Source organism: Echeneis naucrates, chromosome 11 (genome assembly GCF_900963305.1).
Source record: "Echeneis naucrates chromosome 11, fEcheNa1.1, whole genome shotgun sequence".
NCBI classification, from domain to species: Eukaryota; Metazoa; Chordata; class Actinopteri; order Carangiformes; family Echeneidae; genus Echeneis; species Echeneis naucrates.
Genome location: NC_042521.1, coordinates 4,580,942 through 4,702,837, shown reverse-complemented (window position 1 = coordinate 4,702,837; position 121,896 = coordinate 4,580,942). Strand labels below are relative to the sequence as shown.

The 121,896-nt window shown below is 43.7% G+C and overlaps 1 protein-coding gene across 1 annotated transcript; it reads right to left on the bottom strand.

The window, feature by feature from the left end:
- Positions 1 to 1,035: 1,035 nt before the first annotated feature.
- On the bottom strand, positions 1,036 to 95,890 carry epha10 (EPH receptor A10). The gene is made up of 19 exons (XM_029514805.1): positions 95,833 to 95,890; positions 93,998 to 94,062; positions 92,581 to 93,253; positions 43,053 to 43,208; positions 38,722 to 39,051; positions 25,875 to 25,999; positions 23,660 to 23,765; positions 23,453 to 23,509; positions 22,165 to 22,273; positions 14,027 to 14,082; positions 10,614 to 10,739; positions 9,814 to 9,999; positions 6,489 to 6,550; positions 5,872 to 5,988; positions 5,383 to 5,469; positions 4,857 to 5,009; positions 2,319 to 2,509; positions 2,050 to 2,205; positions 1,036 to 1,150 (listed from the first exon to the last, which is right to left on the bottom strand). Exons 1-19 carry the CDS (start codon positions 95,888 to 95,890, stop codon positions 1,036 to 1,038), a joined length of 2,928 nt encoding a protein of 975 aa, XP_029370665.1.
- Between the last annotated feature and the right edge of the window lie 26,006 nt (positions 95,891 to 121,896).

Genomic DNA, 121,896 nt, shown 5'->3' with positions numbered 1-121,896 from the left:
AATAAAGAAACTGTGATTGAAAGCAGCGAAACAGACAGCGACGCACAACAAATGAATGAACAATCAAACACACGTCGTCAACCCTTTGTTCCGCAAGCGTGTCCTGCAGCGTTTGTTTCTCGCCTTCATCAGAGGCCTTAAAGAAGTTAAAAAACAAAACAAAACAAAACAAAAAAAGAAAGCAGGCTGATGTTATTCAAAGCACGATAAATCAGCCACAACTTGCTGTAGCTGACACATGATGTACTGTGTGAGAGAGCTGTTGACTCATCAGGCTCATCTAAACTTACTGCGGGACGGCGCCTCAGGTTACGTTCCGGCCAATGTTTAACCGTCACTTCATCTACCATCTGACTTGAGATCAGCTCTGGTGAACAATGACATGACTCGCTGTGTCCTCGCTGCGAATAAGTTCCAGTAAAATCAGCTTTGCCGCTCCGGACGACAGTTATTTGAACCTGGGCCGCTGACCACATATTGTTTTTGGAGAATGGACGTCACGGTAAAGAGGAATTCCACCCAAAATGTTCACGTCTCCTTTGAGCACTAGTCCATATCTGTTTGTGTGTGTCAGTGTGTGTGTTTGCAGCGCAGTATATCTCCCACAGCTCAGGTCAGCTTCAGACAGACAAATATTTCATTTGATCCAGAACCGGCGATATGGAGCTGACACAGCTACTGAAGGTCAAAAGTGCAGATAGAGGTCACACACACACACACACACACACCAAAAAAAAAAAAAAAAAAAAGTCACATGACATCACTCCTCTGCAACCCCCCCCCCTCCCAATCAGAAAAGGAACAACTCCGTCATCTCCGAGGGGGACTTGTACAAAAAAAGGAAGGAAGGAATCAAGGAAGAGCATGAGGAAGTGAGGGAAGGAGGAGTGCCGTCTTTCTGAAGTCCGGAAGAGCTCTCCCTCTCTCTCTCTCTCCCTCCCTCCCTCCCTCCCCCGTCTTCTCCACCCCATCATCTGTCTGCGGCAGCAGCGGCGGCGGCGGCGGCGGCACGAGCCCCGGTGCCTCGGCTGTTTGTTAGACCTGCACACCGCGGCCGTGCATTTGGATGACCTGGGCTCTGAGGGTCTGGATGGCAGCCAGTATCAACTTCTGGTGCTCCAGTGAAGTGATGCCAAGGCTCAGTACGTCTCTGTGTGGCGCAGGGATCAACATTTACCATGATTAGTGAGAACTATGGGAAATTTATTGGACTCTACATCACTGGCTCAAGTTGGTGACTTCTAATTATTTTACGCTCAGATTTAAAGGGTCACTTATTAACACTTTATCACTCAGAAACTTAGAGCTCATCTGTTTCATCGGATGAAGCATTGCCTTGATAAAATATGATTCAAAGTGGATAGGTCACATTATATTTGTCGACAATCATCATCTCATTTTTCCAGCTGATGGAAAAAAATGATTTATAGGCCCTTTGAGAACTGTTTGGCATATCCAGAGGAACTCTTTTAAAGATGAGTTCACAGTGCTCTGGTTAAAGAGTTTCCAATCTATCACACCTGACCACCTGAGTTGTTGGTGAGCGGAGCTCTGTGCACCTCTACATCACTGCAACAACCAAGATAAGAGTTTCAGCTCTTAAAGTTTCTATATGTGTAAATAAACGTCTGTTAAACTGTACATTTTATCCATAAAAGAAAAAAAAAATATTTTTCAGCAGATCGCTTATCAGTCAATCTGCTGAAATTGTATTTCCTCCCTCAATCAAAAGTTTAAATTGTAAAATAGTTTTTTTATTTCCCTGGTTAATCCCAAACCAAAATTATATTCAGTTTGGTATTAAGGTATTAAAGTCATGTAAAGAATTTACTGGATTGATAACGCTTCCTTAAAAAAACAAAACGAAAACCTAAACCTGACATGTTAAAAAAAAAAAAAAATAATAAATCCAATATCAATATCACCAATATCAAGGAAAAGAGTGGAATCGTACTGATTTAATTACCTGGTCTTATTCAGTAACTGGGCTCATTTATCCAAAAGAGGAAATGAAAGGTCACAGACATCGTCTGGAATAAAACTACTCACTGTACAGTCATTCGTGCCACCGACTCCAAGTAGCAGTACCCCGCAGCAGTGAAGTTGTCTTTGTATCGGCCCATGTCCACCGCGTCCAGCCACTCGCCCACTGAGTTAAAGGCCGGGAAGGAGGGGAGAGGCCTTTCTGCTAATGTAATGGATGAACTCAGGGTCCTAAAGTGGAACAAACAGAGATTGGAAATAAATGAAATCAACTTACAGAGCCATCCATTTACTGATCCTGTAGATTACCCCCCCCCCCCCCCCCCCGACCGTACCTGCGTGCCAGTGTGGACGAACCGATGCCATCCGGGGAGCGAATGCTCTTGCTGAGGGCTGAGTGGATTTGGCTGAAGCTGGGCCTCTCTGTCCTCTCCTTCTGCCAACAGTCCAGCATCAGCTGATGGAGATGTGGGGGGCAGTTAACCGGAGCTGGCAGCCTGAAACCGTCCTCGATGGCCTTTATTACCTGCAAACAGAAATGCAGAGTTAATATCAGGTTAGAAATGTGAACATTTAGTGTAGTGACTTTCCAGTGCTTCTACTATAACTGCATAAATTCCCCATGTGCATGTTTGTGACTGTTAGGGCATTGTGGGGGAAGTGAATAAATGCATAGAAAAGTTATGTCCTACTTTAAAAAGTTGAGTAAGGTACTTAAAACCTTTTTTCCTCCCCTCCTTTAGTTGCCAAGAATAGCATCCGTTGGACAGTGCAGGTCCTACTTGGATAAATAAAAGCAAAGAAGTGCTGGGCTTTCATTTTCCCTCATCACTTATTCCACACCTACAATGTTTCATCGCGCGGTTCTACTTTTGTTACGTGAATTTATTTTAAGGCAGCACATATTTAACTTCACCTTATGAATCAAATCAAATGTATTTATATAGTGCCAAATCATAAAGTTACAAACTCAAACTCTTCATGGAGTTGTTAGAAAAATCCAAAATGTCCCTCCCAAGAGCAGCCAGCAGCAACTTCTCAACGATCACAGCTGTTCTCAATCAACACGACAATATGAAGCGAGGAAAAATTCGTAGCACTGTCTAAATTTGCAACGATGGCAGCATCCCGCAAAATAGTCAACTGTTATCAGTGAAGAAAGAATTATATTCTTGTAAAACCCTCAAGACTGACTAAAAGGTCACTTCCTAACATAATCAATGTTACTTAGCGTCGTTAACTTAGAGATTTGACTTGGTATGACAACAGTTGGGTCCTGACCCCATGAAATGTTAGAATGTTTTTTTTCTTTGATAAAATTAAAAACTAGAAGAGATTACACCTGAGTGTCACTGCAGCTCTTTATATGTTTTAGGAAATGATTCATCTCTGCTCAGCATTTTTTTATATAATCCTGTGTAGCCTCTCTTGTCTTGAAATATCAGCGCTTGAAAGCCAGACTTCCTCCAGACTTCCTCCATCAAACTAATATCGCCCCCCACCCCCTTCCGCCTAACAAGAGATTTCCTTTCAATACATCTGATAAAATGTGATATGCCCCTTCTCCTGAATCACTCTTAAGAAGCACAATCTCCTGAAAGCAGGAAATAAAGCTGGAGCGTAATCACAAAAAAAAAAAAAAAAACGACTTCCATCAGCAGCATTATTTCCGAAAACGCAGTCTGCCCACTCACCCAATGCCCCACTCCACCGTCCTCTCAGCCCCTTAAGCTCCCATCTCACTAAAGAGCGTTCATAAAATGCTTTTCAGCATTTGACATTTTCCATTTAATCAAAGCTGGTAGGTAAAGGGCACGATGGATCACAGGTGGACAGGCCCAGCAACAATTCAGTTATAATATAATGTATCAATTCAAAGTGGATTAATATCCCTGTCGCTCTACAAGCTTGACCTTTGCCCCTTCAATTGGAAAGTTTGATAACAGGAATTAGGCTGAGAGGAAATTTTCTTTTGCTTTGTGAAAGGGCACAGGAGGAGGTTGGGGGGGGGGTTGAAAAGCTTTGCTATTCTTGTGCCTGCTGAATAACTCATGCATATTCATTTTGGACATTCAAAACTGGAACATGATAATAACCCTTCGCACTGCAACTGCGCACCTATCCGGATAAAGCGTTGACTTTATTTTCTGGTGGCTTTCATTCGAAATGGCATCAACATGCTTTCAGACTTGTGACAAAAACCCCTAAAGTGATCACAATCTTTGGCAGCATTTCATTCCAGATGTGTTGTTGGCTTCAATAATTAGAAAATTTCAACAATCTGCTCTCATCTCTGTCTTGGATCATGCTTTCATTTGCACTTTAGAGGCATCAAAAAAGTAAAATAATAACTTTTTCTTTTTTTTTTTTTTGAAGGACAAAGATGTAGGAGTGGCCATGACAAAAACAGTGAAACCACCCACGGTGACTTTGAAATAACAGGTTGCAAAATTCAGGGGTCCAATCGACTGAACAATCTCTCCAACCCTCAAATAGAAACCGCTTTTACATTTCCTGAAAGAGGCTGAATTTTCCCGGAGGGATTTTCAACACTTTTAAGAGCATGATGGCAGGATGGGAACAGGCGGGGGCCACTGGAAGGGGGTCAATGCGTCCTTACGAGGAAACAGGATTGGTCATGGAGCTGATGCAGATTTAAAGAGGGGGGGACTTAGGCCCTGCGAAAGCTTTCAGAGCTACCGGGCTTCTTGGCTTTCTTTTAATAAGATCGAAGCTGGCCATGGATGCACAGATACAGAGTTCATTGATAAAGCGAATCAGAGGGAGGTGAAAGAGACAGGGAGGCTGGTAGAGTGCAGATATTACTATTAAAAAAAAGGAGGGAGGTTGAGTATTACTCTCCCCCCACTTACATCCTGGTTGCCCATATCCCAGTAGGGCCTCTCTCCATAGGACATGACCTCCCACATGACGATGCCAAAGCTCCAGACATCTGAGGCCGAGGAGAAGCGGTGGTACTGGATGGCCTCCGGAGCGGTCCAAAGCACCACGCTCTTCCCTCCGTGCTGTTGGACAGAGCAGGTAGAGGTAAATGGTACAGAGTAAAAAAAAAAAAAAAAAAGGGGTGCGGAGAGTTCACAAAAACCTCAAAGCTGTAATATTCTCTTTGAAATGCTTTGAATGCATTTTCAAAGGATCAAAAGAATCTTTAGTGGAGCGGGTTCACCTTGAGTGGAACCCAAAAATATCCAGAAGTAAAGCAGCTTTTTTTTTTTATTTTTTTTTTTTTAAGCTTAATTATGTGACTTCAAGCCTGACATGACATGTTAGCTCTCATTTGGTCTGAAGCTCATTACATTTAAAATAAATAAAGAAATAAAATCAGCCATACATGTGTGAATTTAATGACATCACTTCTTCATGAGGAGTCTTTCTCACCAGTGTGGTGTAGATAGCCTCGATCTTGTCCTCCTGAAGGGGCCTGAAACCGGACACCTTGCACCCCAGGTTGGAATTAACCAGCACCTGAGATAGAGAAAACAAACAGCTTAGTACCGGCCAAGTTTGGAGGAGAGACGATCTCTGCATGAGAACTCTAAAAAGCCCTGATGGGCAAAGCTCTTATCGCGTTGGGGATAATTGATTGTTTACAAGAGCAAATGGGCCTTGTTCTTCGTTTTCCAACAACGTGACCTACGTGTTTGGCAGACAGGATCTTTTAAAAGGGAGGGGGAAAAAAAAAAAAATCAAAACTGAAAAGTCTCATCAGTTTCAGCCTCATGCTCTTCTCAAATAAAAACCTACATCTGAGCGATCGGCTGATGTTTGCAGACAAAGACAAATTGCATTCTGTACGCCACCTATGAAAACAATAGCTGCAGACATACATCACCCCAAACCCCTCCGCCTCCCACCCTGCCGCCTCACTTTGTGTGCAGCCAGCCGCTTGTGGACGAAGCCCATTTCGGTGAGGTACTTCATCCCCGACGCCACGCCGGTCAGTATATCCATCAGCTGCATCACACTCAGCTGGCCCTCGTGTTTCTGGTGCGACCGGAGGAGGGCGGTTAAGACAGAGAGGGAAGGGGGGAGGAGAAGAAAGAAGACAAGAGAAGGGAGAAACTAAGGCAAGTGTACAGAATATAGTGACACATCTGTTACTCCAGTACAATGTTGTGCTCACTGAGCTGAATCCCTTCACTTGGAGAATAAACACAAACAGGCCATTAATTCATATCATTATAAAGCACGCCGCAGCAGCAGAGGCGCATAATAACAGTTTACAAGAGCTTACAGCATCTTTGAGCTGAAACACTCCATTTGTGCTTTAATTATGTTACATTTCCCTTAATACCGTAATAAGCACACATATTTCTGCTCCAGAACTTAAGGTTATTAGAACAAAATTCCTTGTGGGAGACAGTAATAGTAATAATAATAATAATAATAATAATGGGGCTTTGTTTTTTGTGAGTAGAATATGAGCACAACATGTCTGCATAGCATTTTAAGATAAACGCACAAACACGTGGAAAAGAAATTACCCTCAGGAAGGAATCTAAGGCTCCGTTAGACATGCTCTCCACCACGATCATCATGGTGTTACCTGGAGGAAGAGAGCAAGACGGTGAACGTGTGAAACTGGGGAGGGAGTGGAGGGGAATCAGGGGAGAGAAGAAAGTGAGAGCGGTAACAGAGATGGAGACACCACGGGAGGCGGGGGAGGAGAACACAGTGAGTCTAGTCCACTTGGCAGCTGGGCAGACATTGTGCAAATCCATTCTTCACTCAGTGAACTGTGGTGAAGCCAGGAGAACCTGTGTGCTATGCTGGCTGTCTCAGCAAGTTTAACGACCCTCAAGCACTCACTCTCTCTCACACACAGTCTGCAGGCGACGATATGCATACACACTACCCAAGTCCAGGTACTACACACATGCACAGCGGGATGTGTGCATGCGCGCGCACACAAACACACACACGTGTACCCCGTGTGCTCAGGTACAGATGGCAGGGATCCAATAGTGCTATGAAGCGCACAGAGGAGGATAATAACACTGCAGCAGTCAGAGGAACGAGGAAACAAGGAGAAAGGAAGAGAGGAAGATGGGAGGTTGATACAGTCAGATGAACCTCGATAGAGTGGAGACAACTCACTATCTCAGATTAAATATCCCGAGCGAGGACGATGGTTCACACAGGCATGTGGAGAAATGATAGTTGCGTTGTAATATTCACAACTCAAAGTTCTCTAAGAGCTTTCAGGAAGTCAGCCGAATCAGCCGCTACAATAAGACGGTCTGTCGGGTAATTAATGTTAGCTGCAGAGTGAATTACAGCTTAAAAAAAAAAAAAATAATAAATAAAATAAAAAACTGTTTGTTTGGAAGGAATGTGTTTGCAAATCCTGACAGAAATGAAGGAGGAGGAGGAGGTAAGTGCTGTCTGTGGCCTCTCGCAAAGAGTCTCTCACACACACACATCATTTGAATACATATTGAAAAGCAAATCCTTGAACTTGAACGTTCTCCGCTGTTTCGAGCAGTGTGGCAAAACTGTTTGATGGACTCAGTCTGGTCAATACAGTCAAGAGCTCATGAAGATGACTGAAGGTGAAAAACTAAAGAAAAGAAAGAAAGAAGAAAACTATCACGTACGATTGTTATCTCAGCCAACCGCACTGGGAGATGTTATCACCGAATTGGCCTGGGTTGACTACCGATACATTATTTCAATAATCGTCTTGTGTTATTTCCTTCTGACTGATCTCAGAGGCAGAAACAAATCTCTGTTTTTCATGAATATTAGAGAGCAGCTGATGCTTGTCCAACGTTTTGTTGCTGTAACACCCATCGACCTTCCCTCGGTGGAAATAAAAGGTCACTTTGCTTCTCAAGGCACCATAAACTACGAAGACAGTGTAATCAGACAGTTGAATTAGACTTGGACTAATTCAACAGAGTAGATAAACAGCGATATGCATGCAATTTGCTATGCTAATATATTTGTCATATATTACACAACACATACTGTGCGATGGCTCCGTTAAGCTCCAAGTTAATGGAGTTCACGTCTCCATTGAAATGGATTGCACTTACATTCAGTTTTCAAAGTTTTATTGATCACTTGAAACTCTTTACAATGGAATCTACGTGTTCCCAATGATGATACATTATGGGCCATTTGGGGTGAGACTGAAAAGAGCCAGCAACTGAACCGCCAACCTTTCAATAAGTGCTGAACCTAAAGAGCTGCGATAATTCTACAAGCAAAAAGGAATTTTCTATGACCTTTGGTGAATATTGTGGGGGATATTGTGCGAGCTGGGCATCAGTCTTTTGAATGCAGAGCTCTTATATTTACTCATCTCACTCATGTCTTCTTGCCCTGATCTGTATCACCGCTGAAACTTCATTTCATGGTTGCGCCAGTTTCTCTGTGTTTCTGCCCTGAAGTGAAGCTACTTCCTGAGATGATACTCCAGGGAGGTAACAAATCACTGTATTGCATTTCCTTTAGTGCTATAATATATAATTTCCTGTAATCCCGGCTTTGCCAGTAAAAAGGTGGAGCGGGTGATTGGTTATAACTCATAGGAAGGAGAGGAGGAAGCTCTCCCATCGTAATGGGACACACCCCGGTTTTTATGCCGCCTTGAATGAGTCGAAAGATTGGAGGAGGTGGTGGATGCTGTTTGCAGGTGGGGTAGTTGGGGCAGAGGGGTGGCAGGGGTTTGAGTGAGGGGGTGGGGGTAAGTGATGCAAAGCAGCTGATTTGTAGTCTAACAGCATGTGGGTGTGGATGTGCACTGTCTGCGTTCATGTGTTCGTAGATGTGTGAGTTCATGCCAAGTGAGAAGGCAAGAAAGCAGGTGTGTGTGTGTGTGTGTGTCAATGATAGTGAAAGAGAAGTGAGCATGTGGGACTGCTTTTGTGTTTGTGTGCGTGTGTGTGTACACGATGGTGGGAGAGATTGGAGTGGATCTCAGGGCCCTGCTGGGTCTCTAGCACCAATTACTGTACCCTGCACATCTGCTGCCATCCTACTGAGCACAGAGTGTGTTCGGGCATGGTGCCCTCACACACACACACGCGCGCGCACACGCGTATACACAAACCCCACACTGAGCATCACTGCGGCAGTAACAAAAACTTCACAAAGTCTTTAAAGCTTCTCCCTTCACCTGCCATCCCCATTAACCTCCACCTCATCTTCTCTGTCTCTCATGTCTCTTTTCTACTCCCCCCCACCTTCCCTCCCATCCTGTTTTCGCTCTAGGACCTCAATTGCTATCTGTCAGCGGAAAATGGGCCTTGATGTAGCCTGGCTGCTGCTAGCGCGGCGCATCCACCACGCCGCCCAGCTCTCTGCTCTTCAACTTCTTCGTCCTTTTTCCAGCCTCCAGCCTTCTTCACTGTGTGCACTGACCCCCCCCCCCCCCCGCCGCCGCCTCTGTGTGTGATATTAAAGAGGTTGGAGATTCCCAGAACTACCCGCCCACCCCATTCTCTTGTCTGTCTCCTTTGCTCTAACTCCAGTTTTCTTTCCATCTCCGTCCATACTTTTGCAAGAAGTGATGACCCCACTCTGCAGCTCTGATGCTGAAATCTTTGTTTTTTCTCTCTGATATGCCTGCAGCCTCACTTCTTTTGGTAATGGACATGATGAGCCCCCCTCCTTTGTGATACTGGAGTTGGTCAAACTGTCCTGTTTCTCTTTTGATCCCCAGGATTACCCCCCCCCCTCCTCCTGTGCATCCTTCCATCTTTACCTGCTCTCCTTTGTTTTCATGTTCTTTTTTCCGACTGGGATTTGCTTTCCTCCCAAACTGTTTGTCACCTTCTGCCAGGTCCCCCCCTCCCTTCTCACCGGTGGTGATGACGCCCTCCAGTCGGATGATATTGGAGTGGTCAAACTGCCCCAGGATGCCGGCCTCGCTGAGGAAGGAGCGACGCTGTTTGTCAGAGCAGCCGGCCCTTAATGTCTTTATAGCCACTGGCAGCTCTCTCTTACTGGGCAACTTGAGGCAGCCGCGACACACCTCGCCAAAGTCGCCTGTAGGGGGAGATAAGAAAACAGAGGTCATGGCCACTATTGTCGGGGGAAGAACCAGAGAGAAAGTGGAGTAATATCTGCACAAGGAACAAGAGAAAGTGAATAGGAATGAATAGGTGGGAAAAGGTTGGAGCAGAATCTGATGGTGAAATACAAAACATACTGTGGAGGAGAAGAGATGACCCAAATGGAATGACACTGTTGACAGACAGATATGAAACACAAAGGGATCAAAGACAGATCAAAGATGGAGTCTGGTCTTGGTGAAACATCAGCCAGTTCCAGGGCAAACAAAACTGCCGGCTCAATTTCTGGCAGAGATTAGATAGGTTGCCGGACTCGAAGATTTGGCTTTTCCAGTTCGTCTTCAGGCAGGTCGAGGGGAAAGTGCAGAAACAGGTGCTGTGACTGTGAATAGTCCCTGCTCTGTTCACTGCCTTTACTGTTGTCTGCACATTTGATGGCAGAAATGCTTTAGAAATCTTTTGATCTTTTACATTAAGTCAATTGAAATCCCTCTATCGTCTTCAAGTCGCACTTATGTGGACGAGAAAAAAAAAAAAAAAAAAAAGATTGTCAAAAGCGCAATTCTCCTGCTTTGTGAGATTCTGTACCTGTGTGCACAATTCTCTCTATTTTGATGCTTGAGTTGTCCAGTTCTTTGGCGAAGGCGTGCACGGCCTGCAGCAGGTCTTCACAGGTCTCTGGGTCAATGTAGGTCCTCCGAGTTGGGATCTTAACTACAACAGTGAAGAAACGGAAACACACAATAAAAAGATAACCTTCATAAAACGTAGAGACTCGTACTTCAGGGTCCACATGCAGTTTGTGCAAAGAAACACGATAAAAGTCTGAAGTCCCAGCAGCAAAATGTCCACAATACCAGAAGTGGATAAAAAGAAACTACTCTCAGATTCAGATATCATTAAACTACAGGAGCAAATAAATACAGCCAACAACTGTTTTGTTCGCATATAAATATGTGTGTGGCCCCAGTGGTACCGGCTCTCAGCACAAAGCAAAACATCCTTCATGTCTGCATTGCTTGGTGCTCCACTGAGGCTGCAGTCAGCGGAGAAATTGGAAACTCTGCCTTCAACAGAGAATTTCTCTCTCTCCCTCTCTGATTGCTGAACATTAGACCAAAATGTTGTGTCGAGGAAAAAAGCCTTTGCTCTTTGATCCGGGGACTAAAATCAATACTGGAGTTTTTACCACTTATGTCAGATAGCTTAAACATTTTCTACCATCAAACTCCACAACAAGTATTTTACTTTGACATCTTCAGCCAGTTATCTTGGGTTAGAATTACTAAACACAATCTGAAAGTTCTGCGTAAATTAAGATGAGCATTTCCTTTCCTTTGAAAAATAACAAAAAAAACTAAGAAAAACACAAAACACAAAAGTAGAGAAGCAAATCGAGATAAAAGGCTTTAGTCAGATCACATGGCTGTTCTGCTCGCTCCAAAATGTTATCTCGACAACACACACAATAACAGACCCACCATCGTCTTCAGTCAGAAACTGGGCCAGGACATAATGGGAAGTAAAACGCTGAGGCAAAGTGCCACGGATTGTTTGTTCCAGCTCTAAATACTCCAAAAAAATATTACAATCGTCTGTCCTCAAATCACACGACATTAAATAAATAACCCATCAAACCAAACATTGTGTGCGACAAAAACGTTTTTAATGTCCTTTCAAATGTCCTAAATTCATAACGCCGTTTTTACTTTTCCAATTTAGAAATAAATAGAAAGGATTGTGACCACCTGCCCTCATTTCATCCTCACCTCTCCAAGATCGCTACATTAATGATACAACAATTTTGTATTAACACTGACAGTTAGAGCTGCAAGTGTTATTGACCCCAACTGTTTGACTGCAAACCAAACAAAACACCGCACAGCCTCTCAGCACACCTCTTGTTCTCTTTATCAGCTGCCTACTGTATTCGTGCAACACTAACAACTACCAAATAAACCAGCCAATAACGATTACCTAATCAGTTATACTTTCCAATTAGATGACCTTAGACCCTTGTTATGACATTTTCCAGCTAATCTTCCTGGAAGACAGCTGGTGGTTTTCCCAAAAGCTGGAGCCGGGCCCTGAAATGTGGTTACAGCTCTGGATCGACCTGAAGGATCCTATACTGGCTACCTCATAACGGCTTATTGATCCACCACACACACACACACACTTGTTTGAGTGCACGAAACAAACTTGCACACTTGGGCCAAAAAAAGCTAAAAGTCCAATTATGAAGCAAATGAAACCTTTTCTATTCAAAGCCAGGTCTGAGAGGTGGATCGAAGACTCTTCTCTGTCAAATCGGGTTTTTAAACTCGCTGTTGTAGCTTAAAGAGCAACTGCACAGTACACACACTCTCACATGCAACGGAAAATGAACAGAGTAGGCTGGAAAGGTCTGCAGACATGACACACGCGCTCCATCGGCTCTGTGGCTGATTAGTTTCGGGGTTAACTGTGTCACAGCCATGAACGATTGAGGGGAAATTAAAGCATGCTCTCACTTGGCTACATAATCTTCAGTCGACCACAGAGTGAGCATCCTCAGCTGCAGTTATTTTTTTTTTATCCTTCATCGCATAAGGCCACAAAACTTTACATCATGCCTTACTTAGTGTCCTCCATTCATTTCCCCCGACACCCTCTCCCTTTGTTTCTCTCTTCCGTGCAATCAGACTCTGGATGTTATCTGAAGCTGGCCAATTAATGGAGATTGCAGATGGGTCCCGATCCTTTCCTCCAACCTCTATTTGCGTGTTTCTAGGTCACGTAGTCTGACATAAAACTAATGTTCTGAGCAGTGTCACTCATGATGGGTCTCTCCGTCTCTGCCAACTCACCTCTTCCCACTCAATCCCTCTCCTCTCTTACGGCGCCCTTCACACTCATTTCACCTCCTTTTTTCTCTGCTTTATTACTCACACAGTCATTTATTCACTTGTTCCCTCCTTTACGGCTGTGAAATGTATCTTAAGAGTTTGGCAGATGAACAGACGGGAGGTGGGGGCCTCTGTAGCTCATACACTTCCTGTTCTTGGCCAAGGCAGGTCCGCAGCACAATGAAAACACGTTGAATGGAGTCCGTGGTCACAAAACAAGAAGTGGACTCAAGAGAATGTGTGTTTATAAAGAGAACAAAAGAGCATCTTTTGTGTCCGTTCATGTGAGTGTCCATGATCTAAAGAGAAGGTGTGTGTGCTTGAAAAGCAGGCCAAAAGTGTGTGTGTGTGTGTCTGTGTGTGTGTATTGCATGCTTGTCATCTGTTGGCATGTCTTTGTTTGGGCAGATTTAATTCCCAGCCGCATGGCTTCGGCTCATTATTCATCAGGCATAGTGCTCCAGACCTCTCAAGAGGGCTCAGCATGCTGGGAGATTAAACAACGCCATTGAGCACGCACATCCACGTACCCACCCCCATGCACACAGAAAAACACACACGCATCCGCCATTTAGCCGAGCCAAGGCACGCACACTTTTCTCAGGGAGACAGGTAAGTCAAACTACTTTCATTCTGTCGCTGCTAAACGAAAAGCCGATTGAGAGTTTTTTTGAGTGGCGTTTTAGAAAAAGCTACGTTTACAACCTTGTACAACATCATAAGCAGCAACAACGTTTAAAGTCCTGTTTTGAGAAAGCAATCAGCCTCTGCCACCGCAGCCTGCCTTGTTTTGCAGCTTTTAACCCCCCCTTCTCCTGGTCTTTATCTTTCCCCTCCTCCTGATTTCAATCTCTACCCATCAAACACAATTCAGTCTGTCGGAGAGCTCAGAGTTGGCTAAGCATGCTCTCAGAATTAAGAATTAATGCCGCGGAGCAACCTAATGCCTCACAAGTCATCTGTAATGCACAGGCATGGCTGCGTTCACATAAATGCCAGCACGTGGAAAAGAATTTTCAAAAACGCACTTATTGGCAGACGTTCCCACAAGTTTGAACAGAAACACACAAAAGCACATCTGCGATAAAATAGAGTGATCACTTTTTCACTTACACTGGAAGTAAAGTTCCTCATCTCCCTCTTGAGAGGCTTTGCTGTAGCCGCATTGTCTACAAAGGGAAACAAAGACAGGCATCAGACGGTGTTTTCATCCCAGCTGGCAGACAAACAGAAACAAGCATCACACTCTGTTTATCTTGCAACATAATAGATTGTATAGAATGTGAATAACTGTGAGATGGGAACAAGTGAAGACAGGAGTATTGACAGAGGAAATGGAGGGGGGATATAGAGAGGACGCGTCCGGAAAGACCCCCGTGGCGACGGCGCTGATGAGCAACAGAAAGATCTGAGGCTGAATAAGTGGAAATGCTGCCTGATTTGAGTGAGCGAGACACACACACACACACACACACACACTGATCGGTCTGGGATGGATATGCTATTGCTGTTTCACCCTGATGGAGTTTTTTTTTTTTTTTTTTTTGAACACAAACTGCTTTCCACACGTATGTGCACACACGGTTATCTCTGAGCCGTCGCCACCACAGGGGTCTAGAGAGGAGTGAGTGCTCTATGATCTGACTGTTGATGGCTTTTCAGCTTAGAGGAAAACTTGGCTCACTCACACACACACACACACAGACACACACACTGTAAGTGACAGATTAACAAGTGGTGAAGAGATATTCTGTCCGGTCAGCATTGTGCTGACATGGATTAGAAAGAGGGAAGGAAAAAAAAAAGAAGACAAGTGGGGTATGAACAAAGAGGTGAAGAACGTATCGATGGTTGAATCCATCCAACATCATAATAATCCTTTAAGAAACAGGTTGCTGAATAAATATATTTTAGATATAACCAAGATACACAATATATGAAAGTACAAAGTCGTGAATAGTGACATTTTTTTCTCTGTTCCATTTTGTGCCTGTATTGGGGCGTTTATCACTTGTATGATGTACGTGTGTTTATATCTGCAAGCAAATTGTGAGGAAATAGTAATCAAATGTAGTTGTAGTGGCTGGTTTTCAACAAAAATGGACATAGACGGTCCTGCGAAGAAGCTGCAACTGCAACATGTCAAGTTAAGACTGAAGGAGCAGTATATGATGATTATTGTGTGCCTACAAAAATCTGTTGTTTAGCTGTCTATAGGCCTGTGTGTGTCTGCACTTGTTTGTGTGCGTGAGTGTATCTTCTCACGGAGTCATGTCAGCCACATTTAACTCAGAACCGGCTTCACAGAGAGCCTGACAGAGTTGCGTTGCGGTCGTGCTGTTTGCGTATTCATGCGTGCCTCGTGTTCGTCCTCTTTACATTTAGGCACGCATGAATATTTACTGTGTGGCCCGCGTGCGCGTGCGCAGGCATGGCTGCGATATTTTGCATGTGAGCGTTTGCGTGAGGAGACGCTAACGCAGGGCGCCGGCTGACATGTCCCTCAGCCTGTGCAGCAGCAGGGTCTGAGACAAGGTCAGGGCCTTGTCTGTCAAAACACACATGCAGCAACAGCTCCTAAGGGCAGGAGATACCAGACAGGGGAAAGGAGACAACAATTAATAGATAAGGGAGCACGGTGGAAAGGGAGCGAGGGGAAGAGCACAGGAGGGAGACGTGGGGGTGTGCCAGGAGAAACAAGATGCAATGTGAGGGGAGGGGGAAAGGAGAGGTAAAGGAGCAAACGGGGAACGTGGCAGTTCGGGAGATTAACAAGACATCTTAAGAAGTCGGGGGATGTAAGAGCAGAGGAAACGACAAGAAAATAAGAGGTTATGGATAAGAGGATAATTGGACAGAAGGGTATGCAAGGAAGGAGAAACAGTTGAAAAGGCGCACAGCGCAGCCCGTAAAGTACACGGTTCGGGGCGGAGGAAGAGGCAGGGATGGTGGCGAGGAGTGCAGGATGAGAACGGCTGCTGCAGATTTAGGAAGCAAGGCGGTGATGGAAAACTGCAGCTGAGGCACATGGTGGGGTGAGTTAAGGGACTGACAAGAGGCAAATGAGCAAAACAGGGAGCAGAAGTACGGAAATATCAGATTTAAGGGGACGAGCTGAGTGATGCGAAGGTGGCAAGGAGACAAGGGGGCGACTAAGCCTTGGAGATGGGAAATAAGGAAGGAGGAGGATAATTGGCAGGGCTGCAAGAAGGCAAAGTCCCATGACTTGATACCATTTCCATTACCTCTTTTGAAATGTCACAGATGTGACAAAAATGAAATAGCAGATGCAAAGTATTTCTTTTTGGTGAATGGCTTCGTTTCGGGTATGAATTCAACAGTAACAGTCTCCATCACATTTTTAAGTTCATCTGGTGTCATGGCAGAGTGCAGCGCTGAGGGTATGAGACGGAATCGGGCCAAACAGCTTGACAAAAAAATGGCAGGAAAAAAAAAAAAGGAGAAATGGTTTTGGGTTATTATCATTCTCTTGGGATGAGAAAAGCTGGAGAGAGGAGAAAAGGAAAGCACATAAGGAGGGAGGAGATGGAGGGACCACTGGGGAAATGAAAGAGGAATGAAAATGGGAGGTGGGCGGGGCAAAGGATAGCAGGGCTGTAGAGGATGGGGGAGGATAGGGCGATGGGGACATGCCAGTGTACCTGGGCATCAGCTGTGTGAAGGGAGGAAGAGGAGAGAGAAGAGGAGGAGGAGGAGGAAGAGTGGAGAAGGAGGTCGAGAGCAGCACCACACTAGCAGGAGTTACATTGGAGGAGCTCGAGCAGACACTGCTGGGAAGAAAACAAGGGAGAGGGTGGGGGTGGGGGGTGCTAACGTCAATCCTGGCTCTGCTTTCATGACGTAAAGAGATGGTCAATCAACAAAGTCTGACTGATGTCAGAGTCCTTTTTCTCAAATGTAATCCCTCATAGGAATATGTTGGACGCTACCAAAAAAACAAACAAACAAACAAACAAAAAAAAACACACAATAAGATAATCATACACGATCATTGCTGTGAAAACATATCTATTTGGTAAAAAAAAAAAAATAAAATAAAAATGTTCCAAATCAAAACTTTTTAGGAAAATTCTGGATCGCTTTTTCAATTTCACGCTTTTGAGGAACCAGATGGCAGAAAGGAACGTGTGGATGTCAAAACAGGGAAGATCCCCGCCAAATTCTCTGACTGTCAACTCAGTCTCAACAAATGTTCAATTTGGCACAAATTTTCATCCCAGTTTTGTTGTTTCCAGATTTTTGAAAGCTCATTTCAATTTGAATGCATCAAAGTAAATAATACATAATAAACGAAGACCGTCTCAACAGCTCAACATCTGGCCAAATGAGGGATGGAGTTTGTCATATTCTACAGTTTCGCTACCACCAACGAATTTGGAGGAAAACCCAACAAATGCTTTAATCTTGTTTCGTGACACTTTCCAACTTCCCACCTTCCTTAGCTTCTTAGCTTGGCTGTGCCTGTCAGCCCACAGCCCACTCCCTGCTACTGAAGATCTAAATCTCCAAAAGGGGGCACAGAAATATCAAAACCAAACAACACAAAAGAAACAAAACCAAACCCGCGACAATCACAACAACAACAAAAAACAGATTCTGGGCATTTGTTGACTACTTCCTGCTGCAGATGTTGCACACTGCAGCAAACAATACATTTTAATGGCTCAGGTAAATGTTTCATATTAGGTCATGACCAGACTGACACACACACACACACACACACACACACACAAAAAAAAACAAAAACTTATCTAAAGTGAATAAATAAATACTGTATTGATTAGATCAACTCAGGTTTTCCTACGTCTTGCGAACTGACTTCATAGCTCACTGGTTGTACTAAAATAGTTTTTAAGGACTTTGTTGTATGCAGAAAATGTATTTTGGTACCCAACTTTAAAAAATATCCTCAACATGCAAATCTGTAGCTATGTGGGAGAGAGGCTGGAAAAAAATCTCTCTGAATCATCATATCTTCCTTCGTTAACTGTAATAGCAGAAACAGTTGTCATCGTGATTTGGCCTGGCTGACGAGCTGCGCATGGAAATTGTTGCCCTCGTGCTGACGAACTTAAAAAAAAAAAAAGGGTTGGATGTTGTGTAAATGAAGCCCATTCACAGCTGATTCAATGCACTCCATACCTGAGATCTGCTGCAGAAGAAAGTGCAGTTATGGAAATAACATGAATAATGGGTGAGAGAGAGGCTGACAGGGTGAAGTGAGGCAGAGACGAATTAGGCCAGCAGAGACTTATATATGGAACACATGAAACTTAATAAAGCCACTTTCATCCAAAGTAAGTTTTATCCGCAAGTATGAGTCAAATTTTTTTTTAAGGTACATCATAGTGATACTAATGTTTTCTTCTCCTGCTATATGAAAACTGAATGGTTCAGGGTGACTACAGAAGCCTTTTCCCTCAATAACTGTTTATATTTTTTAATTAACCTGAAGCCAGAAGAACAAGAAGAAGAAATTATTTGTCTTTTACTGATGAATAATAAATGGAAACATTTCTTAAACTAACGCTGAGCCGTTTGCAACGACAACGTTCACATTTAATATGGAGGAAGTCTGCTTCTGATGGAGGCGGGGGGGGGGGGGGGGGCGCTTCTCTGAGACATGAAAGCACTGATCTGTACAAGACACAGGAAACCACATCACTGCGCTCGAGACCTTTTCACTCTGCCTGCACGTCTCTCCCCACCTCCCACCCCTTTCGAATGCCACTTTCCATGCTGGTGTCGCCAAGAGTCAGTGGCCCTGTGAAATGACCCCTCTGCTTTAATTCCTGCCTCTTCCTTTCCTCTTGATCTCCTCTCCGTCTCCCCGCTCCAGAAATCTTGTAACTCACTTACCAAACATATATACACACACACTCAATCATCAAGGCAAATACACGCATGCTGGTGTGGTCGGTGAAGGGTAAACAATGCTGCCTCGCTGTCCAGTCAAGCCTGGACTTCCTGGAGAACGTCTGGACGTTGGCAGACCAATGGACCCTGTGTGTGTGTGAATGCATGTGTCTTTGTGTGTCTGTATAAGTGATATGTGATGCTGCGTCAGGATAAAGTTGAAGTGAAGTAAAATACAACACAAATACTTTATATGGAAAGCAGCATCTGATGGTTTGCATGCTGTTTCTTCTAACATGCAACCTGAAGAGACTAAATCTCCAGCTGCGACTCCTGTGGAAACGTGTTTTCTAATCACCCATCGATCAATTGGTCCTAAGCTTTTTCTTTTAAGGTTTCTTTGGCAGTGAAATGAATATATTTGGGTGTGGACTGTTGGTCACATGATTACTTAAGACTCTGCTCTATAAAATGGAAATTAATTTAATCCTGTCCAGGAAGAAGCCGTAGCACCATCAGACAAGAGAGGAAACTGGTGCTGATGATTGAAATGGTGCTAGGGCGCCTCCTGTTGCTGTACGAAGTCCGGACACGTCACAACTGCGGCCGCTTTTAGGCCAGAACGCCGGCCGACGATGTCGAACCCCTACATGCAGGAGTCTGTGATCAGGGCCAAAATAACATGCTTAATATAAAAAGATGAAAACCACTCATCACTCACAGAGCACTAGACTAGCACTTAACACATCCCACCTGCGCCAGCACACGCTCCGTGTGGTTCGAGTTGTGCATCACTACACTTTTCACCTCCAATCACTGTGTGTGTACGTTTTGGTCAGTGCTGTTAATTTCCTGTTTTTTTTTTTTTTTCACAGGTTATAATTTGACATCAGGGTGTGATCTTGAGCTTGTCAGATCACCTAACCATAAATTGGCATGCCATAAGTCGAAATGTGGGAATATGTTTTCGGATTTCAGGGAGAGGCGAACAGAAAAGGGAAAAAACAATCCAAACACCACTCACATTTCAGAGCTGCTGACACATACTTTACATTAAAAGACAGAAAAGAAGCCAGATTCTCTGACGAAGTGGGCTCCAGGGCTGGGCAAAGCATCCCAGTGCGTACCCATAAATAGACCGCATGCCTTAAGTACACGCGGCCGCCTGCGTTTACACCTTCATGTGTGCGCGGTGGGACTCGTTTGCATGAGTCTGTGTGAGCAGGCATATCGATGTAACCGAGATCCTGCAGCCTGTAGCTAAGAGCCGGCCGTCATTACAAACATGAGAGCATAGTAAATGAGACATCAAGCCTTTCCCTCTTTGTCTCTATGCAAAACATAAAGAGCAAATTAATGGTCCGGCAGCTATGAACAATGGAGACCACTTGAAATGAATACAGTGGTGCAAATAAAGGAGGAACAGATAAGCATAATTATTCACAACTCTGCACGAGGGGATGATGCTGCCTCTCCTCAAAAAATAATGTATTTAAATGCATGTGTGCGTCTGCGTACATCTCCGTCAAGCTTTTCCTTTAGAGGTGACTGACGGGCAGCGTAGGTTTGTGTGAATAGAACTCATTTCTACAGCTGACTAGTGTGTATCAGGAATCATTCTGCAGCCCCCCTTTTCATAACCCCCCCCCCCACCTAGCCTTTCCATAGACAGACAGGTAGGCGTGCTTGTGGAAAAGGAGTGCTTTATTTTGTCCCTTTTCGAGTTCACACTCTGTCTCAATCTGTGTGCGTGTATTGAGGAAAGCAGGAGAGAAAATGCACACATGTATGCTTCCACAGTCTATCTGAAAATATCTTTGGACAGAAATCATCTGAATGCTTGCCAAAGTAAAGAAAAAGTTAACAAAAAACTATCGTGCTCCAGCCGAGTGTTTGAGTGTTAATTGTGTGGGAGCGAATATGTGTTTGCCTACGAGTGTGATGTGGCGTATGGTACGAGTTGTGTGTGTGTTTGTGTGTTTTTGCGGTGCTGTGTGGGCGTATGTGAGGCGAGCTGGCAGAATATAGAACTGGACAGGAGTCAAAGAGCAAAGTGGTTGGAATGGATGAGCAGAAGCCCCCCCCGCCTTTTTTCTTTTTATCTTTTATCGACAATGAAACAAACAAAACAATAAAACATGCATGAAATCCTGAGAGAAATACGTTGGTCTACTGAATAGAGTTGAATTTCAAATTAATTTAAGCGATACTTCCTACAAAAGCTGACTAAAGTTAAGTCAGCTAACTCCAGCCAACTTGTACTTGTATTCGTGTCTTATTTTTCATTGAAGGTGTTGTTGCTCTCCGTTATTGTATTGAACCACGGCCTGAGCTCACACATGGCTAATGCTAAAGCTATCTTCATGGTCCTGGTCTGTTTGCTTTGCTTTGTCTCGTGTTAGTCAGTTTAACAAATAGAACTGGGCCAAATAGGCCAAAGAGGCAATCAGCAGCTCCAAAAAGGAAAAACGGGAACATATAATTTGAGGTTATGGACAGAGCAGTGAACAGGGAAATATCAAATCAGGTTTCAGTGTTTCCAGGAAAATTTCCTTATAGCGTGGCAATTACTTTCTTGAATAATTTCTATTTTTCTGTTTTTCATAATTAAAGAATCATAGAACAATTTGTGTGCTTCAGTTTTAAAAGGAACCCAAAGTGACCCAGAAGTTTGATGTAGGTCTACAAAACTTTTTCAAATATGAGACATGGAGAAGAAAACTGCAGACATGCCATCTGTATGTTCTGTTTTTGGTGCCACACAGTTCTGGAGATGGAAAGTTAGTTTTTAAGAATGAGCAGTTGGCTAATATAAATATATTAATGATAAAAGAGGGGGGGGGGCAGATCACAGCAGGTGCTCAGAGTCAGTGTGTTCACCTGTGAGTTAATTTACCATCAGCCTTCTTCACTGGAAAATCTACTGAAACGATTCAGTTCCACTGTTCTCTTTGAATATAAAAACCATTAAAGCCTTGCACTGCTGTTTTACAATCCCCACATCTACATGTAAAAACTAATTAATAGCCATAAACCATGAGCTCCCCTCCAAATTAAAAAGATTTAAAGACGTTTTGACCCCGCTGATGTTTTCCTAGGAGTGAAGCCAGCACCATCACCAAGCCGACTTCTTTGTGTCGCATACGGAACGATGTTGGGGGTGAAAGGTGACCGTGTAATTTCAACCAGCCGGTCGCTTCGCAGTCACTTCACGGAGAAACTCCTCCTATCACAGAATTACAGTAATCTGAATTGCAACGGAGCGGCGTGTAGGTTGAATTTGTGATCGGGTCTGTGTGCCCTGTGTGCTCGTGTCGCATGCTAAAAGCTTTGAAAACCTGAAGGGACAGTGCAGCGCTGTTTTACATCTCTACCTCCTCCAGATGAGCAGTCCGACTCCCATGGAGAGCAGCATGATGAGGGCGGCCACGGACACGACGACGATGATCACCACTGGGTTCTGTTCACTGGACGCCAGAGCCACTGGGAACGACAAAAACATCCTTAATACCACGCCACATGTGTGCACTTTAACGCACCGGCTCATATTTTCAATTACAGAAGATGAGAGCAAATGATAAGGTGATGACCGGGAAGGACAAATTAATCTGGGCAGAGTGGAGGGTAAACTGGCATTCTCCCATGTCAGTAACATTCTTTTCTTTTAACCCACCAGGATGATGCAGTTTGCAGCCATATGCTTCACTAAATAGACTCAAAGGAACAGCAGAGCTGTAAAACAACACCTTGTGTTGCCATTATCACACATAATGTACTTCATTTGTAGTAAACCTGATGGCAGCAGTAAACTACAATTACAATCAAACACACCTCCAAGGTCCGTTTAGTATCCCGTTACATTATTTTCCTCCGCAGATGTCAGTTTTCTATTCTGTTTTTTATGCTTTTATAATCAGTATAACGGGGATTGTTGTCTCAGAAGCTGATGGACAGTTTAGCTTTGTGCTAACTGCAGAGTAGGGTTGATGATATAGCTGCATACAGTTAATATTGTTTATGCATGACTGTGCTTCTACAAGGCCGCTGATTGTAGTGGCGCTGCTGCCTTGGAGGAGCGTCGGGTCAACTTTTTCTTGGTGTTTGATCTCGCCCAGAGCAGATGCAAAAAAAATAAATCTGAATTCTCCAAACAAAGAAAGCATGCTTGAAAAGAAGTAAGTAATCTCTAGTGGAGATCTTCAGCTAAGTGAAGTCGATGTTGGTTGTGCTGGGCAGCTCTCAGGTGAGTTACTGTAATTTGCCTCTATGGTGTGAAGTATCAGTGCCCTTTTAAAAAGTTTAAACCAAAGTAGTACAAGGCCTGAAACGCACACAAAGCCGCATTACAAGTCCCAACCAGACCCTGAGGTGGCCCGGGGGAAACGGTTTCAACTTGCAGAGAGGAGAAGCATTTCACAGCTTAGTGGTAAATTCATGAATCTTCACACATAATCTCAGACGTAGTCAAATCCCCTTCTCCGTCTCTCCCTATCTCCCCCACACTCGCAACATGCCTCATTGTGTGGGCTGGCCAGGTGCCTACACAAACTCTCCATCCCCATCTGCCTGGCGGGTGCTGGCGGGGGGTGGGGGGGTGGGGGGGGTGAGGAAAAAGGAGAGAAAGTGAGGAGGAGATGTGGGGGGTGTAAAATGGCTACTTACACTCGCCAAGTGTCTGCAGCTCCAGGGGAGCACTGTATGCTCCGTAGTCTACGGACGGCGGCGAAGAGGAGGATGATGTTGATGAAGACGAGGATGATGAAGCAGAGGAGGATGAAGTTGAGGAAGTGGAAGGGGAAGAGTCGGCGGACGAGGAGGAAGAGGATGAAAGAGGGGAGGAGGACAGGGACGAGGAGGAGGCAGGCATGGAGAAAGGGCGGATGAGGAAGACGTATGTGGTGCCAGGCTTGAGGTTGTTGACGCTGATCCGCGTGGCGGCGGTCTTCACAGTGGAATAACTCTGATCCTTTTGTTCCTGCGGAGACAGAAAGTGAAGTGATAGACGCAGACAACAAAGAACGAGCAGACGCAGGGGGAGTGAGACGAGTAGGAGGAATCCATTTGCCAGAAGCCTTGTTCATTTCCCAGACACGGTTTGAAATGCAGGGGGAACCTGTGAGACAAATTTTTTCAAACCAAATCAAGAGCTTTTTGGTGCTGCCTCTTTTATAGAATGAGAGGAGGAGCGTTTCACAGAGTTAGAGTTTCAATGAGTTGGACAAAGTTTCTGTGACAAGTCAAGTGGAGAAGACTTTAAGTTCTTCCACCTGCTTTCAACAAATGAGTATCTCAATCAATAAATCAATAATGAAAAACACCAGGCGGCAAGGAAAGAGACATCTTTAGAAGATAAATCAAATATGGTGCATATCTGTTTCGCTCAGGTAAAAGCAGGCGTGGTGGGGCCAGAAAGTAGATGGCACACAAATTACAATAAGTGCTCCTCTAAGTTTGTTTGTTGTAACCTAATCTCCCTCTTCTATAGCCCTCGATGTGTTCGAGACCACGCCAATTACAGCTCAGCTTCTTTGATGTGTCACCGCTCTCAAGAAAAACCCGATTTACATGCAAAGGTACAAATGCAGCAATCAGGGTAATGTGTAACTAAAACTGGCACCTGTAGCTGTTGTTTATAGGCTCGGGATAAATTTGCATTGCAACATTTACTGCGCTCTGAAAGCCAGACCATGAATGTATCCAAATCCAAATAAGCTGCGATGAGGTTTGGAGGAAACCAGTCATTGATTGGTTTTTGCTGTCCTTTACAACCTGTTTGCTCACAGGGACTGAAGAAATAAAGGTGGGTGACGCGGCAGCTGTTCCAGTCGAGGTGGCATGTTGGCATTTCATGAAGAAGAACAAACACAGTGCACAAACACAACCTTACAGAAGTGCTTGGCATGGCTTGAGGGTCCTCTTATGTGTACGTATTGCACGATCAAACTGCCCAGATTTTTGCATGTATGAGAAAAAGAATTGCGCAGGAAGGAAAGAAAGCAAGCAAAGCTCCACAGTGATGAGGAGAAAACAGCAACTTTGTTCACAGATGACATTTTTCTTATGTCAACCTATGAATAAACTGTGACTCAATCATTACTTGTCATCAGCGTGTCATTCTTAGTCATTATCATCATCCAGAATGTGTGATCATTTATGATTCAGTTTAAAAACTCAGCAAACTTTTTATGTATCAGATTATGCCCTGAATAACCAAGGGCATATTTTATACATGCATAGAGTCTTTGATAGACTCTGGTTGTGTTACCTTTTCATTTCATGGCCTTTCAACAACTTGCTCACCTCAGTCTCATTTATTATCCATCTATCTTTTACACTCTGCAGCCACCAACTTTTCTTCTGCACCGTGTCTCACAAAGCAACTTCATTCATTTCTGTCTGCCGCTGTTACAAGCATCTGATCATTGAGTCATCTTCCTCCTCACCTGTCCCTAATGCCCTACTCTAACCTTCTCCCTCCCTCAGTTATCAGACCGGCATCTCATTCTGAAAAGTCCTACGCCTCCTGCTATCCTTTCTCTTCTCTCACGCACTCCTCCTTTTCGATAGCCCAGCCCCCCCCCAAGGTTGTGGGTGTGGAGCAGTAAGGAGCAGGCCTTTGTAAAATACGGTGAAACATAGAGAAGAGAAGGAGGTGTGAAAATGGGTGAGAATGTGACACAGCCGAATACAAAGGCCTGGCGCTGGCAGAAATGGCAGTGTATGAAAATGGAGATGTGTGAGCGTGACAGCTGTGGTTTACGTGCATGACAGATTTACTGTGAAGACTATGACTGTTGACGGAGCAATATGACTAAGTGTTGTGTTAAATGAGCATGATGAGGCTGATGAAATTGAAACAATGGTTAGCCATAAAAGCAGAAGAAAATGTTGCAATGTTATGGACTGTGGAGGTTTATACATCACAGGTCTCTTTTGATATGCATAAAAACAGATCAGGGTTTTGAACAATATCGCAATCGTTAGCTGAAATAATGACTTAAATGTTTGTGAAAACCATATTTTGAGGCCGATACCGTTACGGTTTCCTGTCATGCTAGTGTAGATGAAGACATAATGGATTTACCTTCTCATAATATTTGACCTCGTATTCAGTGCGGCTGCTGTTCGGGTAGGCGGGCTCCCTCCACACCAAAGTGATGCTCTTCTGCTCGATCTTCTCCGCTCGCAGTTCACTGATAAGAGATGGTGCTGCGAAGACAGAGAGGGAGACAAAAGAGAGAAGAAGAAAAGAGGATGAGTTCAGGGATTCCAATCTCATGCATTATAAATAAAACAGCTTCAGGAGTTTTCTCAAGGTCTTAACTGGTGTGCATTTCCACTTTTCACAAAGTTTGATTGTGCAGTTAAAGTTTAGGGGAAGATACTCTGCAGTTAATTCTCCTGTGAGGTGAATCAGAAGCAGGAAATGCTTTATACTTTACATATGTATCATATACCTGAATGTCGGATAGGCGGTTAGCGAGCAAAAGGAAAATGCAAAGACAGCTATAAGGAAGAGAGGAGAATGAGAGGAAGATGACACTTAGGAGCAATCAGAGTTTGTACATTCAGGGGGAATAAGTAATGCGTTGGTACCTACTTTTGGTGAGGTAGAGCCGGGTCAGTGCAGATTAATACAGATATGGACAGACTGACAGCTCTGTATCAGGGATAACACTGAGAGACGCCCGAGATCCAACTCTCTCAATTAAACCGGCTTCTGACTCAATCCGGCGAAGCAGCGGTGAAATTTATCCTTATAGATACTTCATCTCTTATCGATCGCGACGGAACACAAAACAGAAGATGAATTATCAGCGCACGGCTTTCCAAATTTAGTCAACGTATGATGGCAGGTGCTCGCAGCCACCAATTTCATTACCCAATAAAGGCTGGTGCTTTGTTTTCCCGTCAACAAATGACAGGTATGACAATCAGAGCGCAACCCACTCTTGCTTAAGTGCTAATTATTCCACAGTTAACGAAGCAGCAAAAATGGATTGTCACTCAAAAACACTAAGAAAAACAAAGGGGTGCAGATAGCCTAGTCAGAAGGCCTGCATGTGGGGGAGGAGCGCTGCCATTAAGGCCATTACGGTTCAGTTCAGGGCTGCGTGCTGTTATCTTCCTTCAGTTTGACAATAATTCCAGTTATTTTCCATGCCCTCCCTTCACACAGACATGATCCCCAGGATTTTGTCTGGCATTGACGTTCCTGCACCTCATCTGTTTTCACTCTCCCCCTCTCTGCTTCTCCTGCCAGTCACTCCATCAGCCGCGCTCCTCACTTCCTGCTTCCCCTCCTTTCCTGACCTTTATCCATCAATTCCTCTCTTTTCCTGGGTGAAAACAGCGACACTAATGATTATGTTCTGTCAAACTTGCCTAAAACTATGTGGAAACGCTCAACAAACGCACACACACTCAAAGCATCGCCGCTCCTCCAGTCCTCCTCTCAGCAGCAGGATAATACAGTCATTTTAGGCAGCAGATCAAAGACACACTCGACGTGCTCCGTCTGCATCTCTATCGCTCTCTCTCTCTCACTGTCCATCTCCATCTGTCTGTTTTTGATGTCTCAAAGCACAGGTATTATCCATTATTCATGGTGACTTCTGTGACTTTTTACCTCACAGAGAAAAGATGGATGTACCTCAAGTTTTGTACAGTAGGAATGATAAATAACAATATGAGAGCCAACATTATTTTTGTTGCTCAAAAAACGTATTTCAATAACTAAACATTATTGCATTTACATCACAAAGAATGGATTGGTTGAATAATTTTCTGCTCCCCTCTAGAAAATATAAGTATACAAAAAATAAATAAAAAAAACTGCCACTGTGATGTCTAAGGAGATGGATTTTATTCCTATTGAATGTGAAGCCGATTTAAAAAAAAAAATACTGACCATTTGAAATGTTGATGACAAACTTTAACCATGCCAGCTAGTTGGCACTTTTAAAGCATTTAGTCATTCTAATGAGTTTTCCTACAACATGTGAATGCAACATAATGTACAGATGCACACACAGCAGGGGAGGGCAGCAAAAAAAAAAAAAAAACTAATGATCGCTATACAGGAATGTAAACAAACAGGCAGAGAAATTATTCTTAGTGATTAATGGACCTGCTCGGATGTTTGCTATACATACATGTCGAGGAAATCAACTGCGCTCCAGCTCATTAGAAAATAGAAGAATTACTTCCACGCCGCACAAACGCTGAGAAGGAAGGAAACAAAAGAATGGGGCTCAAACGTGAGACCAGCAAGGTGTTTATACGACAATATGAAGGTGAGTGAGACGACAGCTTAGAGCCAGAGGCAGTTTGAAGAGACTCCCACTTCTTTCCCAAAGCCTGTGCCACCCAAACACAAAGAGCAGTGTAACACATCCAAATCAAGAACACGGTGTCAACCTGCTCTCTCCATCTACAACTGCAGGCTATTGTTTGCTGTTCTTTCTGCGCTGAATTATGCATAAAACCAGCGTCTGCCTCTAAACTCCAGATCGCACCGCAGCTCAAGCTGGGACATAAAAGCAGGCGTGCACAGTTTCACCATTAATACGCACAATGCTGTGATACAGCAGTAATATCGTGGCCCAAGTGCCAGAAAAAGAAGATCCTCACTTAGCAGCGACTGAGCTGACGGAGCAATTTCCAAAACCTTTGAGAAATTTTAACACCTGAACAATTTCCTGGGAAATTTCCATAACATCTTAAAAAAAAAATGTGTTCTAGCAAAAGGAAGAAACGAAAATAATGAGAGCGGTTCGATCTTTTAGGGCCCATCAGCACCTCTCACACTTCTCTCTAGCATTCAAAATATTGATGCTGAAAACATCAGAATAGCTTCTAAAGGGGGTGTGTGTGCTAATCCTGCACACACACACACACACACACACACACACACACCCTTTAGAGAGCATGGCAGCAAATGGTGGCCAGTGTTGGGTTTGGCTCTGTATTTGAGAGGAGGAAATCAATGCTGACATCCTTCTGAAATGGCCTCTGCATGCACATGGACACACACACACACACACACACACACACACACATACATATATATATACACACACATGTATATACACACACCAAAGCACACAGAACTGCACAATGATTTTCACAGGTAATATAGAGGAAGTGATGGCCTTGTGGGCAATAAGCCTCTCCGGCTCTGTGGTGGAAGTGCACAGCAGATGTTTTGAAAGCCTCATCACGGCAGAAATCACACGGCGGATGCGCTGATAGCCACTCGTCACAAAGACATACATCTCCTGGTATGAAAGTTTCTGCAGCACACATACCAATCAGTGACACGGATTATAGTCTATAAACTTCAAAAGGGCCACTCTGATGAGAAAGAAAAGTGAGGCATGAGGAGGTAATATAGATGGAGTTTGGCCCAAAATGGCAAACAGGCAGCGCACAGCTGTTCCCCTGAGTGATTAAACTTCCATGGACTGTGAGTACAAGCTCTGGCTGAGGATCATTTAGGCTTTATATATCAGTTTCACTCTGTCGGTACATTTTTACTCTACTGAAACATTTTTCTTGGGGGGAAAAAAAAAATCTAAATATCATTAAAAATAAACATTTTATTTTCTGTCTAGCTAGTTAAAGGTCCCATATTTCCATGAGATTTATGCCTTTTTTTATTATAAATTCAAACGATTGTGCGTAACTGATTCATTGTGATGTCACAATGAAGCAGTGACCTTTCTCAGCTGTGCCTCCCCCCTCAAAAAAATGTAAACATCGGTCTTTAAAGACATCGGTCGGCCATGTTGTAAACACTGCGGCACAGGTGGTCCTCATTTAGCTTTCAGCATTGCAAGAGATAGGTTGAGCATGCTTCTTAAGAAATCCTTAAGATCTTTTAAATTACAGTTCAGATACAGCACTAAAGAACTCAGACTCAGGAGTGGGTGTGTGTGTGTGTGTGTGTGTGCTCAAGTCTCTATGTCAGGTAGATCTATGAATAGATTTTGGCACAAAATGGCTGCTGCTGCTGCTGCTGCAGGCTCTTCCATCCATGTGGACAGAGGCAGCTGAGGTGCGACTGGCATCTCTGTTTCGTTATCAAAGGAGACAGGCAGAGGAGCTGCTCTCCCCGGGGGGTGACAGAACAAGCATGGCTGAACATCCCAAAGTCATTCACTCCCTCCCCCCGCCCCCTCCTTCACTTCCACGGGTCGTCTCTCTGGAAAATCTCACACCATCTTCTCAATCACTTTACCTCTCCATTTTTCCCAAACACGACTCTTTATCTCGAGGGGGAATCCAGCGTTCCCCACAGGCCTGTTTGTACCTCTGCTGAGATGACACCCATCTTTCCAGGGTGGGGGGGGGGGGTCATTGTTCCACTTCTACTAAGTTAACTGAAAACATCTCTAAGGCCTGCTCGCGCTCAAAGGGTTAACGGGAAGGAAATGTGTCGCTCCCTGTGGGGACAACACCCTGCAGTCAAACTGATGACTGACAGCAGAGGAGTCTGAACATCTACCTTCTTGTTGTTTGGCTTTTCTGCAAGCATTTCTGTCAAATCCAAAAAGCCCAGTGGTGAGTGAACTCAGACTCGTCATCCAAGTTTCAAATAGCCAACCTTTGATTTTTGGGAAAAAAAAAAAAAAAGGCACTTAACTATCTGACTTTGGACTCCAGCACTCCACACATTCACATATCAACTGTGTAGAGAAATAATGAAGTATCAGACACTGACCTTTAAAGCAATAGATCCCTTGCACTGATTAAATTAAAAGAAGCAGCAGTACTTTGATGTAAAAAAGACATTACACAAAAAACAAGCTGGAAGCATAAGCAGAAGCCGAGAAGACGTTTACCACGGTAATGCTAAATAATGGCAAGGACAGTGAAGTAAAGATGCAAAGAATATATTCCATGGCAGAATTTATATTCTCCAAAAACCCCACATTCTTAACAATTCATTTCAGTAAAAAGGTGTTTTTAAATGCTTGCATTGCATTCTGATCTAACAATGCTGCTTGCTGCAGCCTAACCCACCCACGTCTCACTATCTTGCAGCAGGTCTTGCTGTTTTAATCTGTGACTATCAGTCTGCTCCAGCAGTGGAGCGTTATCTGGCAACCTGTTCGCGCCCCCCCCCCCCCAACCAACGCCTCGCCAGCATCCAACCACCCGCCTGCCTCATTCTAAACACACGCGTGCATCTGCACAATTAACTGCAGCATATGAAAGGGCAACAGTGGGACAGAGGGAGGCGAAAAAATGATATTATCCAGGATCCAGCTTCAGAGGCGTGGTGAGAATGTGCTCGAAACAGGTGTCCTCTCTGATTATAATTCTTTGGATCAGTGCAAGAAGGAAATGAGGAGGGGGTGTTCAGAAAGAAAGAGCTATATGTATCTGTAGAATGCACTTGCACATACATATATACACGTTTGTATATTTTTGATGGTGCAGACACCGACACAGGCCACATTTCCACCTATACCACAATGTGTGTCCAGTGTGTGTGTCTGAACATCTGTTTGTGTGCATTGTCTTTGTGATATAACAAAGAAGAAAGTGTCAGTGATGGCCCAATTAAATATATCAGTCAGTAGGTGGGTGGGAATAAAGGCCAGAACAGGTAGCCAGCAGGACAAAGAGAAACTGGCTGCATGATGTTATTCAAATGGGCCTGATCAAAAAGAAAGAGTCCTGCATACATTGTCACATTGTTCCCTTTCCTGAAAGGGAAACAGGTCTTTGTTTTTTCCCCTTCTAACAATGTAGGAATACTTGCAATTGAAGACAGTAGGGATTTTTGTCTGAGTTGGTTTCATGAAAAAAATACAATTGCGAGAAAGAAAGAAAACAAAGACCTTGCACGTCAAAAACTTCCCATTACCTCTCGGCAAAACCTTTACTGAACTTACAAATCTGTCAAAAGTGGCATCTCACACTCCCACCGGGGAAGGGTGACTGGGGCCGACTTTGCTTAAACTGCTCTCGACAGCTGCACTCTGACTGATTCGGAGCTCTTTGGGCCCGGTGTGCTTTAGCCTAAAGGCAGAGGCATGGTCTCATCACAACACGTCTCTTAACCCAGACAGCCTCTGACTGCAGCCTCCACCAAATAATAATAATAAAAAAAAAACAGGCCACACACACATGCATGGGGGGGGGGGGGGCGCACATATACAAACCAGCTGACCCAAGCCTGCTGCAGGTGAGCTTGGCTAAGAAGGTGAAGAAATCTGTCTCTGGCCTGACAGACCTGGAATGGGAGAAAATCCACATACACATAAACATGCCCACATACCTCCTATATATTCACTTTACTTTACTACTCGCACAATTTAAGTGCAGTCAAAGGTGTCGGGGGAGTGGGTGAGTATATATATTGTGAGATGGACAGCAGCAATAAACTCACAAAGAAGAGAATCTCCAGTGTGCCCTAAGACAAGAACATATATATATATATATATATACATACATATACACACACACACGTTTGTGTATGCGCATAAATATACAATACACACACGCAGATAAATGTGTGTATATAAGAATTCCTGATTTAAAACTGCAAATACTTGTCCTTGCTTCTTGCAACAGAGCAGATTCTCTTCTTGATTTTATTGCTGTTGTCCTTCCCATAGTGTGTGTGTAAAAGGGATAGAATGAATGAAAAAAACATGTTTGTGCGTTTGTGTATATTACCCCTACAGTAATACACAGTAGGCTGTCATTCAGAAAGACAGCTGCATCTCTACACAACTCTTTCTCTCTTTTGCACACCAGGGTCCTGCCAACCTCCCCGCCCTTCCAGCAACAAACCCCATATAAACAACAACAACAAAAAACAAAACAAAAACAAAGATGGCATGCACGCAGAAATACCTAGCGTGCTCCCTGAACAGGGGCGAGATGAAGAACTCCGAAGGTTTCAAGGAAAAGCTGTGAGAGAAAAGAACAGCATTTGAAGCTCGAACTCATCTTTCTGACATCTATGCCATGAGAAGAGTTTACGTTTTCACATAGAAGAAGTTGCACATCAAAGATGGCCCTCAAGCCCCGTGTAATGCTGTGATTACAAGGATAACATTGTGTTGCCGTCAACCACCTCCAAGCTTTGTTTTTCTTCCTCAGTGAATGCTACAATTCCCCGAACAACAAGAAACAGCCTGTAAATCCACATACAGAGCACACAGACTAAAGACCCCAGAGTGCCTCTTCATAGACTCCGATTATAAGCCAAGAGGTAGGCAATTAAAATTTCCATCACCGGGTGACAAAGCGTCTTAAGTGGCTGGGCTATAGTCCTGAAAAGTAGCTTGATGACTCTATTCATTTGGTGCCTGCTGAAGCCTCACCTTCCCATCACTTCTAATTAAGGAGGCAAAAAAAAGGATCCAAGCGCCTCCATGCAGAGGGCTGGAGGTGGGAAGGAGAGCAGAGAAGGTGAAGACGTGTGAGAAAAGAAGGAGGGAACAAAAAGACTATTGGAAACTAAATGACAGTTGTTTTTTTTTTTTTAAACTTTCACAGTCGAGAAGCGTTCGTTTGGTGATGGGAGACGGAACGCATCGGAAGATCAGGAGGGTTAAACGACTCCGGCTGCCTCGTTTCTCATCTTCTGTCCATCATTCAGACACGCATTCACATGATACCACAATAAAAGGGCCATTTCATCAATTTTTTCAAATTCAGTTTATTCATAAAAAAAGTGTTTGGTGCCACTGAAAGAAACTTTCCAAGGTTATTATTATTTTTTTTTTTAAATAAATAAAAATAAAAAAAACTCTATAGGAAGACATAACTCTGAGGCTGCAGAGGAACAGACACCCCATGAACATTGAACTACGAGCTTCTACTGTCATTTCGCCTCATTTCCTTCAGCCTTGTTTTGCAAGAAATCTTTCAACTTTCTCCTTACACCACACATCCATCGATGTGCCTCACCTTCCGTCTTCACTCCTTGTATTTCTGTTCCTTTTTTAGCTGTACACATTTAAGCACACACACATTCTTAACTACAGTAGACTGCTTATTGACTTTTCCCACATACTAGATTTGTTGAAGCACCACAAACTCCAAACAGAAGAGGAAAAGAAGTTTTCACTGAATGTGCATCATTTCTGAGAATATCCACCGACTTCTTTTCTTTTGCTCTTCACCCCTTGTACCTCCTTTCCTCTGCCCCCACATAGCATCCTACTCATAATGTTACACTGCCCCCCCCCCATCCCTCTCTTCTCGCCTCCTTTTATTCCTCCATCTCTTAGACCCATGTAACTCCACGGGGACTGGCCATCTAAAGCCCAGCCAGTAATCCTCTCAGGATATTGAAATGCCAATCCTTCCTCCTCCCTGACCCACACCTCCACCCCATCTCTTCAGCCGTCCTGCATCCACTCTCTTCTTCCCTGCCTCAGCTAAAGGGCTTTGGATGGACCACTGGGGGCCAAGACATTCAACCCAAGTGTGTTTCGGGCTCTCACACACACACACACACACACACGTACATCCATAAGCAAAAATGCACAAACATGAAACAATGCAGCCTTTCTCGCACATACACAAATCAAGCATTGAACAATTCACAAAGCGTATGGCATGCAAGCATGGCCGAGCACAGACATGAGAGTGCTGTCACACACACAGCTTGGTGCACCCACAGCTCATGCACACAAACATAGACGTGCATCCCTAATCCACAGCTGGATAAGGGGCCCCATGAGCCCTGGGCAAAACTGATCCCCCATTTAACCAGCCCATACCTCATCGCCTCACGCAATCCCAGCCATGTTTCATATCCCCCCCACTCGCTCCTCTCCTTTTATCCATCCATCCATCCTCAACACACCATGCAAACCTCTCTCCTTCCTCTTGGTGGCCTGATAAAGCCCCATCTGTCTGGGAGAAATCCAGTTTGCCACTGTGCGTGTGTGAGCATCCAGTTACTGAGGTACTTTAAAAGAAGTGAATTTGTATTTGGCTTTAATGCAGGGCATTAATGTCACAAGCTTTAAAACGCTGCTTCAGCTTGTTTTTCCCCACTAAGATAGAAAATCTTACTGTATGCATTAATGTTAATTGACCTCTTGTGTGTCCGTGTGTGTGTGGTTTGGGTATTTGGCACATTCTTTCCTTGAGCTTCATATTGTGCCCTTAAATCCTGAGGCTCGCTTGGCACTCAGCTGCCAGCTAAACCGCACCACCCGCCGCTAACAAGCTTACCACGCCCGGGAAAACAAATACAGTAGAGTGAGAGAAGAAGGACAGAGAGCCATAGAAGGGGTACAAAGAAGCAGAGGGCAGGACTGAGAGAAAGAGACGACACTTGGGAGGAGTGGTTGTGGATGGAAAGGCATGAAGCGGGGGAGGAGAGGAGGAGGGAGAGAAATTACCATCCAAGAATAGTGAGACGACACAGGTAGAGCAGGAGAGGATACGATGGGGGAAATTAGGAAGGAAATAGAGGGTAAAAAAAGAAGAGATTTGGATACAGAGGAAGGGACGAGGGAGAGGGGGGCAGAAAGTAATAAAGAGATGATGAGGTGGCGAGAGAGAGACTGTGTGCGTGTGTGTGTGTGTGTGTGTGTGTGTTAGCTTTCTTCCAAATCCCCGCTGCAGCATTTATAAAGGTCAGTGAGTTTTGATGGTGCGAAGGCACCAACACGTGCATGGAAACAAGGCCGAGGCGTCCGCGAGGCAACACTTTTCAATTCTGCAGCCGACCGGGTTTCTTCTGCAGATGAGCTGCCTCAGTTCACACAACGAAACCTGCTCTTATCAGCCTCACCCTCAGAGATATTGCTGTAAGAATCTGTCTGCTTCCGCCTGCTGAGAAAAATAAGACACACAGAGTCTTCATGGATTTCGTCTGAGGTAGTGGGAGGGAAAGGTTTTTGGATTTCACTTGTTTCTGGTGAAAGTTTTGGGTTCCCATGGCAACAGATGTATCAGAAATATCCCACATCTGAGTCGCAGCGGTGATAATGTTTATGGATCAGATTTTGGATGTGGATGCCACTTTATTACTTTTTTATTTTTACTGTTTTGGTCCAAATCTAAGCCAGAGGGTGAGACTCAACTAAAACTTTCATTTTCTATCCTTTTTTTAAAGATACCATCTACCGGAAGGCGATGCATTCATGTGCTTGGTAACATTGTGCCTCCATTTGCGTGTTTTAACAAGATCCATCCATCCATATGTTGACCATTTTTATCAACCCCGGAATATTTACTCAGCCCAAACTCACATGACCCTGACGAGGGCTGTCCATTCGGGTTAGTCGGCTTGTGTGTTCTGCAGCTGGTGAGCTGTTGATGCTGAACTGCTAGTCATGTGGAAACCATAGGTCAACAAAACCGAACATGTCAGAATGAAAATATATATTTTTTTATTCTGATTCTCTCCCCCTCTCACACACAAACACACACACTCACAAGAGAGGCAGCATTAAACACCCACACCAAATGTCAGTCTAAATCCTCCCTGACACAGAAGGTCTTCTGAAACCCCTGCAAACACACTCTCCTAACCCCTTGTCCAATCCCTCTGGATGACATGGTTAGTGGGACAACTCACACCCTAATACCCCATAATAACGACAAATCAACAGCATGGCAACTGCTGACATGACAGACAGACAGGGAAGGGGAGATAAAAGGGAGAAAGGTTGAAAGCTGTGGGGATAGAGAGAAAAAAAAAATCACCACAGGTTTGTCCTTTTCTGATATAGTATCCCTAACCTTGGAGCTTGGGGTGTTTGGTGAGTTGAATCCCTTTAGGGGGCTGAAGATGTAGTTTTTTTTTTGGTCAGCCATTCTATCACAGGTTTGACTTTAGTTTAAAACACTGCAACACACACACACACACAGTCTACCTGAGTCATATAAAACCACAAATGCATTCCTGCCAAATAAATTCACTCACTGGTGGAGTAGGTGAAGAATAGCAGGCTAGCCATGACCTGATGCTGCATCTGTATTGAGCCTTTATTCTCAGTCTCTTGCTTAAGTGCTTAATGTGTTTTCAAGTAAGAAGAAGAAGAAAAAAATACCATTAGTGGAATGCCGTTGTGCTCAAAAGGATAAATAAAAGTTGATTAACTTTGCTAAAAGTTGTACTTTTCTAATAAAAATACTGCAGATGGTGGTGGCATTACCTCTTAACCACGTCACTGACATTAAATAGAGATTTGCTGCACGCACATATGAAGCTGTCCTTCGACCACTCTCTCACCCGACGCGGTCCAGATGTCCTACTTTGGTCAGTAGGAGCAGCACTGAGGCCACGCGGGTTCCTAATGAATTCTCAGCATCAGTCTGCTTATATCTAATTAAATCATGAACTTCAATTTCCACAAATACAAGTTTAAAAACAAAAAATCTCCATGCCTTTTTTTTTTAATTCACATGCAAACATCTTTCATTCAGTGATTTTATAAACAGTATTTCTTATTTTGTCTGCCTTTAACTCTCCGTTAAGTGTCGCTGCCATCCAAGTGCTCACATTTGAGTAACAGTCCTCTTTTCATTATGCAGCACATTTCACTCAGCCAATTTCCAGTCAGTGACAAAAACACACTTACTTTCTCACATTCTCTTTGTTTCTCCATCACCTGCTTCCTTGTGTAGCACCTTTTCAGCGTCTCTCCCCATCGCACTTCATTAGCTTCATTATGCCTTCTGTCTTCAAAATCAGATTTCTTTCATCCCTCTCAATCAGTAAACAAGTCTTTTCAACAACACGCGCAGTGGGCGTGATAGATGAATGTATGTGTGCACTTGCTAAGACGGGGTATTTGTCAGGTGTTTCCAGAGCCAGAATGTGTGCTTTTGCACTTTTGTGTGTGAGGGTGTGTTTGGTCTTTTCACACTTGAGCTCCCTAGTACAGTGCAGTTGTGGCGCTGGTTGACAGGGCTACTTGGCAAAGTGCTTTTTCAAGCCTCCTGGCTAATGGCCTGCTGAAGACTGCTGCTGATGAAAATGAGATCACCTCCACCGGCGAGCCTTTCTGCTCCGTCGGCAGTGACTGGCGCCCTGACAGCATGAGGAAGGAGTGTGTATGTCGAGAGTATGTGCTGCTTAGCAAACATATAGATGAAAATCAGCTGACAGGGTGCGCATGACGTTTGGAATGCCATGCATGATGCGCTACGTGTTGCAGAATGCACTTTGAGAATCTACATAAATTACAAGCATATTTAAGGTCGCGGTTTGTCAGTGTGCATGCATACATCTATTTATGTACAGAGAGACGCACACAGTGCCTGTAAGTGTGTACATGTATATGTGTGTGTGTGTGTGTGTGTGTTTGTGTAGCAGAAGCTTGCTGAGGCGGTTACCTGCGCTGATATAAGAAATTGATGCATTTTTCACCAAAGTCAAATTACCACAGCAAACAAAATGTATTCCATAACATATTTATAAAATCAACCAGACCTAGTTACGGAGATTTGAGACTTAGGAGCAGACTATTTTCCCTGGAACACAAAGATTATATCCATCCATGGAAAAACAGCACGAACATTTTTCCACCTAAACTTTTATGAGTCAACTGTTGTTTCAAGCTAAAGCAGCACTAAGCTGCAGGCTTTGGGCTGCTGTGAGACCGCGCACAGTGAGAAACCCACACAGTTCAAGTTCAACAAAAACATTTCAGAGACATGCGAGTGTGCTGGCGCGTTGAGTGTCTTTTCGGGAATGCAGACTGACCTCATTCTGCTGAAGAGGTTGTGTTTATTTGCGTTACGGATTATTCTCATAATTTTTGCTAACATATTTTATTTGTAGTTTGCACATCTAACAGTCTGGATCTCACGAACTTGTGTAGGATTGTTTGGCCATTTCTTGTTTCCTGGCTGTGCAGACTTGGACTGTGATTTAAAATATTAACTGCTCCTTCCCTGCACATGCTTTCATGAGGAAAGATCCCACTGTGACTCACCGGGAAGGCTTGTTGACACGTTGACCTGGGTGTAGAACCGCTTGTTGGGCAACAGCTCCGACACTCCGTTTAAAGCCTCTACAGAAAAGGTGTAGTTGGTGTTTGGAAGAAGGTTGACCACAGTCACCGTTCTCTCCGTCAAGCCGACCTGCTGCGGCACGAAGCCAATGCTCGCTCCACACTGCTCGCACTGCCTCCCGACGCACCGCCGGCACCCCACACTGTAGGTCAGATCCGCACGGCCGCCTGTGTCCGACGGGGCTTCCCACTCCAGGATCAGCGTGGACTGCTTCAGGGTGTAGACCAGATCTCTGGGAGGTGACGGGGGCCCTGGGAGAGAACAGAAGAGAAAAAAATCAGAATTTGGCTTGTTGTTTTTTTTTTTTTTTTTGAAAACAAACATGACAAAAACAGACAGAGGGAAGAGTGGAAAATATGTGAGTGAAATATTAATCAGATGCATCTTTTCTACTGCAATTGTTCTCCAGCAATTTTATCTGACAACAGATTTTATAATTTGTCAGTCTTAAAGAAATTTACCAAAAAAGCACTCCCCGTTTGTTGAAGATTTGTCCCATTGTTTAAGCATGCATGCACAAATCAAAGGAATTTTTGATTTTTTATATTTTTTACTCCCAGCTCCTTTTTTATGCTCCCGTCTGTTACGCTGAAAGAGCACCCACTAGTGTCCCCTCTTTGCAACATTTGTAACGGTAAACACAAACAACATGTTCATGAGTGCGACACAGTCACCTGCATGACGCTGAAGCGCAAGCGTGACTGATGATACCAAGTCCGCTGGGTTTTACGGTGCGACTACATGCAGGGCTCGGTTTGCACATCACGCTATGATAATCCTAGATTATGTGCTAAAGAAACAAGCGTTTTTACGAGAATCACTTGAGTCTTATGAAAGGGCCAATTGAAATGTGGAGTTGTTTACTGTGATGCGTGCGTTATCATAGTTGAGCAGTGGAATGGCTCTAAAAAAAAAAAAAAAAAATCATGTGATGGAGAGATGATGAAGAGAAAGAGAACTGAAGACTTGAACTAAAAGAGGAATACGACTGTCCATAATGTACTGATGACAACATTGCACTGTGGGGGAAAAAAAAAAACATTCATCTATAATTGGAAAGTAAAACTGATGTGCAATGGAGAACGTTTGCAACTCTGCTGAAACACGAACGGGATATGATGTGTCAGACGTAATATTACAGCCTGAGCTGTAAGCTACAGGCCTGCGTGTGCTAAAACCTGCAGAAGTGCTGTGAGCCGGTGAATTCCATCCACTTTCTATCCATTTAGAACATCGTCGGAAGCGCTGGGCTGTGCGTGAACTTTAAAATCTCAAGTATTTTAAAATAAGACACCATCTGTGACAAATGTGATAAAAACCAATCATACAGTGCAGCTTTTAAAGGGTCTAGAAGGACCAGAGGCTACAAGACTGCACCTCGACAAAAATCAGTGTCCTGACTGACCTGTGACATTTCCTGCAGGCCCGTCACCACAGAGGCTAAATAGAGCTCAAAGGACATGAATTTTATATGGCTGTGTGTGTGTGTGTGTGTGTGACTGTGCTGTGTAATGAATAAGTGAAGGTGTGCTGATCTGTGCGTGCTGTCACACACGTCACACACGTCACACACCACAGCTGCGTCGTGCTCCCAGGAACACGTGGAGTGTAGAGTTATGTAAAGCCAAAGAACATTGAGCGTGTCAACACACACACACACACACACTAGATGTAGACACAGCTGGGCCTTTTATTCACATCTCTTTCCACTTCTGCGCTTTCAGCCTTGGACTCCCTCAGAGTTTCCCTTTTCTCTCATCTCATCCTTAAACTGGAGTGTCTCTCAGTAAAACTTCACCTCCTCAAGCCTCCTGCTTCTCTCTTTCGCAGCTTTTGCTCTCGCTCACCCTCCATTGCCACCTTAAACTATTTCTTTTCATCTGTTATGTATACATCCTGCCTTTTGGTAAAGAATCCAGGGACGTTTGTATACGGTGGTTATGTACGATTTCGTATCACCATCAACTGAATGCGTTGAAAGAAATCATGAAAGAAATATATATTTCTCGTTTGTTTTGTTTTGTTTTTCTTGGTTGTGTTTTTGTCCTTAAACCACGCTTATTTTTTAAACCAGAAAAAGCATCTCAGCTTCACGTTCATCTTTCCTCCAGAAATATATGGGCTCCAACTGTTTTCAAAAAATCCATTTGCAGAAAAGTGTTGGCAAACATTATGCGTCACCTTAAGATATATTTTTCTTATAGTCATTATGTTATTGTCATTGCTGTTGCAGTTCTGTCAGCAGCACTCCGCCAAACTGAATACAGAAGAAGATATCTGTGCTCCCAGAGAGACATTTTTTTTTCTACTCTTTCCAAAGTTTTACTTTTCCACGAGATATCTAACAGTGCACTGCACGGATGAGTTTCTAAATAGCTGCCATTTACAATGGTAATTAGTAGTAGTACAATTTAAGCCGTGTGGAGAGGTGTCTTTCATAAATGATTTATTTAAGAAAAAAAGCAAAAAAAAAAAAAAAAAAAAGGTAGCTTGTAATGTGCTAAACACATTAAGGGGTAGACGCTTCTCTGGCCTTAATGGGAAAGAAAAGAGAAGAAAATTACCCCGGTATTATTCCTTAATTGCTGGTATAATGAGGTGTGCATATCAAACCACATTCATCTGGCAAACTCTCTGTTTTCTCTTTTATTCTTATAGTGCTAGATTCAGCAAGGCTTCTCTTTCTCCAGCTGTACACATGTGGTGGATTAGCCAAATCTGGGGATGATTATAATTGCAGAATCAATAGTGTAATTAATGTGGTCATTAGGCTGCTATAAATGTTATCACGCAGGGATCACAGAGCTTAGTGATCAATATTGTAATTAAACCCCTCCAAAGCACTTACCACACTTACCATAAAAGCTAGTATGACCACACACACACGCACACACATATATATATATATATATATATCCATACACACTCAAGTGAGTGTGTGTACAAACATGCACAGACAGATGAAGTGACCCCATGGTTTTACTGCCCTGAGTACGGGGATATTGAGCCCATTATTCCTCCATCTAATTACTGAGCTATATCAATAGGCTGTTCTCCATGCAGGAATCAATGAGGCTGTCCCGTATGGTCTTTGTCTTATTGGCCCTGTAGTGCATCTTTATTGGGGAAGAATAGGAGGTGTGGGTGAGAGATGGACAGATAATATGAGGTCAGTGGGACGAGATTATATAGTTTGTCGCTCGAGGATGGAGAGATGAGATTTCAGCTCGATGGAGGGAGGAAGAATGATAGCTCGCGTGGGTGAAAGGATGAAGAGGAAGGAAAATGGAAAAAGGCAGCGTGTAAAAAAAAAAAAAAAAAAAAAAGATTGAGAGTGGCTGAGGTAAGAAGACAGACCGACAGAAGGGAGAAAAGAGTGCGTTCAACAAGGGGGCAGGGGGGCGGGGGGGCGGGGGGGTGATAGAGACCAGTTGGCCCGTAATGTATTTAATGGACGTATAGCAGACAGTGGATGGTAATGTCTGGAGAAAAAGTGGACAAGTATCGACAGAATGCACAAGGTTAAGCAGAAAGATGGGGAAAATGGGGTGATGGGCTTTTTGGATGAATACATAGTATGGATGTGCTGTTAAGAGGAATGAAGGATGGAAGGGGGATAAAAGGTTAATAGGCAGAGAAAATGGCAGCAGACTGAATGGGTACATAATGTGTGTGCATGACTGGATGAGATTGATGGGGGTGTAAGCCCAGGTTGGGATGGGTCCTAAAAACATAAAACAATACCTTTGAGCATGAGGATATTCGCTCTATAGCGGATTAGCTATAATTGTAGCTGAAAGAATGCATCACGTCTCTACTGGTTAGAAAAATTCTGGTTAACCATCTGGTGATGATTAAAGTAAAGAAATGTTTTTCCTTCTCTGATTTGATGTAAATCAATACTTAGCAGAAGGCTTAAAGGTGAAGGAGAGGTGAGGCGTGGGGGGAGATGAGACATGGAAATGGGCTGATGAGGAGGCGTTGGTGATGGAAGACCAAAGACAGACAGCGCGACTGAGACCTGGGAGGTGGGTGCAGGTCAGACGGAGGGTTGATGAGCTGAGAAAAGGGTGAAACGGGTGAAAGGATGCGGGGTGAAGGACAGGTGAAACATTTGGCTACTTACGGTTATCGAGGTGAAGCCGGCAGGTTGATGAGATAATGACTTAATGCTTAAAAATGTCTAGATGAGATGCATAAGAGAAAAAGGAGAGTACCAAACACAAATATAAACAAATATAAAAGACATTACGTGTGCATGGCGCCGAGGGACTGTCCAAAGGCGTCCTGAAGTGGTCTTCCTCACACACACACAGCACAGATCCCTCCTCCTCGGCAACACTGTTGGCTGGGCAGGGGAAGCACTCCTGCTGCCTGGAGGACATCTTGTAGGACCCAGGGGGACATGCTGGAAAAGAGGACACACACAAACGCAGCACGTCAGTCATGTCCAAAGAATTTTAATTGGATAATTCCTGCCTCCCTTATCCTAACAAGGGACATCCCTTAAAAAACTAAATGATGTGAGATTTTCTGCTCAAAGGAACGAGCACATAAATTCCACAAAGTAAATGTAAAACCATGGGATATTACTGCAAAGTCTATAAAAAAAACCAAAAATAAAACATAACTTTAATGACATATCACTTAAGCATTTCTTCTACTGCTTATTTGTTTCTGGCTCGCCAATCCCAGCACCGCCTGTGAGGGTGGGGTCACCCTGGACAGGTCACCAGACCAACAACCACTCACACACAGACCTACGGACAGTTTGGAGTCACCAGTTAACACAAACATGATGTATTTGGGGAGAACATGCAGACTCCAGGCCTGGGAACCGAACCTGCAACCTTCTTGTTGTGCGGCAACAGCACAAAGTATGCCACTGTGCTGCCCCACACAGAATCTCCACTAAGCATTTAAAAGCCAACGGGGGGGGGGTTTGAGAAATGTAATCTCCCTTTCAATTCATGAGAAAGATAAAGACTGAATGAAGAAAAATGAAATGAAAACAAGTGAATCCACAGGGAAGTACAGATGAGATAAAAGATGGGATTAGTAGAGAAGAGTAGAGGAGACTTTGGCTAAATCCATCAGACAAACACAATTCTCGCATCACGTGTGATCAGTGGCCTTGGCAAACGGCATCAAACGCTGCTGCTGGTTTGAGACAGCCAGGCAAATGAAAACAAGCCAAGCCGATGTGGAGGCGCGCAAGCGCTAAACCCGAAACTTAATTTTGTTGTTGTTTTCCACAATTCCTGCTTTATTTGCTCTTTGATTCTCTCAAATATCTCCCTCCACAGCCCGAGGAGAAACCAGATCATTGCACACAAGTGAGCGCGCACGAGAGAGAGACACTACAAAAGGTGGGAATGCGGACGAGGGTGATTAGCACTCGTGACCTTACATGCGCAGCTCACAAGAATGCCCACCTTGTAACAAAAGCTTATCAATACGTGTGTGTGACATCGGGCGGCTCTTAAACGCACACTCACAAGCACATGGGGTATAAAACAGGCTATTTTACACTCTCTCTCTCTATGCAGCTTCATTTTCCACTTGCCGTGCCTTTGTAGCAGGCGATAATGGGTGTGAAATCAGGCAGCCAGCTCGCGCTCGATGCTCCGGTCTCCTCTCTTCTGAGACTGTATTCTTAACAGCAGGTCTACGTTAACAGCTTTGGCATGCTCTCTCGCCACCCCCCACCCCCCTCCGCTGTTTGCTTCCTATCCTCTTAATACATCTGTCTTCTTTCTTATCCCTTTCTCAGCCCCCCCCCCCGGCCCTTTTTTTGCCTTACGCTCTGGCCATCTAGCATTCTTGTCTCTCTCATCTTCCCCTTTAATCTCATTCCCTCAATTTAACTCAGTCCCCCTCCTCCAGTTAAAAGCACATTATCCAACAGGCTTCCTTTCAATGTGTTAACTCCAGAGGTTGACTGGAAGGATGAACTGCTAATTCAGACTGGAGGGGAGTTTTGCTCTCACATTGTTATTCAGTCATATAGTTAGGCGGTTGATTTCAGCCTGACCAATCACCAGCAACTGGCACAGCCAGTGCAGACGCTGGATAATTTAAGCAGGACTGGCAGTTGGTGTATAATTTGCTGTTTAAATGTACAAATGAAACTTCTGGCCCAACATATGCATGGATCATTGGTCTGAGTCTGGCCCGTGTACTTATGCATCTGGGCAGAATCCAGCTGGAATTCTCTTGTGTTGGGTGACAGCCGGAACATTTTCTGCCGTCGTGCCAGAGTCGGTCCAGGTGTGGACGTAACACACACAGCATCTAACTATCATGCTGCGTGTGAGCCAGACTCGGTGCCGCGCAACTTAACATGTACAGGACCAGATCAAACCCGAGCTTTTGGCGTTGATTTATTTAAAGGAATCTTGGTGCAGGAAATGTTAGGTGTGGTAGAATTTGACATTGCTTTCCAGTATCTGGACAATATAAAGGGCAATATGAATGCATGAGTTAGCAATATCCTATATCCAAAACAGACTTGGCTGGCTGGCTGACATTTGAACACAGGTGATAACTATTTGAATTCGATGTTAGACTTCCAAGATAGCCAGGTTACAAATCAGATCAACAAATACATGAAACTTGGATTCTATGGTCTTAAACCCAAGTTTAAGATGTCCTGAACTGGCTATAACTCACATCTCAGCCCAGAGGGCCCCAGTTAGTTTTCCACTTGGAGAAGCAGACCTGACTGCAATTATTTAGATGATGTTAAAAAAAGAAAAAGAAATGTGTGAATTTATAGCAGCAGCCGGGCTCAACAGTGGAAGCAGCTTACTGCTACACCATCTCTCCCACCTCACGTGTCACACCAGACTGTCAAGAGAGGAACCAAAGGCCCATATGTGAGTCAGCCAAGTGGACCTACAGACAAAACACAACACAAACCTGCTGTCCTGAAATGCTGATGAACCTTCATCAAGACACAAGCACAATAGTGACGGGGCCTCTGTCAGCTCTTCTTTTTTTTTTTTTTTTTTACTCAGCCCCTCGTACAAAACATACACACACAAAAGGCCCGCCATCACACATTGATTAGCAGGCACCAGCTGCTCCTCTCCAGACCAGAGTGAATGCACAAGTGAGTGTGGTTTGTGCCTGTGTACATGTGTTTATGCCTGTGAGTTGCATATCCGAGGCTCTGAGAATCATGTAATCGAGTTTCTAATGTCTGTCATTACACAGAGAAAAGCCTCTCGGCTTTCAGCACAGCCAAGCATGAGGACACAGCAGAAACACACACGCACACACAACCTGTCAAGCGGCAATGGAATAGACGGTCTTTGTTCCTGACCATGCCGCCACTATCCGTCCCTCAGCACGGTAAGAACATCAAGCGTGAATAGCGCACGAATCAAGGCGAAATTATGCATAGATCTATGAAAGCAGAAATGGGTTTTGCATTTTCTACCTATCATGCTTAAAAGCAGGCTAGCCACATTCGTGGATGGCTGCAATTCTGACTTATCTCTTCAATTCAGCGTGAACGCACATTTTTTTGCCAGCCCACCTTGGAAATGTGCGTCTAATGATAGGGGTGTATCAAGACAATATGCGCGGCTCAGATAACAAAAGAAGCTGGCGTCGTACACTGCCCATCGTTCTCCACAGCGAGGCATCACTCGAAAGGCCGCCAACAGCCAATGCCAGGCAAGGTCACGTCAATCAAAATGGGCCAGCAGCCATCTGCCAACGGGAGAATGTGGACTCTAAAATGCATCCAACAGTGGGGGGGGGTGTTTATGAGGTCCACTGCAGTCATTAGAGGACACTTATTTGATTGCCAAGGTATACGAGTTAAACTGGAAATGAGAGTGTCAGGCTGAGAAAGGGTGGTGGGTGGGGGGGCTTGGTTAGAGAAATAGAGACAGAAGGAGAGATCTGCCAGGACAGCTGGCAAACCAACTGATCAATTTGTCCTGTGTGCCGACTGGGAGCCTCGATTAAATGGAACATGGCACCACATGTACACACAAACACGCACACTCACATACACATGGACATATTTCTTCAAGGTGTAATAGCATAGATGTGGAGCTGCACGCCAAGGGAGGGTGGGGGTTTGGTGAAGCAGGAGGCAAGTGCAATGAGAGACTGAAGAGACACAGAGACACAGACATGCAGACAGTGGACTGCCTACTGTAAGAGGCGGGACATTAAATGGACCTTTTCGAGCTTGACAGACAGACAGAGCAAGAAAAGCAGATAGGCACAGACATGCAATGAATATGAATGAGAAGCACTGAAAGAAAGTGGCATTACGTGAGACGGAGGTCATCTTTAGTGGGAATATACGCAACACTGGCACCATCTTGCATACATACTTGCTAAGAGCCCGTGTGTGGGACGATGAAGTCAGACATAAGAAAGGGGAATTTAGTGTCAACATAATAAGTGCAAATAAAATATTCACGATCAAAATGACACTTTGAGATCGCCGACAGATTCACCACGTAATGAGTAAAAACTAAAAGGCCAAAGAATCCACATTTCACTGAGCTCACAAATTACTTTAATAGACTTTTGTCAGAAGAATCAATTTATCCTTTGCCCTTCTTCTATTTTCCCTTCCCTCTCTTTCCTCTAACCTTAAACATGCACATTAATAAATCATGAAGCATTTGATATAATAAATGTGAGCAATGAATTGTTTCTCTGCCTCCCTGACAGCACACATTAATTAATATTAATAGCACTAAAGGAGGTTTGCTTTAGACACTTGCACTCACAGCTTAACCCCTACTGTTGAACTCAAATACCCGCTGGGAAATAAACACAAATGCAAACTCAAAACTGCACATTAACACAGGAATACTTTTTCACATAAACACACACGTAACAAATGACTGTGTGATTGGTTTACAGCTGAAGTTTTCCTGTGCACTGGTTTAGAAACACCTCGGTTGCATTTGTTTTAGTTTGTTTTTAGCACAAGTGCTAAAAAGGATGGAAAAAGCGGAGGCACAGCCACACAAAGGAGACAGGATGTTATTCCAGCAGGTGAAAAATCAATAATTCAAAGAGCTTTAATTCAGATCAGTGCCTGCTGCGCGGCTGATGCTGATTCTGATGCTTCTTTCAGCTAGCAGGCAGCTTTAACATCCACAAAATGAATTCTCATTACCATTAAACAGTTTTCAAGGTCTCTTACACACACACACACACACACATATATATATATATATATATATATATACACACACACACACACACAATCATGTCCTCAAGGTCAGACAGGTAGGCGAGTCGGAGAGAAGTGACTGATCGGTACATTTAAGTGGTTTCTGGTTGGATCACATTATGAAATTATGAAATGATGTGGAGGTTATGGATCCCAAACGACACTGACTGAATTAGACCACTTGGAATTTGCCTGATCTAGATGGACCAAGTCAGTATTTACTTAATGAGACGTTGGCTGAAGGGACTTGTGCGACATTATACAAGAATAAAAAGTACTTTAAAAGAGGTGGACCTTGGAAAAATGGGCTTGAGACATCGCCGAAGCAAACCTCCGGATTAGAAGAACGACTGTTCTGTGCTGTGGTCGAGAAACGTACTCCAGACCGTGCTCCCAACCTCCCACGGGTTTTTGTGCAAGACTCTGTTTTCCCTTCATTTGTTCATCACATTTAACTGATATGGTGTGCAGAGGAGGAGGCGGGGTTATTTGGTAGAGAGATAAAGCTGCAACAACAACAACAACATGGGAATTTGTTTCATACCCTTATTGCGACCAACAGTCATACTTGTACCTTCTCACCATTATGACGATGATTCCTCTAAACCCGATTTATTACTGCAGTCTAGAGTCTAGATTTGTAATTTCTAACTTCTATATTTAATTCATTTTGTACTTTTTTTTTCTCTCTCTCTGCTCATCTGTATTCTCCGCCTCATTTTCTTTGGTTCAATGTTACACCGTAGAGGGCAACAGAGATTTTCGATTCCTCTTTGTATCTTGTATGTACAGAAGACTTGACAATAAAGTTGACTTTGAAAACTCTGAAGAAAAAAAACAGCACATGCTGAAGAAATGACACTTTGCCATCAAAAACTCAAAAGGTTATTTCGTAATCTGTCGTGCATCACTTGCTGCTGTAGAGGCAATAATTTGGTGGAGGACTTGTATTCATTCTTTTGTGGAAGAATCTGAGTGTAAGAAAGGGCGCAGTTTGGGCTTTTTCTGATCAGTTTTATGTATTCTTATTTCCAGCATTATTATTGTTATTTCCAAAAAAAAAAATAAAATACTGCATTTCTTTCCTGTTCTTCAAAAGGACACATTTTGATATTTTGATTTCTGCTTTATTTCTGTTTTATGTTTGATCAATGACGTGCTTCTCTCTGCAGCTATAGAAAAAAAAACAACAACAACAAAAAAAAAAACACCATTAAAATTTCGGGTAAAAGTGTTTTTGTCCTGTCTAAGGTCAATGGCGTTCTTCAGTAGCAGCTTGGAGAGGAGTAAACTCTGGGAGGGTTATCTGTCTCTGTAAAGTGGTGGACATTAAAATCTGTTTGTTGCTGTACTATTTTCTCTAAGAAGCAGAAATACATGAATTCACAATTCAAACTGTGAGTTATTGATATATAGTTTGAATAACACTATCACATCTTCTGTAATCAGCGATGCTTCTCTGCTGTTACAGACTGACATTAAGTGAGCGATGAAAAAGGCAATTCTATGATACATTCTCTGGTCTGCTTTAAGGAAACTATTTTCTTTTGCTCTGCATGCAGCGTCATAACCCATCTGCAAGTCTAGCTGCTTTGAAGTTATGACCAAGCCCTGAATGACAGGATAAATCCCTGTTATTAGCTCCAAGTAAAGACCTCAGTCAGGTACACCCACTGCCTGGCTGCTGCTTCAGAGTGTAATCAGGGAGAAAACTCTGAGCCGTGCCATTCAGGTCAAAGCTTTGCTTTATCATTTTACTCTCAGTTCTGCCCTGGTTACCACAGACCGACATCACAGAGTACACAGGGGGATAACCAGCGAACAATGCCACTGTGGGTATTAATGTCAGCGCTGCTTTGTACTTTATGCTGGAGATGGGTAATTTTGCTGATGAAAACATTTGATATGCAGCATGTATGCACAAACACAGACACAAACAATTTGTAACGCGAACCTTTCTGACAAGAGGTCTCAAAGGTCAAACTTTAAAAGCAAGTACGTTCAACCAAAGAGACGTGACAAAGAGCTGCTGCATTACATCACAGCGTCCGGCCTGCTGTTTGTCTGATGGCGTGGTTGGCTCTCTGCTCCTTCCATCTGATATAAACAGTGCAAACACACCTGAGATCAAGCACAACCACACGTGCACACTGTACATCAAAATCTGTGGACACGCCTGGGGTGACGCAAACAAAAACAAATGGTGTCATCTTGCTGAAATTGGACAGATGGGCTTTCACATTGTCTCATTGTGGATCTCATGAAATTTACTTTTTATGGCCCTTTACTGTGTATTATGTGGCAAGAAAAAGACTTTTCAATGGAATAAACAAAGATGATTACAGTCAGTTTAAAAAAGGCTAAATGCCTTTAAATGAATGTATAAAATTCAAACCTGTGGCCCATCAACATAAAGATACATATTCTGGGGAGCGTGAATATCTGTACATAATTTCATGGTAATTTATCCAAATGTAACAGAGAGATACAACTGGAATATAAAAAGCACACTATGTGGTATGAATGAATTTGTATATCTTTGAAATTTGAATGACAGCTTCCTGAAGTCCTAAACAGCTTCGTGTGCCATGAGTATTATTGTGTATAATAAACTCCTCCATGAACTGGGATATTAAAACGGACATGTGCCTGATATAAATGTATATGTATAAATGAATATAAAAAAAGATGTATTTCATCTCATGCATACACATTATAACAGACAGATGGAGGGAGGCTGTGTTTCATGAACACACAATGACATGCTTGGATGAGGCGCCGACATTATACATGGAAGCAACAAGCATGAGGAACATGGACATTACGGACGGAACCTCCTTTTTCTCTTTTCCCATGTTTTCCTCGCTCTTCCTGATATCCGTGTCACTGACATTTACCTTTCTCCCATCTCATCTTCCCAAATAGCTCTTGATTGCTATCAGCTGTGCTTCCTGCCAAATGCCGCCTTCTTATCCCCCATATCATGTTTGCTTTCTGTCACCCTCCCTTTTGGTCTATTATTTACCACCCCCTACTTTTGCCCCAGCTATGATTTGCACAGGATTTATCAAAGTGTGGGGAACAAAAGACAGAAAGGAAAGAAATGCATTATTCCCTCCCTCTCTCACTGACGTTTACATATCAGGTATTTAAGTTGTTGTTCTCATCTGGAGTGAGAAAAAGTAGGTACAGAAATTGCTTGAGGGGTTGAAATCCACGGACACCCGCTGTGCATCGCAGCCCAGCTTTTAGATCATTAAACTGCACCCTAATCCTGAGACTCCGACCACGGGGTCTCTGGCATCTGTGACCTTGTTCAGTCATCGCTGTGTTGAAGTATGTGTTTTTGTTTCCTCCCTGTGTGTGATTGATGGCTTCCATTTACCTCGGCCACACAGCCATTAAATTATGTCCATACCTATCCCGGTAACATGGCACTTGAATGCAAGCACGCGTGTGTGAGGAAGAGGCAAACAAACTCATTTAGGTTGCAGGTGGCGGCATGTGTTGGAAATGGTGAAGTGCACAAACGCACACAAACAGCGGCAAGATGACAAAGAAGCAGAATGACAATGACAAAGAATCGAGAAATCACACTGAAAAGTGGAGGGACAAGAGTTGAGTCTTCTGGCTGAGTGAGACAGAACAAAAAAAAAAAAAAAAAAAAAAAAAAGATATCTGAAACAAAAAAAATAAAATAAAATAAAATAAAAAACATTCCCAGCATGGATCGGTCAAGTCTGGCAAGGTGGCCCGTTGGCTGAGCCCTCACGTCCCGCTGACACCCATCATCATCACCACCACCACCTTCATTTCCAGATGGGCAGTCCTGCTCCTTAATGTGCATCCAACACCCGGCGTGGAAACTGCTTGCAGCAGAGGGCCGGCTGAGTTAACGTTCACGTCGGGGTGTATGTGAGTATGGCAGTGTGCGCGCATTTGAGCAAGGCGGTCATTTACGACATAACCAGATCAGCCGCAAGTCAGCAAACACGTGTGCACGTGTGCACGTGAACGTCAGGCAATTTCAGGTTAAGTGCTTTGCGAAATGAGATTCAATGTTCTGCTCTTATTCAACAGTCATGCTGTCGTGCTCGTACACGCATGGCGTGCCGGCCTTGCCTCTCTGCCTGTCATACCTCGCTCAAATGCAATTCCTCCTTCAAACTGTGAGCGAAGATAGCTTAGGTAAGAGAAGTGACACTGATTCGTAATGCTGCTGACGGTTATTCACGCAGCAAACTTTTCGACACTTACATCTCTCCGCGTTTGCAATGGCAATATGTAATGTCATTCTTCACTACCTCCGATTTTTCATGTAGCAAAGTGTATCAAGCGCATGTCGGCAGTATGTGCTGTGCTGCGGGGAGGAATCGTGGGAGTAAGTGCTGTCAATGTTTGTGTTTTTGTTAGACAAAAAAAAGAAAGAAAAGATATGAATCTTCGAAGAAGATAAAAGTAAAAAAAGATATACTCGTTCAAGAGGATTCAGTTCATTTCTCTTTTCTCACACCAGCCCGAATCTTAAATTCCCCAAACACTTAATATATGCATTTGGAAGCAAATTACATTCAGCGGAGGAGCCGTTAGGAGAGATGAGGATAGTTTTTGTGTTATCGTGGACCCCTCCTTTGTGTGTGCATGTGTGCGTTAAATAAATCCTGCTTATGGAAATTAACAAGCGTAATCTTCAGCCTCCAGTCAGTTGTGGCACGCCAGTCTCGTTTGATTCTTCATTGAATCAGCTTTTCAAATCTGTGATGGGAACTCGAATGAGTCTCGCCTACTAATGACAAACCATTCTCATTTGCTTCATCCATATCAGTCATTCTCATGAAGATTGTGACCCAGATATATAGACTAATCACCCTGATAAATTGGATTCCCGAGAGTGCAGAAATATATATATATATGATATATATATGCACACACACGAGTGCTGCTGCATCAGCGTGGCAGAGGAGGAAAGGGGAAAAGGAAAAAAAAAAAAAAAGTGTGGAGCAGTTCACTTAATCTAGTATCTTGTCAAACTGTTAGACGAGAGGAGGTCAAGGATAATCAGATGGCTCCTCAACCCTGGAAGACACACCTATTAGAGTCACTTAGAGCAGACCTGGATGGGTGAAAGGTGCATAGCTGTATGTGCTCATGTAGTGTAATTATGTGCACGGGTGCCTGTGAGGGAGCCGCTTGCATCTTTTACAGCATATTAGCGCTAAATGTGTGTGAATGAAAGGTGTGCCTGCGCGTGCTTGCCCACACAGTAGCATGAGATTTAGCGGCACAGTGTGCCGACTGAACAACCAGCAGCTTGCCACAGAAAGCGTGGCACATAATGCCGCCTTCCACGACCATGCTGGCATCTGAAGGAGGAGCTCATCCGCCAGTGTGGCATTTGCATTATTATTTCATGACATTTTTAAGACTGCACCAGTCAAAGCAGGATGTATCGCTCAGCTGCTCTGTTGCGTTGCTTTACATCATACAGGTGCTTATTCATCTCGGCCCTTCAGCTTAAGTTTGGCTGAAGGAAACTATAATTTTCACAATCAAAGCTTCACAGATGCACTCACCTGAGCTGACAAATGTTTAACCTGTATGCATGACCCAAGGCCGTGAGGTCAAAATCTCTGCAAGCAGAGGCTCGGAGTGATGATTTTTTCTTTTTCCTTTTCATGAATAAATGCATCAATAAATCCCTTTAACTCGGCTGTTTTCATCCAGAGAACTTGTGAATTTACAGCATGCCATGCATAACACAGTATACATATCCTTGGTGTGGCATCTGAATTTTTTTTTTTTTTTTATTAGAGAAAACTCCTTGATCTTTGAGAAATGGATAATATACCCCCCCTGCCCCCCCCATTCTGGTGCATCAAATTCAATTTAATGTGAAGCTTAACAGGAATTTCTGGTTGAAGATAAGGATGAGTTAGCTGGATAAACACATAAATGGTGCACTTGCAGAAAAACCATACACACAGCGGTTGTTTAAATTCTGGCTATTATTATTATTTATTTTTTGTGTGTGATGTCTAAACTGCAGCATTCATTTGAGCATCTTAGATTAATCTAAATCCTTGCCCATCGCTTATTCACTGACATTTGAGATCCAGCGTCCCTGATCCCTGAAGTTATTAAAAAAAAAAAAAAAAAAAAAAAAGCTGAACAGATGCAGAGATGGATGGACAGAGGCACTGAGAGGGGGGTCACTTGGACCATGAGACTGATTAAGTGTTTTCACTAGCATGTCGGAGTCACGGTCAGAACACTTGAATGTTTCTAGATTGTGTGTATGTTTGTGTGTGCTGATGTGTTTTTATGAGTGAGCAGGACCCCATGTGATGAAGAGCAGTCGGTCTATCAAAGAGATGGATGAGGTGGGCTGATCCTCCAACCCCTCCACGATGGATGCTGAGCTCCGTGTCAGGGATCCAAACACGCCTCACACGATACACAACCCACGTGAAGTACAAGTTGCACTAATGCTCACCTGACTTTTGGTTTAAAGGCGATAAAAAAAGTCTACAAGTTCAAAAACTGCATCAATTTAAAATGATTTTCACAAGGACTTTATGTCTCTGCGTTTCCAGCTTTCTCATCAGTTACTGCGTTCCTTGCTGGAGAAAAAAAAAAAACAAAACAAAACAGCAATCACTGCAGTTTACAGTCAAAAAGGTTTTTCTACCAAAGCCACAACTCCGAAGTTGCTTCTTGTTAAAAACAAGAGATAAAAAGTCTAGAAGCAAAATGTGAAAAGGGGGAAATGAGAATGAGTCACCGATGCACTCAATTTCTCGCCCAGGTGTGTTTGTATTGAATGTGGGATTTTTAAAATCTGATTCTTTTTTGGTTTTTCACCGGAATTTAAAAACATGATGTTCTAAAAATGTTAGGCTGCTTGTACATCAACATACCTGCATATCAGTGTAATGCCATCCTTTTCATAAACATCGCAGTCAAGGGTGAGCTGATGCACAACCTGATAAAATACACACTATTCAAATGCAGACATACCAATACAGATACACACAAACACAAACAGTGAGAATTATCACAGTTCAGTTTGCCTGCTGTTTGAATTAAAAATGAGGCCTTGAAACACAATTAGGGGCCGCAATTAAGCTGTGAAGGTAAAGCGGCCTTGACCTTGTTGTGTAATTAACGGACTCTTCTTTCATTAATCTCCACCAGCCCCCTTCCCCTCGCCACCCATCTTCAATCCTCCCCCGTGCGCTCAGCGCCTTCCCTCCCCCCACTGTCCTAAGCAGCCGTTTAATTAAGACATGCAGGATGCCGTCACAAGGATTCGATGGGACAAGAGTCATGCAATTAAGGGACGGAAAATAAAGAATAAAGGGAGAGTGAAGACAGAGAGGTGGGAAAAAAAAAAAAAGTTAAATGCCAACTCCATCCCCTTTTTTTTTCCTCTTATAATTTAACCCTAGTTTACCAAAAGATCTTCAGCGTTATTTTCTGACCCAAATCTGTCACAGCATGTTCTGTTCCAAAGCCCCCAGCCATTTCTTCAAACTTTACAAGTATAAGTCTATGAATGACTGTGTTCTGCTGCTATTTAGAAAGAGTTTCACTTCACCCTGAGTGTCATCTTCCTGTCGGTGCATTGAAGCATGAGCCCGTCACCCACAAGCATTTCTCCGAATACCTCACTAAAGTCTTAAGCTTGGAATTATGGTCCAGACGGTGCAGCATGTGGAGACAGACTGAACCAGGCGGTGAGTCATCGAGTTAAGCGACTCGAGGCATTACATCCCGTGTATGTGTTTCTGCGAGCGCGCACTCGCTTCCTGCTTCTTTGTGTTGTGTCGGTTCGCACGTGCGTCCCGGGAACTCAGACGGGCAGAGTGCATCCGACACAGCATGAAGAGCAGAGCGCTGCGAAGAGTCTATGCCTTAAAGACTATATTTTTTTTTATATAAATATAAAAAAAGGTCTAGAACCAACTGTTCAAACCACACAGAGAGCAGCCAAAAGGACTCATGCTGCACAAGCAGATGCGACAGACGTTCCGAGACCCACTTTACTGTGCCATTTACGGCCTCACTTGGTGCCGTCAACAACCGTTGCCTAATACAGGCGGAGGGCTGTGGTGAGTCTCAGCTTGGAACAGGTAGGCGAAGCAGACAAACAGGTGGCTGGAGACTCACTCAAAAAAATGGTGAATGGCGTGAACAGTCAAAGGGACAGAAATGAGTGTGCAGCGTCTGGACACATTCGGGTTCATCAGCCTTCAGTGCAGTGGGAACACGCTGCACATGAAAGGTTAGCTCTCTTTTTTAGTCCATGAAAGATATATGTGTTAAATTTAGCTCTTTCTGCAGGACCTCGGGGTGATCCATAATAAATACTGATACACTATCTGACTCATTAGCTTCTACTAAAAGGGCCGCAAACCCTAATTTGTCTTGGCGTCTCAGCGTTATGAATGGAGAGCATGACGGCAGATGTTCACAGCTGCATTCGGTTATCTTTCTAAATGGAACACGAGCCGCTCATAAATTGTCCACAAATCAGACCCGTCAGACTGCCTGCTGACAAACCATTTAGACACAGGAATGGCGGTTGGCTGACGTTAAAACCTGCTGACCAAACAGCCGCTACGCTCATCATAAACAGAGCAGAACGAGCTGGCGTCCCCACCGCGGCGGCCATCAGCAGACACTGACACTCGACGGTCCACTTGAGCTGTTTAAGCTCCCTCCGCTTCTCTTTATACATGCTGTTTGCATTATGCTAAGGCTATTAATCTGCAGCTCTTCGGGTTGAAAAACAGAAACGCTTCTGCCTGACTCGTATTGCTAATAGTATGCAGTGAGGCAAATAATCATATATAAGAGAGATAACTGGAACACTGTTCAGATGAGGACTATGTGGAATGCCTCATGCAAAGAGATCTGTAGAATGCAGAGAGCTTCAGAAGAACCACCAGTAACGTCCTCAAACATTTAAAGATGGTCTGGAGGAAGACAGAATGGTGACAAGCTTTTAAAAATTAAGATGTCAGTGTCAAACTAATCGAACATCCCCGGTCAGATTAATCTGTACAATGCTTTAAATACGTTCATTTAACTTTGCTTTGCTGATGCAAGTGTGCACTGAGATAGCAGTGATGATTCTAAGTATGATATTAAAGGTTCAAATGTTATAAAGAGAACTATCGAGAAAATTGTATTTTAAATCCCTTCAGGTCCAAAACTCTGCTAACCATTGTGCTCTTTTCTGCAATGCAGCCACAACTGCAACGTTAAGAACTGGGTCAAATGATTCTCCAGTAGACACAGAGATTCATCGGCTACAGCCCAGATCGGCAACACCCAGGTGGGCTGCTAATTTCTGCCCATCCTCCAGTGCAGCTACACCCCAGAGAGTGAGCCGAAGCCCCGAAATAACACAAACGCTGATTGAAGCTTCTCACTGAAGTGCTGATACTTTTGCAGGAGCACCTACTTGGACATCACACCGGCGACTACAGTCTCACTCTCCCTCGGCTTTGCCCGCATGTAATGATCTTGCTGCTTGCAGTTGTGTGTCTTCACAAAACCAAACTCAACTGGCAGTTGAAAACAGGTCAATTAGATTTTATTAGCGTCATTGTATTTATTTTTTTATGTAGTTAAAGCTGTTCATTTTGATGGAACAAAGATGAGAACTTTGTTCCCCGATGACTTCATGTCAGTCTGGTTTTATGTTTTCCTCTTGTTCTGGAGTCCAAACCCTCAACATGCTGTGGTGTCAGTGATCAGACATATTCGAACCAACAATTTGTTTCTCCAAGCAAACCAGAACCACGCTGAACATATTGAAAGGGCAAGTTCGTAAAAAAAACAAAAAAAAAAAACAAACAAAAAAAACAAAGCCAAAGACATCAGACCTGTGAAATGATTCACAAGCTGATTAAAAAAAACAACAACAACAAAAAAAAACAATCCAAACTTTTAAACACTGAAGCACAGACAATTCTGTAAATAACTTTCCAAGAACTAGTGTTTAAAACTCTGTTTGCAGAACAAAACTCTTTCACACGTGGTGTAAAGATGGCAGAGGTCAGAGAGAGAGAAGGCAAGACAAAGTAGCAGGATTATTTAGCTGTTGCGTGGGAGTGTTATGTGTGCGAGCGTATCGATTGGTCCGTCCCCTGAAGCGCTGCAGCACCATCCCTCCCTTAGCATTTGTTTTGCTTTCTCCTCACTCCCTCGATCCCCTCCTTCCTGTTGGCTGACACTACCCTCACTTAGAGCTCTGTGTTGCTGGAAGGCGAGCAGAAATGGACTTAGACAAAGGCTTTAGGTGTCTTTGTGTATGTGTGTGTGTTTATCATGGAGGTTCACTATAAACTCTGCTCTCTTTTTATTTTTACCTCTGCTTCACTGTGGTGGGGGGGGGGGGTGGAGGGGGGGTGTCAGCAGTGATTACTATACAGTTCAAGTTCTTGTTCTTCATACAAACTACAACTGCATGCAGTATTGATCCAACATTGTGCTTCCAAAGGACTGGACCGACTTCGGGATATTCCACTTCTCGACAACAACAAGCGGTTCATAAAAGCAGAACACGGGCTCATTATTTTTCGTAATGTGGTGAGAATCGTGCAACTAAACGAAGAGGGTCAAACTGTCAAAGATTGACAGGATTTCTTTAAAAAAAAAAATAATTAAAAAATGCAGAGTTAATATTAAAACTGATTTAATTCACACTGCACAGTCTGATGTGCTTTTTCAGGATGTTAATGTTCGTATTCTCCTCACTCTGCCTCTTGCCCTCTAAAAGGTTTTTACATTTTTACTATTGCCAAGAAATTCAATGATATAGATTTTTTTTTTTTTTTTATGTTCCTCAACAGCTGGACACTGTAATTTCTAGGCCAAGGAATTATATTGTAACGATCAGTACTCGAGAAATGTATGTCAGTAAGAGAAGTCAGTAAATGTAGTTTTTGTTCTAACAAGCTCAGCATCTGTGGCCAGCCTTAGTGGACGGATTCAACAACCACCCACTTAAATTGTCTGTAAACTGAAGTTATTTCTCGAGTCTCTGCTTCTTATTTGTCTTTTGGAGCGGGTTATGTGCGGCGGAGACCTCTTTGTAGTGGACTCAGCTCATTTAGAAGCTGTGACTTTACTGTTTTGGCTGTCTACCCAAACACCCAGACTCTACGTGCACCGTCTCCGTCTCCTTCCCCTCCTCCGTCTCCAGCCTGCTGTTTTTCTGTCCCTAATTCCTCTTTCTTTCCCCGTTTCACCCAAGAAGAGCCCTGCTCCCTGCTCTCTGCCGTGCTGTGTCGTTGTTGTTCTGTGCCTTGGGCACACCAGCCGGCTGTCCTGGCACACGGGGTCGACTCGGGTACCCGGCGGCTCAAACTTCAGAAGAGGTTACAATTACTCCTCACAGAGTGGTGTAAGACAGCGATTTTAGGGCAGGAGGTTTATTTCTTTTTTTACAAGCTTTTACTTTTACTTGCACGGCCTGAGCAGTTGGTAAAATTATAATACTTAAGTAAAAAGAACGAAAGACGAAAGTAAACAATGGAACAGTGTCAGTGAGCTAATGTTACAGGTCCCTGTGGCCACTAGAGGGCTCCCAAGAGCATCTGAAATGTCCCACAGCAAAACGTTGGGTGGCACCCCCAAAAAGATGTAAGGAGAACTTTTTTTTAATAATTATTATTCATACATATTTTTTCTTTTTGTGTGTTCTTTTTCTTGTTATGTTCATAGGGCAGCATGGCGGCCTGTAGTTGTTAGCGCTGTTAGAACAAGAAGGTTGCAGGTTTGGTTCCCGGGCCTGGGGCTTTTCTGTTTGCATGCCCCCCCCCCCTCCCCCTCCCCCCAAAATAAGATGATGCTAATTTTATAATACATTTTTTATTTACATATTTTGTTGCACTGCATTTATAGAGTGTTAAAAAAAACAAGCTAGTTGACCAAAGTGCTTCACACAGACAAAGAAATAAATAACATCGACATTAAGTGAAGTAGAAAAGCAATGAAACAATAAGTTGGGGATCTCAAACTGTGTTGAAAGTCGAAGAATAAAAGTGTGTTTTAAGCTGTGTTTTAAAAACAGCTAAGCTGCGGGCTTGTTTCACATGAAGGGCCAGGGAGTTCCAAAGATCGGGGCCAGCAACTAAGAAAAGCACGACCCCTCCCCAGCCCCGAGTCTGGTCTCATTTTAAAGACAATCACTCTCAGTCAAGGCATTGATACCACTCTGCGCCAATGCTAATGGAAACAAATGCACTGACTGACTATTAAATCTATGTGGATGCGCATCTCTCAGTAAATCATTCATCCAAGTCATAATACAGATATTATTTTATGCTTTAAACAGATTAAATGGCCTAATGTTCAGGTAGGAGGGCTCTGAATGAGGAGTGAGAGAGCGAGAAAAGGATTCATATTAAACTACTTCAGAGAAGGTCGAGAGGGAGGAAGCAAAGAATGATGCTGTCGAGACTGTGACAGAGAACAGTTTTATTTTATTTTATTCTGATTTTTTTTTTTCTTGTGTTTGTCCTCATATTTTTGCGCCATGAGGTGTGTCAACTTTTTATGAGATTAATGCCCTTTTTGTCTTGCAGCTAAAGGTTTTATTATTTCGGTGTGTGTTTGTGACCATCAGCAGGCCTCCCTGGAAGCTAGTTTGTCGATCTTTATTGAGCATCATTACCTTTGTGAGGCAGGGAGGGCAGCGCTACACCACAGTGAACCTCGGGGGGGAAACAAAGGACAGATGGGACACGACGGGATGAACAAGGGAAGGGAAGCAGGCAGCGGTGGAGTGAAGACTGCTGTGGTTTTTCTTCCACCCCCCAGGATCATGAGAATCTGGAGAATGTGTGTGCTGACCTTTGGAGAAATGGGAGTCCAGATGGGAGAAAAGGTCCCAACAGAAGAACAGAGTCAAAGAAGAGTTGGTTTTTGGCGGGATGCATCAATACTCTGTGACGCGACCCGACACGAGATGGTGGATGAAGCCAGACATCCGTGAACGCTTTCACCAAACATGCATGTGAAACCATCACTGGGGCAGAGTGTCCGGTTAGAGTGCCCAGCCGCCCCCAACCCCAGAAAAACCCAACAAAAATCTAATTTACATCTCCGTCAGCTCCCTCGCTGCTCTAATGTCGATCTGCAGCGCTCTCTCTATGCTGACCTCCTCCGCCCACACTCCTCCATCCATCTCACTGCTTCACACAAACACACACACACCACCCAAACACCCCGTCACCTTTGCTGCTCATCCATCACCTCTCTCATTCTGATAACCCCCCCACCCCACCCCGTTCACTCTCTTTCCTCCCACCAGTGTCTCCATTAATACCTCTCACCATCTCCATGCCCTGAGGAGAGAGCAAAGGAGTGAGTGGGATCACTGAGACAAGCCATCCAAGAAAAAAATGAAAACATCCGCATATGTACACACACCCACCCACCCACCTACACACACGCACACACGCACACACAATCATTCAACAGCCCAGAAGCAGAAACACCCACCACTATTCCCATACATGACTTAATAATCTGCTGGCTTCTTCAAATATGCTTCCAGTTTCCTTGTTGGCAACTCAGAGGAATTCACACATCTTGCAGTTTGCTTGTTGTAATTTCTCTCCTGCTGCCTCGCAATCCATCCTTTTTTTTATAATTTAGACGAAATAAATCATTTTCAAGCCATGGTTCGTTGGCAAAAGAAAGATGTATACACAGAAATATATTGATGAAATTGTGCAGAAGTTCTGAGTTTTACACACGATGCAAAATAATAATGGTCCTTGCTTAACCTTTGGGGATTGTAGACGGAGCACAGCGAGCAGTTGCCATGGTAATGAGGGACTCAAACACAGCCTCATGACTGAAACTGCAATAAAGTCACGAATACAATGCTCTCGCTGCACAAGAGCACGTTAGGGGCCTCTACAGACTCCTGCTCACAAGGAGTCATTTGTCTTTAGCCGTCGGTGATCATCGAGTACCATCGCTTGACATTAACCCTTTGAACCACAGATTTGGTTTCTAATGCCTGCCACTGTCATTTTCAGTGCTACTATACAGTAACTGGGACAAATATCAGTCCATGCACGGATGAAGAGGTTTGCTGCGGATTCACAGCTAGAGAGATCATATTGACAGAACATACACTGCCCTGCTAGTATCGAGATGTGTCTCGATAATGGAAAACAAAGTATTTTGATGCTTGTCTGCACAACAGCACTCATCTGATTACTTTGGAGTCCAAAGACAGTTTGATGATTATGAGGCAAAATCTGATGTTCAGCTGATTCTGATGATTAGGCTCAACTGCAGTTTCAACTCAGAGGCTGTTAGACTGGTGGACTCCATGCACTTGAATGCACTTTCACTTAGTATGGGACTAATTATTATAGATTATTTTATCGATTATTTTTTGACTTTGTGTGCTTCCTGACCTGAGGACCAATTCAGTTTCATGTACAAACATGCAAATGACAATAAATCAAACTTGAACCTTGACAAAGGCCTGACTTTTAGAAACAGGGTTGCAATTGTCAGTTGGATGCTATGGTATGCTAATGAGTGAGTCCTAAAGACAAGATTAAAATGCATTTAGATTAAATATGTAAATGAGGCATTGCATACGATTTATATCTAGAAATCAGTGAATAGATGTTCAACATGTGCCAAAGTTTTTAGTTGCTAACTATGTGATGGAACACCGTGTACCAGCACCACTGTAGGACAAACCGTCTGTATCCTCAGGGACAAGTTGTTGCACGGAAATACAGCATCCAGCACACCGGCCCACACAGATATGCACGGCAAGCAGACAAATAGTTCCAGTGGAGACACTTGTGTGCAGACTGGAGGCTGAATTTTGTAAACAGAGCGATGCTGAGGGAGACAGATACACAAATTGTTGGAGCTTGATGTGACATGACTACAAAATGACCAAAGGGGACCAAGCCCCATCCAGACCGAATTCCCTGCCGAGTCGAGCCACTTACAGAAAATGGGGAGACTGAGGAGATCTGGTTTTGTAGCAAGTGGCTCAAAGAACAAGAGAGAAGAAAGTGGAATAGGAGTGTAGCTAAGGAAAGCAGATGCAAGGATACACTATAAGAATCCCTCTGGACAGTTTTATTGTTTAGTTTGCGAGGCTTGTAGCATATAATGTTCCCTTTCTCTTTCTGTCAGTCTCTATTTTTTTCTCTCAGTCACACAGAGCAGAGAAAGTGGAGACAGAGACAAGTATACCTCCTACAAGGACATCGCCAACTTTCATATGAAGGTCTAGTTCCTTCCCTGCCAAGTGCAAGATAGCAGTTTTGTCACCAAGTGGTGTTTGGTGGATTTGTGGACTTGACAGACACGCACACACGGCATCCACAGACAGAAAGTTGCACAGGGCTTGATGCAGAAGTGTTGTTGGAGACATCCTGCTCCAAGTTAAAGGACAAAGTGAAACGTACAAGAGAGAGAAAGAAACGTGTATAGGATCGCCCGCAGGAGAGTTTAGGAGAAAGTGACAACTGACATATCCACAACACCTCCCTCCAATTTCCTTTCTCTTTTCATCTTTCCTCTCTGAGTCGATCTGGTAATAGTCACTCTCTAAAAGATTATGTGGTTCCAGCTGTCTAAGGAAAGAAAAAAAATAAATAAAAAAGGCAAATTGTCTAAAAGAGAAAAGCATCCAAGGATTTCAACTGCTCAAACAATGTGATGAAAACAGATTCAACAAAGTGAAGAATTGAATTAATTCGTCATGGATACATTTATTTTAGGCATTTAGCTGAAGAGAATCTGACTTTTAAGACCTCAGCTGTTCTCCCTTTACATAATCAACAACAACCAATGGATGCATCAATCAAGCTTGCTATTTTTGGATTTGTCTGCACTTTACACACACACACACGCAAATTAATGTTATGAACCATGATCTGTGACAATTGCATCCATTAGCCAAGTCGCATGTGAATCAGAAAGTCAAACAAATCCCTGAATGTTGGCTTCAGGAGCTGCTTATGACTAATAAACTGATGTACAGTACAGAGGGAAAGAAAAGGAAGGGAAGTCTGCTGCAGTCTGAGGTAGCTGGTCCTTTGCCACTTTCTCAACAAGTGCTTTAAAAACACTGGTGCTCTACTTATAATTGATGTGGAACACAAACAGAGTTACAAAAAATCAAAAACAACGTTTTGATTGGTGAAGAGTTGGTTGCATTCCCAGCCAATCTTTTAAACCTCAGGCTGAAGGACTTCAATGATGAATGATGAAGAACTGACAAAAAACAAAAAGCTAATTGGCCCATCTGTGCTTGAATAAGTGAAATAATGAGTCAAATAAAGCAGCAACGCAACAAAAGCGCAGCACCATTTGAATATTTCACCATCAAATGAAACCGTAGCTTCACTCAGCATACAGCATTTCTTTCTATTAGCATTAGCAGAACTAATTAAACATTCACTGATGCCATCAAAATCCCATTGTCTTTACCTTAACCCTACTTTTTTTTTTTTTAAACGGAATTTTTGGAAATGATCGATTCTCATCCACCATCGCTGCTGGTTGTGTCTGGCGTCACGTCGTATTGGACACTGACGGCCAATCAGCACGTCTGACTCAAAGGCAATCTGTTGTTATTTTCAGCTCAAAGTGAGGAAAAGTTAGTTTAACGATGGGAACTCTCCAGTTGGATTACTAGTGAAGTAGAGATGCTGAAGAGCAGTTTTAATGAAGAAATTAAAAAAATCTATCAAAAAAAAAAGCAAAAACAAAAGGTGCTTAACTGAAAAACAGATGATAGGCAGTTCAAATGCCCGCCAGCACACACTAATCACACTAATCGATGCAACTTCCTTACTTTAAGTTTATCATGTTTTAGAGTGCTGTAAAGCAAGAAGAATTAGAGGTGAGTGTTTCATTTATTGGGTTTTAGTTTGTTTAATGGGAGTTAATGTGGCCTTAATTTTAGATTTTAAAATGTAGTCTTTTCCTCCGTGTCCTCAGATGATCATATAAAATGGGGAATAAACACACACACACACACACACACACACACACACAGACACAACTATCCTGCTCATCCAGACACATTTTCTGACAGTGCCAGCTGGGCAGATTAGACATTTTGACAGTTTATTAGAGAGAAAGTGACAAGAGCAAGACAGGAAACAGTGTTGACATAACACACGTAGCCAAGTCCACTCCTGCTCAATGTACAACATCCACACATCCGCACAAACACACAACTCTTCACGGGATGCAGATGCCAGCTCTGTTACACTGTGGACACGCAGGCTGGACTTCAGAAATTCAGCATCTAAACTTCTGTCATATCTGAAACCCATCCTGCCAGTTGCCCATCCTTCAGTACACATTTTCCTTTTGTGTGGCTGATAGAATGTAAAACTTCACCGCTAAATATTCTTATATCAACATTTACCTCAAATAGTTGAGTGTGACGTAAAAAAAAAGGTCAAATGAAGTGACAAAACAAAGATCATTTGACGGATCATTTTAGCACTCTGCACCAAATCATTTAGTGGCTAATACGTCATATTTCCTTTAGCAGGTGGTGGAGCCCAAAACAGGGAAGAAAAAAAAAAAGGGTGACTCGTAGACAAAAACATGTCACAAATTGAATACTGCCACTTGTGTGAAAGTGACAAAACACAACAGCGACGAAAACTCAGCACTAAAAATTTAATCAGGGACAAAAACAAGGTCACTCAAACAGATGTGCTTTCAAACTATGATGGGAAATAGGGGGTGAGTGCAGTTGTCAGAGAGGGAACAGGGTCAACCCATTACTGGGAGGACACGAGGAGCAGAGCTCAGAGTGCACAGAGGAAGGAGCAGAAGAAGCCGAGCAGCTGCTCGGGACAATGCGGGGATCAAAGGCTGGTGTTCAGGGCGGGACTGCAGGCCTGGAAACCGGCAACAGCATTTAAATCGGAAAAAGGTGAGTGGCACATGGGACAAAATGTTTTTTCTTCCAGCTTCGGGATTTTATATCACAGTTGTGGCCATAAATTTAACTGGCAACAAAGACAAAACAATTAGCCTAAGCAGCGTTGCTAGCAGAACGTGTTATGGCAAATTACTTTAGACAAGGCAACTGATGTGGACTAATTACAGGCGACACATTCTGATTCTAGTCCAACTCTTCAAAAACATCCACACAGGAGGCCACAAGCCATAAAAATGTACATAATCATCCCTTATACTAGATCTAACAGCTTTGAACAGTTAATATCGTTTGCTGAAGATTCATTCGTTGCTCAGGACTCATTGTTATTTTATTGGAAGAATAAATTCCGCAACTGCTGCTCCAATGTAATGAGTTGTTAACCTGAGTCACTAATTTAATTTAATGCATTAGCTTTGCCAGGCCCATGCAGTTATGCCACTGTGTGTACCAAAATATTTTTTTTTGTGCTTGGTTGGTTTACATTTTGGGCCTGTACTCAAGTTTGTGCATCCCACTGTGTCGATGAAGTGTCCTCATTAGTATTTCCTCAAGACGCTTGTTGTGCTACTATGACATCTACCACGGAGAGCCAGTGTAATTGGACTAAAATGGGATCTGATGAGTCTAAATGGGCCCCACGCTCATAGTTACTGAGCTAAATGTCCACAAAGCTTGCTGGGTAGTCTTCAAACAAAGAGGAGTCATGCCTCTTTATTACTGAATACAACAAGCAGAGCAACTTTGTCTCAATTAGTCTGCTGGTTTTTCCAGATGACACACACTCAAGCATACATGTTGCATGTACACATATAAACCTTGGTACGTGCATAATGCCACACACTACCACAGTTAAGCACGCACAAGAAATACAACAGGAAACCTAGACCATATTGTTTTCTTTTCCTCCGTTGAACAGAGCCAGAGGAAACTTTGCAGGACGTCATGAAGTCACAGTGAAGTTGATCTCTGTTTTATATATATGTATAAATATGTTGTTTGGCAGGCATGTGTGTTAAATTCAAGCATAATTAGTCTATACATTTCTTTGTTACACCCTGAAACGTGTTTTATGAGGTGATGCTGACCTTTGACCTTTACTCATCAAATTCTCATCAGATCATCCTCGAGTCCGAGTGAATGTTTGCGTTACCCTGAAGTTCCCTCTGGCTGTTTCCTGATATATCACATTCACAAAAACACGAGGTCAGCGTGACCTTGACCTTTGAACTTGGCCACCTCTCTTCAGTTCCCTCTCAAGCCCAAGTGTCCAACTTTTGTTCAAAATCTGAGGCCATTCCCGCAGGATGTGACCTTAACCTTTGACCCTTAAGGCTTGAACCAAATTTGAAGACCTTCCCTCGGGGTGTTACAGAGAGATTGTGTTTACCACAATGCCACTGACAGACTCACAACCAGACAGAAGCATTATGGTTACAGACACAGCAACAGTCGGCAACACGGAAGCAGGAGAATGGAAATATACCTAGTTGTATTTACTCAGTGCTACAGCAAAATAATACATGACCTCTACTGCACTGCAAAATCGGGTTTTCACCACCCCTACCTCCACACACACACACGCACACACAGTGAGACAAAAGACCATAACATGCTGAGAGATAACACACAGTGGTCAATAAATGACAAAAGGCCTTCATTCCTCCATCCATCTTTTCCTTTATTTATACCTTTCACTCACTGAGTGAATGTGATTGGCTGGTGGTGATGGAGGGAAAAGAAAGAGAGAGAGAGAGAGAGAGAGAGAGAGAGAGCAGAGAAGCGGGGAGAGATGGGGTGGGGTTCCTGAGCCAAAAAAATAAAAAAAAAAATAAAAAAAAAAAGCTCCCCAATTAGATTGATCTGGGAATGGTGGAGTAAACAAAGGTTACCAAGACAACAGTCTGCAGGGGATCTGACAAAAAAAAAAAAAAAGAAAAAGAAAAAGACCGGGAAGGCACCAACTGATCTATTCTGTCTCTGGCTAGAGGTATGAGGCCAATCTATGACAGAAGAGACGTAGGTGTACACAACACACACACACAGACACAGACACACACACACACACACACACTCAGTGACCGGTCAATCGATAATAGATTGAGATGCAGACTATTCTAATCAATGCAGAGACAAATGCACCCCCAAAGAGCGCATCCAGAGAAAAACAAACCTGAGGATAAAAAAAATGGAGCAAGGAGAGTTAAAAGGTTGTGTATGAATTGGTACGCAACACGGACAGCATATTTTTGATGTTCCAAAGAAGAAACCCGCCTCATTACAATACCAAGGGCTTGTCTTTAACTCATCAGCTCCAGCTCGTGTACAGAGCTCAGGCACAGCGTGATAACGCCTGTGTGATAAGTGTGTATGAAGTGTCTGCGTACATATTGATCCAATGCGCGCGCACACACACACACACACACACACAAAGTGTGCAGTGGACGAAGGAGACGTGTCGATGCGCAATTCACACCTAATTGTGTTTGATCGCAGGTGGCATCAGATCAATAACAGCAGACGCCCAGCATACGTGTTTGCACACATTCAGGGAGACAAGCATGTGCAAACATCTAATGTACACATTGCTTTCACTGAGATTGTCAATATTCTGAGATTAGATAAGAGATGTTTTGACAAGTCAAATAGCCGAAATGTTAACCAGCTATTTGCTGTGAAGAGATTATTTTTTGAAACCAAGAATCTGAAATCAATTAATTTATTTACTTCACCTTAAATTAAACTGAGAAAAAAATTTAATGCTGAAAATTAAAGTTGCAGCTTTAAGTGAAAAAAAGAGATATCAAGTGTCAATGATTAGTTTCACTGCTGGATGATGGGGGCTGAAGGGATTCAGTATCAAGAGAATGGCTCTAAATGTGCACAAACAACCTCAGCATATTAAAAAAAAAAAAAAAAAAAAAATCACCAAGATGGAAAATGTGATATGGAAGAGGATTAAACTTGGGTCAGTTGAGTTCATTCCCGACTGTGTGTGGGTTCACAGTAAATCTGCATGACTTCCGTGTCATCCTGCGAGTGTAGGCAGAGTCATAGTTAGCAAGCCACCCTGCTGACATATCTGTCCGTTAGACTTACCTACACACTGAGAGCAAGAGATAAAGACCTGTCCTCAACCTCCCAGCACACATTTAAAAAGCATGCACGCACAGCCCTATCTATAGGCTGCAATGCTGCGTTAGGTGCAGGCTGCAGCATATGGCGTGTGCACGAAACGAGCGATCGCGTTCAAGTGTGTCAAGGCATGCTGACATGGCGTGAGACCAACTGTCGGTTAGCTCCCAGCAGCAGGGTCGGACAAGGAGAGAGGGGGCTGAGCACATGGGAGTTAAGGTGGCGGGGTGCAGAAATGGAAAAACGGCAAATGAGAGAACGCCGGGCTAAAGGAGAGGGAATGAATAAGTTTCATGAATAATTCGATCTAGGCAAAAGCCCCAGAGCCACTGACTTTAACACACACACACACACACACACACACACACACACACACACACTCTGGGCGGGTCACTTGTAATGGAGGGATTACTGCACTCTCATGACAAGTCAGATCTAATGCAGAGGAAGAGCATCGGGTAGAGCAGAACAGCTCCAATGAGGGAAATGGTGAAAGAGGCAGGGGAGGAAAACCCTGTGAGGAGGGCACGCAGTCTGGCAGCCGTGGGCGTTAAATCTCACATTATCTCATTCATCCTTTACCCCCCCGCCCCCTTCCTCCACTTTCTTTGACTCTTCTCAGTCAGTGGTTGTTGATCCATAGCTTCCCTGCCCTCTAAATGGCCCTCTGAAGTCTTGTTAACATTTAAAAAAAAAAAAAAAAAAAGATGAGGAGGAAGAGAGAGTGTGTGTGATTGTTTTGATGGCAGCAGTCCTTTGTCTGAACCTCTGGGTGCTACTTGCAAGGCACATGTAAGAAGCTGGACAACAGTCGCAGTGGATGCGAGCGCCTCACTGAAGTTGTGGTGTCCATCTCTAACCGGCAGTAAATCCGGTGTCATGGTAATGTGAGAGGCTGAAATGTGAAAAGAATCTTTCATCTTCCTTCAGTGCACAAGACAGCGAGCGACACTCGCTCGGTTAGATGATCTCAGATCTGCTTGGACAGATTCTTCATGGTGTGAGACAGCAACTTAAAAGTCAGACGGGACTTCCAAAGCATCACAACTCCACCCTGTTCTCCTTCCTCAGGCCTGCCTGCCTTCATCTCAGGGTGTTACACGGACAGTCGTGGTCCTTCCTTTCATCTGCCCACACCAGGGCTTCCTTTGAGTGCAGCCTGTGCACAAACAAAAGGGGCTGTTCGGTACAGGAGCGGCAGGGAGCTCGTCTCCGGCTGTGGGGGGGGAAATGCACCTTAATGTGTAAAGCGATAATACTTGCACTGAGGTGCTAAAATGATAAAATCAACTGGTGTATGGATACTCTCCATAAACCCAAAGTGAACTGAGGCGGACTGAGCCTCATTAACAAAACGTTCTGTTGGCGTGTGCCTGACACTGACCTCTGACCTCCCCGAGGTGCCCAGGGGCAAAGAGGTGTTTCTCTCACGTATCACATTATGATTGTTATTGACGGCCCATGCTAAACTGCCACCACCACCTACACGGCCAAAGGCAGCAAAACAGTATTTAGAGATTAGGTGCTTTAACAGTTTGAGGAAGTCTCCCCACAGCCTTTTATAACCTGGCTCCAGGCGTTTGTCCTGTTCAGCCTCAGGAGCTGAGTGAAGTCTTCCAAAAAAACGTCAAACTGATTTCAAGAAAAAGTGTGGAAGACATCGATAAAATCCTATCCCACCAAAATACAATGAATTTTAATGGATCTCGTTTGAATTTTGGTGTCAGACTGACCTTTTTGGCCACTGTGGTCTCAAGTTGCACTTATGGGATGGAACATTGGATTTCCATTCATTACTGCCAAGATGCATTTTGTTTGCATCTTGTTATACTTTTGCCAAGGAGAGAATTTCTACAGCAGCCTAAATAGAGAAAGGTCATCGCACTAGAGATCGACTTAAGTATTGTTAGCTGCCAATCTAACAGACTCCAAACATTTTCAGGCATTAGACACCATACACTGCTGGGTATGCCAGACTAAGTGTGGCCGTATAGCAGCGAAATCTCCAAAATGTATTAGTGTTAACAAGAAAAAGGGGAAGAGGGAGCCTCAACAAAAATAAAGAGCAGGAGATTGAGAGAGTGAGTGAGTTAAATACAGTAACAAGAGCTTTGTGAAAGCAGAAGAAATATTATGGCAGAGGAGAGCGGTACAGAGCCAATAAAAACCCGAGAGGGGGATCAAAAGATGACAATGTGGGCATAAAAAGAGACGAATGGGTGAGGAGGGAGACAGAGATGAGAGATGAAGCGAGAGAAAGACAGGGCGGCAGAGAAATCTATACAGGAGGGGGGACGACAGATAGAAAGTGGGACAACTGTGTCCTTGACTAGTGCCACTGTTATCTTCACGCTTTATCAGCGCCGTGCTGATCGGAGCTGCAGACAGGCAGCGGCCATACGACATGGCTCACATCCCAGGGACATTTAGCATGGTCTATAAACTTTGCTCCCACACTCACATGTGCGCGCAGCCAAACCTATTCACGAACAGAGGCAGCACTAATGGCACCACTGTCATTATGACACCTTGATGCCACCGGGTGTAAAATGGCTCACAAAGAAGATGGCATCGCTTTCGTGGCGCTGCGTTGAACGGAAGCTGGGAGGAAAAGTGATGATAATACTCCTTCAATCAATTAAGAGGAGATTTGTGAGAGTTACAATCATCAAGTGAAGCCCTGTAACCACAACCTGAGACCGCCGTTTTCATTCCTCAAATTGAGCGGAATAGGAATTCCAGCTCGACCACCTTATAACAAATGTTTTAAAAAAAACCAAAAACAAAAAAAAACAACCCTTATTTGGCCCCGCGGAGAGCTCCCTGGAGGAGGAGCTAATGATGGTGTTTTTCCTGGGAAGATTTCAGTGATGCCGAGGTGAAGGGACTGTGACAGGCAGTGCACGCGGCTCAGAGGAGGCTTCGGCTGAGATAAAGACAGCATGGAAACGCTGTGAATACACAATAAACTGGCAGGGGACTACATGCTTAAAATTGTGTGTGCGCGTGTTTGTGGGATATCCAGGCCATATGCGGAGGGGGTGGGGTGATTCCCTGTGCACGCATGCATGCTAATCCGTAGCGTGTGGAGCATATACACAACCTACCAATTTGCATGTGTGTGTGTATACACATGTGTGTCCTTAAGGTCCAGATTTACATTGAGCATCCCTGTTGTGTGTGCTCGCTCAGTTTTGCCTTTACTCTGCGCCTCGGGGCATTTTCATACCATAGGAGGAGATTTAGAAGGACGTTAGATGTTTGCATGTGTGTTGCATTTGTGTTGCGTGTGTGTCCACTGGGGACCTTGTGCTTTAGGATTGCCAGAGCCTCTTCCTTTTTTCTTTTTAACAATTCCCCATTTCCCTTTTATGCTCTTGTTAGCCTGCAGTGCTACACACACACACACACACACACGTATATATATATACGTATGTGTGTGTGTGTGTCTGTACACATTAATGTTACTGTATGGTTTGCAATAACTCCTACATAAGCTCACACACACAAACAGCCAGCGAATAATTAGATATGTCATCCACCCTGGTGGAGGCCAAAGGGGTAAAAGGGTGGAATGAATTAGTCAAAGTCTTGAGAGACGAAGTGAGCAAGAGAGATGAAGACAATAAATTCTAAAAAATGGAGCCACTTAATGGGAGCTAAAGAAGAAGTTTCGGCCAAATTGGAAAACAAGAGTTATTTCCTCAGTATATGATGCGTGCATAATTATTCTGTAAGCAGCAGTTGGTTTCACTGAGTATTACACTCAGCAAGTAGTGACAAAACCTTTCCCTCGGCTCTCCAAACGCTCTTGATCAAGCTTTAATACAACAGCTTTGTGATTGCTGATGATGAGTTGTGATTCATTAATCTTGTGCTGTTAATCTCGGGCTAACTCCCTAGTTGTACATTCACTCATGTATATTTATGAGATTAATTAAACGTGCAGACTCATTTTGCAATAACTTTTTTTTTTTTAGATGTTAGCTTTTGGTTTGTTTTTTTTTTTTCCTTCTTTGTCACAATGATTTTATTGATCCATGTTTAATGGGGATAAATAGAGCTTCTCGGGGAGTATTTCTTTTGTAGAAAGCATTAAAACGTCAAACACATTTTTGGAGTCACTCCACTTTGTGTGCTACAAATACTTCCACAGTTGGAGTGGAAGCAGAAAACCTTAGACATAGCAAATCTTAAAATGTTAAAATCTGGAAAGACGGAACCGAAAACATCTGCATGACTAGACAGCATGAGAGTGAATGAGAGATGATATTTATCTTTTTTTGATCCAGTCTTGAACTCTTTGTGTTTAACTCCCTGCTGAGCTCTTAAAATTGGCTGCAAATGGGCCAATTAGACGTTGGAACTGAATAAAGAACATTTTACCTGATTTTGAGTAATGCAGTATAAGAGCCAGGCAGGAAAACCATATGAAGGAGAGCCAAGGAGCCGGAGAAGAGCAAAGATGGGAAAGCTGAGGAGACAGTGATTATATGGAGTTGGGAGGAGAGGGGTGAAGTGTGAAGTAATGAGGCCAGAATGAGCGCTGCAGCTGTGTTGTGTTGTGTCCAGCAGAACACACACAAACGCGTGCGGGCGCTCTCTCTGTCACACACACCAAACACAGCCAGCCGTGGGGACTCTAGAATGACAAATGACAAAGTGACAAATGTGTCTTTGGGGAGCAGGGCAGCAGGAATAGAGAGCTCTGCAGGGTTAGAGGAAAACACAAATCCCACAACGCCAAATCAAACACGCACAATCACACACACACAGCCATGGGAAGTTTGTAACGACGCAGAGTGATGGAAAGGCTGACTGACTGGTCACGCATACTGTATGAGTATCCTCTTGTCTGTACATATGCATGATTTACAGCGGCCCCTCCATCATCAGACACGTCGACACCTTTGATCGAGAGGTGACAAGACATGTCGCGAAGGACTCAAAGTGCATCTGACACGCTGTTCTCACTCACTGTGTCGCACAAACACACACTAATGCAAACTCTCCCGAGAGCCGGGCCATGTAAACCTACTGTGCCCTCTCTCGTATTGATCTGCTCCTTTTTTGCCCCATTTTTCGTCTGTGTTGTTTGCTCCCTCTTACCAAGGCTGTTTATAAGGCATCCTCTGAGTCAGACACACAAAAGTAGAAGAAGAGAGCGAGAGAAAGAGACACAGTGTGATAAAGAGGGGTAGAAGAGATGAGAGATAAGAGGTTTGCCACCAGGGGCTATTGCCTTTTTCACACTGTGTATTGACTCAGCTTATCGGGAGGGGGGGGGTCTTTTTTAGGCCGCCATGTCACATACGCACACCCGCACACATAAACCACACAAGCTCTTACCTTTGCCTAACTTTTGTGGTTGGTTGGTTGTTATACTTTACAATGAGGAACTGTTCAAACAGAAACAAACTCACGTGGAGCACACAGAACCAGCAGCTGAGCAGACAAAGCATTCCTGAGCCCACATGCTAATTGGCATCTTCCCCCCGTGAGTTGCAGGCAGGGCCTCGGACAAACGCACATAAAAGAACACACATGCATCATAGCCAAAGGACTACTGGGGGGCAAGGGAGCGAAGGGGTAGCGGGAGAAGACAAGACAAAAGGAATACAGAAAGGAACGAGGCGTAATCCCCCATGTGGAGTTTAATGGTTCGGCCCAGCGGTCGAGGACAGCTAGCAGGAGGTCTGAGAATGGATCGATCCAACCTCTCAAACAGGGGTGGAAAACTTTTTGTCTTTGAGAAAGAACCGCTGAAGGGTGAAGAAGAGCGATGACGACTGAGCAAAGAAAGTTGGGGCAGGGGTGAGCGAACAAGCAAGTGGGAAGAGTTGAAGACGGGACTCAAGGGGATGAACAGTAAGGGTGGTAGGAGTAATAAGAATTATCTCTGTAATGCTGTTCGACCATGCAGAATGCCGAGGCGATGCACAGTGGAGGACACGCTGAGTGTGTCACACAGAGTGCCAGTCAAAATTTAATTAGAGTTGCAGAACACAAGTATGCGAGAAATACCCTCTAGGTAGAAATAACTGATCCAACAACAATGAGCACGGACGCACACAAAAGGAAAAACAATGAAACCAGACTCACAATTTGCAAAAACGCAACAACAACACAGTCTTTTCCCAACAAACGTTATTCTGCTCCTCAAACTTCAATCTTCCAAAAATCTGCTTTTGAGTTCTCGAAGTCGCTGCCGTTTTTCACTTGCCTTTAATTCCAGAATTCGTAAATGATTAAAGGAAATTAAAGTGTCCACAATGTTATTTTCTGGATAAGTTGGATAATTTAGGGTGCCACACGTACTGTAGGGTAATATCGCCAACACAACTCTTTTTCCATGTCCAAAATCTTTCAGTAAATATCCACATGAGGGGGGACTCCTTCCAATTCTCAAGCACATAGTCAAAGATTAACCTGAAGGTTGTAGTCCAGGGAAAGTGGCCAAGCCCTTTAACGGGCCAGAGACACCCAAACCACTATCACTTTGAACAGAAATTTAAATTTTCACAGGCTGATTCCGACGTTTGGGTGTTTTAACATCTATGACTCACCTTTGGGGTAATTTCAGGAACTGCTGCTTTTGACATTATGTGGTGTGTTTTTTTTTTTTTTTTTTTTGCTGTTTTTGTTGTTTGTTTTTTCTCTTTGTTTTTACACTTGGTTTGGATTGCTTTGAGACAGAGTTGGAAAATATGTGAACTCATTCATAAGGCTTTTCAAGATGTGCAAGACAAGGCACCATTTTGATCGAGTGATTATGCTGAAAAGGTTCTTGATCCACGATGCATCACAGTCAGAGCGGTGCTGTGGGTTAATTGAAACGCTGCTCCCGCCAATACAGACGGCCATTCGCTGCTTCGTACAGGCAGTATAATATCACCACAAACGTGCAGCTATGTTGTATTCTCTCCAAGTGGCTTCTCACAACCCCCCGCCATCTTTCATTTGCAGTCCCTTTCCTTTATGTTCGCAGGTGTTTCCAAGACGGATAACATTTTCCCGCATCCTATCCATCTCCCATCACTCACTTTTACCACTACCCCTCCCTCCATCCGTTTACCCCCCCCGCCACCCCATCCTGGTGTAAATCACATCAGTGGGCAGAGAGGAGAAGAGAAATCTGGTTTTTCTGAGGTAGGAGATTAAGATTGAGGACAGACAACTGGATTTCAATAAAGATCACCTCCCCCACGGGGCTCATCCCTAAACTAGGGACGCTGTGGACGTGGAAATATAAGTGTTTGTGTGTGTGTGTGTGTGTGTGTGTGTGTGTGTGTGTGTGTGAGACAGGGAGCAGTAGTAATAGCAAAGGATATAAAATAGATAACTGCCTGCCTGCCTGTATGAGTGTGTGTGTGCATGTGTGTGTGATGGTGATAACTGCATTATAAAAGCAATCTGCATGGTACATCTCAACTGGAATATAAAATGAGATTTTTTTTTAACATGGCCTTCAGAGCACAATCATACCTGTGCAAACACACACAAACACAAACAGAGACACCCACACCCCCCCCTCCCTTAAACATGCAAATACTGGCACCTGAAGGTCAGTGGCGGCTCTGTCCTGCTGATGTGTGACGCATTGTGTTGGAGGGCAGAGACTCCCAAAGCTATAACCTTATCAGAGGTGTCACATGGTGTGTACCCCTCCACTGCCCCGCTGTCATTATGCGTTATCATTGTAAATTTCCGAGCAACCCCCCCCCCCCCCCCCCCCCCCCCCCAAACCACCTGAACTCTCAGTAATTTGTGCATCACATGTATGGTAAACAGGGCAGTTTTATAGGAACATAAAGCATCCTGAGGGGGTGTTTAGTTGCTTATAAGATCTGACCCGTGGTTCTCCCACACGTCAATCGATCTGTTTACATGCAAACACTCATCTTGGAAATCACTGCAGAGGGGGCAGTTTATCTCAGCCCAGTTCACAGCACAGAGATTATCAGGCTTTATAGCAATCACTCAGAGATGCAGCACACAAATCCATTCAATTCAATGCAATTTTTGTTGTAATGCGATAGCCTTTGCAAAACCAATCTATAAGTTGTAGACGGTAAAATAAGGCAGATAGTTTCTATTTAAAGAAAAGACAACAAAGAAGCTGTTTGGCATTTCAAACTGAAAGATGAAATCTGTTCAGTAACTTTGTTGCTCTCGAAGAAAGAATTAATTAGTGGCTAAGGTGTCTTTTTTCCTGCCGGGATTGATTACAAAATAAAAGGTTGTGATTTAAAACTGAATTAACAGACACCTTTCTGATGCCATTTATCAAGGCACACTTACCAACATTCACTGCTTGGTGTGACCAAAAGCTGAAGAATGTTTTCTATTTCAGCAATCTAAAAAAAAAACATCTCTGAGATAGTCAGGGCTCTTGGAAACTGTGACAGGAATTTTTCCACTGTTTGAATCGATTTTTAATCAGTTAACCAGCAAAAAAAGAAATAAGAAATGTGTCAATAATCGAAATGTTTGTTAGCTGCAGCAGCTAAAAATTAAGTATTTGCTCATGAAGGAGCTGTGCACCATTAGGCTAGGTTCATTTTGAACAGTAACACATAGCAAAAAAAAAGAAGCATAACTGATCCTGAGTAACATAAACAACTTACAAGAAACAAAAAACAAAAACTTTGTACTCAGGGAAAGGACAAAAAGAACAAACAAGAGCTGAAATCTGAACACTTAACATGCATTATTAATCATGTACACTGTGTTTCCCCGAATTACAGGCCAGAACCCAAAAATGAGTCCTGAGTCTGTTTCTAGTAGATTAAATTCAGGAGTACAAGAGCACTGGCATGTTTTCAGAAGTGTGCTTCCAAGGGCGACACTAATACTTCCTCAGTGTGGATATCGTTGCATTAGATTATTCACAGTTTATCCTCGATTTGTGTAGAATCCCTTCTCTGTGTAATCAGAGAGGCAGTTCATGCTTTAATTTGGAGCATTATTGCATGCTTTTCTTAATGCCACCCCATTTATTCCACTGTCTACATCGTCTTAATGAGCACAAGAGGCAATTTCTCATCTGGCAGATTTCCTTGTGGTCTTAACAATATATATCTATCAATTTAAAAGAATGCAGTCAGCACACTCACATGGTATGGGCTCGTTTATGTGATTTCTTTATCCCCATTTCCAAAGGCAAAGCCAGCAGTGTCCAACCCTTATGGCAGTGGCCTGGGCTGACGCTGTTCCAGGGGAAAGTGATACATGTGAAATTTTGATGAGACCTCTTTTTTTTGTGTGTGCGCGCGCAGGAAAGGACCTATAACGGTATGGTCTCAATCAAAAAAAAAAAAAAAAAAAAGGGGGGGGGGGGGGGGCAGGAGAAGGGATTGTCATTCTTAAAATCATGAGTTAAATAGCAAAGTGGACCAGATGAGGGGTGAAGAACAAAGAAAATATGATGGCGTGATGGTTTGAAGCAGCAGTTTATCTTAAAAGGAAGGCAGTGATGGAGGGAAAAAAGACTCAGGCATCAGGTGCCCATCCTCATAAAAGTTCCATGACAGGAAGGTGTGACGAGAAAAGCGATGGCGAGGCAAAGACCGAGAGAATAAAAGGAGTGAAAATAAAAGTAAAAACACGTCCACATTTGCATGGATGGCAGACGGTAAACAAGCGTGAGCCTTGGAGGTTGTGAAATGGGGAGGGGGGGCGCAAATGCTTTATGCACTGGGGGAACGAGGAGAGGGTGTAAAGTAAGTGAAGAACAACAGAGTGGGGAGGGCAGAGAAGACAAGAAGGGGGGACAGATAGGAGGAGAAGTGTTGTTTTGCTCGCCGGCCCGGTCCTCCTTCTGGCCCATGATTCATTGCAAATGAAATGTCACCCTGGCAGGCAGTAATGCAGGCCGGCCCACTCCCCTGCAGCCTAATTGAATTTTACAGCCATATAAACAACATTCAGCCAGCGGAGAGGGGGAGAGGGGGGGAGAGAGAGAGAGAGAGAGAGAGAGAGAGAGAGAGAAAGAAAGAGAGGGAGAAGCAAAGAAGAAAGAGTGTGTAGTTATTGATGCCAGTGTTTATAGGTGGAGGCTTCTGATGTGCCATCAGAGAGTGTGTAAAGGCCTCTGGGGAACCATAGCATGAAGCACACAGATGGAGGGGGCGCCGAAGCAGACCTGCCACTGTGCAAGTCCCTCAAGACAGACGCACCAAAACGTATACAACAATGACATTATATAAACAGGCCGAACCACCAGTGAGAGTTCAACAAGAACTATTACACTCAGCATAATTCATTGCAAAAAAAAAAAAAAAAGCTAAAACACTTTTTGATTACACTTTAATTTACAACGCCCTAAAAAACAACGCTGCACTCTTCTGGGGAAAGAGAGGGGGGGGGGCAAAACATGCTCAACGATCTTCCTTGACATTTCAGTGTAAACCATCCGTGAGTGTTTTCTCCCTGTTGGTTAAATAAGATGTGCTGGCCGAGGCTTTTTTTTTTTTTTTTTTTGCAGATGACAGTTGCTGAAGATGGTATGGGAACAGTCAGCAGTGTCCCCTCAGGCAGCCCCGGGGGAGAGGTCAACTGATAGAGGACATCACCTCCACGACAGCAGGGGAAAGCTGGCAGAGCGACAGAAAGGCATCTGCTGCACCAGTTAAAATTAATACATCATCTTGACAGGATGGAAAGCCCTTTAACAGGATCATTAATATTGAGTAAATACGAGTTATGCTTAAAATGATTTCTATTACTGAGTGGTGTGCAGCTTCATTAACACCAAAAATCAAGCTTCTTCCATTTGGATATAACTAGTCCCTAAAGGGACGCATAATAATAACTTAAAAAATGAAAATTATTCACCCCAGAAAAAACATTTAATTGTAAGAACAGAAGTCCTAAAGAGTCAAATTTCATTAACAGAACTGTGATTTACAGTCGATCCCTTTAGGACTGTTGATCCCATCTATTCCCAAGCCAATTTCATTCCACAGGAAATGTCTCCTTCCTTTATGGCTGCTTACAGCTCTGACAGGCCTCCCTGACCGGTGCACTTAACCCCTACAGAGCAGCAGCCGGAGCGCTGTAGCTGGCAGGTGTGCTGCACAGGAAATCAAGAGGAAACTGCCTTTTGTTTTTTTCTAGCAGTCAGAAATTCAATCAAGTCCCCTCGTATGCCTGGAGCTTCTGACGTTGTATATTCTTAAATATTATACACACGTTTCCAGTCTTTGCCTTAAATAAACAAAACAAAAACACAGAATTCAGAGCTTTAGTTACAAACATGGTGGGCAGAGTGAGAACTAAAACGTAGGCGGAGCCACGCAGACATTGGCTGTGTCTGACCCGATCTCCGGCCCTGTCCTACTTCTGTAAATTCATTTGAATCAGCACAGAAAGTTGCTGTGCTAACCAACAGATATTTAGGTTCATTGTATTTAAGTTTTTTTGCATACATAAGAAATGTTTGTAGAGCGCTCAAAAGGTTTCAGGGAGAAACTATTCCGGGGCGTTGGGGTGGTTTTGGACTTTGACCCAGTAGTCACAATGTTCCAGCTTAAAAGTCCATACTATCTTCAGCAGAACGCAGCATAACGTTTTTTGTTTTTTTCTAACTAAAACCAAACAGTCTCCTTAGCTGCTTATTCATCTTCCCATTTAGCCATTAGTCTGCTTGTTTTTGCTGTCTGTAGCACCTCTGCCCATCTGTCTTTCTGTCTAATAGTTCACTGGCTGGCCTATCTACCTCGATCTGGCTTACAATTGCTGCCTCATAAACTGGGATGAGATTTATCCTTGTGCCAAATGAAAATAACGACATGGGATAAATGAGGCCGGCCAGATAAGACAACAGCGGGGAAGGACAAATAAAAGCAGTGAGGGGAGAGGCTGCTTGCATGTGTGTGGGGGTGCATGCATTAAGACGGTGAAGGCTAAAAGGTATAAGAATGGCCAAGAAGCAATGAATATCCATCACATGCCTCCATACCGAGCCGACTCTTTATTTCATGCATTTCATGTTTTTAAATGCATTAAAATGATAACTAACACTTGCAAGAGTGGCAGAAATTGGGCTATTATTGGACTGTTAAAGAACAAAACATCCAAACTGTGTGTGTGTGTTTGTGATGTGCACCTGGCTCAGCAGGAATCCAACCCCCCCCGCTGACTATGACCTTCCCTCCAAGCAGGCAGGCCCGTTTCTCTTATTCACTCCCCCGACTTTCCTAAATCCCTCCATTCTGCTGTCTCCTCCTTCCCTCCAGCCATCCATCCTGTCCCCCTGGCCCCCATCCTTGCCTCTGTCATCCCTTGATCCACCAGTACCTCTTTCTCAGACTGCATGATGCTTGTAGTCCTTGATCCAGAGCGCGGGAAGGGGAGCTTCATAAATATACCATCCATCACCAGCGGCAGGGCCAGCTAAAACCACATGACATGCACACCATTGATTTGGTGCACGCCTGTGTGTGTGTGTGTGTGTGTGTGTGTGTCATGTGACTTCCCAATGCCAAGACACACACACACACAAACACACACTATCTACAAAGTAAAATATGAGCACTGAACTGTGCTTATATAAATGTGTCACTTGAATGAGTTTCAATGAGAAAGAAAACTGAGCCTCTGTGTGGACAAACATGAATATGCGTGTTTGTCCACTTACAGCCATGTGTTATCTACGCACTCTGGACACAAAGAAACAGTCGGCTGCACCAAACATGATCACAAATGCAAACAAACTTCCACTTGGAGTACACACACACACACACACACACGCGTGCAAAGGAGATAACAATGGAGAGAGCAGACTGTAACGTACATGTTCTGCTTGCACATGTACGCTGTGCATGAGCAGGTTTCCTGAAAAAACAAAAAACAAAGCATATTGAGAGTGTGTGTGTGTGTGTGTGTGTGGCAGAGAAGAGATGTACATGGACTGCGTGTGAACTCGTGTTTTGCTGTGTCAGATTTTTTCAATCTGTGCAAACACCACAATGGTTCACTGCGCTACACAGACTCCCCCCGTTCGGCACTCACTATGTTCCTGTATGATGGATGATAGGGAAGGAAAATAACTGATTCAATAGGAGATTTACATTGTTCTGGATGGTGAGCAACACCGCACAGGAATAGAGAGGCACTGCGGAGTGACAGAGAGGAGAAAAAAGGTCAAAGCACTTACTGCCCACCAGTGATATCTCTCAGAAGTAGCCATTTACATAGAAAAATGTCACTCTGGGCATATATTACTTCATAACTAACGACTAAAAAGTCAAAAACAGAGACGTATTCCTGTCCCACACAGAGCTTTCTGTGAGCCTTGATTTACCACAATTTGGTCAAAGTACAGGAGACCTAGGAGAAACTGTGGTTGGATGAGCAGGCCACGTGGCTGACTGTAACAAGCTGAGACAGTTTGCTGATGTCTTCCTTTTAGCTTTTATTGTTATCCAATTATTGTTCCACTTAAATGGCGGACCATTATTCAGCAAAGGTTTGTATAGACGCGTCTTAAAATTAGAGAAACCTTTATTCAGCCTCTGATTTTTTTATTTATTTTTTTATTTTTTTTTACTTGGCTCTCAGACATTGCATCACCATGCAGAAAAACTAAATGCAGACAAACGTAAGTAGACAGACTCTGTAAACGCCATGATCACATACGTTACACAGGTTGTTGCAAGATGAGGATGCTGAGTGGGAGGAATCTGCTGCAGCAGAGAAGGATTTGGGATTTTGCATGTGCTCTCGTGAGATTCTCATTTTTGAGGACACAGAAAGAGAAAAAGTAAGTGACAGGAGGTACGACAAAAACAGCGAGGGGTGATCACAGAAGCATGAGGGAGATTAAGACCCAACTGTTTTGTTTTATTTCGCCTCCTTTAGAGACACTTCTGATATGAACTGATCATCTTTTTCAATCGCGTCGCCAATTTTCCTCTTTGTTTGCTCAGCGGTGTTAGGACATCACAGGAAACTAAACCTCATCACGCCAAGACATGGAGTCTCGGAGTTTTTCAAGCTGTTGTCTGTTTTTGTGTGAGCAGCCTTTTGCTATTCTTTAAATGGCCGGTTTTGAAGTTGAAGAAAGATTCAGTTTATAATTATGTGTTCTGTGGTGTTAAGATTTATGTGTGAGGCGTCGGTCTGAGCTAATGGTAACAGAAATTGTAGGGAAAGCACTGAGAGTTAACATTTTTGAAAAACTGGACTAAGTGTAAATTGACTTTTTAATGTGCATCCTCTTAACTGTATTAATTTATAAGATGTGATTATTTTAAATCAGATGCATCAAGTCAAGTCTCCAGAAAATGAAAAGTGGCCAAGAAAAATTCAGTGATTACAGAAACGGTTTGTTGCTGTCCTATCTTTTTGCAAAGTGGGGGACGACCCACAGATCGGCAGCTCTGGAGTAAAAGATTGACCTGAGATTAGCTTCAGTGAAGGTTAAAGACGTTTTTAGGTATTTGAATGCATTCCTGCCCACACATGTATACATGATAACCCACCTGACGGCCATTTTGTGTCCCTTTCTCCCACTGCTGCGTCCCCCCCACCCCTCCAAAACCTCGTGGCCCCAGTCTCTTTGCCAGTGGACCAGAGGCTCGGCAGGAAACCTCTATATGCCAGCACAGTGGAAATGTCACCCATAACACTCACCTCAGGATGCCAATCACTTCACACTGCTGTCCACAGTAGGGAGGGTTTCTCTGGGTGTGTATGTGTGTGTGAGAGAGAGAGTGAGTCTGGACAAGTGAGCGTGTAAGAAGAGTAAGAACCAATAATTAACAGTGTGCACGCAAAATCCCTCACATCTCTGCCAGAATATAAGACTAGCTTTGGCCAACGTGTATGTGCGGATTTATGGTTTTGTTTTCCATGTGAAGTAGCTCCAAGTGCTAATAAGCCTGTCCATTCAAAGGGATTATAGCTTGTCTTGTCAATATGAAGACTACGGGTGTGTGTGTGTGTGTGAGTACACATTAAACAACGTTTGTGCGTTTGCATGCGTGTTTTATGTGGAGTGAGTGATAGGCAGGCCTCAGTTAGGCGCGAGGACAGAAACAGATGGAGTGGGTTATGAACAAATAAGGCACATGAGCCAGCGAGAGTGGTTGTAAGCCCGTGTCTGAGTGTGCATATGTGCTGTTGTTTGTTTCCGCACATGCACATCGGGTGCAGATGATTGTGTGCATATGCAATTGCACGTGCCCAAGACAATCTTGGTGTACATATACATTCATTTTTGTGTGCGTGCATGTAAGGAGGACGCTCTGGAGCAAAGAGGCGCAGGTGTCCCTGGAAATGCCATCCATTTTCTTTGGTGGTGTGTGTGTGTGTGTGTGTGTGTGGGCATCATTGTGCACAAGGGAGGGTGCGTGATAGTGAGAGTGATGACAAATGACAACAAAACGAGGAAGGTAGGGGGATGGAAAGCCAAGCTGGCACAGTCTGGCATGCCAGGCTCTCTGTGCAGCCAGGGGGTGGGCACTCTGTCCTCACGGCAGGCCTCACAGCCGAGCTGTGAATACAGGGACAACAGCCGGCACGCGCACGCACACACACAGAAGCATCAAACAGTGATGGCATCACAGCTTGTCACATGCAAACAGACGTAAATTGTTACAGTAAGACCTATTAATGGGCAACAAGATTGGAATAATCAGACTTTAGTCCCAATAAATAATGGCCGTGTAGTAGAATTCCCCTGAGGCTCGTTAGATTGTTATGATGGCTTTATTTTGTGTCGCAGAATGGTGTGTAATAATGTGGAGTTAGAGTTTAGGTTCGGTCTTCACTGTGGAATGTCTCCTGAAGTTAAAGTTACCGAGTCCCCGGTTTGATTCCTGACTGGTAAGACCATTTGCTGCATGTCGTTCCCCTCCTGTCTTCTGTCTTCAAACTAATCCTCTCAAATGAACAAATGCAAATAATCACCGGACTAAAGAAAACATGCAAGTTTCTCAGAATATGGACCTGTTGACAACAAATGGCCACACTGACACACAACCTCCAAACATCTAAACACATTTACGGCGTGATGAACAGACAGAAACCAAACGCAGCTTTCCCATACTAACCCTAACCCTATCTTCCACGCCAGTCATCGATTGTGGGGGTTGCTGGAGCCAATCCCAGCCAATCCCAGCTCACATTGGGTGAGGGCGGGGTCACCCTGGACAGGTCACCACAGTCCATCACAGGGCCAACACACAGAGACAGACAGAGACCAACGACGACTCTCACTCACACTCAGACGATTTAGAGTGCATGCGTGTCTTTAGACGGTGGGAAGAAACCGGAGTTTCCCAGAGGAAACCCACCAGACACGGGGAGAACATGTAAACTCGGGAATAGAACCTGTGACCTTCTTGTTTTGGGGCTACAGGGCTAACCACACTGCTGCCGTGCTGCCCCTTTCAGATACATAAAAGAAAGAAAAAAAAAAAATTAAATCCTGTGACTGCAGTGAGACCAGAACGCTAGAAATAATTATTGCTTTAATGCCGTTCCCGTTCAGACTCTGCATGCCCTGTCTTTTGATCATTTTGACAGAATGAGCGCGTTCGCCGGGGTTAAGTGGGGGCAGACAGATCTATAACCTGATCCCACATCAATTTTGAACAGATGGAAAGTCATAACTGGAGGTTGAATGGGGATGGGGAAAAGGTGACTGTTCGACACCATCTCTTAACCCTAACAAATATACATTGTTTTAAAGGGATGCGAGTGAACGACAGAAAGGTAGAAACGTGTGTGTGTGCGTGTGTGTGTGTGTGTGTGTGAGACCCCGCCCCCACCACCAGGGAAAGAACTCTTTGACTCTACCCTCTAATATTGCACAACAGGACCCACTTCCATGTGCACAGACTCGTAAGCTGTCTTGGGCAGCAGCCTTCCTCTGCTGTGTCACTCCAGGACACAAAGAATTACACAGTCTGACATAATCAGACCGAGAGTTTATCTTCAGGCAAAGAGGCAGCTTGTCCTCAACAAACCTTTTACAAGTCAAGAGTTATTCACCCGGGATTCGCACTCGGCGGCTTATCAGCTGTTGTGGCCCAAAGTCCCAAGAGTCAACAATCGTCAAGTGCAGCCAGGGCACCAGCCATCTGACGAGACGCTATACACGCCTCTCTTTCCGATATTCATTGTAAATGTGGTTTAGGCCTGTTGGAGGTCAATTTGGGGGGGTGTGGTCAGACCAGAAGCATAAGATAAAAATTTGGACAGAGCGTCTCCTTTGAGATGGATCGTTTCCAATAATAGGCTGCAAATAACGTGTCGCCCTACGCCATAAGTCAGATAAATAGTTTTCCTATCGTGTCAGTAGCGTTAATCTTCCCCCATTGTTTCCTTTTGAATTATATTCGCTTTCCTCTCCCTCTCATTATTCCGCTGAATTACAATTCCCCCTCGGGGATGTTTGAATTTCTTTCTGTTCGGTTTACATTTTAGAATTTCAAATCCAAAGAATTTGATCACCAGCACCTAAAATAAAAGCAAATCCTGCAATGAGAGCGATTATCATACGCTGTGTCAGTGTTTGGCTGTATAAGCGTCAAATCAAAAGGTAAACAGAGCAGAGAAGAAAAGGAGGAAAGCAAAAGGTGGCAACAGTTTGGCACACAGTCTTCCACAGGTCTTCATAATCTCTTTTCATACCTTAATGACGTCACATCTGTCACTTTCTGCTTTAAAAAAGATTTTCTTTCAGGATCTTTCTGTCCTTTAAGGGAACGTTTGATTCAGCTCAGCGGTCATGAGTGAGCCGGAGAGAAATGAGGCTGTCATATCGGCTGAGTTAGCAACATGATTAAGCTAGATGCCAACCTTTTCTAACTTTGATGCATTCATGTCAACTGTATTTAATTCATGAGTCTGGTGTGGGAGACTGAAAGCGGTTTGAGAAGGGAGAGACGGATGGAAGTAACATGCTGCAGCCATTTTGGTGCCACCTACGGCCAACATCCCATCATCGTCTTTCTTCTGCTATTTTCTTTTTACTTACCTTTAGTATTTTCCTCCACTTATTATGACCCCCTCACCACATCTTCTCCCCTGCGGCACTAACTTTCTTCTCGTGGCCCTGAACCTTCTTCATTTTACTCTGCGTCTGATATTGTCTTCCCTCTCTTCCTCCTCAAATCATCCACAGCTTTTACAACTCATGTTTTATGCATTCAGCTCTTATGCAGGGTTACGAGCAAACAGTGTGACCATGAGAAAACTGACAGCTCTTTTCTACAATGCTGTGTATTCCTCTTCTTAGCCCCCTCTCTTTTTTTTTTCCTGTCTCCTCTCATTCCTTGCTTCACCCTCCCTAGGTAAATGAAGGCGGGGAAGGATGAATGGTGAATGCTTGGCCTCCCTCCAGCGCACATTTTCAATAACCAGGGGGCATTTCATGGTCCCTCTGGAAATAAGCATGTGCTTGTAAATTCTCTGTCTACGTGGGAATTTTTCTACATTTTTATAAGTGTGTGTGAACACTTGTTGGGTCCGAGCATGTTTTATTGCTGTCAGCCCACTTGTTGGATGGCAGGCCAGCTAAATAAATACGTCAGATGCTGGGCTCAAAAGAACACATTTGTCTTTCTCCAAGGAGTATGGGAATTATTTTAAATGAAAGCTGGGGGAGAGAGATGACTAACAGTAGCAGGTGACGTGGATGAAGAGGAGGGATGGAGAAGGATGGAGAGAGGGAGAGAGGACCAGATGGGCTGGAGTGGCACTGAGCCAAAGAGAGCTGAAGAGAAGTGTTAAAAAGGAAAAAAGTCAGATAAAAGAGAGAAGGGGAATGAAAGAGGAGTCAAAGGCTGGAGGAGGAAAGGGGGGTGGCGATAAGTGATAGCAGCTTTGAGAGGGAGTAAAAAGGCACAAATCAGTCGGAGGGAAGAGAAGAGGGGAAGGCTCAGGAAAATAAAAGTCAAGAGGAAAAATGAAACAACACGCGCCTGAGTCTGAAACAAAAAGAGTCGGAGAGGGTCGAGGAGGACATGACGAGAAGTGACAACAGACAGAGGGGAAGACGAGTACAACGGAGGGAGCGACTTCAGAAACATATGATTGGGCACTGGTGCCAGATTTCAACAAATACACACACACACACACACACACACACACACAGACTGGATAAATCTCCAAGCTTCTGTAGCAGATTTCAGCCTGTTAACCCAACTCACCCTACCTCACCCCATCTCACCCTACCACATGGTCCCCACAGGGGGAGCAAGGAGAGAGGGGCGGAGAGACACAAACAGCATGTTAGAGAAAACATTGACAGGGAAAGGGATGGAGAGACTGACAAGCAAGGAGAGGGGCAAATAAACAAACAAACAAAATAAACGGGGGGAGGAAGCGAGAAAACGCAGTATAGAGGAGGGTCTTAAAGCATCACTGTGCTGAGATCAGTGGGATAGAAATGAACTACACACTTGTCTGGCAGCGTAGGGAGGGCATGTGGGTGTGGGGGGGGGTAAAAGAGCGGAGAGAGGGAGCGGGGAGGAGAAGGAAGGCGTGTTGTAAATTACAGAGGGAAGGAGAGCGATGGGAAGGAATCGCAGGGTGGTGAATGTGCCGTGAGGCGGATTGTGGAGCAGAAAACAACAGAGATGATAAGAGAATCTGCTGAAGGCACACGCCACACTCAGTAATTACACAGAAAGAGCAGCCTGCCTTAATTAGAAAAGGATGGAGCTCATAAGTGTGATAGAACCACACACATAAAAAAAAAAAAAGAAAACGAAAAACATAATACACATGCATATGAAACATGCATTTCAAAGGTGAGTTATTACATAATTTATTATTTTTCCCCCGTTGGTCTGTTCCTGCTGGTGGCTTTTTATAATGAGAACAGAGAATGTGTGTGTGTGTGTGCTTGCTCGTCACTGAAAAGAACATGTGGTGCAGATTTGTGAGCACGCGCAGGGTCAACCTGGCCGTTTGCGCATTCGCAGGTCCTGAGCTGAAGCGAAGGAAGCATTCTGCACGCTATCACCTCTCGGCTGTTGTGCTTTTTAATTCCTTTTTTCTTTTTTTTTTTTTAACACCTTTATTACACAAGAGGAAGCTGACTCGGCACATATTAATTTTCAATCACTTCCTCGCACGCACAACTCAAAGCTGTGCCACTGCAGTCTTCCGGGCATCTTATCGACTGGGGATTAAGTGTTTCTCTTTCACTTTTCTCTTTTTCTTTCAAAAGTTTTAAGGAGACAAAACAAAGAGAAATGAGTGTAACACTAAGACAATAAAACTAATTCAGTCGCTATGTGTGAGCTAGTATGAGCAAACACAGGATGCTTTATGAAATTTAGGCTATTTGCTCTGTGGGAAAAAAAAAAAAAGTTCACTTTAAGCTACTCAGCAATTTAGTTCTTCCTGTATCAGCATTAAAACTGCAGGACGGGTTAGAGAAAGTACACTAAGACAACACATGCAGTAATCTGAGGGACTGAGGTAATAATCCTCTCCTCTGCTGCACAGCACTATCTGCTTACACCATTATCAGTAGCTCCTCACTGCCTATTCAATATTATTGACCTGCATGGACACACTTAGTGCATTTGCACTCACTCAGTTACACAATTAGGCCCAAGAGTAAATAAGACATACAGTAGTTACAGAACCTGCACAAAACTGCACACAGACACACACACACAGGAATTAGTAACATAGTTATGCTATGCCATGATTGTCTGCTTTGCAGTCATGACATTAGGTTTCACAGTAGTCCGTCATGCGTGTCCTCCTAACACACGAGTGTGATCGTGAGATGCATTAACACTCACCAGCTCCCCAACACTGCTGCAGTCTCCCTATTCTGCACACAATGAAATCGAACCAAGCGTGTGCACATGTGAGCAGTGCAGACAGCGCAGAGCGCTATGAGTGAATGTGTGTGCCCTTTACTATATGCGTGTATGAGCAGTCCCAGCACAATTCCTCAGTTTAGCAGAGCATTACGGCTGATCAATAGCTCTGGTGCAGTGGGAGATGTCGGAGGTTGGCACTGCATATTCATACGATTAGGGCTGAACTGAGAATACAGGCAGTACAAGGGAAGTGTGTGTGTGTGTGTGTGTGTGTGTGTGTGGGGGGGGGAGCATGACAGCTCCTGTCACCTGGGAGGCCGCACTTCTCCTCACTAAACTGCACCCAGGGAAGGTCGAGCAGATGATACGAGATCGCTCTCTCTCTCTCTCTTTCTCGTCCTTTCTGTCTCTCTGGACTTCCTGTCACCGGCCGCCGCCGCCACTGTCCACTCAATTGTCTGGCGTCATGCCCGGCCCGTCCTCCCTTTGCTCCTCATCTTCCTTCTGAATGTCTCCTGTCACCGTTGGAACTCTCCTAATCTCTTCGTTTCCTGACTTTTACTTGCAGCTCATGATTACTTTCTCCTCAGTGTCTCCGCGAGTTTGTCTGCTCATCAGGTTTATGTTTTCCTCAGCTCAGCTGTTATTACATCTTTACTGGTTATAAGAAGAAGGTCAATAAACACATTTTTGTTTCTACCTTGACCCACTGCCAGTTGTGAAACATTTTCTGAATTCTGCAACAGAGCAGATGCTCTACGTGACTTTTCCACAGCTCTTTGCTCTCTTTTCGTCTACACTGACTGTTAGCTTCAGTGTATCGCTTCAAAATGAGAAAAAAAATAATAATAAAATGCTATACGTATACAAACCCTTCATTTTCCACCCAGAATCTTTTCCTATATGACTTTATTTCTGGTCTCAAGTGTGCAAAAAAAAAAAAAAAAAGCCTTTCATTTCAATCAGTCTCTGCTTGATTTTTTTCTTTCACCCCCCCTCCCTGCTCTCCCTAAATTCAATTACGGCTGCACAGCAGTTTGAAATTCTCTTATGTTGTTTGACTGCATGTAGTTGAATGATCTTAACATTTACTACCAAAATAAAATTAAAGAAACAAACATCAATGCACAGCTGTAAGTTGCACACATAAAATTAAGTCACTGGTGGGGTAAAAAAAAAAAAAAAAAAAGTAGGAAATTTAATGTCAGAGTCTGGCAATAAATTTGTGAACGTCGACCAGAGCAGCGTGAGCTCATTAAATTTTCTTTCCATTACAACGCACACAGTCTGCTGTCCGGACTCCAACACCCACGTTGCATTGCACAACAATGCAAGATGGGGTGTGAAAGCTAACAGCAACTGTCAGCCTATCAAACTGCTGCTGCTGTGTGAGCAATGGGCTGTGACAAAAGATTCCAATACTGTCTGAATGTATTTGCGTCAGCGCACAACACCCCACGCCACCCACGTCTGTAAGTGTAACTACGTGAATATGAGTGTCTGTGTGTGTGTGTGTGTGTGTGTGTGTGTGTGTGTAGGCCAGATAGGCCACATGCCAACGTAGGAGGAGAGGCTGTGGTGTTAAACTCAAAAAGGGACACAACCCTCTGAGGAAAATGTACATTGTCAAGTCACCCACACACACACGGAAGCGCACAAAGTTGTTCGCTTTGTCCAGCTTTTCAGATCACACACCCCACGTCACATGTCGATATGTGTGACGACACTCTTTGGACCAACATGTGACACGATCTAACATCACGATGAGGCATTGAAGTCATTGTCAGAGCTGAACAAAAGCAGACGTGGACTAAAATTGAGTGAGAAAGGTTTTTCTCCACCTCCTTTGTCTGCACTTTGTCTCCTTTTTGTCTGAACACTTGTTACTGGAGGCTTTGTTTTGGTTTGGTTTGGTTTCTCTCTTCTCTTGCTCACATGCAAAATTATTTCAAAGATTTTCTTACACCCTTACAGTATCTGTCATCTTCGCAGCTCCGGTGTCTCTTATCATACAGCTTATCCTTCTCTGTTCACCATGAACGCACCATGAACAGTATAATTTCCGCCTTCTGTCCATATTCTGTTTATCCATCTTTCTCACCCTCTCTTTGATTTCACAGAAGAAAATATTGATCTTATCAAGTCAATTTTGGATCGAATTGGGTCTTAATGTAGTTTTCTTAAAACAAGGATAAAAAGATCCAGTTTTCCAAAATGACACACCTTGATGGTTGGTGGTTTGTCCGATTTGTCTTTTCTAATAAACCAAGTTAAATTATACTGGAAAGAGGGATTTCAAAATTGATTTAAGGAAACTCAACTTTCAGGACTCAACAATGTGCAAAATTCAATTAAAAAAAATCTATTTTCTTGCAGCGGTCTCTCTGTCTCTCTCTCTTTTTGTAGCTGCAGACTTTCTCATATCTGGGAAATTGTTCACAGCAATGTGGAAAAACTTCAAAGCCATCAACAATACTTGAAATTGTCAAATTAACTTCTTTCCTTCACATCTGCTTTGCATTTCCATTCCCTGTTCTTTCATTTGGTTTCTTTTCTTTCTCACACTCCCTCCACTCTTCCTTTTATTCCTTCTATGTCCCAGAGGGAATTACAGGAATGACACCCATCCATAAATTACACCATCTGTTTTTTAATTTCCTACCTTCACAGCTGCTGTGTCCCTCCTCGTAGCCAGCGCTGCAGCTGCATTTCCCAATGGGCACCAGCCATTCTCCTTCAGCACTGCAATGCATCCTGGGAGGGCTGTCCATGTCAACCTCAGAGTTGTTGACGCAGGTACCGCGCACCTCGACAAGTGTTGCGAAGGCCGCCTCGGCGACCGTGTCTGGGAACACTGCCAGGTTCTGGACGGTGGCGAGGCAGCGTTTGTAGTACACCCTCACAGCCACCAGGGCCACGCAGGCACCGACGTCCTGGAATGCCAAGTGGAAGCCTTTGCGATTGAGGTGGCCGATTTCGCGCACCTCTGTGTTCAGCTTCATCTTCCTCTCCCCCAGGTCGCCCTGCGTGAAGCTCTCATCTGCAGCAATGGTGTCGATCTTGGTGTAGCGGTCCTCTCGGGTTACACCCCCGAGGTCCCTGTCCGACTCGACATAGAGGAGGTTGAAGGTCTCCTTGCAGGTGCCCGCCACGCCGGGAATGCTGTTGCAGTCGCGCAGTGTGAACTGGAGCTCCACGAAAATGCGCTGGCCGCCTCTGCGTGCCACCCAGCCTGTCTGAAGCCAGTTGTTCTGCTGCGTGGGTTCCATCACGTTGCACACTTGGTATGTCCGGATAGGCTTGTACTTCTCATCTACGCCACTTATCTCCTCCCACTGGAGACAGAAGAGGTGGATAGGAAGGGAGGACAAAAAAGAGAAACAAAGCAAGAAAGGTGGGAGGAAACAGAGGTAAGAAAAGGGAGAGCAGTCACACCGCTGAAAGAGTCTAATAACGTCATCTGTGAGTTACATGTGTGATGCTGAAACTGCTCAAACTGTAAACACAGTCTTCAGATCAGCCTCGAGTGATGCTGCTGTAACTGTGGTTCTGCTCTGTATTTGTACTGAACTGTTGCATTCAGAGTTGACATATCTGCTGACAAATGTTGCTGAAAGACAAATGTCCGAAGCGGGATTCAAAGCCGCTCTCACCTTCTCTCAAGATAAAAAGTGACTGTACAAAAATGACTGTGAGGTGCAGGAGCAGAAATGGGAAGGATGTGTATTTTCTAAGGTTATAGTACTGTGTAAAAAATAAAATCCAAAGGTCTGTAATGGGAAATAAAACATTTCTGATGTATGACCTAAAGTGTTCAGGGGAATGTTCCATGCAGTCTTTCCCCAGTGAAATTATTCCAGTGTAAAACAAAAGCTAAGTGATCATTTAAAAATCACTGGCTCGCTCACATTGATTAATGGTAATGATGGGCTGGAAGCGGGAAGAGAAGCAAATGCATTGTGGGAGAAAGAAAAAGAGGTGGGACCTTTTAGAGGGCAGCTGCCATGTGGACCCTTTCTGCTGAGTAAGAGAATGTGTTTTTACATTTAAACAAACATGCAAACAAACACAAAACTTACTCCATTGGGGGGATACGACGTCCAGCCCAGCTCAGCCTGAGTCTCTTTAGAGTTCAGCAGCACAACTGCAGGAAAAAGATGAGAAGAAGAAGACAAGATTAAAGTTAAAGGTCAGTTTGGAGGTCTTAAGCTCAAGTTATGGTGCCAATACAGAAACACTTTCCCTCATCAACGTGACAGCAAAACTGAAGAAAGGTTAAGCCTAAAAAAGAAGAAAGAAAAAGGTGGTTCGAAATGTAAAAGTAGGACAGCGTTAACATAACATGATGTGTTTTGGAATAATGACAGGAAGCTATTAGCACTGAGGCAGGCTTGTCAAAGGGGTGAATGTATGCTTTGATAACTGCATTAACAACATCTGTACAGGTCTTAAGCTGGACAAAGAGCTTTCCATCATCCTTTGGCTTTATCATGAAAACAAGCACAGCAGAGGCTGCAAACAAAACACGACGGGAGAGCTTTGAAAACAGGTCGAGAGACGACGCACGCTAACATTTAGCTCTCCAGACTGCAGAGAAGATAACACGTTCTCCTTTTCAGCACCATGGACAGGGAGCAGGAGGAGGCTGCTTTCAGGACAACGGACAGTGACAGCGAGCGTTATAACAACACTCTGTTTGTGCGATCTGAAGGTTTTAATTTTCCATTATCATTATTATTTCATAATTATTATTATTTGTTTCAATTTGTACACAAAGACTCAAAATAAATATCAAATTGACAATTCAAGACAGACAAAAATGATAATGAGTTCACAAAGCGAAGACAAATATTATTATTATACCAATAGACACTGGTTCACCTTTTGTGCACATTTTACACGATTAGTTAATCTGACAGCAGTTTTCTTTTTTTACAATGCATCAACTAGTTTATATTCTAATGTCACAATGTGACTCAAATTCATCTCTTTGTTTAAAAAATAAAAAACAACCCCAAACATATTCCAAATAACCTGATATGAAATCTTAAGGTAGAACTAGATAAAAACTACATACTATGACACAAACAATGCAAAGAAAAACAAACGATAAAGTTGGAAAACAAACTGAATGAGTGTTTGATACCGCCACTTATAAGACGAATGTTAACAAAAAAATCTTGGATGGTTTATCAGTCAGACAAACTCAATAATTCACGTTTGACTCGAGGAATTCATGCAAGATGCAAAATTCAGTTTTAAGTTTCAATTTCCAGAAACTCAGAAAGCCTGAGCAGAAAACACTCTGATCTCTTTTCAAACCAAAAGGTTAAAAAAGGCATTTTACTTGGATCAGTTGGAGGGAGAGCAGCAACTGTTTGACGCTCCGCGTTATTCAGCAGGCGTACAGGAAAGCCACCATCAGCACATTTATCTTCATTTATCAACATCTGTAGTAACATATGGTGAGCGGCATTATCGCCTCATTTTTTAAGGATTTTGCAGATATTAACGTCTCCTGAGCTTTAAGCTTGTTTGCCCAAAAGGACCCTCCTCCCAAACACACATATGCAGCTTTCCAAACAGCTCCAGCCTCGAGGCATTACGAGGCTCTGACAAGACAGACGTTTGAAGAACATGACTTTTTTATTGTTCCACTGCTTCCTTCACTTTCGTCCTTTAGTCTGCGACTTGGCGTTAATCCCCATTTCTCTGCCTCGACTTTGATCCACTGGAGAAGCTGTTGAAGTGCAGTCGGAAAAATTACCAGGCGTTATGGTGTAGTCCGGGCAGCACACGGTAACCATTTAACATCATGCTGGTTGGGCCTCCTTGAAAAGAGTGACATTGATCTTTTACCCACTGCTGCATGGCGTGGAGGACAAACCAGTGGAGACAGATCATGCAGTCTGACTCACGCTGTAGGCCGTGCGAACTGCGATGACTCCAGCTGTAAAATCGTACTGACTCATGCTCTGACAGAAAGATGTGCTGATGTACCAAAAGCTAAGGAAGATATTTCATGTTGCGCTTGCACAAAGTGGTGTCAAAATGGTGTCAAAATCAACCCATCAATACGCTGGCTAAACTTTTCAAACGCCCCTGCTTTCAGCTAAACTTTTTTCTTGAGAGATGTTCTCTTATTTTTTTTCCCCACCTTGCTCATATTTTTGTATTCTGTTCAGGCCAAGAATATTAATACAAGGTTATATAAATACTGTTTTGAGATTCATAAGGAAAAAAAAAAAGAAGACAGTTTGGATAACCAAAACCCTTAGAGGACAATGTCTGGGAATAACTTTCTGTTCTCCTTTTTGGGTTTGCTTGAAAAGGAGATGTGCCACAGTTACAAGAAAAGGAAAACCTTGCTGGACCATGAGAGATCCTTTACTAAACACTTAACTTTATTGTTTTTGGGTTAACACTGCCGGGCGCCCAAAGCATGGTTCTGCGGTTAGCTGATAACATAGAGGCATTTAGAGAAGATTAGAGTGGGAGAGGGCAAGGGTGGTGGTGAGACACAGAGGAAGGCTGAGGAGGGAGGGCGAAGAGAGGGGATGAGAAAAAAAAATAATCAGCAGAGCGGGGTGAGGAGAATAAAGAGAGAGAGCCAACATGAGAGAGAGGAAGACAAAAAAAAAAAAAAAGTTGGCAAGACCGACAGAAATTAAAAAAAAAGAGAAAGGGAAAAGAGAAGGAAGTACCATGAAGTGCAAACAAATGAATATACCGATTAATACACAGAGGGATCAGTGTGTCTTAGCGGGCAGTCAGTCAGTCAGTCAGAGACACAGACGACAAAGTTGGCACCATGATCACACGCTGAATACATAAGCCCTGTAATCACAGTCTAGTTAGACACACTAATGGGCCTTTAGGGGCAAGAGGAGAGAGATAAGACAGGGAGACGGCGAGGAAGACAAAAAAGAGAAAGGTTTTGTGAGTGAGCCGAAGTGTAGAGAGGAGAAGAAGTTAAAGAAAGGACATAGGAGAGACACACAAAAGCTTTGCCTTCATGGCTCTGACTAATAGGCATGGCACATTAGTACTACACACCAATTACAAAGGTGGTTTCATCAATAATTGCCCGTCATTAAAGGGACAATGTGGATCCGTGAGTCAGTGCTGTTTTTTTTTTTGTTTTTTTTAAGCCATCTGTCCTCGGGTCTATTCACAAAGACTGTGTAATGTATAAGGAGTATCAAGCCTTTTATGATGAGGCCACGTTAACATGGCAAGCTTAAGTAAATGAAAGCGCACCAAGGAGGACCAAAAAGAGTCTTTAGCGGCTTCTGTTTTGACGTAATATCAGAAATGAACAGATATGGTTCCAACGAGGGAGAGTATCAAAGCGCTTTCCTCAGAGTTTAGAAAACCTTTCCAAAAAAAAAAAGATGTTGAATAAATGAAATTGATAACGTGATCAATTACCACGAGGAGGACCAGAACCTGCTCCGGTCGTGGAGATGAAAACCTCTCCATTCAGGAGCCGACTGGATTGGATTGGATGAGATACATGAAAGAGCTGGCACACAGCGGCGATTCTGAAAGGCACACTTTAGATTTATAACACATCCTCCGTTTTCCTCTTGGAGACGAGACCTTCATAATGTTTTCCAGTCTGCAGAATGTGGTTAAGACGGAGCAGAGCTTTTGACTTGAAATTGCAGATGTTAACATGTGCGAGTTGCCACAGACTGTCGGGGAACATACATGAAGCCAGACTGAGAGAGCGGAAAGTTTTTAGGGACTTTGACTTTCAGCAAAGGGTGTCATTAAAAGTGCATCTTGATTCTCAGCCTCTCTCTCTCCCCCTCCCTCCCTCCCTCCCTCCCTCACCCACTCTTTCATCTTTCTCTCCGTTATGTGATGTATTAATTGAGTTGTTGTGCCTTGCAGACAACACATGGGTGAGACATAGTGACAGATACAAAGCAAGCGCTCGGGTAAGAGACAGCTGTGGGCGAGACATAAGCAACAGCAGGTCAAGTATTAAAAAGAAAAAAAGAGGCAAACACTGAAGTAACCGAAGTAAAGAGCTGGATCTCTCGCTGACGACAACATGGGGACTTTTCAAAGAGCTTTCAAGGTTAAGTGTTCTCATATTTTCTGCCACAATTAAGTTTAACAGAGTAAAGATGTTCTATGAAAAGGTGGATTTGCATCTTGGGTTGTCGCTCAACAATAATTTCATTTGTTTTTTCCTGAAGAGATTTGAAGCTTCACCAGCAGCTGACTCAATACTTTAATTTTCAACTTGATTTCACATGACTTCAGGCTTTGACCTCAAGGGCTGAAGACCTTTTTGACAGATGTGAGGCTTGGCTCAGCGACTGGAGACTTTGGTCATCATGATTTTTACCTTTACCTGACCTTTGACCTCAAAAATAAGACTTGTCTAAATAAGCTGAGGCTCAACTTAAACTTAAACTAACGGCTTGACTTGTGTCTTGGACTTATCTAAAGTTGAAGGCTTGCTGCAAGTTTGCTTGGAGAGACAAAAGACTTTAATCAGACCTTATTGATGTTAGCCGTTTAAGATTTGACAGCTGCGACATATATAAAATTATAGTTACATCTACACAGTTACTCCAAAATATGTCATCTCCCCTTAGCTGAAAAATGTGCTGGGGCATGTAAGAGCTAAAAAAGAAGAGACATTTTAACAAGCAGGAAATGGCGTGTTGCAAAGGTAAAATGAGAGGTTTCCATGAATCTAGACCAGTTCCAGAGAGATTTTTCAGGGGATAGATTGTTCATCCCCAAGGACAGGAACTGGTTCTCGACGTTCCCCCCCAAAAAGAAATACGGCAGCACCCTTGAGGCTGATTGGGGTTTACAGTCTGGGCTGGAGGACCCGAGAGCAGGGAGGGAACATGACACTTGGGGGGCCTGAATTGCTGCACTTCATATGAAGAATGATTGTCCTGTTTGCTACACCACCCTGCTGCTCAAAGACATGGGCAGGAAGATAATATATAAGTCCAAAAAAAAAAAAAAAAAAAAAAGGTAATACAGTAAGACTGCTGCAGGGCAGATAAAAAGGATAAATCGATGAGGATATGAAGTGTCACAATAAAACACAAACAGGCACATAAAAGATAAAATGTGTGTCTACAAATGGACGCACACACACGAATCAGGAGGAAACACACACATCCCCCCCACCCACCTCCATCTGAGACAAATGATGTCAGGGCACTCTGTCCCTGAGACACACACACACACACACACACACACACACACACACACACACACACTAGTGGGAACATAATAGCTCTTCCAACAACAAAGCACATCAGCTTCAAACGGGGGGCGCAGTCATTAAACCTTCAGTAATGTGGCGTTCCAGGAAGAGACCGGACTGTCCGTTCACTAAAACCCGCCATGCAATTAATGTGTATGACAAAGTGATGAACAGTTCAATGCAATCATCGCATTAAGTATGTGTATCTGTGTATCTTCTCTGGACGACTTGAAGAAATAAAACAACGAACCATTTTTATTATGGGCTGACTTTTTTTAATTAACTGTTAGTTTATGGTCTGGAAAACTATCGTGCTCCGACAGCTGATGTTCTTTTCTTTAAATTAAATTTTTGGGGGAAATTATTTCAAAAATGATCAATTCACAACAAAGTGAGTTAAATCCTACAAACTCCCATTAACATGAAATTAGAGCGTTTTCATGTGATGATGAGAACTGAAGCGATTTTTTAATCGATGAGCTAATTGAATAATAGTGTGGTAGGGAAGTAGTAAGAAAATTGGTGGAATATAAAAAATTCATATTTGTCATGGAATTAGATTTTGGAAGTTTTAAAAGTTGGATAGGATTTGGCACACCAACTTTTAAACTACGATTTAAAGCATGTTAAAGTTTATGGTCAGAAACAAGAAGAAAGTGTCGGCTGGACTTGGTAAAATATGGTCGGCATCTGGACAACGTGCTCTTTTAGCATCTGAATACGAACAAAGTTTAGTGACAATCCTTTGATTTATGAACGCTTCAGGAAAAATTGAAATGAAACTGAAGGTTTCATAACTTCAAAACTGACCAGCATCAAAATTTCTCAGACGATTTCTGAGGGGGGAGGGTTATATAACCAAGTTTTGCAAGTTTTGCAAGAATCAGATGAAAAGCTGCCAGCTAAATGAAATGATAATTTTTTGTAAAATGCAGAGGATTTGAGAGATTGAAAAGTTGTATTCTCTGCCACTTAAACGTCAAACAGATGAGTGAAGTGAATTTTTAAACTCGCTGCAGTGGCGTCCCTGCCCTGATTCCTAATAAAACATGACCCTAAGTGCCTGCAAGCTCTTGTTGAGCCACCAGTGATGTGGACTATGATAAATGGGAATAAAATTGGGTTTTTCAGCTTTGTGTGTGATGAGGTACATCCTGAAGGTTGATGGCGGGTATGAAGGCACTAATCCTCTCGCAGCTTCGTATGAGAGAGCAAAATCCTGAAATCCCTGCTGGCCTGAAGTCTGTATGCAGGCGGAAAACAGTTGTGATACGGTTATTATTCCTCCTCTTCTGTTGGGAAAAAAAAAAAAAAAAGATTTGCTGCGACTGACTTTAGCAAACTGGAAAAAAAAAAGGTTTCATCATCCAGACTAGTGACGATAAAATGGATCAGATAAACGTAAGCTGGTGTTGTATTGACGTAAAGACTAGAGATGCTGTAAAGAACTCACCGTCGCCTTTGTGAACTCAACCATAGAAACATAAACTTTCCACCTTTCCTTCTTCCCATGATCCTCAGTTTTCCCTCCCCGTTTCCACGTCTTCCCACCTCTCCTGCAGTGCCAGTCCTGAATCTGAATGACCACCTGTTAAGACAAATCGCCTCCAGGGGGGAATAAAGTGTGTGTGTGTATGCATGTTTTTCTGTGTGCTTGAGGGAATGAAAGAAAAGAGTCATTGATTGAGTCAGGGAGCCAGTGAAAATCAAAGAGTATGTGTTTAAGAAAGAGGAAGGAAAAAAAAAAAAAAAACATGGGAGAAGAGGAAAACGCTAAATCAAGGCGAAGAGCGACTGTAAATAAAAAAAAAAAAAAAAAAGAAAAAGAAAAATGAGAAGGCTGAGTGTGGCATCTGAGGAAGAGAAAGAGACACTATTAAGGTTATACCTGCTGCTACTGCATAAATACACAGCTGTGAGGCATTTTTATTACAATATGTTCCCAGGCCACAAGGCAGATAGATTCTCCCTCCTTTATCTTTCCCAGACAGTTGCGTGGAAAAACGATGAGGATCATAGAGAAGAAAAAAAACATGCTGAGAGAAGGAACGTTAGACAGGAGAGAGAAATAGAGAGACCAGAGGCCAAAGGGACTTATTTTCATTTGCAGGGTCTTGTAAAAGGTTGTAATTGGTTGTCTGGATTGATGTAGTGAGGGCGGTGAGAGCGCTGTCAGGTCTTATTGTTACGACAGAGTGGCTGCTTGGTACAGGCCCGAGAACAGTACTTTACTGGCAACTAGGCTGAAAGTCAAACTTCCTCAAAGGCCAAGCAGACGACATTCACAAGGCTCGGCTTCTGATAACAACATTCAATCAAAATTAAAATGAAAAGAAATAGCTGGAATGATGCAGAACATTAACGTGTAATTTGTCTCTAAAGCAAAGGAATTCTCAACCATCGTATCGGGTTAAATTTAGACATCCAAAAACCCAAAGGAGCTTCTCTTTCTTCTGTGACTGCTGGCTCAGGTTCAGGCGAGCCTCTTTAACCTTGGTTTTTAGCAAAGGGATGAGTTATTCAAAAGAACGAATGGACCGTGCAAGAAGAACTATTTAGGGGATGGACAGAGTGGTAGAAGGGACAAATGTAGAAACCACTTCAGGAACAGTGAAAGCACTAAGAGCAAAAAAAAAAAAGGCCGGAAATAAAACACTGGAATATAGGATGACAGAAATCAGCCAGGCAAACATGTCGGTGACAGAGACCTGAGCAAATATAGAAAGCAAGACATGAAGAGAAATCAGACGGGAGAGATTCATAAAAGCCAAATATGGAGAAAGAGGAGGAATGTTTCCCCGATGACTCAGCTCTGATTTTGGGTTCTTGGCCTGACTGCTGATAGAGAGCCGTCGTGTTGGTTCAGATAAACAGCCGACACGCCGTGGCACACACAATATTTTTACCTCTAAGTAGATCAATTTAATTTATTTTTTTCCCAAATTAAAAAGCATCTTAGCGACAGCAACGACAACAAAAGAAAAGGCTTTTTACTCCTGTAGATCAAGGCCAATGGTGAGAGGAATTTGAAAAACAAAAGTCCTTCAGCTGAACTTAACTTAGTAAACACCAATTAAAATCATTTCTCCCTCCAAACAACATCGAAAACTTTTAGAAGCAGGAGCCAAACTGGTGTTTTTACTGAACAGGGCTGCCTTTGATTTCCTGACTCTGTGTAAGGCATGTTAACTCAGTAAAGTGTTCATATGTGTAGAGTTCAGTGAGGCGGCTTCTGATGTGCTTGCATAATACAGGCTCATGGCCCCATGCAAGAAGAACACATTTTCACCACAACTCCGATCGTTATGGGCACGAGGATGGAAACGAGTCCAGTAAGAGAAGAAATGCTAGCAGTGTGGACGGCCGACATAAATGTTAGATAACTTTGCATAACGAATACAAATTTGTTCTTTTGTCTGTAAACTTTATAGGTTCTGAAGAAAAACTAACACTGTTACACTGCTACAAGGAAGCAGCTAACCCCCACCCCAACCGTGTCTCACACACACACACACAAAAACATAATTATATTCCCTCGCTGCAGCGACACGCTGGAGCTTTGACCTCTTTAAGACTGTTTCAAATGTCATAAAAAACACAAAGTGGAAAGCAAAGGCGGCATTCCGGGCCGTTCGCATCTGTGCACACAAAATCTACTTCTGCAGATGAATGTAACCTGAGTTTATGCATGCATAATGCGTGCACCTGCATCGGCATATGCAATGTACGATGGGGCTCGAAACTTGCCAACATTTACGGGGGTGTGTGTATGTGTTTGTGCCCCGTGGAAGCCTGTGTGTGTCTAAACTCCCACACACATACAGCGAGTTTTAATTCTGGGAATGCCTGAACTTGCAAGCCTTTCAGATGGCTGCTAAATAATGCAAGTCTGTTTCTTTGCACTGCGCCTCCACCTCCTCCATCTCCTCCCTTAGTCTCCCCTCAGTCCAGCCAAACAGGCAGCCAGCAGACTGCATTATTTAACTGAACACTCATTCAGGCCACCGTGTTGAACGGAGCCAGCTGGGCCCTCATAGTTTGACATCGGTGCAGCAGAGACCCAAAGTAACAAGGTGAGACGGGAGAGACGAAGAGAGCGGGCTGTAATACGTGCGGCAGACTATTTTGCTTTTCTTCAACATCCTCTCCTGTCACGTTCATCTGCTCTCTCCTTCTCTTACGACCGTCCACAACTCTGCATCTCCCCGTTTTCCTCACAATCGTTCAGTTTTTCATTCATTTCTCTCTGTCCGCCTCTTTTCCCCTTTTTCTCCCCCCTCTCAGAGTGGAGAGGGGAGGCAGAGGTGTTACATAAGTGCACAGGAGCTTCAAGGTTTTGTGCTGACTTTGTTTTCCCTCTGGTTCAATTTGAGAACCACTTTAGATTAAATTAGGTCGTCGTCTTCTTCATTCACCTCTCCTCATCTCTTGTACCCCCCCTCCCAAATTACCCCTCCCTGCTTTTGCTCTATTCTGTTGCTTTATTCACTGACAGTGGAAAGAGTGAGAAGAACTCAAAGTGGGGCCAACTGGAGGAGGGAGGGGGGTTCAAACATGCATATACAGAAATAAACACACAAACCACAAAGAGACAATCTCAATGTTTTAGACTTTCAAAACTACCCCTGCCCACGGTTGTCTTTTCCTCAGATATATACATACTGGAGTCACCCCAGGGTTCATAATGTGCACAGAACTAAGGGTTACACACACACAGACACACACACACACACGAGAGACAGCCCATTACAGTATTCAGTTTCCCTCTCCTGTCTTCCCAAAGTGCACTGCGAAGCAAACATCCCGCTGCGCAGAGGTAAACAAAACACACCATCCAGTTGCTGAAAAGCAGACACATCAACCGTATTGTTTCACAGACAATTAGGCTTCAGAAAACTGCTTTATAGAGAGATGAATGCCTCCCAACATGTGTTGAATATCCATGGGCGAACCAGCAATTTCCACCAAAACATACTTTCAGCTGTGTCAGAGCAAGGGTGGCGTTTCAGGTCAGACTGAACCCAACAATTCTGAAATGTATGACTTCATTTTTTAACTCAACAAACTGCAGCAGCATCAACATGTCTGGTGCAAGTAAAACTGGGGGAGGAAGGCCGCTCGGGGCTGCTGAGAGAAAATACAGTTCAGATGTCATACAGACTGTACAGGAAGTACATGCAGTCACGCTCGGACATATTAAAAAGACAGTTAAGATGAACTGCCAGTTGCATTCTGATCCATGACCCCCCCCCCAATCCATTAGACATGTGCAAACAACAACAGTGAATTCCTGCTCCCATCTAAATATTTAATGTCGATATTAATCACATTCTCCTTCTCTGGTACGACACGGTACCTCTCATTTGTCCAGCGACCAGCAGTCTTGGATGCTGATGACCATAAATCAAGATCGACTCTGAAAACCTCCTTGGGTGCGACAGCTGCTTGTGTGTCTACTCAGCCATCTCATTACAGTTTCCCAAAGGAGTAAAAAAAAAAAAAAAACAAACAAAACATGGGTACACATATACACACTAAAGCGCACAACTTTTTCCTCATATCTTGCCTCACCTCAACTACCCCCTGCTTCCACAGGCAGTAATGTGGAATAGATTTGGCTCTACTTGGGCAGAGTGCGAGGCCGGCTTCCACCCTCTAATAATCTCTCATAAAGCCATTTCAAATAACCTTTATCTTACAACCATGACAGCTGTATGGTGTTTTGAAAAAGCAGCAGTTAAACTGGGTTAATACATATGCATTAGCCATCTGTTGAGTAAGTCAGTAAGAGTGGATTATTTCACATTCAAGAATGAGATGATATCCCCCATCTTTAGGCCCACTTAAACTCAATGCTGAAGGCTATTTTTAGAACGTGTGCTTCACTGATGTCACATTAAAAAACAAATCCACTAAGAGCGTCCTCCGATTGTGTGGCAGTAAAGATCTGGATTGTTTAAATAAAACTAGCAATCTTTACACTTTCATGTAAGTTTATTTTAGATTTTCACAGTAATTTAAGCATTGCCTGTCATTGGGTTGTGAGGAAAACCCTCAGATGCATGCCAGTCCTACATACCGTTGCATGGAGGCACATTAAAGGTGTAATTTGTAGCTGAAGTTTTCTCTACTGCTCAATGTGTTTTCTTTGAGTGGATGGCGGTGAGTGTCGCTTAACAAATGCGTCGGCCAGGCAGGCAGGAGGTTACAATAGGTCCTATGAGCTACGTTATGATCTAAAAGCGCCTCACAGTTGCCTCCAGTCTGTCCTAAAGATGTAACAAAATGGAGCTTGGTTCAGCTACTTGGTGTGCTAACTTCAGTAGAAAAACAGAAGTGAGAAAATATATATTTATCGGAGTCACCATCTATTGCCGGAGACGGTGCTTGTTTGGGAAAGAAATTAAATTTGCTGCTGAAATCAAAAGGCTGTTGTGAAGTTGAAGGAACGAGTGACCAGCTTTCTCATCTTGCGCTCTTGTCGTTTCCCGGAAAACAAGACAAGCTCGCTTCACCCATCATCCGAGTCATGTCAGCACCATGCCTGCGGACCCGTGCAGCCTTTACCAGCTCCCTGCAGGCACAGCACCCATTATCCTCAGCATCAATCTCTGCTGCATCGATGAGCGATAGCAGCAGCAACGCTCACAGAAAAGACAGTGAGAAAGAGCGATGGATGGACAGAAACCGGGGAGGGGGCTGGAGATGAAACAAGGTGAGTAATAGATTAAGAAAGACGAACAGATATGAGAAGAGTGGGAGGATAAAACAGGTGAAAAAAAGCAGCAAGAGAAGATGAAGCAAGGATGGAGGGAGGGAGGGACGGGGGGGGTCCTTGCGCGACCATTCATCAATAGCTAGCAGTGCGACCTTGGGGATCGATGGATCCGACAGCCAATCGATCAATAGACTGCATAACTAGCTCTGCTCAGCAGGGACAGAGCAGCGAGGAGGAGAAGAAAAGATGCCTTCGCCATAGCAGTCAATAGGGCAGAAAAATAGACCACCTGTCTACTCTGACACAAGTCCAGTATAAATGGTACAAAAAACAATGGGAGAGGGAAAAAAGGCTAATGGGAGTGGAAGGAGAACATGGATTAGATCAAGTGGACAGATGAAGGATGACATAGCTCGGAATGAATAGCAACAAAGATAAGGATTCAGTGTGGTGCGTGTACCCATTCATCAGGAGACGGTCCTTACAAGGTAAAAAAGACAGGATCAGTCATTACAAAAACGAGCGTGACTTTACATCCCCTTTGAGAAGACTTAACAAGGGACGCAATGCACACAGGGAGTCTTCAAGGACGAGAAAACCCTGCTGGTTTCATCAGAAACGCCCGCCGCCCCAAAAAATAAAACAAACTTTTAGATGACTTCTAATAATAATCATGGTCATTCGGACACATTAATGTAAACAAACCTTAACTGTGACCTAACAGCAGGTCAGAGATGAATGATGTCCATTTATCAACAGGGCCACCGAATCAGAAAAGGCTCACGCTATATGAGCAATTATAAAAGCAATGAATTGTTTATTTGTGCCTCATTTCCTTTGGAAGGCACCATGGAAACAGGAAAGCCTTGCTGAGTGGAGGCTGCTGTCCACACGTTGATCTTGACAACAGAGAAATAACAATGTGGCACTAACAAGCCCAGAAACACAAAGAAACGTGGCACACAAGTCGACTTTCCTGCAAAACAGCGTACGTGTGGAGAGTTTGCATTGTTGTGGAGGTTTTTCATGATTTAAAAAGGAGGTCCCGAAAGTTTCTATAGTTGAATAGTGCCAATGAGCTCATTTCACACACTCCTTTAATGATCTGGCCGTGCAGCTGGTGATATTAGATTCATATCAGATGGGAGCTCATCAGCCGAATCGAGCCGGCTGCTCCACCAGAGACCTGCTGCACTCGCTCCCATACAATGACACAAGATGAAAACCTGGCGGAAAGGGAAGCGCCAGAATCTGTAGGGACAGCCCGAGCTCCTCTGGCCCAGTGAGGGAACCACTCTTGATAAGCACGCCAACACATGTCAGCGCGGACAGCTTGGGAAGTCTTGGTTATTAATTAGCAAGACAAGATGATAAATAAGTAACGTGGAGTAAATAAGCGGCGGCTGGATAGAATGGCAGATTATGCCAAAGAACAGCAGCAGCAGCAGCACTTGGTCAGTAATTTATGAAATCAAAGAGCTGCTCTAATGAGAGACAAAGAGCACTTCCCTTTCTCATGACTCCACCCCCCCAGCGGGTAAACGAGAACACAACAGGGCAGAATGCAAAAACGGCCTTCAATCTATCCATGTGAAAACACGTACACAAATTAACAAAGCCTTTCCAGCCCTGTGAGATGCCACTGCCAGTTTATGCTCCTCATTTATACCGCTGGCTGTTAAGCACTGCAACCCCGTCTTCCTCCCGCTTCTCATCATCCCAGCAGACATTATCCCATTTCATTTTCCACAGCCTATTGTTTATTTCCTTATCAGCAGCCAGATAATGGGACAGAATTAATCTACTAATTCCTCATTTTTGTGTGGACCGATGCTTCTGTTTACGTGAATGGACGGCGAAGCAGGGCTGGTTCCACAGTGGAGGCTGGCTGGCTGGCTGGCTGGCTGGCTGGCTGGAGGATTTAATTATCAGGGCTAATTACTTGTTTTCCTCTAACTGCTAACCACAGGGCCGCTGCCGCTGCTGCTACTACACTTCCCTGGGTGCTAATGCCTGAGGCGGCCGCCAGCTTCAATGAAAGGACGTGGTCGTTAGAACAAGAACCAGGGATGTCGTTTGTGCACCGGTGTTAGTTTGCTCTCTGTCAGAATAGTGAGTTTGGGAATCTACCATGAGAGCCAGCAGCCTATTCATTGTGTATGACAACTGCCTCAGTTGGACCGAGTACATCATTAATGATTAGTTGTGTGCTTTTCTTGTTCCTCTCTTTCTTTCCCCGCATTGGACAAAAATCCACAGTAAAACAAAAACCTCATTCAGTTTGATCACACTGGTAAGAGTTCATTAAATGATAACAGTTTCTTTGAAAAACTAAATTATTTTAACGAAAGACATTTTGTTAATTTTGAGAATGGTGGTTGTTTCCAGAATCAGAGTGTTATTTAATCTAATGATTGGATGTTTCAGCTTCAACTTGGCTGGTGTTGACTCATTCTGCTACTGTAGATATAACAAATCATTTCTCCTGGACGGCTTGTGCTGCGACATTTTCGATTCTAATAAACTAATTGATCAAACTACCTCATATAAGTCCCTGAGGAAAGTATATTGGCTGAGAAGCTACTTGTTTAATATTTAGAGAAAAAGTACATTCAGGAAATCGACCCTCATCACACACAGTGACACGTTTTGCCAGATACTCACATCCGCTTCCAACAAATCTCCTGAAAACTGTGGCACGCACATGCAATTCAAATGACAGCTGTGTGTGTCTTGGAGTGTGTATTTCTGCATGTGTTGATTTCCACATGCATGGCTGTCAAGCCAATACTGTATCCTCAGGACAACACATGTAAGTGAGCAAGAGAAGCAACATGTCGAGTGATAAAATCTGCAGATGGGGCTTCGGGTAATTATAGTTCATCAACATGACAACTTGGCTCTTGCTTATCAAGCCATTAATATGCACGTACACATAGCACGTTTACTAATACCTCAAAAACAGCATCTCCATAATTATCCCTGACTAATGATAGCTAGAGACACTGGTCTGGTAAAAATAAACCAGCAGCTCCACGTTAAAACAGCACAGTATACCAATATTGGATACTCTGCTCAACATGAATATTCAACATCTATGGAGATGGCGTTAGTGTGTTTAATTAGTCTGCTGAGTGTGACAAATGTAAAGGTGCGATATTGGAATCCTTTTTCGGTTTTCACCGGCTCAGTCTGAACATTCGATTCAGAAATGTCTTCACTGAACACCTTTTTGAACACATCAAATAAAACCAAGATGGTAAAAGATGAATGCTTAAGGACCTTGATCAGCACAGATGCATCCGCCTTAAAAACCACCGGGAGCCAACAGTACACTCGGGCCTTTCTGCATCACCACAATCTAATCGCACACACCCTTCTTCCCTACAAAACAACCCACGCTGCTCTTCCATACAAACGACTCAATGCCCCGCGGTTGACTCGGCACACCCTGAGGGTTAAAAGGAGAAAAGGTCGCCCGCCTTGACCTCTTGACACCTTGTATCGAACAATCACGACGCCCGGCTCAGAACTCAAAGGTCACCCCCCCCCGAGGGTCCCGGCCTATCGAGTGAGGGCCCGCATCGACATGGTTGAGCGGTGTAGTAACCCATCAGAGCACCAGCAGCAACTTGTAGTGACGATGGAGGGGGCGGGCGGATCAAACTCATTTTACAAGCCCCCCCCCCAAAAAAAAAGAGCCTGATAATTGATGGATTGACTGAGGCAGTTGATCATGGGCTGCTTTTAGCTGGAACAGATGGGGGAGGGGGGCAAATATGGATGTGAACAGCAAACCTTGGGTTTAGTCAAGCATTCATGTGTGAGCCGTGGGATTTAAAATCATGGACAAGGGCAGCTTTATGCTACTTCCTGGTCAAAAGTGGTGCGTAGTTGTAGGCAGTGTGCGTTAATATTTTCTATGATCTATGGGAAAACTGTTAAGCAGCACTTAATGCAAATTCTTGCAAACAACATTTACAGTGCAGTTTTTTGGAGACAGTACTGGGTTAAACCTCCACCGCTCCAGACTCCAGGGAGCAGTTACTCGTGTGAAGGACGTCCTTTGTCTACCACAGACAGTCTATGGCCACGTTATAGACGGCTAAAGGATGGCTGGAGGGAGGGTGGAAGATATCAAAGTGGGAGGAAGGGGTGAGGGGGTGAGATGATGAGGGCAGAGCGGGGTCGTGAGTCCATGTCTGCCGGAGCCCTTCAGAGCAGAGACGCGCGGCACATGGAATCGCTGATGAAATGTGTGGATTCGCTCTCCTGATGATGAGAAATGATGTGAGGGGATGCAGGCCGTGAGGGGAGGAAGGTCATGTGGATGATGGGGGGGGGGGGGTGGGCAAGAAAGAATGTGTAAAGAAGTAAAGACAAATGATGAAGAACTGGGAAAGAATAATGAAAAAAGAAAATAGATCGAGACAGACTTATAATGAGTGACAGAAGAAAAGAGCAGAAGAAGAAGAAGGAGAGAGAAGGAAAAAAGAAAAAAAGGGACGCCTCATCTCCATACACTGTGATAGAAGGCAGATTTGAATTTAAGGCCCGTCTCTCACAGAGCACCTATAAATAGGGACGAGGAGCAAACACCAGGCAATTTCGCTGCAACACCAAACACAATGTCTGATTGAGGGCAAATTAAAATGCAAATGCAAACCTTCCATTTTTCCAGATTTCACCTGCGAGATAAGCGAAGGACCTCTGTTTCCTTCATAAAGTGGCACAAGTGGCGTGCATGGGTGCAGCACATTTGTGTGTGTGTGTGTGTGTGTGTACGCAGAAGTGTGCACATTTTTATTTGGCAAGTTAGAAATGAGAGGAGACAGGAGGGAGACTGGAGGTGAGGTTGTATAAACAGATTAGATTCAATATTGTCCTCTCCTCGCTGCATTTCAATCATCATCCTCGCTGCCTTTTCCCTCTGCCCTTGTCCGTCGGCATTCTTGGAAGACTTTCGACATGCTTAAAGCTAATGAGCAACACGGGAAGAACAGGGCAACGTCCCACAATATCGCTGGTTTACTTTACACCTTATGTCAAAAAGTTCGGGAGCACCATGAGCTCTTTTATGGCCGTCGTAAATCAGCTTTAACGGTCGACAAAGCCTGGTTTGGCCCAGTAATCGTTACAAAGCCATCATGTCGCCATCTGAATTCCAACCTGTCCAAGTCTCGGGCCAGAGCCATATTCAACCACTGTGGTCACATGGTCGCACCGAGCAGAAGGGTTGCAGCTCAGGCCAAGACGAGGGCAAATGTCGACCGTGAAGCGCTGCCCAGTGAACCAATGGTTACACTGTTTGCATCGTGGCAAATTCACAACCAGTCTTCCCCATTTGTCACACAGATTTGGAAGTGTGGAGAAAATAAGGCATAAAAATAGTCAAGGAGAGAGTGAGCATCAGATTCACCAAGAAAGAGGAAACAGGTCAAGTAAAAACAAACAGCTCCTTTAAGCCACTCTTTGATTAAATAGCTGAATTTTTCATCGGCCTTCATTCTCAGGGGTTAGTTGGCTAAAAGCAAGCTTTCCTTGTGCAAGCATTCTGTGTGTGTGTGTGTGTGTGTAGAAAACTAAGGAGGAAAAAAGCAATATGAATGACTCCTGAGGTGGTGAGTGTGCATCTGCAGACATGTGGAGTACACTGTAAATGAGGACATGAGGTTTTGTGTTTTCTTTTGTTGGCTGTGGTCCACATACAGCTTCACAGATTGTGTTACACTGCATGGACATGTTAATATGTGCACTATTAACGCTCTGCTGTTGGGCAGTGTCAAAGCCGTCAGTCCCACTGATGGCCCCGTCAGAAATGGATAAGAGCAAAAAAGAGCCAACAGCGAAGAAGGGAATAGTTAAAAACTAAATTAAATTTCAACCGTCACAGGAAGACAGACAGTTGAACAGATTCTGACCATTTTAAAAGAATAAAAGTCACGGAAAAAAATCTGAGCCTTCGATGTGTAAACAGTGTCCAGATGGTCGTAGTGACTCTTCAGATTGACGAATTGAACTTGTTATAACATAATTATGTGTTGGAACCCAGAAGCCACCTGGACGAAGGACTCTGTCATCTTGTCTTTGTGCTGCTCGTCACCTATTTCCATCTTCCAGCCGCAGTTTCTGCCTTCCACTCCACCTGAGTTTGGAGGAAAAGTGCTCCGAGTCCTCCTGGCTTGATAAATGGCGGTTAGTTTGTTAATTAACTCAAGTCGTGCGTGCTGCAGACTGAGCCAGACGTTTGAATGGAGGGGCTGCCACGTTCTGTCATCATCAGCTTCCCCGCCACAAGTCCCACGAGAACGCACGTATGCAAGCGCGCACGGTTGAGTGGTGATAGAAACAAACAAAAAGTCGCACATAGAGTTTGAAGATGGCTGGAAAAGTCTGGAGCAACTCTTGGCTTAAATACTGAATACAAGTGGAATGCCAGCGCTCCGGTAAGAACCGAGAACAATTGAATTCCACCAACTGGTAACCGATTTACATTCACATGTAAATCCACACGATCCTGACCAATGAATGGGCTTCATTGAGCGCTTTAGTGGCATTTAGTGATTTAGTGGCAGGCTCCTTCAAACGACCTTCCTGGAAAGTCCATTACTTTACCTCCCAAACACAAACAGACACACACACACACAGAAGACTTCAGAAAGGCAGGTAATTTGCCATTAACTCAAGCCACTCAATCCCTGAAACACTGCCAAGTTCAATTGTGTGAGCGAGTACAACAAAGTAAGAGAATGTGAAAGAGAATGAGAGAACGACAGAAAGAGAGACAGATGGAAAGAGCAATTGAGAGCGAGAGGCAGAGAGCGAGAGAGGGGGGGTAAAAAAAAAAAAAAAAAAATGGGTGAGAGGGAGGAAGGTACTTTATTCTGCTGCTTCCTGCGTCCACTCCCATCTGCCCTGGATCGAGTATCTCAGTCACCTCAGCTCCAAACCGGTCAGACCATCTGACCACTCCATCATTACGTCAGCCTCTAACCTCCGTGTGGATTTATGGACGACATAAATACTGACTCCTCCCTGTTCGGAAAAGAAAAGCCGTGCGCAACAATACAGGAAATAACTTCACAGGGCAGGAACAACAGGAATAGGTTTCTTGTGATGGACTGAAATGCAAATTCATGTGCAAAGACTGGCTAAACAGCGAGCACATAAACAACACCACCATGCAATCATGCAACAGAAAATGGAAACAAATGCCTGCATAACTATCAACCCCATAATAACCCTCGGTAACCCCATTAAAATCAATTCAGCCGCGGAAGGTGTCGCCGTCACACACACACACACACAGAAACAGTGCTCAGACACACTAACCACACACAACAAATGTACTAAATGTGGGGGCAAACCAATTACAGCCCATAAACTGGTTCTTACTGAAACACACACACAGACACACTGCACACTGCACACTCAGCCCTTCCCAGCAGAGCTGTAATAACCACAGCTAGCGTTTAGCTACAGGCCGGACCAGGGGGAGATACTGGAAAAACCATGTAATCATTTCATAGCTTAAGCTGAAGAGGAAAAGAAAAGCTTTTCAATTTTTGATATTAAAACATTCAGCTTTGTTATTATTACAAGCCCAGAGTGTAATGTGTGCGTCACATACATGTGCGTGTTTCCTACATGCAGCAAAGCACAACATGACATTAATTGAATTCATGTTGTGTCAGATTGAGCTCATGTCAGAAACGGCATCGATGCGACCTTGCGTGTATGGATTACAGAGGGGATGAGGATAAGAGAAAATGATTGTGTTCATTTATTATTAACATTATGTTTAATTCATGCCAACGCAACTGTCTCTCTGTCTGCTCAGAAAAAGACTCAGGTACAAATGAGGAAAAAAAAAAAAGGGGAGTCTGACGGATTAGACTGAAACTTCCGTCCGCTTGTTTGAAGTTAAGTTGGTCCAGATCGTTTTGTCAGGAATTAGAGAGAAGTAAACAAACTTTAAAACATACAAGTAATTAATGACTGAGCTGAGAATCTGATTTTTCTTCCAGCAGGCACCCGAGCAACGAAACATCTGGAACAACTGATTGAAAATATTACTAAAGTAACGGCTGCTAAGGTAAGGCAGGGGCCAGGTGAGGTGGGGACTTCCTCCCTCCAGTCCACAAACCGGACCAGGAAGTGCAGGGTTTGAATTTGCCACAGTTGGTGAGGATGTTTTTGTTTTTTTTTTTTTGGGATGATTGTTGGTGCTGTATCTGGATTTGCATGTTTTCTGAAAGAATAAAGTCTCTGCTGCGTTAATGTAAGGTCTGGCTCTGACACCTGTGGTGCAACGCAAGCAAGATTTGCTTGCTTTACTGACGAGAGCTGCCTGAGGGATGATATTCTCCCTCCTTTGATATACCAGCGAGAATGAATTAAGCTTCAGGCGTGATTTTGTGACTGTGTGAAGACTCAAAGATAGCAGTTTAATGACATCCCATTGTATTAATCTGTTGTTCACAGCGCGCAGGAAGGAATGCCTTCGGTGTTCACACTGTTTTGTTGATAGACAATCATTGGCTGCGTCTGAAATGCCTGATTAATCAAATGCCATGCTCTCAGCTTGGCTTGCTGGCTGGCAGGCCCGGAGATAAAATAGCCACAAGCATCTGGCTAACTTGATTATCAGCTGAAGAGGGTTTTTTTTTTTTTTGATTGACAGCCAGCTGCCTCTTAAAGACTTCCTGAATGGGCTTTCTTTGGGGAATGCCAAAATCCAAAAATACCTGGCTGAATGGCGGGTTGTCCAGCCAGCTGGTTAACTGACTAACTGATTGGCTGGCTGGCTGGCACACTGATTGGCTGGCAGGCTAATTGACTTGCAAGCAGGAAGGCGACGTTTATGGCTGAGAGGAAGCTGAGAAACAACAGGAGCGCACCCCCACCCACTCATCCGGCGCTGATGATACTCTGATTGCAATCACGACCGGGCGTACAAAGAAACACACTCAGACACACACACACACACAAACACTGTACTTATGGTCTGTACAGTAAAATGCATATCAAGTGGATAGGAACACAAAGCTGACAAGAACAATTTACAGCATCAAGCAACATCGACAACACACAAAAACAAGTTACACACATTGTCCATTTTGGTGAAAGGCAATATTGTTAAAGATAAAGTGAAGAGGGTGCAGGCTGAATAAAACTGAACAGCATGCCAAAAAGGTAAATTCTCCTCAGGAATGAATTTGTTTTTGTTTGTTTTGCAAAGTACAGATTTGTCTTTGTTGGTCAAAGCATGTCTAACAGCCTAACCATGTGACAGAAGACTATAATGGGGTACGTTTATGCACGATCAAGCTACCCTGTGGAGTTTTTGAGCATTAGCAGCACTTTGGAGCAGTGCTTTAATGCACAACGGATAATTTCAAATGTTCCACAAGGAACAGGATGCAAGAAACGCATTTGTGTTTCAGTGAAAAACAACACTGAGTGGAAGCATAACTTTGGTTTATTTACAAAAAAAAAAAAAAAACAAAACAAGGTACTTTTTAATATTTCAAAAACATGCAGTCTATTCATAATTCACATCTGCTTTCCAACTATTTAAGTATCTGCTGCCTCTCTCCATCTCATTTCACACACTTAGTTCTCTGTCTGCTGGACATGTTTCTGCAGACATTAAAATTTTGGGATTAAGCTTCTGGCCAGGTCATTTTGTTAGGTCAGGTGCGTGGGAAAAAATTTCATGCCAGCAACTGCCCCACAAATTCTCCCTCCATGCTTCATTTCCTCCGTCCCTTCCTCATCCAAAGTAAACCGAGCAGAATATGGTTCATCCACTCCTGCCCCGCTACTTAGCCTGCTGCAGCCTTTCCCCACTCTACCTTCCACTCTTGATAAAGTGAACGCATCAGCTCCCATGCTGTTATTTTAACCTGCCGTGCCACTCACCACATTCCACATTACATCCTCTGCCACCAACAAAGCATTCTCACGCTCCCCCCCCCCCCCCCGCCTTCTGATAAACTGTGAGGAGCAAGTCCCATGCTGGCATGTTAACCTGCCTCGTCCACTCACCCCATTACATCCTTTGCCATCTACACTGCTCACACTCACACTCTGTTGCCCTAAGCCCAGTCACTAACACCCTTTCATTATGGACAGTCTTCTCCACAGGGGGTACTATCGCTTCAAAGACACCCTGCTTTCCTTGCCCCCGTCTGTGCGGAGAGGGCGCAGATGACGGGGTGCGATGAGGTGTGCTAGGGAGGGCTGGTGGGAGAGATGGGTGTCATAAAAGTGACTGAGCCAGAGCTGTACGATTTATGTATTTATTCATTATCGAGGAAGCTGCGTATTAAAAGGTCGGGCAATTTTCCAGGTCAGTGACCAAACCCACAACGCGAGGAGGGGAGGAGGATGAAGAGGACAGGAGAGACAACAGAGATAAAGAGAGAGGGAGAGCAGCTGAGATGGCAAGTTGGTAAAGACGATATTGGCAGTTGGACACACATCATTGCGTCCACACCTCACCTCTGTGTGTGTGTGTGTGTGTGTGTTTGCATGTGCATATTCGTGTAGGTGAGTCTGCACGTGCGCGCGCGCTGTGTTTGTTTGTGTCCGAGTGCATCTGCGGTTTTGTGTGTGCGCTCACGTCTGTCTGCACACCGGCTGTGGTTAATGAGTTTGAAAGGTCAAACGCCTCTCAGAAAGATTAATGGGGTTTCCTGGGCAGGGGGGTGGGGGGGTGGGTAATGGTTTACGAGGTCCAGCCGGACACATTTCCAACATGACGGTCATTACCACCGCAGAACAGAGACAGGAGGAGGGATCGCAAGCAAAGACAAGGTTGAAACAAAACTACGGGGCAGAAAACAGTGCGTGTCTGCCCACCTCATGAAAACTTTCTGTCATTCTGGTGAACGTTTGACTTGTGTGCAACTTCTTCACTTCATTGAAAAAAATGTCTGCCGGGACCAACCTAATCCTGCTTGGTCTGCACTGCATTCAGGTACTGTGCAATGTGATGGACAGCTCAGGATCAGAGCCAGTCTGCTTAATAAAGGAGAATAATGACTTAAAAATGTTCCGTCAACAACATCCATGTTTGACAACCAGCAATTTACCAGACAGGGTTTTCCAGCACATTAATATGATTTCATCCATTTCAAATCCAGTCTAACCAAATTGACCACTTATTAATGGCCTTGACCTTAATTGGAAGTAGTTTTTCTTGTTTCTTTTTTTTTCAATTGAAATGTTAATGTGTAATTTTACATTATATTGGTTTTATAACTGACCACAGAATCCTGATATTTATGTCCTCGTAGCATGCAAATCAAATTTTCTTGAAGTGCAAATAGACTTCTTTTTGCAACATGAAGCAATTTCTGCGTTAACACATTTCACTGATCAAAACAAATACCACACTTGCAGCCAATGCATGAGCACACACCCGGCCTGTAGAACTTGGAAGTTCATCTCCAATTTGCAAGCCATAATTACTTGTGAAATGTTGGCTGAGATCTGCATGTGCAGTGTTAGGCGGTGCCTGGAAGCGGCTTTAGTGTAATGGACCCCGACTCTGCAGCCAACACTTGACTTTCAGATGTCCACAGGTTTCATGCCAGCACCTGAATTCAGACCCATCTCTGTCTCTCTTTTCCTGTTTTTTTGTTTTTTTTTGTAGCTCAGTATGTCAAAGTGCAGCCGTTTGACTCTGCAGTTCGAGCCTGTCGTCACACATCTGTCGTTTTATAATTGGGGTTTTTGGAAAGTCCAGAGTGCATGCTAAAGGTTGTTCATTGCAGTCAGTGCGCACAAACATTACATAACATCGGGACACGTTTTAGCAAAGCGGAATGAAGCTTTCATTAACAATATCTGGTATGTCTCTGAGATGAGCCTGGAGACGGTGGCTTGCGTCTGAAGAAACATGAGCTTGCATTTAATTATGTGCAAAAAAAAACAAAAAAAAACAGGAAAAGCAGGAAATTCATTCACGTTTAATCTGTGGCGAAGTCTCGTCCTGCTCTCACACACAAACTGCTGCAAGTACTCCTAATATGTTGTCATCAGGTCAGACATGGCAGAGGAGAAGCGGACATGAAAAGCACATTAAGAAGCAGCGTTGGCAGGCCAGCCTGAACTAGAGCCAGTGAGGCGGACACTGACACAGATGAAGAGTGGAGACTAATGGCAGAGGGAGGGGTGGGGTTCAGCTGTAGAGGTATGTGAAGCCTCAAAGTACTTGGATGTTAAGTATGTGAAGTATGACTGTGAGCATCTGCAGGAATCCATGCATAAGAACATGAGTCGATGTAGTTTCTCATGTTTCTTTAAAAAAAAAAAAAAAAAAAAACATATCACGGCACATCGCCAGTTTGGTGCACGAATACTCAGAGAGGACGGCGCCTCCTGTGAGCCGACAGCAGTGGGTTCTCATCTTGTTATGTAACTGAATCAGGACTACTGGACAACATTGGCTCAGCTGCAGCCAATCCGAAAGCTCAAAGCATGTTGCACGACTTTGTGCCCAAAAACAGCACTGCTTTAAAATTCACACAAAGAAATACAGTCTCAATCTGCTCCATCATCCTCCTGTTTACAATGGATTTGTTTCTCCAATCAAGTTCCAGGGGGAATTTCTCTTCCAATTAAAAAAAATAATAATAATTATATATATATATATATATATATATATAAGCATGTAAAACTGTATCAAACCGGCCAGCTGCAATATTAAATATGAACACATAATGTGTGGCATTATGCAATCCATAACGAGCCACAAACTCTGTTATCCTCTGTGTGTGTGTGTGTGTGTTCGTTCTTGCACGTCCCAGGACCTCGGTCACCTCTGTAGCAGTGTGATGACTGCCTAAACCAGGCAGAATTGAGGCTGATGGTCTCTAAGCCAACATCTGAAAAGGAGGGCAACACATTTAACCTGTTGTAAACACACACACAAGGCAATTACACTTTCTTTCCCTATAGTTTCTTCACAGGTGGTGTGTGTGTGTGTGTGATTATTGAATTTTCTGTGTCTGTTTAGTGCTGACTGTGTTGGTAACACACCATATATGTGCAGTACTTGAAATTTACCAGCAACAGATTCAGGATTAAAGAAGCAAAGAAATTGGACAAACTGCCCGAATCAAACGTGACCCGCAAAGCCAGATTTTTCCAACAAAGAGAGAAAGAGTTCAGATGTATTTAACAGATTTCCAGTTTCTGTAAGCCTGACCCCAGACCAAACAAACTAAGTCTTAAAAGCGCAAAGTCCCGCTTGTCTCAATAAATCTGGTGCTCATAGCGAAGCCTAAATGAGTGGGTGATTTTGTTTTCGCCACTGCAAAAGCAAGGAAATTAAATGAAATGCCGGGGAGTGCGAGGGCGGCAGACTGACTGAGCTCATCCGAGTTGTCAGTTCAATTCCCAACATGCCCACCCACATCTAGCCTCGGATTAATGCAGTTAGTGGTTACTCAACGCAACACACAGACTTATCCCAGGAGCACAGCTTCAGCCTCACACAAAGACACACCGGTCCGTTCAACTTTAGACACCTCAGGACTAAAAAAAAAAAAAATCCTACCAAAAGGAGAAAAAAAAAAAAAAAATATCTAACCAAAAGGAGAAAAAAAAAAAAACCTCTAATCCATTAGTATCCCAACCAAAGCAGGTAGGACAATTAATAAGAAGGAAAAGAAATCACTCACATACATCTTCACTCCAAGATGCAGGAGACTTTTGTGATTAATTTTTCTTTTTTAAGTTGGATTTATTAGACCATTTTTGCATATGACCTTTGCCAAACCTTTAGAAAACAGGCGGTGAAGGTGTTTACATGAGGCTCCGAGTACTCCAGTCAAAGCTTCACTGTGAGCTTTCAGATTCTCCTCCAGTTCATGTGTGCTACAACCACTATGTTTGCTCACTCTGCTCCGTGCGCAAACAGACACTTATCGGCTCACGATGGAGTGTGTACGTGTACTGTGCCTCTGATGTTACTTAAACACAACTACAAAAAAAAAAAAAAAAAAAAAGATGGAATGAAGACTTCAATTATCAGCGAGGATTCATTTTACACTTTCAGAAAGCCGACCCAGTCTGTAGGTGGATCTGTTTTTTTGGCTTTGATAAATTGGCTGAACCAAACTTGCATTATGTTTGTGATGGTCACCTGGTTGATGTGACAGCTAATTGTCTTTTTTTTGCAGATTGGGGTTTATTTTCTGACAATGAGCTTACATTCATATTCATCTAACATTTTTTGTGCTGAATGACTGTTTCAACAACGCAGTATAAAAATATTTCAGCATTTGATTTCAATTCACCATGAAAAAGTTAGTTTGGCACCAATCTTTTTTTTTTTTTTTGGTTTAGTGCATGGATTTGTTTAGTAGAAAATGGATGCAAGCAAACAAGAAAACACACACACACACACACACACACACACGTAGTAGGTGAAGAAAACATTTGAAAGCCGATTCATCACTAAAATGAGAATCTAAATTCCAAAGTACGTCAGCAATTCCTTCATCCATCCATCCAGGATCCATTGCAGGCAGCTACAGAGAGCCCCTGCCTCGCTGTCCAATATGGCTAAAACACCTGCAAACCCCCCCATCTTTCCTCCCATGTGTGCATACACACATAACCCCCCCCCCCCCCAAAGGCTCACTTTTTGCTGATCCAGCAGAATAACTCAGATGCTGTAGTTGTAGAATCCTTACCCTGAACAAAGGAAATCAGGTGACCCCATTGAGATCTAATAGAAACGCACTCTTACACACACACACACACACACACACACACACACACACACACACACACACACACACACAATTCATCAGTCTATCAGTCTCAGTCAATATGTTCCACTGGAGTGGGAGGTAAATAAGGATCTGGCTGAGCTGCTGCATTGACTTGTTGTAGGAACCCTTGGTATGTTTCATTACATGTAACATACAGCAGAAGAGCGGTAGGACAAAGCCGTGGTGGCAGCTTACAATTCCCTCATCACTCGCTCCCTCCCCACTTGCCTCCAATTTCCTTTCTGTCACTCCATCATTCTCTGTTTCGTGCTCAGTGTTCCTTTTTCGCCACTGCTGATCTTGACACACCTCTTGCTCCGCCTGCTCTCGCCCGAAAAAGACAAAGTCCCCTCTCAGAGGCCCGGACGGGCGAGTGATGCGCCGCATCACCTGCCATCATCACAGAATCCCCGTGACCTTTCACATGTGCGGAGGTCACAGTCACGAAGCTGCCTATGCTGCCCTTGCCTTGCCAGCCAAAGGCAGACCGGCGCAATCAGAGGCAGCGGCAGCAGAGCAGAAAGAAGCCTGAATAAATCACAGACAATTAGTCCCAAATTGAAGCCTGAGAGGGTGGAGAGCGGCTCCTCTGCCAGTCTGATCCAGACGATGGATGGTAAACCCGATATTAGTCAATCAGATCACTTCTAAGTACTAATTATAAGATTCAGTAATCGCATATCCTGAATGCAGTTTAATACTGAAGAGTCACTCTCACCAACAGTAAACTGATAAGAGAAAAGTTTCCATCTGGCATCATAGCAGGCTTTTCAAAAATAATGGCCTCCCACTAAAGGTGAAAAAAATAAATAAATAAATAAAAAAAATAACTGAGCGATGAGATCTCACACTGCATGTTGAACCTTTAATAGGCCCTAACAGCTGACGGCTGCCCTTTCCTTCCAACAAGAAAAGGAAATAATTCCATCCCTGCACAGATCAAGGTTAACAGATGATCCCGCAGAATATCATTCAATATAAAAATAACAAAAAAAAAAAAAAGAAAAGACGATTTGGTTCTGTTAGTAAGATGACTTACATCATTAAATATCAGACTGTGGTAATACCACGTATAATTGAAGTAATGAAGTAAAACTAAAGGTAGATTTAAGTAACTATCTTTGGATTTGTTTCCGAAGTGTCCGTTTTTATGAGAGGGCTGAGTGATAGACTAGAAGAATTTACCCCAAACTCTCCTCAGCTCGGCAAGAGAGGTTTGAG

What these genes read in the sequence shown, in the direction of transcription:
- epha10 (XM_029514805.1), bottom strand. Translation starts at nt 95,890, where the DNA reads ATGAGTCAGTACGATTTTACAGCTGGAGTCATCGCAGTTCGCACGGCC. An exon ending in GGGACACAGCAGCTGTGAAG is followed by an intron (nt 43,209 to 92,580) that starts GTAGGAAATTAA and finishes CCTCTTTTCCAG; the next exon opens with CATGTCCCCCTGGGTCCTAC. An exon ending in CCTTAGATTCCTTCCTGAGG is followed by an intron (nt 5,989 to 6,488) that starts GTAATTTCTTTT and finishes CGGTCGCACCAG; the next exon opens with AAACACGAGGGCCAGCTGAG.